The 144,179-nt window shown below is 39.2% G+C and overlaps 2 protein-coding genes across 4 annotated transcripts; one reads left to right on the top strand and one right to left on the bottom strand.

Annotated features, from left to right (window-relative positions):
- Window positions 1–37,482: 37,482 nt before the first annotated feature.
- IBTK (inhibitor of Bruton tyrosine kinase) lies at window positions 37,483–97,693 on the bottom strand. 3 transcript variants are annotated; one of them, XM_030489599.1, is made up of 29 exons: window positions 97,492–97,693; window positions 88,640–89,309; window positions 85,257–85,353; window positions 83,329–83,453; window positions 82,213–82,323; window positions 80,869–81,039; window positions 79,809–79,926; window positions 77,747–77,927; window positions 76,336–76,459; window positions 73,785–73,962; window positions 72,032–72,209; window positions 70,585–71,181; window positions 69,612–69,698; window positions 68,599–68,681; window positions 68,449–68,486; window positions 66,589–66,685; window positions 66,120–66,221; window positions 65,093–65,210; window positions 63,114–63,174; window positions 62,266–62,393; window positions 61,261–61,373; window positions 60,462–60,610; window positions 59,582–59,745; window positions 57,677–57,769; window positions 56,363–56,521; window positions 49,749–49,901; window positions 41,633–41,701; window positions 41,401–41,533; window positions 37,483–38,886 (listed from the first exon to the last, which is right to left on the bottom strand). In XM_030489599.1, the coding sequence occupies exons 2-29, from the start codon at window positions 88,961–88,963 to the stop codon at window positions 38,761–38,763; spliced, it is 4,077 nt and encodes a 1,358-aa protein (XP_030345459.1). In that variant the 5' UTR covers window positions 88,964–89,309; window positions 97,492–97,693; the 3' UTR covers window positions 37,483–38,760. The 3 variants fall into 3 exon arrangements, with proteins under 3 accessions (XP_030345459.1, XP_030345463.1, XP_030345460.1); XM_030489603.1 differs by having other exon boundaries at window positions 56,363–56,518; window positions 97,492–97,691; XM_030489600.1 differs by having other exon boundaries at window positions 72,032–72,206; window positions 97,492–97,691.
- A 26,827-nt stretch (window positions 97,694–124,520) lies between these two features.
- Window positions 124,521–129,172, top strand: TPBG (trophoblast glycoprotein). Its single transcript, XM_030489598.1, has 2 exons — window positions 124,521–124,625; window positions 125,007–129,172. Exon 2 carries the CDS (start codon window positions 125,201–125,203, stop codon window positions 126,323–126,325), a length of 1,125 nt encoding a protein of 374 aa, XP_030345458.1. The 5' UTR covers window positions 124,521–124,625; window positions 125,007–125,200; the 3' UTR covers window positions 126,326–129,172.
- The last annotated feature ends 15,007 nt before the right edge of the window (window positions 129,173–144,179 follow it).

The following is a 144,179-nucleotide window of genomic DNA, read 5'->3' as shown; positions in this document are numbered from 1 at the left end:
TAATTTAGGGCTAATATTGCCTGGGAGTTTGTTCCCATACCCAAAGTAGAAAAGGGAGATGCATAAGCAATAATTCATCTTTGGTGCTTGATACAATGTTTCTAAAGCAAACACTTCTTAACTTACTTTAGCATACAAAAAGTAAACAAGTTCTCTAAAGGAGAAGTAATGTTTTTTACTGGATTCACTGTAGCAACTGGACAACAAGTAAGTTTTCAAACACAAAAACACTCCTCTGAATGTACGCTAAAAGTTAATCCATTTTCCCCAAATCTATCACTAGTAGTGGAGAGAGGTAAGATGACAGCTCTCCTTGTAAACCTATTCTCACTTTTACTCTGAGCTTTTGTTTAATTTCCAGTATCCTATGGACATACAGCAGCAAAGTCCCAGCTGCTGCAGAGCAAAGCACCTTTCCCTTCATCTAAGCCATGCCTTTTCACCTGCTGAGAATGCATCCCAATGCCTTCTCCCTAAATTTTCCTTGTACAGCAAACTGCTAACAGAGTGCAAATATTTTCGTATGTCTCTGTCCTAGTTTTGGCTGGAGTTCTCTGTTCTGCGGAACAAAGAAGGCAGTAAAGCGCATGAGTACACAAATGTGAGGAACAGGCCCTGAAACCAGAGAACTGCCCTCGGTGGTTGCAGGGTGGCCAGTAACCAGGGCTCAGGAGGGAACAGAGCAGATGAGATATCTGAGCTCTTTTCTAAACAGCCCCTACAAACTGTGATTTCTTCAGACCTCAAGGCCCATGGAGTAGCACCTCAGCTGTAAATCTCAGTAAACCTCTCAAGTAAGGAGGCTGAAACACTAGAGACCATCATTTTTCCAACCCTGTTGAAAACTAAGTTCAAATACACTCTTACCTCAGAAGTAACCAAGCTGGTTTCTGAAACAGTTTGACCCTGCTAGTGTTGCAATGGCTGAAAGATATTGTAGCTGGGCTGCAATAACCCTGCTGGCAGCTCTCATCCACTCATCCAAATGTGGAAAACTACTTAAATACATTTGTAGGTGTTCTTCAGGGGTTTTTTATTAAAAGGAAAATAGGAAAAATGTTGATAGAAGGCTTTATGGAAATGTGCTGTTTAGTTACAAACTACCTCATGCTGAAAAGGCACACACATAGTAGAAATTCCCATTCAGGTAAAACAGGAGAGCATTTCTACCCCAAATGCAAAATATTCATTAACTGCAGTCAAATGCCACAAGCAAGAAAAAAAGTCAAGCTTGGAAAATTTGCAAAGTATTTCAAAAGAAAAAGAATTCAGCATGTAAAAGGAATTCACTTCTTTACACCAGATGTTACAGATGAAATGCAGCCTTGCAAGAGAAGATGGAAGATCTCCAACTGTTCAAATGTCAGTGCTTTTTGAGGTGTGACCAGACTGTGGGAATCACAAAAAACCCCAACCATATACTGCACATCATTTCCTGGACTTCTAGATCATGAACTTGAAAACCTTAGCTGAATGTTTTAATTTAGGAGTGTATTTTCAGTGAAAACAGCAAGCTGAACCCCAAAACTTAATCTGTGCAACCCATCTTTACCATACAAAGAAATATTTCTATTACCATTAATTGATATATGTGAGCTTCCAATATGTATAAACGCAAGACACCTCAGACCCCTGCAGTCTGAGACACCCTGTACTTACTCATTATAGGCAGGATTCTGCAGTTTGCTTTCATTTGCCACAAATGTCATCAGTCCAGAGCATTTTAAAATAGAAGATAAGCCACAGGACAGGAAAAGCTTTGCTCAACACAAGCATCTCTCAGCTGATAGCTCTGGTGCATAAACCCTTCATCAAGAAAGAGCTGTTGTCCTAAAATTAGAGCTACAAAGGATAAAACATAGTGGGAAGATAACGAAAAATGTCTCTTTTCCTGATCTTTTGTCCTTTAGCTGCTTGGAGAGAAACCGAGTTGTCTGAAGGTGTAAAATCCTCTCTATCTTGGTGATTATTGCAGACAATGAATGGATCCACACGTACCTGGTGTTCTGTGTTCTCTCTTGATGCTTCAAACTAGGAACAATTCAGGCACAAACTCCATTTAGTAGCTCCTGAGAGCATGCTTTCCTCCCCTGGCTTTGTAAGCAAATGCACACTATTATATTATTCTCTGCCCTGTAAGGCATATGAGCTTTGTTAAAGGTGTGGGGCCTGATTCAGTTCTGCTGGGTCTCATGGAAGTTCCTCAACTAGCTTGCTTTGACATGAATTGGACAGTAGGAAATTCATTGGACCTCAGGCATAGCCATCAGTTTTTGAGTTGGTTGGTTAAGGCTACTATACACACACACAGAGCCCAAAAATTACACGGGGTACAAAAGAAAGAAATCCTGACAGGATATTTACTACAAAAATTAGGGTAGCTACATGCCAGAAAAGGGAATATGATTCTTCACTGGAAAAAAAACAAACCACCATCACCATCCCTCCCCCCCCCCCCCCAAAAAAAAAAACAAACAAACAACCCAAACTGAAAAACGCTAAGTATTTATTTGCCATTAAAACAATCAAAAGATAATGAAACTGTGCTGAATCTGATATTATGACTGTAATTTGTTATATGGTCACTAGGCTAATATGTGAGCCTCAGCAGTCTGCTGACTGCTCATAAAAACATGCAGTTTAGCAACAGTTTTGCTGATCCTGTATAACAGATTTGCTGTATTTTCCTTTCACTTTATTGCAAAGGACATTTATACAGAAATAGAGGCTTTCTACTGAGGAGTTCATCTGTTCCTTCTGGCATTTCTGCCCCTGTTACCACAAACAGATGATCAAGACCTGACATGAAGCATCAGCTGAGAGAGCTGACATACCCTGCTGAAGCAAGAGGCCTTAATGGTGATTCAGAACAGAATATTCTCTCAGGAGGACTCACAGACCAAGGCTTCTAGACACTGGCCTAAGTTTGCCATAGATTTGCTAAGTAGCTGTCACCTCAACCTGTGTATACACACGTATTTTCTAGTCCATATGTGCCCCACATGTACTTATTTCTATTGATTATTGCAGACAATTAATATATACCACTAATAGTAAAAAGAACAAGGAACTGTTTGTCTTATTGTCTTTGTTGTTAATCCTGCCACAGTGTGGGGGAAAATGCTACTCAGATCTAGTTCAAATTAGTTGTAGATTTTCCTATGCCCCTTGCATCAAGCACCCATCCCATCTCTCATCTTCCACTGGGATACCTTCAACAGCCATATCTGTATTCTTTTGGTTTCACCTGCTACTGTTAAACATAGGTCTGGCAATAAAATTAATTCCACCTGAGTACAAATACATGCCAGTAACAATTTCAGTGGGATTTCTCATCTTCTTTCTACTGGCTGCCTGTTGTAGGGGTGGGAGCTGTAGGTACTTAATATGGTATATCACTATAAATTGTCATAGTTCAGAAATGTCTATCTGATTTTAAAAGCTAGCTACTGTCAAAGTAGCTGGACAGTTCCTAACCGAATTCAGATATGTATATATATAAAAAAAAAAAAAAAAACCTGATTGACTTTTTGTCACTGGGAAGCTGAATTAAGGCAATACAGTGAAGATAGATACCCTCAACCCAATGTAAAGGCATGCTCAGTAGATATTCTCTGTTATACTCATTGCGATTTCAAAATCATCTCCTGACATAGGTCCTTGGAAGAGTTTTTGCTATAAAAACCTCAATCCAGGTTCTCAGATAGCAGAGGCTGTTGCACAGAACATCCCAGAGCAATTAGATGAAGAGTAACAGCTGGGATACTGATGAAAAAAGCACCTCATTTTACAAACTTGCCAAAATCAAGAGCTCCCACTGATGTCTCATTTTCTAAAGACTGTAGTGATTCATCATGGATATTTGACCCACAGGTTTTGCCCTTTTAAGTTCAAAACCAGCTGCAGTCACTGCTTTAGGAGAACAGCCTGATTATTTAAAGCTTGAAGGAAAGGATTAATCCCTCTATAAAGCTCCAGAAAGACAGAATCCCAGCAGGGAGAAAGCACTGTTGAAAACAAGGAAAGCAGACTGGCAAAGGCCAAATTAAATGTGATAGCTTTATATCTATGCTTGGCAAACATTAGTGGATTTTTCTGTTAAAATCATCTACATTTTACCAATGGAAGCTGTGAAGTTAATAAAAATACAAAGACTGGAAACCCAAACACACCGAATGCCCGAAGGGGACATGCCAACATGATCAATGTTGTGAAAAACAAACTTTCTTGAGCAAAGGAGGTTCCCCAAACCTCACTTCTTTTTTTCCAAGGGGAAGAAAAAAGCTGTTTAAGAAGCATCCTTTCTATGACAGACTCTGCAGAGTTATTCCTCTTCATCCAAAGGAGCTGAAACCCACTAAATACCACTGCAAGTTTGAGTGCCAGCACAGTGCAGTAGCTGCCCCAACTAGCTGTATTGGCAAGAAAAGAGATGCTCAAGCAAGACTATCACTTCCTATTCAATTACAGTTCAACAATAACTCACAGGGACCTTTGGCCCCAGTGGAGAACAATGACTCCTGTCCAGAGGGAGCCGTCCAGAAAGCCTCATCCCTTCTTACCTATCAAAATCCTCTCAGGCAGCCAAGAGACTTCAAATGGGGCTCACTTAGGCGGGAAGAGTAAAAACTGGGTGCTCCAGCAGGACCCCACACCTCTTAGAGGAGGCCAGCACAACTGAGTTGAGGGGAAAGGGGTAGCACACAGGTTATTCAGGCTTTCCAAACTGCGCTGTAGCTTTTCTGCTTTCTTCCTCCTCCAGTAAATATCTGTTCTGTTACAACCTTTTATTTAACACGGTGCTGGCAAAGGGGAAAATGCTGCTCCCGGGAAGCCTAGGCACTGTCTGATTTTATAGCAAAGGCTTTGGGATGAAGTGAGTGAGCCATTGTAGTTTATGTTTTTTAATTAAACTGGCTAGAAAAGCAGAGCTCTGCTGCTGACCCTGCTGCTCAGTGCCTGGGAGAGGGTTATGGCTTGTCTTTGTCTTTGCCTTTTAACAATTTTCACCAATTGCCTCTGCTACATCTCTCAGTAAAGCTGATGGAGGTTCATGCAACATTTCAACAACATAGTGCTTAACTTCTCATTCCTTCCTCCTGCTACATTTGTGGGAAAATAATGGAAATCTAGCATGAGATGTAAAGTTGTAGAAATGTGTGGAGGCCCAACTGCTGGGATTAAAGCAGGGATGTGACCCTGAGAGAGACCATCAGAAGCGTATTCTGAGAAGTGAGGGATGTTGTGGTAGAGCTCTGACACATCTGATGACAAATTTCAGAGCCACCAGAGAATCTGACTCAGTTCTCACCACAACTGTCATGCTTGGATGGGACCCAGCACTTGAAAACTAATTGCTGGAGATGTAGGTAGGTAGCAGATTAGAGCTGCCACCTCAGAAGCAGCTTCATCTTTGAAAAAGAATATGTAATTTTTTAACTCTCCCAAAATCACATCTGCACAGTGCCTAAGTGTAAACAGTACTGCGTACTGGACCTGTCACATCAAAAATGTGCAACTGCATTGCTAGCACTCTGTCATGAATGCATCATTACAGCCTAGAATTAAGCAATAGCAGCAGGAGATGACTGGTATACCAAAAAGCCACTCACTCTGTTATGCTGTCTTCTTCCATCATCTCAAGATGTGGTCTGCTCGCAGAAGGTCTGATAGTTCAGATCTCCAAGGAAAACATAAGCAGAGGTCTGGGTGACTTAATAAGTGTGACCTTTCCTTCTGAGTAATGGTCCAGTTCAGTGGTTCTTTCAAAAAGAAGAATCTTTCCACTGATGTCAACAGAAGTTGACCATCACGCCCTAAGGCAGGGATGGTGAAACGTCTTGGTCTCTGTGGCTATATTTAAGAAATAGTCCAGTTTCCTTGTTGGTCACTGTAGGCCAATACACTGTCACTGATGTTAACAGTTTGCCATGGCTGTTGAGAAGGAGACAAGCCCATACTGCAGATCCAATGTAACTTTGACAGTCCTTGCAAATGTTGTAAACCAGCTTATTGCTATTTAGTGATACAGTTACAGTCAAGGAGAAAAAGGCACATGATGCACAGCAATTCAAGGAAAGGAAGTCATGAAAGAAACTACTATTCTGGAAAAAGATTGGAAAAAAGTAAAAGGAATTGGTTGTAAATAACAGAGTTGCTTGATGAAGCCTCTTAAAGCAAAGGCGCAACTAAGAATCTGGCCTATCCCTTACTAAACCCAGTAGGATACTTTCGCGTAAACCTGGTTGGTGATCAAAGGCTATAACTACACAAGCAAATAGAGCAGAATTGCATTTTCTGGCTCAGATTTCATACTACGGTTTGCATCCTTCTCTCACACCCCATCTGCCTCTTTTCTCCCACAAAAGAGTATCCCTGTCCAAACTGCTTATTAGGAATAATCCTGCGTCATGCTGTGCCTGAACCATGTCAAAGCACTACCTAGGCACACACTAGTTGCCATTGACCAAAACCATGCCTGAGTTTTGGTCAATAGCAATTGAATGATCACAGGACAGCCCTCCAACCTGTGCCCCAGCCCTCCCTTCCCCTGCTGATATAGACATAAGCAGTAAAAATGGGACAAAAGCCTCATGAACACCAGCTATAATACTGCTCACTTCTCATCATTAGGTGTTAAATTGTACTGCTGTCTGCTCTTCAGGAGGCTCCAGGATTCATCTTGGCTTTGGCTTGAGTCTCCAGTTTATTCACTCAGCAGCTGCATTACTGTGGAATGAGATTATTACAACCAAACAGTGTGTTCACACCTTAAAAATTTCAATAATAAATAAAATAATACTCAGCACATACCTTATAAAGAAAAAACATGTCAGAAAGGTGCACTTGGCCAAAAGACCCTTTGGGGATATAGATTAAGCTTGGGCTCCCACTTCTGAGAAACTGTGCAGCCAGAACAGTGTGGTTACATCCACGAGTCTAAGGTTGCTGGCCAGCACCTTTAAACCAGATGTTTGGAATATTTGAGGGAAAACACAGAGAGCATACTTCTACAAATTATATACGTTATCTTATAACAAGAAGTTCTGTTCTGAATTTTAAGCTTTTAGTATTTCTGTGGGAATAAAAAGGAAAGGCAGGCATTGTGAAGACAAAACAGCACTGAACTTTCCATTTCCATTACATTTTATAAATGCTGCCATTCCATATGGTGACTTTTTGAAAACTGCTTTGAAAGGAAAGGAAAGCTTTCAAAGCAAATGTAGTGGCCATGTTCCAAGCAGAGGAAGCAAGGAGTTTTCAAGGTATATTTGAGATTTACAGCTCTACACTAAACTTTGGCACAACTCACAGCTGCTTTTTAATGGAATGATCAGTTTGGAGGTTCTTTAGTGGTTGGTTTGATTTTTCCTTCATGTGATTCTTGAGCTCCCTCCCAGCAAAATAATTTTACATTTCTATTCCTTTGGAAACAGTTCTGAAATGCATATAATGGTTATAGAAAATGACAAACATTAAACTTGACAATTTGGGCAAAAGAAATGAAGACTCATGTCAAGATCAAGTAAATTTTCAGGACAGAAGGAGTCTCTGCTACATGATTTACCCCATGACTTGCTGCTTACACGCTGTTTGGATGTTTGCATTTGTTCAGCTGTGTTTGATCTCTTATCACAGCTGGCTATCAGCCTGCCACAGCTGCTCCTTCTTGACCTTTTGATTGAAGTATATTTTCTTCCCAAACCTGCTAGGATACACAGGGCAGGGCTGCACTTCCTTGGGGATGACAAATGACGTTGGCAAGGCCTTCAGTAGCTGCAAGGAGGCTCATTCCTAATGCGATGTACATTAGGAGGAATATGGTTACATACAGCAGAGCAACAAGAGTACAGAGGAAAAGAGAAAACATCTACTGTTTCTTATAATCTATATTTTCTTACAGAAAAATGGTGAAACTAAGGAATTATAATAGACTAAATATGTTTATATTAATACCTTAAAATATATGTCTATATTAGAAATATATTTAAGGCTTTACTGTGAAGAGGAGAAGCACAGCTATAAGTCCATCTTATAGTAAACTTACTATAAGACAATCATCTCCAATCCCTGGATGCAATAATAAAAGGAAAGGATCATGTGGTAACACTAGGGGTATGAAGATCAGTTTTCTCTTCTGCAAGTAAGTGATGCTTTCCAGTTCTTTGTTTTCTACTGTCTGACTCAGGCATTGCTATGTAACATTCTAAGTAGCAGAAATAAAGCAGACCAAATACCCAGTTCTCTGGTTTTCGCCTACCCACACTGGTGGGACTGTAAGGGGTCACTTAGGACATTGTAGTGTTTCCTGTTGAGGAAATGCCAGAGGTTACCAGGAGCAGAAAAAGAAGAACCCCACTTCTAATAGAGCTACAACCATTCTTCTCCTCAGGCTCCTCCTGAGCCACTTCAGGTCCTGTGAGTGGGTGAGAATTTACCACCCCTCTCACAGAGAAGAGACTGAGGAAAGAAGTTGTAGCTCAATGACTTAAGGTTTGGGGTTTTTTTTAGTGAGGTTAAGTGTACAATTTAGGCTTTTACTCCCTGCCTATGAAAAGCAGAAAATTTCCATACAGCTGGGGTCAGACTAGGCAGCCCCTTTAGCGAAAGGATCTGAAAATCTGAATCTTCCTTGGTATTTCCAGGGAATAAGAAATAAGGGCAGGGAATAAGAAAACCTTGAGCTCAGCATGTTTCCAGCTCTCAAGTAACAGGTAAAAAGCAAGTCCAAGTTACACCACCTCAGCCCAAGACCTGAATGCCCAGGTGTGTGCATTTGTCAGTGAGAGAGCAGGCAAGCAGTAAGCATCTCTCCACCCAGCATAGAAGAGCAGCTTGAAGGACAGCCATTGACTCTGTGGACTCTGAGGATCGCCTTGTTTATGTATTTAGCTAATAGGACTGGCTTCCTAATTCAGGACCTTTTCCAGGGCTGTACTTGGTGTTGAAGAACAATTTTCTCTGGAGACACGCTGGGAAAGCCTTGTTCTTCCTGTGTGGCACTTCCCTTTGCTCAGGGCCATCTGAGCAGCCCCTGTGTAATGACCTCCCCATCCATCTGCAGGGGTTGGGCACTGGTGGTACTGATCTCTGCCAAGCTTCCCAAAGCCTGCACTTCACCAGGTCCTTCAGCTTCCTCTGGGGTGAGACAGATGTTCAGGTTGCAGCTTTCTCATCTATAAAACTGAGGGGCAAGCAACAACTGCCTGGAGAAACCTAGAAAGTAGCTACTAGAAAACAACAAAGGAAACAACAGGGCCTATGGGAAAGCAATAATTCCCAATAGATGATTAATAACAGCCTGGTAGGATGGAGGGGGGAGGAATTTGGACTGCAGTACTACTGGGAAGCTCTCCCTCTTTTCTTTCTCCTCTTGCTGGCTGATTCTTCCCTTTCTGCCTGCCAGGAAGGCTTTTCTCTCCCTGGTAACTGTAGGGCAGCTCTCAACTGATGCCTTCAAAAACGTGTTCTGGTTTTTCACTCATGAAGCTCAGATCACCTCTGGTCTTTTCATTATATGTGGAATCCCCCTCAGTGACACAATACAACCAATGGAAACATCATGATTTCTCTCTTGGGAAGGGGCAGTAGTAATCTGAAAACAGCACAGCCACTTATCTGAACTTTACCAATAACTAAAACCAGAAATCCAGTCACTCTGCTCAGGGTGCAATATTTCCCATTTTGTTCTCCATAAAGGAATTAAAGCAAATCAATATAGGCCTGCTAGTTCCAGGATCCTGAGTTTGGAAAGCTCCTAAGGTGACTCAGTGGCAAGTCTAGCCACAAGTCAGTAACTTGTACACCACACCAAGGATTTTGGCATGAGCACCAGAGAACACACTTACATGCACACATCTCCATTTTGTAATAGAGTGTCTGTTAGTCAATGAACAAATGTTAAACAAATCCCGAATTTCAAAAGCAGAAACTTCTATGAGACTCTTCCATTAAAATAACCACATGTTGAAGGGCTCCTGTTAACTTGCCCAGATGGCACAAGACCACTCACTCAAGAAAGAAGCTGTAGATCCCAATCACATCCCCATCAGAAAGTCCAAGAGCAGACTGACCCTCTACCCATCTGTGGGGCCAGGATGGAGCTGTAGTGGGCTCAGCCCAGATCCTGCTGCCACCAGGCTGGCCAGTAGCCATGGGGCTGGCCATGGATCAGGGTCAGCAGACATACATTTGGGGCAGCTCCAGCGAGGATGAGACTAATAGTCCCAGTAAAAAGGCAGCTCTCTGAGGAGGAAAGGTGTCATGATTTAAACCAGGACAGAAGGGCAGCTGCTGAGGCAACCTCAGCTCCCCTCAACTCCCAGTTTTTTAGTGGTACCCACACAAGTCCTCCACAGCTTTCAGGATGTAATCCTGAATGTCCTCTCTTTGGCTGCCTTTTTCACTGTTTTACGTGCTAGATAGATATACTTCTTATGTTCTGAAAAACTAACACGTGTAGCGCAGGTCACCAGGAAGCAAGAACAGAGGATGCTCAGCTTTGGTGACATCAAAACATTGACAACTTGGAGATTGGCAGTCACTGTCATTTTGCATTTCTCCCATGGTTTCCACAGTTTGCTCAAGTTTACTCAAAATACACACTGAGAGAAGTGGGCAAAGTTATGGGAGGAAGAAGGTGTAGAGGTGGATTATATATGTTCAGGGTCTTATTTCTGAGCATTCTGACTGTAATTCAGCAAGACAGCTAAGCACATTGCAACACAGCAATATGAGGCTACATATATGCTCAGAATTAGATGGAGCCATAGAAAGCTTCCAAAACTGGAACACATAGCATTGTAATTCCACTAAACAATGAAATGCAGGAAGCAGAAATGCATTTTATAGTTCAGTTTTTTTCCTGTCAGCATCCCAGGAGCAAAAGGAAAGAAAAAAGAGTGTGGGAAAGACAAAGTGCTAAAAGCCTCTTCAGAAAGGATGTTTTTTCCTTAAAGAAAAAATGTATATCTTAAAAAATAATAATAATAATGCCCATCACTCCAAATTTTCAGATCAGTAAACCACAGGGAGGGGAGAAATTAAAGAATTTCTGTAGGAAATTCAAAGCAAAAGCCTCTAAGAACATTACAAGTTTCCTGGCATTCACTTGGCTGGTGCCAACAGGAGAGCTTAGGAATGCCACTCTTACAAGAGAATTGGATAGAGAGCAACTTATTTTTCCAAGGCAATAAATTCTCTCCAGCATAACAGATAAGAGACAGGTCTTTAGCTTGACATGCAGACCTAAATGTTCCCATCCAAGTTGTGGGCTGGAAACTGCAAGCCATCAGTTTGCTCTGGTCCAAGAGACCATAAGGTTCCAAGAAATCTCTCTGGAGCTCACCTCAGAAACAATCCCTAAGCAGAACAGAGAGGATAATTAGGAATTTCCTTTGCCAACACATACAACATCTCTCTATTCTGCAGCTAACAGAGCCTCCTTTCCTATTGACCGTATGTACAGAGTAAGACAATATGAAGGATTGGACATAAACTTTTTTCTCTTTCCTTTGATTGAGCAATGCTTGCCATACTTCCTTTTCTGGAGCCAAACAAATAAGAGATTGCGGCAATGACCACAGTGGAGTTCTGATGAGCCCCCAACCAGTTTTTTGTCACTTTTTTGTTGTTGGTTTTGGGGGGGGTTGTTTGATTGGGTTTTTTAAGGTACTGAATGAACAGGAGAATAACACTGCAAAAAATCCCAGAAGCAAGCTGGAAACAAATTTCCTCTTATGAAAATGACCAACATCCTGACTCCTTTAATTTGCCCACACTTAATCATTTACCCCCTTATTTCTTCTTCTTTGAATTTCCTAGTGTAGTTTAGATTTGATGTAGACCATTAGCAATACCAGGCTGGTAGAGATTCTGCTCCTTCTTACAGAAAGATGCCCAACAGGTTTGCAAACAAAAACTTCCTTGAACTTTGGTATGAGTCTTGAACTTCCTGTAAGCCCCCCATCATGCTCGAAAAACACATCTATCATTGCCTGACTTGTGCACAGATAGAGTAAGAGGTGAAAGACAAAACTGCTGACAGTCAAACACTGGGCAGTTTCGCCCTGGAAAGAGAGCTGGAAAGAAAGGGCAATGGTAAACACAGTCCATCAGGCCTTCTCATTAACTCAGAGCTCTTCTTGTCATGCAGTGGTTTGGTCAATCTGAGCTAAATGGACAGATTTAACTGTCTTCCAAACTTACATGGTGCTTGTTTTTGCAGTATCAGGGCTGCTTGCTACTGGTAATGTATGTCTTCTTACAAGATCCCCATAAACTATGAAGTGCTGTTATTCCCATTCTGCAAATATAGACATAAGCACCAAGGATGCTGAGGGTAAATGAAGCTTGCTACGAGTTCCAGAGTAGCCATAGCATTGCAATCCTCAGATTAAGTGAAAAATAGTCAGGTTTGAAGTTACTGCATCTGAACAGTCATTTCAACATCTGCACTGAAATTCAGGAGCCTGCAAACAAGAAGACTTTAAGCAGTTCGGTAGCAAAGAGCGCTGCACAGTGAGTGCCACTGGAGAGGTAATCCTAGCTCAGCACACACCTAAGGATAGAGCTCTTGAAGCTAGTGGGTGCATTCAAGTGTTTATATATTTAACTTCCAAGTGGGCCAGAGAAAGAACAGTGAAATCTCGATGCGTTGCAATCATTGAATGTTCCACTGAAGCCAGTGCTATAAGGATGCCACCTGTGTTAGCAAGAGTTATACCTGGCAATGCCTGCAGGCTTGGGATGCTGTTCTTTGCGCTGCTGTTCCAGTCTGTGCTAGCAATACTGAGTACACACTTTTGTTTCATTATTTACCTTCTTTCTCCCCTCCCCAAACACCCACCCCCCCACCTTCCCCAAATAATACAGCTGAGACATGGAATTCATGTTATTGCATGTCCAGGGATTTTCTGTAGTCCTGCAGAAAGTCATGCTAATTATACTTACAACTCTTCTATCAGGTACACTGTATTACCTTATGTTTGTCATGGGTCTATAGTACACATGAATAATTATAGCAACTCAGATGCTCACGGTTAACTTGTTATGCCAGTGTATTGGCAGAAGGTAAATGTCCCAGAATGTTATGGGATCTCCATCCATCTCCCTGCCCATCACCTACCTGCTGCTAACTGACAAATACCTTATGTGCTACATCCATTTTAACAGGTAGGGAGCAGTGGACTTTTCTAGGAATTCTGCCACACAGCATGACAGAAACTGCAGGGAGCACACCAGGTCCATCAAGTCCAATAGCGGGCCTTCAGCACATGGTTTCTTAGTGGCCATTTTTGTTCTTTTCTTACTTATTCCCTGTGTAGTGATTTGTTAGTGCCACAAATCCACTGTCAGAAACTCATGAGGCTTCAACATTCATGTCTGCTGGGCAAGGCATTCTTACATCTTAACACTCAACATTCTCAAAAACCAAGTAATGGTGCACTTGCTAATTAACCCCAATTCTCCAAGATAAGTAGCAATTAGTGTACAAAATCATGCATCTGGCTTGTCCGCAGCCTTATGGACAGACACAGCAACAAGGGTCCCTGTCCTGGTAGCCCATATTTTGCATTTACGGATATCCCTACAGATATTTGGCTTAAACTGCATTCCAGGCACTGGTTGAGTAGCCAAGGAAAACACAGCTTCACAGAGCTGGTGTTCCTTGTTCATGAGATTTATTTCAAAACACCATTCATGTGTACAAAACTCAGTGGATAGCTCCAACCATGTATCTGTTCATCTGTGGTCAAGCAAAAAAAGACAAGATCCTTACTGTGAAGAAGACATAGACTTCCATATCACACTAAATTTGTGCACTGGAGCAACCATCATCATCCACCATGAGAAACCAATCCACTCAAAATGATAGTGCTGAAAGCATTGAACAGATGCAGCTTCCTAAACAGCACAACACCGCAAAAATAATGATTTCCTAAACTTACACATTTTCTAATAAAGAAGAAAATTATTCCATTGCCAGACTTGCTCATTGACTTTGAAAGAAAATAGTTGACCAGGAGCGGAAATTGTCATCGGCAATTACTGCTTCACAGCAGCTAACCTATCTAAAATCTAAACTCCTGGGTTTGGGTGCCTGTAGCTTTCTGTCAGTTCCCACTTCTGAATAAAACAAAAAATTTCCATAGTGTGCAGGGTATGCGCAAGGCTCGGATGCATTCATATCACACTTATTCCTGACATGTGGCTTTGTTAAACATTTCAGCAATCATTTCGTCTGTAATTTGTTTCCTTCCTTAGAGGAATGGGGGGTCTTCCAAGCAGCACAATCATCAACCTTATGCTTACATAGCCCTACCAGATATATGCAGTAGTAAATGCAAGATGAGTTAGTACAAACAGTGATACCAGTGCCAGACACATTAGAGCAACACATCTATAACTCAAGGCCAGGCTGGATGTGGTTCTGGGCAACCTGATCTAGTTGAATATGTCCTTCTTTAATCTGCTAATTCCTGTTTTCACACAGAATAGTAGTTTACTTCAAACCCCATCTCAGTGCTTCAGTCTCCAGAGCATTGTGGTATATCGACATAAATCAACAGAGATAAGCTGATAGTTGTTAAGAGCTACAGCTAGCATCTGTACTCACAATAATTCAACAATCCACACATAAACAACAGTTACATTTCCTAGTTTTATGTTTTCATAAGTTAATGAAGAGAGATAGGTTTCCCCTGAGAGGTGCTGAAGCTCCACAAAGCATTATTTACCCTTCTTTCAAAAGCATAATTTTTGCCAACGGAAATTACTCAGAATGCAATAAAACATGTTTTTCCAACAAAACGAAGTCCAAATCCTGCTTCCTGGCCCAACATGAACTTTCCAAAGGAGGACAATATAGCTACCTCTTAGACTAGGGAAAACATTATTTGAGCCTTTTTTTGAACCATACAACACAGGTAAATAAATATAGACACACACATTTCACCTCATTATGCCTTGGTTTATGGGTAACACAAAAATTCCTTAATGATCTCTGTTTGATCCTGCCTTGTAAATGCTGAAGAGCTCTCTCTGGTCCACTAATCCAAATCAAATAATGGGTGTCCCAGGTATCTTTCAACAAAAATACTCACAACTTTGTCAGTGCTTTCAAAGAACTAGCTATAGATCAAACTAGTTTAGATATAGCTTAAACAAAAAGAAAATTAAGAAGCCTTTTTTCTTGCCTATATGTTTTTAAACTGTATAAATAGTTTTTTTCCTGTGTCATACAGGCATAAGAGTATATGCATTACTAGTATATCTGCCTCTATACGTGGAGCTGTTTTCCTTTAATTGTATCATCCCTGGTCTGCACTAGAAATTTTTACCAGTTTTGTACTGCAGGGTGTGGGTGGAATGATCTATTTCTTTTTTAAGTGACAAAACCATAATGGCTTTTCTGTTATATCTGTGAGGGGGAAAGTACTTCAGATGTGTATTGCTTACTGTGTACTTGCAATGCCATGCATTTCTGCCAGCAAAATTGTTCATTTGTCATCATAAACTATGTTTACCCTAGATGAGTTCAGCATTCTGGTTAGAGACAAATCCTTTCTAATGAGGCTGAGGCCATTAAAACCTTTCTTATGAATGAATGGCTGCACTGTTTTTAAATAGGTATTTATTTCTGTTCAAATGGCTCTTTAGAGAGCATTTGCCCATATTATAATCTTAGATGTTTGATCCCAACCAGCAATAAATACTAAGTGTATTTAGTTCTTCTTACGTATCTTCACTAAGGCACACACAGTTTTACATTACTCATTTTATAAAGTTCAGAATCTTCAGAAACAAACAAAATTATAGACAGTCTCCAGCAGTAGTGAGGACTAACGCAGAGGACCAGGGATGACTTTTCTTCCACAGCAGGAATATTACCTTTCTTAATTAAAAATCAAAGAATATTAACCAGATATGGTTCCTGGATATTTAATAGACAATTATTACAGTTTTCAGGAAAATGAAAATAATAGAAAAACATAGTAAACAAATACATTTCACCAGTAAGTGTGTCATATCAACACAGTTGCCTCATGTCCCAGACTCTCAGGCACCAAAAAGACCACTGCTACCAGAGGAACTGGGAATGGCAGAACAAACAGAGCTTTTGTACCATGATAAAAACTGATGATTAAACCAAAATGGTGTGTGATTTTTCACAGGCCAAATGAAGTCTTTTTTGACACAGGTGTCAACTGAGACCTGGATTTCTAGCCTCTGAATTGTTTGACTTGTGTTTTAAAAATATGCATCTAGATGCAGATGGATGCAACAGCAGGGACAGGTGATTCTACCTGAATAAATACCCATAAGCATTTCTGAAGCTATAAACTTCTGAATACTCCAGGGACAATCTGATTCTCCAAAAGTTATGGCCTCTGATAAACTCACCACTTTGCTAAATCTGTTCAGCCAGCAATCATGGTGACAAATCATGTCTTGCCTTTTGCAGGCACTTGCAGGGATTCCTGATGGGGTTTTTTGTTACCACCAGGCATTTTTGGCACAATATATAAAGTTCTCCAAGCATCAACAAGAAAGTCCTAGGTGCTGTATGTGGAAGTTTCCAGAGGATTTTGTGCTGAATGTGGGCTGAGATGGAGGCCCACACTGTATGTGATGTAGAGCTCTCTAGCCACACAGATGCTATACAGTAGCATAGCACCACGGCCCTCACTCTTCACATGCTCAAAGCCTAACATGGCCCTGACTGCTTTTATAAGTAGTCCAACTGCTCTTCCTTTGCCATGGAACCTTTTGGAGTTTAGAAATTAAAATAAAATTAAAAAAAAAAAAAAAAAGAGAAAAGAGAAAAGAGAAGAGAAGAGAAGAGAAGAGAAGAGAAGAGAAGAGAAGAGAAGAGAAGAGAAAACGAGAAAGAAAAATTGTTTATCTTATGGTAACTGTAACTTTAAGGTGAACTGTTAACTTGGATACTACCCTTTGGGTCTTGATCAGCTCATATAAGTAAGACTGGTCTGCTTTGGCATTGCTCAAAGGAATGTTCTGCCCCAAATTAATACCTCATCTATGCCTATTCCTTCAGGATTCAAGGAGCCCAGAAGCATAGGGATTCAACTCCAAGGAAAAGTAGTTACTAATCTAAGCAAACAAGATTCTCAAAAAGCCTCCTTCCTGTAAGTTAAGCAGCCCTTCTGTACTCTTTCAGCAGTTACCCACAGGGATCCCACCTACCAGTTATTGTAATGTAAAACTCTAAACACATGAAGGTTTCCTAAAACATCATCTTCTGAATGGGCTAGAACAAGGAGACCAGGCCACATGAGGAGCATTCAGAATACGGACCAAGGCCCACAGAGGTGCTTTGGAAATTTCAGAAATGCAACTGTTTTTCAAAACAGGCAAGTGACGCTCTGCAAAGGATATATCAATTTTTAGTATGTTTGTTCTTGCCTGACAAGTTTGATTTCCCAACGTGTTTTGAAGACCCAGAAAATACCAGTTTCAGAGCCATCCAGCCTCCAAAATGGAGCTTCTCTTCATCTTTGAGACGATGTCTTCCTCTGCCACTGCCTCTCAGTGTTGATATATCTTCAGAGAGACTGGTTTTAGGTCTTGGGTGCTGGCAGGAAGACTGGGTATTTCAGAAACATTTTAAAGAACTCCTTGTTTATTACAGATATTTTTGAAAGTAGGATAAGTTTTAAAAGATACGACATGTAGAATATTGACATTATCTTGAAAACATCATGGTAAGAAGAAAGTTCACATAAATGAGAAGGAATGTAGTAACTGGCACACACAACTGGGATGCAAACTCTATGACATCCTGCATACCACAGGATCTCATGATGGCAGCATGATCTAATTTAAGAATATAAACATGGTCAGTCTTCCAGATTTGGGGTCTAAGGTGAAAGGTTGAATATCTTCTATGACAAATAGCTTGCAACATCTTCAGTAATTGTGTTTAAATAATTTTCTAATAATAAGACAGGTTTTTATTAAACATTCTCTATTTTGCTGCAAAGACTTACTAAACGTGTTAGAAGAATTCAGAGGTATTCAGATGAAAATGAAAACAAATTCAAAATAATATGAGTGAATAAATAAGAACTACTTATTTTTTTAAAAAAAAGCAAATTACAGGAAGAGTCCAATAAATCAAATCATTTGTGCCTTGAAAGAGAATTTTACTGTCTCATTGGCACTAACTCTTTCAATGCCCAATTAGCCATTCCGTCATGAAAATTAGAAGTAGAAGAATTACTGGTGTGCTCAGGCTGTCTTCTGATCTTTCAGTATTTTTTCGTTAATTTTAATATGCCATTAGAACATTCTACACTTGAGTTAGTGACTCACGATATTAGACATAGCACCAAAGCAATCAAAAGAGTCACAAATATCTCATAACACACTTTTGTAGCAATGCCCTGTAAAATATCCTTTTGCATCTGAAATTCACTACTTCCTAAGCAACCTCATAAAAATGAATAATTGAGAGATGCCTGCAGCGATTCAGGCTGTACCCAAGCCCCTCTTCCACAAGTTACTTCACGGTTCTGCTATTAGCATTCATGAGTGGTAGAACTGGGTGGTAGGGAGCAAAGCATTGGCTGTCATCATGTCATGTTGAATCAGTCACTGATGGTATGAGTTAGTGAATAATGTAGTATAAAATGAGCACTTCTGCAGGAGTAGCAAAACATCAAAAAGACAGTGAGGTCATTATTGAGCGATACCCATTTCATGGTGTGTTTTACTTAATAATGCTGACAGTGAATAGGGCCTTTTAAATGTAATAAAAACAACTGTTATTTGGTGGCATCTGAATACGAGGCGCTAGAGAAATCCAGCCTCACGAGAAAGGAATCAAACAACCAAGTTTAAGAGACCTTTGATGGGGGAAGAAGAGCATAAAGATACCTTTGATGGGGGAAGAAGAATGTAAAGGTATCTCCAGTTCCATGTGGCACTACAAAGTCTTGGACACTATAATTGACCTGGAAAGGAGATTAGCAGATGTTATCTATACATGCCTGACAATTGCACACCTTTCCCCAGGCTCTGGTAGTTTTTATTTATATAGAAAGATTAATTTTTCCTTCAGTCCTCATTGCACTAGCATTATCAACAGTAGATAGACCTGAAATTACCAAGACTCATCGGTAATTTATCACTGCATGCCTTCAGGCAACTGCAAAGCACCCACTCCATGTACATACAGAAGCCTTCCCACACAGTACCAAATCTGATATGGAAATGAAAGATTTTTAAATTGCGTGACAGAAACCTACAAAGAAAGTTTAAAGTAATCTAGGAGCTGTGGGTTGTGCAGGAAAAGAAGAAGAAAAGATTAATATCTCTAATTACAAAATGGGAATTATCTTTAAATGTTTCCATTTGGATGGGTAATTAACTGAGATAATGGTTGCAAATACATGGCCTGAAGTGTTCTTACCTTTCATGTTAAAGTAAGGCTAATATCCATAAGGAAAAAACGTTCTCAAAGCATACTTACCCCATCAATCAAGTCTTTCTATGTGGGAGGACAAATTCTCCTCCTTAAATTGTGAAGATCTTCTGGCTTCTCTCTTTAAGAGGTAGAAATCCTACGGTGATTTCATGTAGAGAGCTTGATGGCTTGCTGCCCCACGAGCTTCAGCAAGATTAATCTGACTCCAAAGCAGGCGATGCCGCTTCAGCATTCATTTGCATGGAATATTGTAGTGAGGAAACAAACTTATGCTGCAAAGCTTGCTTCATCAGTCAATTGATAAGGCACTGAAAATAAACTTTGGTTAAGAAATGAAAAAATGCAGTTTATAAACATGACCACCTTAGGTGGGTATGACTCAGTATTTTGATTTTTTCAAAAATGCTTATTTTAATAAAAGCCCACACAAGTGACTGACAGGATATCACCTTGTTGATGTAAATAGGATAGCTGGACTGGAAAACAGCTAACAGTTCCTCACGTGGGAGAGGTAACAGATAAACTCAGAGCTGCACATCTCACCAGCCCAGGGGAATCATCCAGAACTTCAGACCTGGCCCTTACCTGTGGAGTATTTTCTTACTCTGTACTTTTCAGAACCACAGTTTGATTTGGTTTAAGTCAAAACATGACATGCAACATTCCATAAATTTGACTTTATCTTCAGGCCCAAGCTTGGCCACTCTTGCCCAGAGCAAGTGATGAGGGCAACAAACAAGCAAGGTACATCATGCTAGAGAAGTATCAAAGACAAGTCCATCCTTTCCTAGGACTGTCCCTGCCCACTCCATGCTTCTGAGAAACAGAGTCATCAGCAGATGCAGAGAGGCTGTTGCTCACCTTGAACTCGCAGCTGGGGACAAATTGCCATAAACATAATTAGGGGATGTTGTCACTCCATTTGGCAACAAAAGCTAAGAAGGTACATTTCTCCCCCAGACATTCAAACTGCTCCATATGCTCTTCATGGTAAGTTAAGTGGCTGCAAACCGCCACCTATAGACCAGTCAGAGAGCACCTGAGCAGGAAAAGAGCCCTAACATGCTACGGCTTCCAGCTGCTACCCTACACGCTGACGTTTCTGCAGTAGGTGTACATTTGGTGAAATAATACCCTGAGGCACTCTGCAGAGAAAAAGGTTGTTTTCCAGAGCAACTACCACCAGTCTCTGTACACACTGCAAAATTTCTGTAATGCTCATTGTTCTATATGACTGCCTCAGACTCAGCAAAACCACTTTGGTTATATCAAATAAACATGAAGATCTTAAACATACCTGCTGAGGAGAGACTGGGGATGTGAGATATGAGATACAGCAAGCAGAAAAGCAACAAGGAGGAAGCTAGGAGGGACCCTTGAATATCACTGGTTATTTTGTCTCAAACACACTTCTGAAAACAAAACAAGGAAGAAGCATTTCATGCAATAATAAGATGACAAGAAATTGTAAGAGAAAGGAAAGAGACAGGAAAAAACGCAGCAGGAAAAAAAAGGAGACAATATGGCAATAACTCAGATTGAAAGCAACTGTGAGAGGTTTAAATTCCAGAGGTAATGTTCATGGTCAGGCTAAACCAGAGATAGACACAAAATCTATTCAGACTACGTTCATCCACAACAATCAAAGATATGCTAGTTTTCTTTCCAACAGTTTCTAATACCAGTACACAGAGTCTTATTCCAGTACAGCTTGTACAGCTACCCACATCTTAATCACTAGACCATCTGGGATCTTTCTTTTGCTGATTTAGGGGGTATGGCTATGAATCAAGCCTACACCTTTTATCAGTGGTCAGGCATTAACTACAGTGGTGACTTTCAAGGCGTGTGCATGTGTGTATATCGTGAGGAGAACTAATGAGGGAAAGCACAGCAACCAGCTGTTGTTTGAGGCTGGTTTGTCTGAGCCAGTTTCTATTCCAGTTCCCAGACCAAGAACACACTGTTTGTTCGTGGTCTGTGGAGACCTAACTTGTTAAAAGCTTTTTGGCTCTCCTCCTCATTTCCACTTGCTAAATTGCCATAAAAAGCAGTTCTGTTATGGCAGGGATTTTCACCTTTGGCATTTCTGAAATGTCTAGCCTTAAGCCTACTTGTTTTTCACGTTACTTCCTTGTGTTTGCAAGTGGTGTAGCTTCAAGAAACATGCTGCGTAGTCATGATAAGCAGAGGTAAAACCCTATGGCACTGTGAACCAGGAGGCCAAGGAGCAAGTGTCATCCACTTGCTGGTCTGAAAAAGTCCCTGCTTAACCATTGTGCTTCCTAGGCAACCTTGCTTAAGAGAAAGGGGCCTCTTTAATGAGAGTTATGTTTTCTCAGTCCTACTGGTGTGTGTCAATGGTGCTGGCACAGAGAAACTCAAACCCTTCACAGGATCCCTGCTCTGGCCCCAGCCCCAAATTCTTCTTTACCTCCAAATGCACAGCTAAGACTCATTGGTAAAGGCTCCTGATTCAGAGGTCCACTACATCTCCTCATGAGAACAGGAGGAGCAACATGGGAAACCACATCTTGCAACCATTCTTCACAAATACCTTCATCAGATAAATCAGGAAATAGATAAATCTTTCCAGAGTCAGCAATGGATATAACTCTCACAATAAAGGTCAAAATTAAACAACCACACAAAAAAAACAGGTCTACAAAGTGCAAACACAGGAGTACAGGAGATGGTTTTAGTGGGAAGATGCACATTCAAATGTACTGGAGGTAAACAAGGTGAGAGAGAAAGAGGTCTGAAGGCAGACAAGGAGTTTCCTCAAAGTGAAGAGGATGCTTTTACAGTAGCTTTTCCTATTTATTCAAAACTGGTTTGTTTTGTACTCAGCTACTCCAGTTATTTAAACTTGCCTTGTCCATAGATCAACACAATGTTCCATTGCACTGCGAGATGTCTAAACTCCTTCTCTTTACTGCAATATGAGTATCCTCTCATCCACTTTGAGATCAAGAACAAATTGATCACATAATACTGGGTTAATACTAATTGTATTATAGTAATACAATTTTACAATATTATATATTGTAAAAGCTGAGCCTACAGCACTAAATTCAGGTGCTGAATATAGTCTCTCTCCTGTGATGGTGTCTAGACCAAGAAATCTCAAACTGGAAGGACGCATTTCTTCAGTGCCTACTCAGCTTTGCTCTTGCCTTTCTCAAGAAATGACAATTTATTTCCTTCACTCAGACTTCATTTTTGCACCTTCTCAGTGACATCCAAAAAGGGGGGGAGGAGGGAGGAAGGGAAATAAAAAATAAATACAAGAAAAAATAAAACAGAAAAAAGAAAGTTGGCCAGGCTACAGTTCCTGTGACTGAGCTGACCATAACTACTAACAAGTACAAAAAGCTTTGGGAAACCAACACCACAAGAAATGCAGTTAAACTAAAAATATGGCAACACAGTTTGATTGGGACTTGATCACTGTGTTTTAAACACAGATTTTTCTTTTATTGTTTGTTTTCATGCAAGGGTCACTAGAAAGCCAACTATTATGTTCTATAAATGTAAACTCTGAAAAGTCTTGCAATTTCTTACCAAAACAGTCTCATGCTCTCTGTTTTACTTGGGGGAGATAAAATTAATCTGAAACCCATAGATGTGTAATTAAGAGGTTCAGCACTCCAGAACTCTTTCCACAGAATGGCTTCATTTCTGCTTCTGTAAATGATTTGACACAAAAGAAGGTGCTAGAATGTGTCTAATAATAAATGTTCAGGAACTGAGGGGGTTGGGGACACCATATGAAGAAGATCAAGGCTAAAGAGGTCATGCAGTTACTATAAACTATATAAAATAGAGCAGATGCAATCAGGTATTTGCGTCAACCTCCTTCACTGTTTCATACTCACTTGCACATTCATACTGCTATTGTACATCTCTACTAAAAGCCAAGCACTTATGTGCTACACTTATCCTTCTGATTACCAAGATAAAAGCACCTGGCTCTCTCTTTAGTTACCAGAATTTCCAAATCACCGTCACCCCTTTTTAAGAACATAATGGGTTTTTAAAAATGGATGTTTTACATAAATTCACACAGGCATAGTAGTGTTAGTACGTTATTTTCATTGAGACACCACCAAGCTCTAGTTGCTTTGAATGGCACTTCAAATACATAGATGCATATTAAAAGCCACTTGCTGAAATACACTGAAATAATTTCTGATTATGCTTAAAAAAAAAGTCATTTCAGAGTAGTGAAAATTGATAATCAGTCAAACCTTGTTATTCAGTCATAGCACATGACATTTATGTTTTGATGTCTATTAGTTCTTTAATTATTTTCCCTTCAAGCATTGACTTGTTGAGATTTGATAGCTCTCTGGGGTTGTTATCAATTACTCCAAAATAATTTGTCCTGAAAAAATTGTCAGTGCTGTTAATAAGTGGCAAGTCTGAGTGCTTGGCTGCATGATTCACCAATATCAACTGTTAATAAGAACTCACTAAAAATACTAAAAGTTCAATGCAGTAATAACAGCCCTTAATGCAGAACCTTGTCTTGTAATAACTGTCTTTGTATAAAGGTCTCTGTTTCATACAGATGTCAGCAGTGGTAGAAAGTGCTTCCTTTTTAGGAGGATGCTGGTCACTGTTTCAGGCAAGCTACTAAGCAGGAAGGGATCTGCTTGAGAAATGGAAGAAATGTCTTGGATTGGTACCTAGTTTACCTTATCCTGGGTTGGGATTAGTTACACCTGCCTTCATACATCTTATTCTTAGACTTCAGTGATTAAGACTGCCTAGGGAGATCATGGCAAGGCTTCACCATACTTGTTATTATAAGGATTTTTCAAGAGTTTAAGCTGAGTCCAGCTTATTTCTTCTTTATTCACCATAGGCAACAACAGGTGGTGATACTTTTTGCCCCATGCACTATATTCCTATTGCTTTGGAAGATCCATACTATTCTTTTCTTCAGGCTAAACAACTTTATTTTTTCCAGGCCTTCCTCAGTGGTGACATTTTCTACACCTGAAATGATTCTTGGAAGAAAATGTGTCCATTTCAGAAAAAAACAAAAAACAAAAAACAAAAAACACCCAGGAAAGCAAATTATAAATCAATAGATAGCATGATGAAGGGAGAATTGATGTGCAGCGTAGCAAAGGCTAAAGGCTGAAGATCAACCCGTATTTTTTCTTGTAGCCTTTATAGTACTCTTATTCAGCCAAGAAAACACAAAAATACTGGCTAAATACCATAGTACATAAAAATACTACATTGATTTGAATTGAATGTAACACAAGTAAATTATTAATATGTGTGACTGCAGATTTGTTCACAATGATGTTTATAGGTCAGAGAGAGTGAACAGTCATCTCTCTCCATTTCACAGGTCATGCCTAAACTAAGAGAGATTTAATCATGAGTAATGCTGTTAACTGTATGAGTTTGAAGATATTTGGGTGAAGATGTGTGACATAATAATCACCCATCACCCCTGAAAGGAGGAAGCAATTTAACTAGTGCTGCCTCTAGTGCTCTCTCAGAACACACATGAAAAGTTTCCATTATGGCAGCTGGAGTTCATGTACATCCACACTGAGGGGGTGAGGGGCATCACAAATAACTTCCAAAGTGGTCCTGTTGTATCTCTGTAAAAACAAAACAGAAAGAAGTGTAAGTTACATCCTTAAGAAATCCAGGCAATGATGTTTTTATTGCCAGCAGGTTCTGGGTGAAAAAATGAAAAGTGGAAAAGGAAGATGGTGTTGCTTGACTTTTTTGGTGGTGCAGACTTTATGGGACAGAAATAGAATGTCACATTTGCCAGTAGTTACGGTTTTGCACTTAACTTTGCTATTTCAAACAAAAAATGACGAAAAGTACGCTGCTGAAGAGCTTTCTAATGGAGGCAACACAGGAAGGTTGCATAGAGGGCTTAGAGAACTCTCTCCAGGAAGTGCAAAGGGACAGAATGAATGAGCACAGGAGAGGGAATACGTTGAGTGGTGGACTACATTGGTCTTCTCTCCTTTTATCTGGGGTAATGGTTGGACTTGTTGATCTTAAAGGTCTTTTCCAACCTAGTTGATTCTATGATTCTAAATCATAGGTATCATTTTACTGTACGGACATAGCAGGAGGTGCTCCAAAAGCCCACTGTCACCTCTGAACACCACAGGCGCCCTGTGTGTAACTGTCTAATATGTGACTCTATATATTTACATTTATGTAAAATCATACATACAGAGTTGGAAATGAAAGCCACACATCAGTATAAGAGATTACCCCAAAAAACAGTGATGATGGAAAAAGTAGGGATAACGAGATGAACATAAGCACTCAGTATGCAACTAGGTTGAAGGCTTACAGCGATTTTGTGCATGTCAACAAGTTAGATGAAAAAAGCATCTCAGCACTCGGTACTACTGTGGCTTAAGTTGAGTGCTGTATCACATCATGGCACCCAAATATTCATATTTCAACGGGGCCTTTAAGAAGAAAAAAAAGTCTGGATAGTTTCAAACAAGAGCTGTTAAATAACTGAAAGATGACAAACATCAAAAGAATCCAGCATATTTAGTTCAGAAAGTTACTCAATTATACCCTTTGGGATTATAAATACATTGAAGTCCTGCACAAAAAACAGTATTGGGACAGAAGATTGGAAACTGCAGCTAAGAAGATAAGATTCAAAGTCAATTCAACCCACTAGCGTAGGAGGCATGATTGCTCAGTGTATTTCACTGGACCTATAGATCTGTTCAGTTGACTTTCAGGTGACAGACTGTGTGCATTAAATGTCAAGGAACTGCACTTATATCAAGACTTGATTAGGTTAACGTAGTAATTTCCAACTTTGCTGAGTTCTGAAATCCTTAATTCACTGGATTGTTGTCAGTCTGTAATTTTAATATACAGCATTTTTCTTTGTTTTGAGCAACAAAGGGAAGTAAGAATATGAAGTTTTATCTTGGAAGAGCCATTGACATTTTCAAGTTCAGAAGCTCAATTCCAGCCTTTTTCATCACAAGAAAAGTAGAACCTTTTCATATGCAAAAATACTGAAAAGGTGGAGAATAGTTTAAAAAAAAACAAACAAAAAAAAAAAAACCCACAAAAAACCAAAACAAAACAGGCATGAGAGGAAACAAAAACATAGGATTTGACACCAGCCTCCATTTATCTATAGCCCAAAAAAACCTCAAATATGATCCTTGTTGACAACCAGTTAAGCTTCACTAGTTCTCCTTTTATTCAACTGTTGCAGTCTTCTGCGCTTCTCTCTTTCTTCCCAGACTGGAACAACATGCTGCCATGCCACCCAAAGCAGCATTTCTGACCTCCTCTGAAGCATCACACAGCATGTGAGAAAGCCTCATAACGGCCTCAAGAAGAGACAACTCAGCAGAGATCTTCCCCTGAACTGCCCATATCTAAATGTGGCATGGCCAGACACCATTCCCAAGACAGAAATGTGCTGTTTTGCTCCTCACAGCAAGCTGTACACGTGCTCCTCCAGTATATACTCACAAAAACCTGTATCCCCCTTTCTCCAAAATTACATCAGTTTGTACAGGTCAGGATGCAGGAACCAGGCTTCGTATTGGTGATTTTCTGCCAGAAGTAGCTGAAATACTTTTATTTTGCTCGGCTGGCAGAGTTCCTCTATTGATTTACCTTATCTTACTCAACTCTCATTCACTTCTCCTACTTTGATTTCACAGATATTTAATTAAGCTACTTAGAACACTAGAAATAACTGCTGAAAACTTATGTGTGAAACAGCATAAAGTATATCGGATAAGGGGGATCCCAGGTGGGTACCAAATGGCTTTGACTGTCCAGTGCACTGGTTAAGGATTAGCAAAAAACTGTGGGAACAGAAAACTGTTTCCAGAGATGTGTCTGACTGCAATTTTACAGACCCTTGCAGAAGCACAGAAAAGATAGTAAACTTCCATTCAGTTTCTAAATTGTATTAAAAAAAAACCCAAATTAATATGGGCTAAAAAAGAAAGACAACTGTTTGCATCGACATCTTATAAAAAGGCTAGGAAAAAACAGGAGGGCGATTCTGGCTTCATGGTGAAGCAAAGCTAGAAACAGGTCGAGATACGACGTCATGGGAACAGTCATGAAATCACTTATTATGAATATTGCAAAGGAATGCATAAATAAAATATGCAATGAGAATCTGTTAGTAGATCAGATTCTTGCTCCCAAGCAGATGAACTTTAAAGGGAAGATGTTTAATAAGTAACATTTCCCTAGATACTGAGAGACACTACAAAATTGCAGTAAGAAGAGAGAAAGAGGGCGGGAGAGCAGGAAGCCAAGTGAAGCAGAGCAAGGAGCAGCAGTTTTAAAATGCTACTACACAATGCCAAAGCATTTAAATAAACCAGGAGATTGCACAGGGTGAGAGGTGGAAACTTTGAGATTTCTCTAAAAGCAGTTTAAATACACACACACAAACACAAAGGCATGTGTGAAATGTATTTTTGAGCAGTATTATCAAGAAGTTGAAGATGACATACGATAATATTTTGCCAAGCTACAAAATAAATGATAGGCTTGTTAAGCACCTGGTTTCCAGAGATGAACAGATGGACAGTAACAGAAATGGAAAAGATAATAGCTGAGATGAAAGCACAGAAAGTTGATGCAAACTCTACCAACAGTAGACACTCACACAAACCTGACAAACAAGATTGTGCGCAAACACAAGTCACAAAACAAACATGGACAGAGACAATACACTCAGGAGAAAGGGACAAGCAAGCTACATGGAAAATAAACCAGCACTCGGTCAATAGCAAATGTACAAGATGCAAAAAGAATACAAGAAAGAAAACCAGTAATGTTGTATAGACAACTTAATGGAAACACCTTATACAGAGAATCATTATGTCAAGGGTTTTGGAAACAAATTCACCTGTCAGTGACTGAGATTTCTCATGTATGATGTTGATGAAACATAAAAACAAAAAGTAAAGGTTTGTCAAGTAAAAAATAAGACAGCAGTAAATGAATAGGAAATCAGAAGCCAAGAAGGAAAATCAACACCTTTTTTTCCTATACTAATGTCTGTACTAAATAGTGCAAATTAAAACTGTACAGTAGGATGAGACCAAGATCTTTATTATAAACAAGTTAGATACATGAGAAGATATAAAGATTGAAATTTCATATAGAGAGGAAAAGTCTCAGCTTCTAAGAAAAGGTCATAAACTTGCACTAAACTTAAGACATACAGCAAGTAAGTATATAATTGAATAAAACCAGGATGGTTATGAGTCAGTCACAAGTTCCTAATTGACACACTTGTTTATCACTGACCCTGAAGAAGTAAAATCACTACTGCAGACATCCATTCTTAGCATTATCAGTACGATAATCATTAGGATTTAAAACTATCTGATATTTTCTCAAACACTTCCAAGTACATTCACCACCTGAGACAACAAATGGAGTAAGCTTCTACAGGATACTGCTTCAGCACACTGTAACTTGAATGTTGACAGGAGCTGGAAGCCAGCTACCACATCCTGAAAAATAAAGCAGGGAATGAAAAGGCAATCAGCATACAGCATGAGATCAGCCAGGCAGAGCAAAAGTATCACTCCAGCAAAAGGTAGTGAGCTGCTGGATTGCACATCAGCTTCACTGTCAACAGATGGTCAAGAAATACTTGGAAAAATATCTTACAGAAAAGTCTGCTTGACGAAAGGCTAGCCAGTGAGGAGAGGCTTTTATTTTTTTGATCTTTTTCCTTCTCTTAGTTGATTAGTTGCTTTTGGGAGTTTGGAGTGTGGGTTTTTTGCTTTGTTTTTAACAAAAAAATATCACAACCAAAACAGGTACTTTATTAAAGTGACTGAGAGGTAGCTAGCTAACTGCTGAGGCACAGTGGCCTTGCTTATGAAAACACACCAACTGAACAAGAACATTCAACTTGCAATCATAGAATTGTTTAGGTTGGAAAAGACTTTTAAGATCACCAAGTCCAACCATTAGCCTAACACTGCCAAGACCACTACTAAATCATGTCAAATGGAAAGTGCCTACCACTCACCTAATTGAGAGTTTTAAGCCAGGCATAGAAGGAAACAAGAAAATAAAGCAGAGGTATCCAAGTACTCATATTCATTATTCTGTTAGGTTGGCCAGCGCCAGGGGACAGAATTCTTCTATTCTTCTCTGTGCCCATAAAGACAAGAACTGCGAAGACAAGCTGAGCCATCTTGAAAGCACTACTTAAAAGGTAGAGTGGAAAGAAAGTCAGAGCCACCATCAAAGATATTGCCATTTCTGAAAAGCCAGAATTACCAAATTCAGCCAAGGACACTGGGTAAGTGGTTGTGAGAGTTGTAGAAGTCAAGCTAAGTGGTGAAGAGATAACGACAGCTCATAGCACCAACAGGATGTTACAGAACAAAGCTGAAATGGGATTTTGCTCGAAGCTACTTGGCTCTACCTCTCTAAAACATGAAATAATATTAAAAATTGAGATTTTAGAGTATTGCTGGTCCCAGAGAAATCTTTACAGAAAGAAAAAGGAAAGAAAAAAAACCAAAACCAAAACAAACAAATGAGAAAACCCAATAGCATTTCAGTGGAAAAATATCACAAACTGGCTGTTGTCTTGTAGTGAGTTTGTAAAAATATGTGCATAATACATTGCCACCATACCACTGTCACATCAGGAGGAAAACCAAATTTTCTATTAAAATCCTAAAGAACGCATTTTTAAAATTGAAAGGAAAAAAGTGCACTTTGGGGTTGAGAAACCCTCCCTCAGTAGTATTTATGCCAAACTATTTCAATATGTGACATGAAGACAAACATATATTATCTATGGAGCTCACTGGCTCCAGCACATCTACAGAGAGACAACAGTAGGACTGATTGTTCAGATGAAAGATGGTTGCAAAGTGCCCAAGAAATCCAGGCCTGCAGGAAATACAAAGACTTTGTCAGCATCAGTATTCCCCAGTGGGAGAAATTGATACATACGTGGAAGAGCTTTTTACTAATTTCCCTTCAATGTGGAAGTGAAATACCATTGGTTTGGAGAGTGCTGTGTTTTTTTCAGGTTGGAGATAATTTTGTATTGACAAATATATAAAAAAGTCAGCTAATCTACCTTAACACAATATTATTAGGTTTTAAATTTACTGTTCCAAACAAATGTGACAGAGGGACACGTTATGCAGGCTCTTCGTAGGCGGTACTATGATCCTACATAAGGAAACTGCAAAGAACTTTCAGAACTTTTTACTTGCTGAGGACAAGAAGAAACAGAACCAGGACACTGCACTCTCTGTGTCACTCCTGGCTCACAGAGAACAAGAGGGAACTGAAAGAGTCTATGGGATAACATACCTGCTTGAAATCTTTTAGCCACAGAGGACTGAGTTAATTTTGCCTGGAATTTACTCTGTTCATTTGTAAGCATTTTCTATCATGGATGTGAGTGTGCAAAGGTAGATGAGAAGGGAATCAGTTCTTGATTTCAGTTTACTCTCCATCCGGCTCTTTTACGCTTAGCTGCATATACCTCCAAACAGTTGCCTAGGAGCCACTGTAACCTCCATGTCAAGGGACCAAGAACATAAAATGGTTTAATAAGAAAATAATTCTGAGTTTGTTTTTTTTTTTGCTTATCTTCAAGCAAGCTTTCTGGTACTATATAATTTATACTTGCAATCGAAATATCAGTAAACCTTAACCCAGTCCTTGGTAATGTTATTACTGCAAGGCAGCATTTCAGTCAGTCTTGCATAATGCATTAAAATAGGTGCAACTTGACTATTTTTTTTTTTCCCCTCCCTCTCACCCTGATCCAAAATGTGTTAAACTGATAGAACACCAGGAATGTTGCAAAGGTTCGAGCTCAACATATTGTACCTACAACGCTGCTGAACAGTATCACAGCCGCATCGCCACCGGAGAGCACATGAAGAAGCAGACTTACTTTATGGAGATAGTCACGACACAGATACTTTTGAGAAACTAGAGCTGGCAAACTGATATCTGATTTGAATCTGGGAACTCACAAGAGAAATACTCTTTATGTGTAGCTCAAAAGGATATAGGAATTGATGGATTAATTTTCCAGCTCTGCCTCCCACTTGAACTTCATAAAACTTCAGTTTTAGCTTCTCTCCCCAAGAACTGCTCAACAAGGCTAAAAGGAATTTAACATCCAGTAACTGAAATTAATCATCATTACACTGTCAGCAGTCGAATCCAAAAGAGATGTTATTAAAAATGTTAGAAATATTTAAACAAGAGTCAAAAATCCAGTTCTTGAGTTGTTGGATGTCAACATGTTGCTCCAGAGTCCAAAGCAGCATCACAAATATCCAACCCTGAGCTTAGTGATGTCACTTTTAATAAGTTCAATATTAAATTTCTATTCATAAAGCCTTCCTTCTTCCAGAATGGACACTGATTAATTAGTTCTCAATAAAATATCATCAGCTTTTATTCTATGATAAAATCTTCCAATTGTAATGTGTTTGTATTCTCCTGCCCTACCAACCACATCTCCTCCAGCTGTTATGAACTATTAGTAATGTTTTCAGAACGAAAACATAGAACTGTTCCTGTTTCTTCCCAAATGCCAGAAGTGACAAAAATGAATGCAGTGACACTGACAACAGTTTTCATGTGATCCCATTGTCCTTGCTGAAAATTGGTGTGCAAATAACAGTGCAAGGTGTAACTCAACCCTACTTCTACTTGAGTTAATCAAATTTTTCCTTCAACTGAAGTGGGAGGAGTCTCTTCATATGCCAATACACAATCCCTAACCAGAGCAGATCTCTCTATACTTCTCATCATTCTCATTCAGGATATCGGTATATCACAAACAATAGCATTTTGGTAGTACGTGCGGTGGCTCTAAGGCTGCCCATTACCCCCCAATGGCATTTCTAATTGTGGCTCAACTTACAGCAGGTGGAGACATCAACTAGAAATTTCATGGTGGGTTTTGTGTCTGCATGTGCCTGTGTGCTTGCATGCATGTGCTTATGCATGAAAATAACGGCACTGAGATCCAGCAACAGTACTACACAAACAAGAACAACAACAACAACAAAAAGTATTCATTAGCAAGATAATAGTGACAAGAGAAAAATATTTGGTTGCAGTATGTTCAAAACCAGAAAAAAGTCCTTGTAACCTGCACTTTTAACTCCCTTTTGTGCTCAGCCCAAGTTGCCACAAGTGCACCTCAGCAAGCTTCAGGGTAGATAAGGAAATATGCACCTGGGTATTTCTGCATAGGCTGAGAAATACCCAAGCATTCTGCAAGGTGTTGAAGTGTTAGTAAAGATGTATCTGTGGGAATGTGCGACATGTTGTAAAAAAGTTTGCACCAACTTAGTAGTTACCTTTATTTTGCAATGAACTTAAAACCTTTGTTGGAGTATGCAAACACTACTGCATAACACTTAAGGCAGAAGAAAACAGAAAAAATATCAGGTTTATAAAGCTGTGGTGGGGATGGACTCCACTATAGCCAGGGTAGGAAAGCATCACAGCTTTCAGAAGAAAACTACTAAAACATTCACAAGCCAACAGAGAGCATTGAAACATCCAGCACTGCAGCTGCTGTGCCAAGGCTATCAGCACTACGGTCACAAGGAGAAACGCACCTGTGAAAACTGGTACAAAAGTTATGATGCCTCTGATCTGGCCATTTTTTTGCTACTGTATTTTCATAAACCCTTTTCAGTACTTATTCTAAATCTTAACTCCATATAGCTCCTTTTGGGGAGAATTTTTTAAATCTCATCCCCTTAATGAGCTAAATTTTTATCATCAAAGCAGGAGACTTGCTCGTGATCTATGCTTTGTGAGGTATAAAAGCACAGCCCAGAAGAAATTAAATCCAGCTTCAGAACTACATGAACTTGGACATTACTGAAATTAAAGTGGTAATTTCAGGCTCTAAACAACATAAAAATATGCACAGCTTAACGACCACTATGTGGGGAAGACTTTTATAAGGGAACACTAGGAATCTTTGCATGCTGTTTATAGTCCAGTAAAATCCAAAACATCACACACGTTTTGTCACTGCTATTTGCAACTTCTGCAGCAATTGGTGAATTTCTAACATACCCAATAGCACTTCACAGAATAAGTATTCACTGCACAATATTACATAAATATTCACATCTCCTTGTGCACCAAAGCTTTATCAATACTATGCCTTCAGTTATTGTTGCTCTTCCTTTAGCTGCAAAGGAGCAGGGAGAAAAGGACTGAGTAAAAGCTAGGTGTATTGTTTCTAGGAAAGAAGAGGTTGGAAATTGTGAGAATGAATATAGGGCAGCATAAACAATTGCAGCTTGCAACTCACAATGAATTTTCACAATTCCAGCCCAACCCTTCTTTTTGATGCCATCAGCCAGAGAAAGAGAGTGCCCTGGGAGCGCAATTTCCACCCGTCTGCTTGTGTCACTGCCCAGCCTGGATGTGATGCTCTTAAAACTCACACACATCAAATAATAAAATGTGCTTTGAAAAGTAATCACATACCTCTCCCTTCACCAGACAATCAAGTTAGGCTCATGCTTTCTTTATTTTTATTGTACTGTTTTGCCATTTCCCTGTCTCTCTGCTGCTTGACCTTAAACTAACCAACTTATTGTGTGTTGATAGCCACCACCTGGAAGGTGGATAACAGTTTGCAGTTACTGTACCTCCCAAATACTGTGGGGCTTAATTGCTAATATTTGCAAAGTGCAGAGGTAAAGTTCACATGGAAAGGTGAAATGGTGTACTACCATTGAGTACATACGGATGGAGAGAAGAGATAACACGGTGGCTGTGTTTGCTGAAGTGGTGCAATATAATTCAATTCTACAACCACAAACAAGTCAAATGAAGAGTTACAGCTATGCACACGTGCACGCACTCACATTCTCCTTCAGCCCTGATTCCATCTGCTATTTGTGCAATACAAAGACATGATCCTGAAAACCCCGCTGTGTTCGTAGTCTTACAGCTCAATTCCACCTCCGCAGTATGCACAAACGTGGGCAGTGCATCTTGTAAAACTTAAAATACACACAGTGGGGAAAAAGCATAAGATTCCGTATATTTTTCCATTCTATTGCAATAAAAGCAGCATACAGAATGCAGGATAAACAAAAACATCTGTACGGGTGCATAAGGAAAATACAAGACAACTTTACACTTACTACATTCTTTATGATTTTTTTAATTTTTGCTACTGTACCACCAGTTGTTCCAGGTGTTGTGTAACCAGATGGCACAAACCACGAAGTGCTGTGCTGCCATCTATGATGCTCGAGAGTGGTAGGATGCCCTTCAGAACGAACCTGTAACATTATACAAAGAATGGCCCTAGAAGCTCAGTCACACTGCAAGGCGGTCACGGCTGATGAATCATGATGACTGGAGAGCTGAACAGCAGCAGGTAGCTTGTATTCCCTGTGCAGTCTCACGACCTCTCCACCTACCATACAGGGATTACAGCCAGACTCTCATACCTGATACTGCTGCTGTGCTTAAAGCACAGGGCACCTGGCATCCTCCCACCTCGAACCGCATAACCTACAAGACAGGCAGCTATTTCTTGTTGTCAGGGTTCACTGGCTGACAAACCTACATGACACATTCCTGCAGAATTACAGGACAGCAAAATGACTAGATGAAGAAGACATCTTCTACTTTAATGGCACTTCAGTATGAGAAGACAGATCTATAAGCAATTTACCACTGTGAGAAATTAGTTGAGGATCCAGCCCCAGGTGTTGCATTCTCCATATCTAATTTTAAAGGATAGGAAGGGGAAAAAGGAGGGGACGGGGGAGGGAGAAGAAGAAATCTTAGAGTACTGAGAACGATAAAAAAAAGCTTTGGGATCAATTCCCTCCTTACTTTCTTATTTGAGAATGTTTCACTAAAATGATGACTTTTTCATTAGAGAGGAGAGCTAAGTCCCAGCTTTCCCCAAGCTGTACATTATAACTTGAGAGCAAATGCAGTGGGACTGTAAGTCTGCTCTTACATAGACTTGCTTTCTGTTTGTTTGCATCCTCCCAAGAGCCACCCAGACAAAGCACATGCACAAACCTAATGTTTGTGACAAACTCATGGTGTTCCCACAAAAAAAACGAACCAAGAAGTTCTCCTCCCTCTTTGTCAAGGTTGAGCCATGCAAATTCAGTCCTTAGGAGCCCACTTCAGGATCTTCACACTCCCTTCACTCAATTGCCTAACCCTTTACTGTCTGTAACACCTACCCGAGGCTCAATTTCAGGTTTCAGTCTAGCCGAAATCCATACGTACCACATCAAAACAGAGAACTGTTAGCATTTCAGTCACTTGAATTACAGACAATAAAATGTGCTTTAAACAACACCTTGATCAACTTGGATAGCTTCTTCAGGGCTGACCTACAGAGCAGAGTTTCAACTTGTATGATATATTAGTATTAGCATGATATATTAGTTTCTGCCAATCCTTGTCTGAAGCCCTTGCAAAAGTTTGCTCAATTTCTTTTCAAGTGATGAGAGAGAAAAAATGGGGGAAAAGGCCAAACTAAAAAAACCAACCATTACACATGTGCTTCTAGGGCAGGAGGGGAAGGCAGAATCTTTGCTGGAAGAATGCAGATAGCTCACCTGAAGAGCAGCTTAATGTCTAAAAGATTCTTGTTTCTTCACACCCAACTCAATTCCTCCAACCATTGCCTTGGAGGCTGGTACTGCGGCAGTGCTAGTGCAATGTGAATCCATGCAGGTATCTGAAAGCTACTACAAAGTATTTTTTTCATGCTGTGCTATACTCCATAGTACCCGAAATAGTTGCTTGGAAAGCAAAAACTTTCTAGGTAGAGTTTGTCAGACACCTCTCCCCTCCAAGAAGGATCTCCCACAGGTCATTAGAGGGACTCCCTGAACTCAGGTAATTCCTTTGCTGTACCACTAAAAACTTTTTCATTTCAAATATATATTGTATGCATGTGAACTTGTTAGCCTTTCACAACTAAGTTCTTTCTCAAGGTTAAATACCTAAAATGACACTACGAAAACAGTCCCTTCCCTCTTGTCATTCCTGAGGTTTGCCACAGCTACAACCTTGACAGGAGGGACTCACCTTCTGGATGCTTCATCAACATCTCACTTGACCAGGGTCAAGCACAGCAGATGTTAGAGAGGCAAGAACTTACCCTTCAGTTTAACCAACAGGCTCTTTGGTGGAGTTTTACAGACTTTTCTTGGAGTAAAATGGGTGGAATCCATCCTGAGATCATTTGATACCTTGATTATCCAGTCTCCTGCAATTAAATGCCTTTTTACTGTGAGGATGGTCAAGCACTAGAACAGGTTGCCCAGACATCTTGTGGAGTCTCTGGCCTTGGAGGTACCCAAACCATGAGTGGGCAGGACCTGAGAAATCTACTCTGGCTGAGCCAGAAGAGTGGTACACTCATCATTCCTCACTTTTGATATTGAATATTAAGTATAATCAGTGACGATGCATAAGCAAACTGCAACAATAAACCCAGAACTTGAGAAGCAGTCAAGCTCCTCAGCATGGTAGAAGTACAAATCCTCCTATAATGTTAAGGGAATGACATTTTAAACAGTATATTCTAACCAATGGGGGGGGGGGGTGGGGGTGGAAATCAAAATGCAGATTAGCAACTTTACAATAATTTTGTATTTGAGAACAAAATGGGTTCAACATCTGGAACGGCCCACTGTTTTTATAGCTATTTCCCACAGTACATAAGCTTTCTTTTAAATCAGAAGGATAGTTTCAGCAGGCCCTACAGTCCTGCAGTGCATCAAATAAAGCACTTACTGCAAGTATTCTCATCAGTACAGGGAATGAATCACCAGTAGAATTTAAAATAGAATTAAAAGCTATATCTTCCTTTTCCTGTGTAGCTTCAAAATGCCTGCAGTTCTTGTTTCATACACAAAGGAAATAATTTTAGATAACTTTACACTTACCTAAATTGTTGATTATATATAAACAGCACATAGAAGTATACTAGCTTCGTGTAAATCAAGATTTTATGGTTTATTGCATTTGTTTACAATTTTCGTGGGGGATTTTTTGGTGTACCTTGACTTGAAACCATCAGACATATCTACATAGGGTTTTTTCAAGATTCTTTTATCACACAGTGATCAATTCTCTACATTCATTTTCTGTAGGTTGCTCAATTCCAGTTCTCCAGAGTTCGTGAGTACTGATACTACTGAAAAAGTACAAGATCAAGCATACCTATACAAACAGACAAACTAGACAGAGTATTGCAGGTAAGGCTACTTTTTTCCCCCCCTTTTTTTTTATATGTATATAAATTTGTTTAAACCAGGCACAGAGAACTTTGGAACACGCAATACTGAAAGCCACCTATGATAATCTTTGAAGGTTAGGTGTTTGCAAATTCCACAGTCAAGCATTCGTCCCTATAGCTTTAACAACAAATACACAGCTCTTATTTCCTCAGCACTTCAAGTGAATTGTACCTTAAACACAGTGGTTCTAAAAAACTGTACCATATTTACCAGAATAAGACTACAGATGAGCTAATTAAGTGCCACCACGTTCTATTCAACTGTGCTTTACTTCACAACAGGGCTAACTGCTCAGAGGCCAGTCCCACAACAGTGAAAAACATGCACAACTCAACTGAGAGCAGGCAATGGCAGGGCACTTAGATACAGCGTGGAGCATGACAGTACTGGTCACAACAAGTGACAAAAAGTACTGGTCGCAACAGTCAGAGAACCAGTACTTGCATACATAACTTAAGGAAAATTGCATTATCAAACTGTACTTTTACATGAAGTTCAAACACAAACCTTTTCCAATATTCCCAATTTGCCAGAAAGCTGTGAAGAACATCCACTCCTGCCCCAAACTTTGAAGATGTATAATTCTGCACATTCAATTCCACATTAAATCACAAAATAAGCACTCGTTTTTCAGCCACCTGTGAATTGAACAAAAACCCCTCACGATTTAAGATTAGCAAATACATTTCCAATCTACAGATTCATGTAACTTTACTAATAATATGTCTTGTCAAAGAAATTCTCTCAAAACATACATACAATATATATATATGTGGGTAAAGGACACCGTGAACATGTTATTTCCATTCTAACTAATACCTAGTTATTACGTGCAGTGTTTTAATGTTGATGTTAAAGATCACGATTCCTGCTCTTCCAGTGCCATTTTACTTGTAACAAGAAATAGAACTTCAGAGTGCACGTACAACAGAGAAGTGCACGTACAACACAGACTGTGAAGAGTACAAATTAGTGCTTATTCCACATAGGTGCTGCTATAGGTCCCTGAGGAGCCCTTTCAACAGTCACAAATTCATCAGGGTTGTCAAAAGCTTCATAGTGGATTAATAAATCTTGAATAGCACACTCCTCGATCTGGAAGGAAAAGAGAACATGTATGTCAGTGTCAGATCTACATTTAAACCAGTAGCACAGTTATGAACTGGCTTTACTAGTCCTGAATGCATGCCTGCTACAGACCTCCTAATCAGGAAGAAGAATACATGCGCCCTTCTTCAGAAAACTTGAAGAAACCTCATGTTTGCAAGCCTTGCTCCTCTTGGGAAACTGAAACCACCCTGATACTGCTGGGTTTGATTCAACACAACCCAGCAACACAACAGGGCACAAGCACTCCAGGAGGTTTGCATTGGTGAAAACTTCCTAATACAGATGAACAAAGAGCTGATGAAGGGAGACACTCTGACAGATCTCATGATTTCATATTTACAAAGAAAGAAGGACTGGTCAGGAATGAAAAGATCAAGGGCAGCCTTGGCTGCAGTGACCATGAGATGGTGGAGCTCAGGATTCCAAGAGATGGGAACAAAACAAATAGGAGGATAACATCCTGGAACTTCAGAACAGAAGACTATGATCTGTTCAGCGATCTGCTTGGAAAAAAATTCATGGGACACGGCCCTGGAAAGAAGAGGGGTCTGGGACAGCTGGTAGATTTTAAGGATCACTTCCTCCAAGCTCAAGAATGGTCCATGCCAATGAGCAGGAAGCCAAGCAACACTGGCAGAAGGCCTGCACGGACAAAAAAATTGCTCCTGACAAAACTCAAAGGAAACATACAAGAGGTGGAATTAGAGAAAGTTGACACAGAAAGAACAGAAACACTGTCTGAGCACACAGAAACAGAATTAGGAAAGTCAAAGACCGCCTGATGTTGAATCTAGCAAGAGACACAAATGGCAACAAACAAGAAAGGCTTGCACAGCAGCAAAAAGATGGCACGGGCCCACTGCTGAATGACAAAGGTCATGGAAAAGGCTGGGGAACTAACAGCTTTCTTCATCTTGGCCTTTAGCGGTAAGATCAGCCTTCAGCAATATCCCAGACCCCTGAGATTAGAGCTGGCCAAAACGGCTGCAAGCCCACTCTCAAACAAATTTTGAAAGGTTGTAGCAATAGGGGTTGGCTCCTGAGGACTGGAAGGCAGCAAAGGTTATTCCTACCTTCAAGAAGGGCAAGAAGGATCTGTGTGACTACTTACCAGTCACCCTCATCTTGATCCCCAGGAAAGTGGTAGAGCTTAAGTTTGGACTAAGAGCTTAAGTGAACAAGCTTAAGTATGGACAATGCAAATGGACAATGAGACAGTCTGAAAACTGTCTGAACTGGTGATCTCAAAAAGTTTCTGATCAGCGTCATAAAGTCCAACTAGAGGGCAGCCACTAGCACCAAAACTGAAACCAGAGCCAGTACTATTTAACATCTTCATTAATTACCTGCATGATGGGACAAGAGTGCACCCTCAGCAAGGTTGCAGACAATACAAAACTGGAAGGAGCAGCGGATGTGCTGGATGGCTGCGCTGCCACTCAGAGGGATCCAGACATGCTGGAGAAATGGGCTACAAGGAACCTCATGAAGTTCAATAAAGGGAAATGCCAAGTCCAGTGCCTGGGAAGAATAACCTTAAGCACCAGTACACGCTGGGGGCCAACAGGCTGGAAGGCTGGAATGCAGCTTAGCATAAAAGGATCTGGGGTCCTGGTGCGCAAGAAGAAAGCCAGTAATGTGCTTGTGTGGCAAAGAAGAGTGACAGCCTCCTGTGCTCTGTGAGGGACAGCATTGCCAGCAGATTGAGATAGGTGATCTTTGCATTGCCAGCAGATTGAGATAGGTGATCTTTCCCTCTACTCAGCACTGGTGAGACATATTTGGAGTACTGGGCCCATTTTTGGACTCCCCAGTACAAGACACACATGGACATACTACAGACAGTCCAACGAAGGGACACAAAAATGATTACAACCTTAGAGTATCTGATATACGAGGAGATGCCGAGCACACTGCTGCTGTTTAGCATATAGAAGAGAAGGCTGAGAGAGACCTTATGATCTTATTAAAGTGTAAAAATACCTGATGGGAGAGACTAAAGGTGACTGAACCGCACTCTTCTCAGTGGTGCCCAGTGACAAGAGAAGAGGTAATGGGCACAGAAAGTTGCATTTAAATATAAAAATCTTTTTTACTGTGAGACTGGTTAAACACTGCAACATGTTTCCCAGGGAGGCCAAGGAGTCTCCACCCTTGCAGATGTTCAAAAGCTGCCTGGACACAGATTTGAGCAACCTGCTCTAAGGGTCCCTGCTCTGAAGAGGGGAGGGATTTGGATTAGACAATTTCCAGAAGTTCCTTCCAACTTCAACTATTCTCTGAATAGTTGAATGTTGAATGCATTAATCATGGACTCTGTAGTCTTTAATACAGGTATACCTTATCAAACAGCAACTTGAGGTTATTATTAAATGATATTTAATATAATTTTGTCAATGATACAAAATGTATCAATAATTAATCCCCCAAAATGATCTCTGAAACAGCTATTGGAAATTCTTTGTGTTACTTCGCAGCTGAAGTAACTTGGCACATTACCTGGATCAAAGCCAAAGGTTTTTCTCTGCTCCTAATAAGAGCAGCTTCTTGCTGGAGCTCTTCCTCTATGATAGCTGAAAACATGACAGGTGCTATCACAGGAGAGCTAGTTGGTGATGCTGCTGACCAAGGACTGAAAAAAACCAAATGACATTATGAGGCAACATCAAGAACAAGGTCAGCACAACACACAGAAAACAAGCTCCAGAATCTAAGATACTGTCAAACTTACTTATGACTCTCCAGCTGTGGAGAGACCAGAACATGGTCTTCTAGGCCTGGGCTACTTCTAGTGGTGCTCCTGGAAAAACGCAGGAAAGGAGTGTTAAAGTCACTGACAAAGCATTCTCCTGCATCATCTGTGAAGGACAAATTTACTACGGGCAATTACAAATGGGTAGGGTTTTTCCAGAGGAAAGGCATTAGGATGTAAGGCTGAATTTGTTTTAACTGTGATACAGGGACTAGGGGAGACACTGATGCTTATTTCCAGCTACCAGAAAGCAATGGTTTTTCAGCTTGGCTATTAATTCTGACATTTCATAACATTTGAGCATTTGAACAAAGGTGCTTTTTAAAAATAAAACCAGGAAAAAAAAAAAAAGTAAAATAGTCAACTGAGTTATGCACTAACATCACTGATTATAAATGTTAGTAATTAATATAAAAAGAATATGGATTCAAGACAGAAAAAAACCCAAACAACTGTCCTGTTTCAAATTAAGTGTTTCATGTAAAAGAACCAGTGCTGTGATAACACTAGTAAATTATTTGTTCAAGTGTAAGCTCAGAAATTACAGACTTTCAGTACACATCCTGCAACTACCTCTCATATTCATACAAATAGCATAAAGCTAGGATTGAAAAAAAGAATCCCAGAATATCAGAGTTCCCAACAGGAAGATACTTTATTCAGTTGCAAAATTTTAACCTCTTAATAAAAAGAAGTTGCATTTGGTACGTTGTGTGCTTTAGGAGACAAGTACATTTGTGAGAAAAACTCGTCCTCAGTAGGAAGACAGGGATCTATTCTCATTATTTAATACCTATCTTTGGCAAACGCCTGTGATTTCCAGGACTCTAAAGAAGTGTTACAACATACCATGAAATGCTAGCAGCCTTCTTTGAGTAATTCTACGGCACTGTAAAAAACTTGTAAGGGTGTTGGCATTTCAATATATCAGTCTCAATTTTCTTTAGGGCTTTGGTAATCTTCTGTAAGTGGCCACAAACCCTTGGAAAGGAGGAAAAACCTATAGAAACCTAAGAGAATTCCAGTAACTGCTAAGCTCTCTGCCTGGAATATTTTCCCCAGAACACAATTCCAAGGTCAACAAAAACCATATTCCTACTGCTAAGCAATGATGGCAAGATCTCAAGAAAAAAAAAAAAAAAAAAATTTGGAAAGCAACTTCCATCATTAAAATGGCATTTAAATGAACCATGCCCAGGTTTTTGTCATAAAACATAACTTTGCCCACTGAACAGCTAAGTACTCAAAACAGAATGAACACAAATTTAACTGCTCAGGGAAAAGATAAGCGTATCTGCAGAAACAGCTGCCAGGGCATAACACTGGATTTCAAAAGAGGTTTTCTACAGTGTCACTCCCTTGAATCAAACCCAGCAGATAAACCTTCCACTAGGTCATATTGCTTCTGTGTTTCAGCTGGAAAGCACAGTTCATGTTAGTCAAGATGATCCTTCCCCTCCTTTTTCAGCATTGGTGATCATATCGGACACTGACAGGGCAGACAGTGGTACACTGTATGGAGAGGAAACCAAAGAGGTGTGCTGTTCTCCAAACTGGAAATTTCCAGATAACCACTATTACAGAGCTTCTAAAGAACTGACACATGAAACTACAGCTCCACGGCAAGACTGGTCAAATCTGCTGTACCATTCTCCAGACTGAGGATCTGTATAGCTTCCGTTGCTTTATTTTGACCTCATTAATACATAATGTCTTTTCCATAGGTGCTGAAGAACAGTTAAAAATAGAAAAAAGGTAGAAAATCAGTACTTTGCAATTTTTTATTCTCTCTTTTATCTTTGGTAAAAGAATACCAATGGCAGGTTAGAGAATCCTATTTTATTTAAGAAAGGTCTCAGGTCACGCCAGGTAAGGGTGATTAACAAATAATGGGAATTCTGCAAGACACTGAGTCAAGATCCACACAACCAAATTTATTATTTTTTAAACAAGTTTCTCATAGCTCTGCTACCTAGATACTACCTTACTCACTTTACAGCTGGGTTAATTGTTATTTTACAGAATAAGTTAACTAAAAGAAATATAAAGAAGTTACTGTTGGTGGATGCAATAAACAGAAAAGCTCAAACCAGCAGACAATATTACGAGATGCCATTAATTTAGCAAAGGATAAAAATGAACAATATGACTGTGGAACACAGCAATGGGAAATTCAGAAGTACTAAACAAAAGATTGAAGTGAAGGCTGTAGTAGTTATAAGCTGGGAGTTTTTCAGCTTTAAGAGAAAAAGGAGAGCCCAGGGTGTACTGATCACGGTATCAAATCAGAAGTATGCGGCTGAAGAAAAAAAAAAATTGTCTCCGTTTGAAACATACTTTTATCAACATATACGACAGTGGAGAAAGCTTATTTGGATGAGCTTTTGTTTTTGGTCTCGTAGGTTCAAGGAAGAACACTCTAAACAGTCATTGTTCCAACCCATACTATTCTATGATGCAGAGAATAACTGACATTAAATCTTCCACTGATCATCTTCTGAGAGAAGACAAAAAATTATCTCTAATCTTGCAAAGGAAAGAATGAGAGCGCCTCCTCCAAACACAACACCAAATAATTTCTATGTGCCTTAAATCAACAAGCATGGCAGAAGGGTGGCAGGAATGAACAAGCAACTCTACATGGACTTGGAATTCAAAAAGCACAAATACAAACAGTGGAAGCAGAGACAGCCTACACCAGAGGAAAGTATAAATATTACTTCTGCGTACAGGAACAGAGCTGTAAGAGTCAATGCTTGGGTGGAGCTGAAACAACCAAGGAAGGGGCAGGAGAAAAAGAAGGGCTTCTATATTAGCGAGAACTAAAACAAACTAACGAACCAACCACAGTGTTTTCCTGATGACTAGAAAAATCTAAATGTTATGCCCATTTTCCAGGAGGATATAGGGAACTACGGACTGATCAGTCTCACCTCTATCCTTGGGAAGACTGTGGAGCAAATCCACCTCAAAGTAATTTCTAAGCGCATGCAGGACAAGAAAATGACTGGGCATTGATTTTATGACATGGATTTATGACACAAGGCAAATTGTCCCTGACCAACCTGGTTGCCTTCTGTGATAGGACGACAGGCTCTGCAGACAACCAGGGAGCAGTGGATGTCATATTCTTTGGCTTCAGCAAGGTCTTTGACATGTTCTATTATCATATCCTTACACTCAGTCTGAAAAATATGGACTGAATAAATGGACTACCAGATGGTTGGAAAATGGGCTGAAGGCCTTCAGAGGCTGCACAAAGTCCAACTGGAAACCAAGCACTAGTGATGGTTCTCAGGGACTAATGCTGGGATCAATCCTGTTTAGCACCTTTGGTAAAACAGAGCACACTCTCAGCAAAGCCACAGATGGATGGGGAGAGGGTGGGGAGGATGCAGCAGCACACAGTCTGGATGTCAGACTGCCATTCAGAAGGCCTTCAAGAGGCTGGAGAGATGGGCAACAAAGAACTCATGAATTTGAAAGGCAAGCGCAAAGTCCCATATTTGGAAAAGAACAGCCCCATGCAGCAGTATAGGCCAGGGATTGACTGGCTAGAGAGCAGCTTTGCAGAGAAGCACCTGCAGAGTCCTGGCTGGCAGCAAGCTGAAGATGAATCGACACGTTCCCCTGCAGGAAAGGCGTCCAACTGCATATTGGGCTGTACTAGCAAAAGTGCAGCGAGGTAGACAAAGGAAGCGATTCTTCCCCTCTCTGCTGTATCTGTTAGTCTACATACAGAGTATCATACCCATTTTTGGGGTCCTCAATACAAGAAGGATGCTGTCAGGCTGGAACAAGTCTAGTGGAGGGCTACAAAGATCAGGGGCTGGAGCACACCACAGGAAGAACTGCGTTTTGTTAATCCTAAAGGGAGGCAGCAAAGGGCGTTGTTGTCTTCAACTGCCTAAATAGAGGTTAGAGAAAAGATGTAGCAAGAATCTTCTTAGAGGTGCACAGTCATAAACAGGCAGCATACACAGGCAAAATAGGAAATCCCAATTAGATATAAGGAATGAAAAAAAATCCCAGTATGGGGACAATCACACACGGGAACATGTTGCCCAGAAAGTCTGGAGTATCTTCATACTCGGAAGCAGTCACAACTCAACTGGACCAGGCCCTGAGCAACACGATCTAGTTTGACTTATTTTGAGCAGGAGGCTGAACTAGAGAATCTAAATTATTCTATGATTTCAACAGCAGGGGACTACTTTTTAGCTGAAGTCTAGATAAATTAGCTTCCAGCTTTTACTGCACTTAAGACAGTAACATAATAAAGAGCAAGAAAGAACCAGAGAAAAGGAAGCAAGGAGAGGAGTTGATGAAAGCAGTTTTTTGCTTGCTGCTTTGTTAATTAAGAGCATGTTTGTACAATTTACTAAATGCCTTTATTCTGGTGTCATCTCTCAACTTTTTTTACACCTGCTTTAATAATGCTCACCTTCCTGCATATTTGACACCTACCCTCTTCCCGCTCGCAATCCAAAGAACTCACAGCACTACCATAAATGAACCCAAGTAGATTGTTATACTTAACAAACCTGTTTCAGTATAGAGAAAAAGTTCTTTCCAAAGTAAGACTTCTAAACAAAAACCCCCCAAACGACCCAAAAACCACAATAGAAATTTCCAAACCATGGAATTAATAGTTCCAGTGTCACAGCACACTCTAGTTTAAATACCCGTGTAATCTCCCTCAATTTAAATGTGCCTTTAAAATGTAGGAAGCAGTTCACATATTTTGAAGCTGTTTGTACACATGTGCATCTGTGTTGCTTGCTAGCAAGACACTCAGTCCAGATATTAAATCAACTGCAGATATTTCAACATGCTAGATTAATTCTCAGCTGGTATCAAAATAACTAGGAGAAACGGAGTAGACGGGAAATGTGAAGCTAATACACACAGAAAAATGGAAAAGCAGCCTCAAAAATACAGAACTTGGAAACCTGGAAATCTTGAAAATTAAAGACTGATGCAGAGATGTAAGCGGTTCTGCATGGAAACAAACCAGCCAAATAGCATCAGTACTGAACCAACCTGATTAACTCAGTTGGCTGAACTTGCCGTGACTCCTGCACGGTCACCAACATGTCCCAGCACTCAGCTCCCCAGTGTTTCTTGAGGATATTTTTCTTTTGTAGCCAGTTCAGGTTCAGTGCCTCCCTGATCTAATGACTGCTCTCAGAAAAGGAACACAAAGCCTGGTCTCCTGCAGAACCCCTTGGGTTTTGCTGTACCATTTGAGTCATGTACTATTTATTAAGCTCATTATTAGCTATGCCAGAACTAGGCCATTCCCACGCGAAGCCACAAAGACTTGTTTCCACTAAGACTCTTCACTGCTCCCTGGAGTAACACAGTGAAGACACCCAGGCTGCCACAACAAAGTTAAGTCATGTCAGGCCTATGTTTTTAGCTTAGGCTATGAGTTACACATGCACAGCTGCGCAGCGTAACTCCCAAGGCTGAGCTGTCCCTGGAAACAATGCAGCCACATCCACACAGCCCAGCTTTTAGGCTCGTCTGCCTCTGAACTGAATCCAGTTCACATCTCCACATTCATGAAATGGTTCATGTACAGAAAATTTCTGGGTTGCGTAAATTGGAAGATGACAGTATATGGAAAAGTCTTTATGTAATCACAAAAAAAAACAAACCTCCTCATCCAGAGACTACTGCACAGTTTATCCAAAAAAAAAAAAAAGACAAAGCAGGAACAGCAGCCATGCAAGTATCTTCAGTGTCTCATCACTGAGCCTGACATCAACAGATGAGGATTACTTACACTCTACACACATGTAATTTCCTTTCTTTAAAAAGGAAGGGTTTGGATAATTAATCTTCACAGAAATAGCCCTTCAACACCACAGGCAAAAATCAGAGCCTACTGTGACAGGAACTGTCAAAGAATAAAATTACCTCAAACCAGAAACTCAGCTCCTAACTTTCAGATGGATGAACTAGTCATCTAGGCTCTTTATATCTAATAGAGAGAAATAAGCATCTTCAGACACAATTCAAAACAACCTGAAATAGCTCTGGAAGTGCTGTCCTTTCCAACTGATAATAGCCAATCTAGTCATCTAGGCTCCCACCAGCCTAATGTATCATTTTTGGACAGCTAAAGTATTAGGCCTGAATTCAGTTCAAATAATCCACTTTGAGAGTGTGCAGACTGGCCAAACAGCACAGACTAGACAGAGCAATGCAAAAGGAAAAGAAATGACTTTATGAAGATCACAGAGCAAGTGCGACAAAGCTAATAATAGCACCCAGTGCAAATTCCCTTATTACCAGCTCTTGCCATCTCCCATATGACAAAAAGCTTTATTATTTTGCTAGCAACAAAATTAATGATACCTGGTTTTCCACAGACTTGTCCCTACATCTCCACTTATCACAGAAACTTCAGCTTTATCCCTCTGCTCCTGAAGAATGCCTTCCCATCACACACTCTCTCCAAATCCTCCTACCTCTCTCTTCTAATACTGTCCCACACAATGTTCCTATATTTCTACCCTCATTTTTTCTTTATCTACCAATAGGACACACTCTACTTCTGTCCTAGGGAAACACCAGTTTTTATACAAGCTGAGCAACCAAGAGGGAGGTCCAGCAGAACTTTCTTTTCCTTATGAAGGAGGCTGTTTTTGAAGGCGGATGGAACAAGACTTTGTAAGAAAAACTGGGAGTTAATGGGTGTCAGGGATCCCTGTGCACCAACAGGCTCTGCAAACTTTTATCGCTCAGTGCAGATGTGTAAACTTGAGTCAGGCTGTTATGAACAGAGTTGAGCTGTAAGGCAGAGATGTGCAAAGGCTCATAGGGGCTCCTTCTCTTTACTCAGGACCTGCGTTTAAGCTCAGTCCACCAGTCTTAGGCCTTTCTTGAGCAAGACTGCAGCTATGCCCAAGCCCAGCCTTGCTGTTCCTGACCCAGACTTGACTTGCAGGTTTGACCTCATCCCAATGGAACCATCTGCACTCACTGACTGCGGCTCATCCTGGTTTCCATCACAGACCCTGCCCTGCTCACTTTACTCCAGCACAGGGGGTCTGTGCTCCTGCCAGGGAGGCCACTGCCCAGCCAGGCCTGCTGTGACACTTGGCTCCCCAATCACCATGGGGCAGCTGTCCTGTGCTGCTTCCAGACAATGGTTGAGAAAGTATAACATTTTCAGGCCCTCTGTATTATTAATATATTTGAAATGCATACCATTCAAAGTTACTGATGATAGGGGAAGAGATGCAGGTGGGTAGGCAGACGCAGGAAGGTCAGTCATACAGACCTTCAGGAATAAGGCTGAGATTTCTTTCCTCAGCTTAGACAGTTATTTTAACCCCAAAGAGAGGTTTTATTTGAGGTAGCAAGAGGATGCGTTGCTAAAACAATCTGACCAATGATCAATATTGTCTAATACTAGACACATAATTCACATGCACCTCAGAACAAGTTGTGTCCTTAGAACTGTAGTCCACCAGTAATTACAATACACAGACATAACCAATGCATCAGTATTTCAGTAAGCCCTCTTAATCTATGAAAAATTTGACCTAAACAACCACGTCAGTAACGTGCCAGAAATGTGTTTGAAAAAACTGATTTTATCTACTCGGATGTTACAAAGAACTATTCCTAAGCAAATTCTGTTTCATGCATGCCATATCCAAATGCTAAAGAATATCTAATTTCTATAGAAGTTAGAAGATACAGGTTTACAATTTTTTATTTTTATACATACATATACAAACATACACACACTTATGTAGTTTGCCCAGAGCCTGAGATGATTGTGTCCATATAACACAAACACCTGTCCATATATACTGACAGCTGTCCACATATACAGACACAAACACTTCAAACATCCAACAGAATATTAGCATTGGAATTATACTGCTTTAGTCTTTAAGCTTCCTATTCGTAGGAATATTCCATTCACAAAATACTATTAACAGAATCATCGAAAGAATGCTCACAGGTTTGTTTTTTTTTTTAAATGACAATTTTATTCTTTCAGCAGAATTCAAACAGGTTGTTGTGGTTCTTGTCTAATGGATGATTAACTAGGAAAAGCCTGCTCTCTTACCTTTTGGTGTTTTGGGCTGATGAATCCTCAGTTCCTTTATATCCAGCTCGTTTGATACCAGTACCAGGAGAATTATTTGCACTCATACACTTTTCTTCTTCCATTACAAGATCACGGAATGACTTTGGCAAAGCAGAATGTAATGAAGATGACCTAACAAGAAAAAAAAAAAAAAAAAGAAAAAAGGAAAAAAAGAAAAAAAAAAAAAACAACCCCAAACCAACTCCTTTTATATTTGCAGTTTCCAAGACTCCATATTGTTCCATGATTCATATAGCAAAGAAGGCCTTTTCAGTTACTAAAAACAAAAATACAATATTACCTAGCTTTTGTAACTCATCATTACGCCTGCTAGAGCTCATTTGTCAAAATCGGTCACTTTGGGTCAAATAGGTAAGCATCAGAAAATAAATACTTATGAGAACAGAACAAGCCAGTAGTATGGAAATTTCATTAGAAGGAAAATCAACAACTTACAAAAATACCCAAACCCACCCCTCCATCTATTCCACACCTAACCCATTCTCTCAAAAGCAATTTTATTTTCACAGACACCTTGTTTTAGACAAGCTATATTCTTATAAATCACACAATGCTTTAGTACTTTAATTCTAATAATGTTAGTTTACCACCATGGAAGTCAAGTCTAGCTGATGAACTTTCTGCAAGATATTGAATGAGTTACTCATACCTGTTGGAGGCGATATAAATCACTTAATCCACACTCAAATTCCTAAAACTGATAGGCTTTTTTTTTTTTTTTTTTTTAAACTTGCTAAAAGTATAGTGTGCAGTACTACTGAATTAGAGCCTGCATATCATCTTTCAAAAATAAACAAGTATGAAAATATAGCAATTTAGCATCATAGCTATGCTGAACACTTTCTGATCCAAAAGCCTTTTTATTTACAGAATTCAAGATAGTTACCATTAGTCTTTCCCTTACCCGTCAACGCTTTGAAATTAATTCTTCATACATTTGCTTACATTTAACTTTACTAATCACAGCAGTCCCACTCATTATCAAATACATATTGGAAGAATAGCTCTGTTTATTATCTACTCAAAGAAATACGAGATCAATTATAAACACTACTTAAGTAAAACTAGCTTTCTATACAATGCTAATTGCTTGTGCAGCCACCATAACCAGCAAAGCATCTTAAGCCAAAGCCTGTCGAACTTCATCTATGTGGTATACAATTTAAGGGAACAAACAAGGCAACTAAAACATTGCAACACTGTATCTGAAATCTCACAACAAAAGCAACTGAAAGTTATATATGGTGTCTGCCCCCCTGTTAGACCACCCAGGCTTATGCCTGGGAGGGTTCTGTTGTTGGGTTTTTCCTTTTTTTTTTTTTTTTTTTTTTAATTTTTTTTTTTTTTTTTTTTTTTTATTTTATTTAATATTGCATGAGCAGAAGGCACAGAAATCAGAATGAGAACCTCCAGATGCAGGGGCTCAGAGGAGTTTTGCACATCCTCTATTCCTGCCACCAGCTGGCACACAAGAGGCCAGGCAAGTGTTTGACCAGAACTTCCCCATACCTATTATACCAAGCAGGCAAATAGTTCCCTTGCGATCTGCTGACGCAGAAGCTTCCTTTGTACCAACAGTTTAAGTAGCCTATTTTCATGGAATTTCTGTACTGCAATCACATCCATTTGCAACACAGCACTAAAACTCACCCAAAAACCCAAAATACCATCCCCCTCCCCATCAAAAAAAACAACCCTGCATCATTCTCACCTTGTGAACCTATCCAAAACTACTGGCGGCTTAAAATGGTTCAGCTTAAACTGGTAAAAAAATTCCTAACAGCAACAATTCTGTATTTCAGCTTGTACTGCCTGATACATTGTCATTTCTACCTCATTTGTAACATTAGAAAAACTAATTTATACATCTTTTTTAAAAAAGTGAATTCAACTAAGTTCCTTTAAGCTGTAGTTGCAAAACAACAAAGCAGGAAGTTCCAAAACAGCTGTTGATGTTTCAGTGTAAACTGGAATACTGACAAACTGACAACCTAGACATTAAAATACACAATTGTCAATTCTCAAGAGAGACTTCAAATATTTTTTTTATGCCACCACTCTTAAAAAGCCATAGGCTTTCCTGAGGTTAAAAAAATCCCAAACTAAATAAACACCACCCCCCTCCCTTTAGATTTGGAAAACTAATGAAGTTAACACCTAGCTTCTTGCACGACATACTCTCAAAGTATTGCTAGTGTGACTCCTCCCCACTTCTAACTTCCACTTCTCTTCAAAGGAGGAAATGGATGTTCAGTCCCTGCAAAACTGTGAAACTGAGGGACTTTTTTGGTGGAAAAGGTAGGACATTGTGAATAATAGAGTCTGTCTTTTAGTCAACCAAAAAAGAGCCAGAAGGTCCCACACCCTTCTGGCAAGTGTGCTCACTGCACATCCAAGGAGAGTATCTTGTTTCATTGGAACACAAGTTCTATGGCTTTGACTATATTGCATGTGTGGAAAGCTCAATATATTGCCAAATGCTTAATAGTCGGTTGTGAATTTACAGAATATAAAACTTTGCAAATACAATATAAGAGCAGATGAATAGCACCGTTTTACCTTACATACAAAAATACAACTAGAGGAGCAATCAAATAGTTGACGGCTTGCCTAGAGCAGCTTAAAATTTATTCAACAAATGCACTCTTCCAGCAGCTAGGCATAATTTTAAATATTCATATACCTCCCACTAGTTCTTTGCTTGAACTCTTGAGCTACCGGCATTTTCCAGATCAGCAGCCAGTGGAACGCTGCAGAGGAACGTACAGAATCATGCGTGGTGACCACATGAGCATTAGATGGATTCCATCCTCCTGAAGCATACCCTGGCCTTTCCACTTAAGACGGTTTATGTAACACAGTAGGGCCCAGCTACTTTCAAAAACTGTTTCATCAGAACCTTAAGAGAACAACGTATTGACACAGTTATCTAAGCATATTAAAAAAAATCAGTCCACACTTACTTTTGAAATGCAAGGAACAGTTCATAGGCAGTTGGTAGTTTAAAATTAGATAACAATAGGTAAAGAATTATCTATCAGAAAGTAGATGAATAGCATGAATGCCCTTCAGATGGCAGATCAAGGAAGTTATGCCCCAAACTTTTGTATGGTTTTTTCATCAGTTTCTCTCAGTGTCTTACTTTCTGTATTAAGAAGTAAATTATTTAACTAGAGGCATCTAGCTCATGTGCTTCGGTCAACCAGTAAAACTACTTCTAAAGAATCATTTATCTCACACTGAAAAACAGGACTTCAGGAACCAACTAAAACCTCTTCTAAAGAAACCCAGAGAACTAGGTAAGCCATGCAATGTCCTCCAAAGCCTAATTCAGGCTTTATTGTATCTGAAAGTTGTGTATGAAGGGGAAAAGGGAAAGACCAAGCTGGAGAATTACATTATCCTGCGGAGGAGTTCTCGTAGCCCCTTCTCTTGATAACCAAAGTCCAAGAGAGACAAGTATATAGAACTGCAGCTTGAAAAAGGCTAGTAAAACAAAAAAAGGAAATTCACTGATGATCTTTAAGATGACTGGTCAAAAATACCCACGAAATGCTTACAATAGTGGTAACTAACATCGGCCCAAGCCATGGAATGGCAGGTGTGGGGAAGTTCCTTTGAAGACTCCACTGTGACTACAGAAAGGCCCCTGACTTTGCTGGGTGACGAACGAAAAGGATTGACTCATGCAGGCCCTGGTCCACTTCATCAGCAGCACCCCTGGCCAGCTGCAGCTGCTCTCCCGCATGAGCATGGACACCCCTTTGAGTCACCCATCAGGTACTGCAAAAAAGCATGGCTTCCCTGGTGCTGCCACGCTGAGTCACTGATGAGTAGAACGGTGGTGGGTTTGTAACAACACATATATTAATGTGTGAATAAGCCCATGTGATTTGTTTATGAAAGACTGCATATATCATCACTGCCGATGTAGTGAGGGGCCCAAAACTGAACACAGCATCTGAGGCTTCACCAGTGCCAAGTACAGGGGGATGGTCACATCCCTAGCCCTACTGGCCACAGCAGTTCTGATACTAAGCCAAATAACTAACTTGCTGCTTGACCTGCAGCATCACCTGTGTAAAGCACGTAACATGTTCTTTGGAGCATTTGAGAAGATCAATGTTAAGGATTCTGAAATTCATCCACTCACTTGAATTCGGAAGACAAATCTTGCAAACCTTATTTCTCCGATTGTGAAGGTGCCAGTTACAGTTCAGAGGTCAGGTAGAGTCCAAACCCTTCAGTGTAAAGCAATTTCCTCTTTAAGACAAAATTATGGGGCTTTGCCCAGTGTTGTACCAGAACAACTTTTGGGGGCTGTGGGAGTAAATGAGACCCTAAATTTCGGTATTTGGTGTACATGGCTGAAAACAAATTAAGTCAATGCATATGTAAGTCCTACTTGTATAAATCAAAATGAAAGAATTCAACCTTTTCTTAGATTCACTCGAAATACTGTGCGCTGGGTATTTTTAAAATCAGGTCACTTAGGCAGTTCATTTTAGTACTTTACTGTAATAACATAGCTCTATAGCTTGTAAGTGGGACACTAGAAATACAAAGCATATAACTTTTTTTAAAAAGTTTTAATGAAGCCCTGATACACATATGCCTACAGAGAGGATTTCTTGTCCCTACTTTACTGACCCTCGGAGAGATCCCAGCCAATCACTGTCAAAATCACTACTTGAAGGACATGCCATGCTACGTTACCTCGAATTCACCAAACAACTCCCCATTTAAGATCAGATTTGGCAAGCCCTGTAAAATAGTAAAGCCCTTCTAACATATGGCTGAATGCACTGTATGGTGTCCACTAAAGAAGCAAAGTTTGTTCTGGTATCGTAACTGGAAATTTAATACCATTTTAGAATCAATTATTATGCACAATTTCGGGATGATTACATGATGCTGTGACAGTGTTCAAATATGTTACATTTTGAACACCATCTCCATTTTATCATTGTCATGTTCTGGGATATTACTGTTATTATTATGGTCTTAAACTGAGATAATAGCACACCAACAGATGTATGCAGCATCCCAAATAAATCTAAAGGCTTTTTAAACTCAAGATACTGATCATAATAGCATCCATACAAAAAAGAAAGATGAGGTAACAGATACATGAAACAGAGCAAAGCAGCAAGCGGTTCTAGATATTACCCCAAACCTTTTGACACAGAACGCCTCTCAGGAAGCAACTACTGCCAGGAAGCAGCCTACCTTTTCCTCAGTCAGCCAATGATGAGATTTTCTTCTTTCTCTCCATAGACTCATTAAGTAGCTAACAAGCTACATATCTGTTTTGAACTTACAAGAGCATAAAGGCAAAGATTCCAGCAGATGCTTACTACTCTTATTTCTGAAAAGAGCAACCAATTCATATAAAGGATCAAAGGAAAGACAGCCAAAAGACACACGAGGGAGATAGCTCTAATTGTGGAAAGTAAACCTATTCTTTGAAAGACAGATTCTTATTTTACTTTGAAATCTCTCCAATACAAAAGGAAAACTACTACAATCGCTCTTAACACAGCTAAATAGTGTTTAAAAAAAAAAAAAAAAAAAAAAAAAAAGAGAGAGAGAGAAAAAAAAGACTTAATTTAAAATAGAGTGACTGTGGTAGGTATGCAGCAAGCTTTGTTCCCACTGAGACAAGACCAGATAAGCTCTAGAGAGAGGAGACTGACTCACAATTCTTCTAGGGTATCATTACAGAAGCAACCTGCAATAAAAGTCTAGTCCTCCTTGAACAGGGAAAGAGGGACAACTGCCCAACATTTACCTCAAATTAAGAGCATGTGCATAGGGATTTATCAAACTTACATAGCTTGCAAATTTTACAGTTATGATTTTATGCTTTCACCTAATACCAAATGTAAATGTTGAGAACAAAACATGAATAGGGCTAGCACCACATTACAGTCATTGTTGTAAACCTAGTTCATTGAACAGATGATAAACCATTTTTCCATCTGATACAGTGATGCTAACCTGAACATTTACATTGTGTGTAATCAGAATTAAAAGTTATTTTAAATCCATTACGCATCCTTCTGCTATAAGAAGTCTCAGCAGCATCAAATCACTCCCTCCAGCTCCTAGACACGTAACTTATCTATAATTTTGTCAATTTTGCTCTACTTCAAAGTCATTGTAGCTCTTTTCCCCTGGAAGAGCTAACATTTCTCTATGTTTTTGACAAAGAAAACACCACCATTCATAATGGTTTTCAATAATCGTTTCCTGACTAAGTTTCAGAGCTTGTGCTCAATCTTCTTTTTCTATGCTTCACTTTGACACCATCTGCAAATACCACATCACACAGCTAAGAACCAGATGGGACGCAGTCTTCTGACTCCCTGTAGCAAAATTTCAAAGAACTGTTAAACTGCAACCACTGCCCCCTTTGAATTTCTAGATTACTACCAAATGCAGATACAAATAGCTCAATGCTAGTCTTTTTAATGAACAAAACCTACGCCATTTTTATTTAAGAAACTGCTTCTAAGAGACCATTCAAAGTAAAAACACTCCAAAGAAGTGATATTTGACTTATAACATACCATGCATTCCCTAGTTTTGCAACTTTCGTAGGTGGGGGTGGTGCGGTTACTAGTGTAGTAGGCTCTGTGCTGCTAGTTACTGATGCATTATCTTTTGCTGCCAGTGCGATCATTTTCCTTTGCTTCTGAGAAAGCTTGATTCCATGAGACGCCATTCTGCTGTGAATTGATATTGAAAGGGAGATGTAAGATCAGTGTCGTTTGAGATGACTCCCCTTTAATCTTGCAAATTAAACTGAGAAATGCTTCCTTTTTAGACCACAATACTTTGTCTTGAGTGTCAAAAGGAGAGTATAGGGGAGGGGAGTGATTGGGTGGCTGGGGACCAAAGAAGGATCAATGTATATCAAGAATGACAGAAAGAAAAGCATCATAAAACTATTTTTCACAGAGATGTCTATGGATGAAAACACGCAGAATAGGAATCAAGTCTCCAAAAGAGATGGACTACCACCAGATGAAGACTATTTTCTAATTTTGTGATTTTCTTTTGAGACTGTCAGCTTAGCTCCCCTAAACCAAAAACATTCATGCATTTTAAAAAAAAAAAAAAAAGTATACAATATAAAGCCTTTTTTTTTTTCCTATTTGTAATAATATTTTTTCTAAGTCCTTTGGATTCTTCAAGTCTTGGCTGTTTTGTTCACAGCTTCTGAATCTACCTAGCCAGAAACCCTTTACAAGGCTGCAGTACTACTGTCCTAGCTTTCCTCTACAAGAATGTGGAGGAGACACTTCAAATGTCATGAAAGTCATCTCCAGTTCTCTTCGAGATGTTGCCAGTTAAGAAACACTAGGTTTAATCCACTGCCTCCTGAAAACATACATTTATCTCCCTGTGTCTTTGGGATGCTTCTCTGAGCAAAAAAGGAAGAATTGTCAGTATCAACACATGGATGCTGGGGAGGTCAGAGAATGTGAGACAATAAACAAACTTCAAGACTGATTACGCTACTGGTCCACAAGTAATTTCCAAAGTGCTAGGGACAAGAATTAATTAGCAACAGGAAAGCTCAGCAGAGCAGGTCACCGATTTAAGATACTAGCTTACCAGCTCGCTCTTTAACACTTCAACAGCTAAGACATGCCATCACAGTAGTCAATCAAAGAAGATTACAGTAAAATAAAGGGATAAATTTTGTATGCTCACAGAAAAACACCATAATGAACTGAAGTAAACAAAGCCATTCCAAAACAAATATGACAGCTTTTCTCCTGCTTTTTTTAAACTCTAAACTGCCTGAACCACTAACTGAATTCATAATAGCCTGGTCTATTACACTTTTCTTTTATAGATTTTGGTTTTTTACCAACCCTGAATTTGCCTTTGGCATGGTTCCACATTTCTGCATACTTTCTTCAATTTCCATGATGGTTCTTAGATCCATAGCAGGAGGGCTGGCAGGGCTAAATGAAAAATAAAAAAGTTACCTTACCAGGCACTCATTTTTACTTACATTCCACAGTTCCAGCCTTCACTGAAATCCTCTAAATCATACATAAGATTGGTAACCGGATGTATAATTCATTTCTGTTTCCTCAATTATGGCAAACCTCAAATAGAATGTTTCTGACAAAACTTTTATAAATATAAGCATATTTAAGAGCACACCATAAAAATACTTTCAAGACTCATTATGCTATGAAACAAAAAGATGTCAACTATGATTACTTTAAAAAAATTGGATACCCAAATCCAGGATACTTATTTAGTAGTCAACTGCTCATGCTAAGTATTAGAGAGGCATTGCTTACAACTCTTTTATGAAGGCTGAATAAGATCTTTCTTTGAAGAACAGGATTAAATTATTTCACATGGCAAACAGACACTCTTTGCAAAGTTAGAGCTCTGTACAAACAGCAGTAACATTCTCAGACTTTAGCATCAGTTTCTTTTTCATAGATGACTATTTTAAAAATCCACAGAGATGAACATAAATTAAAACCAGACATTTCCAAGCTTTACATAAAACTATATATTAAAACCTGTGTACTTAAAGGCATTTGTAAACTAAGCTGTGTTATAATTAGATTTAAGGACAGGCTTTGAAATAAAATATAGGCAGCACTGCCTCTCTCTCTGCCTACATAAACCCAACTCCCACAGACTAACTAGTGAATTAACCACTGGGAGGTCACACCGAACCCTGTCGTCATTGCTCTTCCATAGTAGTTTAACCAAATACACTATGGTAATAATCCTTTAAACATTCTACACAACAGTGCTGCCTGCTTTTTCCTGACATCATACCACCAATACCAGAAAAAGTGAAGAAAGAGTACAAGAGAAACCCATAAAGGCACAGTGACATTACAACAAAGTCCTGTGGCATTATTTGTTCCCCTTCCATGCAATCCTCTAGAAAACATCTGAAAAGAACTCTTAAGATAGCAGATGAAGGTGGAGCAACCAAAGAGTTGGCTGTGGGATGCATTACCCTCTCTGCATATACTAGGCTTGCATAAACACAAAGTGAGACAAAATAGATTCCTAACAGACCCTGATCCCCAAACAATATACTTCAGAGCTGCAACTTTTGATTTCTACAGCTGTAGCACCTGTATTAACAAAGCCTATTAGCCACAAAACAGCAGAGCCTAATAAAACTGTGGGAAGTTATCAATATATGATTCCCTAAAGCCTTAAACTCTTCTCTATTCAACCTTTATTGACAACCGTCAGAGACAAGACACCAGGCAAGACAGAACTTTAATCTGTCACAGTACGGCTCATTTTATTATGCAGATACTGCTACAAATAAATTTTTATTACTGTATCAGTTAAACCTGTGGCATTGATTCTCATAAGTCTAAAGGCATGCCTTAAAAATGTCAAAGTACAATGGTGTTTCTAATGGCTTGGTCTGATTCTTAAAAAAAAAAATAAAATATATATATATAAAAATAAATAAAACCCGCCAAGTATTTTACAAAGTGTTAACTAAGAGGACCTTAAAAAAAAAAATAAAATAAAAAGGCATTAGATGTCCAGACTGGTAGCACTTAAAATAAGTTAGTACCTATGTAGCAGTTGCTCTTCTCAAAGATTAAAAAAACGCAGCAGTCTAATAAAACCACCAAAATCTTTAATTCATGTGTCAAGTAATGTATGTTCCTTTTGAAGCGCAGATAGCTTTTTAGCCTGAATATCATTAACATTCATTACCAAGTGCAGAACACTGATTGTAAGTTAGGTAGGCACTACAACTAATACTCCACCTGAAACTAGTTGCTACCCAATTGGAAGAGCTTCCAGAGTTGGTTTTGGCACTGGGAATGGACTGTGGAACAGACCGTGCCAACGCTGATGATCCCTTGTATGACTTCATATCCTTATTAGGTTGAGAGGGTTTCATACCATGACTGAATGCTTTGTCCTTCATCTAAAAAAAGACAGAAAAATGTTGGACAAACATTCTCATATGTAAGTGAAAAGATTTTAAAGGATACCTCAAAAATAGCAACAATGTAGTGAATCCCTGATGAGTCTGCTATATTTGTACTTTTTTTTCTTTTTTTTTTTGCTTCACACTTCACCCTGAATCATTTAAGTCTAAAAACGCATTTTGATAGTGGAAAATTCATGCAGAGATGTTCACTTCTAAAGCTTTAATATTTAACACAGGTACAATTCTCAAACCTGTTTCTCTTTGCCAGTTATGACTGTTATCCTCAATGTTACTTCTGTCCAACTACAGTAGATGAAGAACAGCATGATTTTCCTGGAGTTTTTTGACTTGGTTTTGTTTTGGGTTTTTTTGGTCCTTTTTTTTTTTTTTTTTTTTTTTGCTTCTGAACATCAGATTTGCTTTTCATGTTAAATGAAATATACAAAACCTTTACATAATTGCTCTTTTAGTTTGAAATTTTCTGAACACTACAGTATATAAAAGTTACTATAGTACCATGTGAATAAATTACCCCTAGAAGATTTAATAAGGAATACTCAGTTTTATTTGCTTTATCAGACAAACAATAACTACTTAAAGGTTTTTACATCGTTTTAGGGACAACAGCTTTGCAGAAGCACTCCAAACTCTGCTTTTGATGGACTACATAAACACAAACAAATAAATTGCTAGGAACAAAGAAATCCAACCTCAGCCCTCTCTGGATGAAATCCTTTTGTGAAATCCGGGGACTGCAAGTCTCTGGGGCTACCCACTCCCGCATAACTACCTTCAGAGTCAGAAGTTAAGAGTTCAGGAAGTGATTCTACAGAGCTAGTTTTATCCAGTTTTACTGAGCCTAAGAAATAAGAAGAGAAAGTAGAACTATTAAATCATGAGAGCCAGACTAAACAATGATTTAAAAAAAAAAAATACAAATTAAAAAAATGGAAAGTTATTCACCCCATATGATGAATACAAAATAACCAGCAGTTTACCAGGTCCACTATACTATACTGTAATAAGTATAAGCAAATATAAGACTATCAAATATTTTTTTCAGAATAAGATTACTCCATTTTCTTTCTCTGTCTCACCATATACAGTTTTAGGAAGTAACACTGACACTTTTCTGTTGAAAATGAAGTTTTCTACCATCTTTTCAATAAACAATGACTTTTTTTTTTTTTATTCCAGAAAAAAACCAAAACAACCCATGTTAGCAGAAATGTTCCACATATTAAAACCACATGGGAAAGTGTCGATTAAGCTTATTTAATAAAAGACATGTTTTACAGAATCTGAACTTTGGGCACAATCTTAATATGACAAACATCCTTTCGAACAAAACTTATTCTTAAGAATTCAGTATTGAATTCAAATATAGTGTTCATAGAAAAGAAATAATCATTACAAGATTTCCTTACAGAAGTACAGAAATTGTTCTGCATTGCATATTAAACTTTATGTTCTGGTTTTGTACCTGAAAGGAACCTCTTTCCCACTGACCTGTGGAGGCTGGACTCTGAATAATATCTGATAAATTATATCCTCCAGAGCTATTGGACCGTTTTCGTGGCTTCTTTTTTGCCTTATTTTTTGCTTTTTTGAAAAGGGCTTCCCTATTAAAAAAAGGAAGAAAAAAAAAAAAAGAGAAGAAAAAGAAAAAACCCCAAGATGGATTAAAGCCAAAGAAATTAAGCCTCAGAACTATCAGTTGTCAATGTCGAGTTTTTCAGTAAGCAGCAGTGGTTATACTTCAGGCAGTAACACCTGGTCCCACCAGTCACTGCTAGCTGTTTCTGCTCTGCTTATGCACTGGGACAACTATTCAGTAAATGTCTGGGGAGTGGGGAATATTTCAAAAAGACAAGAAAAAATTCTTCCCAATCCAGATCTAGTCTCTGGTCTGGTACACTACACTACACTTCTGCTGAGACAGTAGAAAATACAGCAGCTGCACAGGCTGGCACTGCCACCTAGGTCAGATTAAACCGGCTACACATTGCAGCAACTGACATAAAGCAAACTACATCTTTGTCACTTTTTTCTCTCTTGATTTCTCCTAAATTAGTGAAGTAAAATAAAACTCCACAGTTGGTCTCATTTTTCCCCCAACACAAATATTGCCACCAAGATAACACTACTACTACTATAAAGCAGGTATATGGTCATGTTACAAAAATGTCACATGTTCCTATATATGATATTAGAAAGAGTGGAATCAAATAAAAGGCATTTTTCATTTTAACAAAAAACTTCTAGAAATTTAGTTACATGATTCACAGCAAAAGTAACTATTTCGAAAAGCTTATTTGAGAAGCTTTTTGTGAAATAACTATATACACTCTTTTATTCATTCCTACATCAATACTGTAACCTTACAATGCTTGGCGCTTAGTTTTTTTAATATTTCAATTCTGAACAAAAAGGGAGTCAGAAATCACCCAAAGGGGGATAAATAACACCCACAGCTGTCCTAGTTAAAAATGGTGACGAAAAATAGGTACTTACTGAGAATTTTGTTCTGTATTCATTTCTTCCCTTAAAAAGACAAAGTTCTCTCCATCTTCAGGTTCAAAAGAACTTATGTCAGGTCCACCTGGATATGGAGTAATAACTCTCCTGACCATAGCTGGAATCTGCAGTTGTAAAAGCCGTCACATTAAGTTTCTCTTAAGTTGTATGTTAGCAAATATAAGATCTCTTATAACAGGACCAACTGTCATTTAAACACTTTTACAGATCAAGTAATTAAATATTTAATAAGCTTAAAAATTAAAGTAACATCTTTAAGCAAAATAGAACTATTTTAAGTGACAGACTCAGACTGCATATGTTTCAGCTGCCTGTAACCCCTGACAAAAAGAAAAAAAATGATTCAAGGTTTTGCAAACATTCATCTTTTACTACCGCACAGTTAAAGAACACTGGATTATAACGTACCTTGGTTTCCCTTCATGAAAGTTCAACTTCTGTATTATTTTTCTTACTGCTATTAAGTTCTATATGATCACCTTGAACTTTACATTGGAGAAGGCCAATTTGCTTTCCTCTCCTATGTAACAGATGCTTTTCCACAGGTTTTGTTTATGTTGTTTCATGCAACAACTGTTAATTATAGAACATTAATACATTTAATGTGCATAATTAATTAATTTGAAGGACAATACTGTTGCAGCAGTGGCAAGTGAATAATGAAATATGAGCTCCGTGAGTGATAATAGCAGCAGCTAACCATAGCTTTTGAGTCAGATGTTCCACATTCAGCCTGCCATCTACAGACCCCAAACATTTGTATTTATTACTCCTCTGTTCTCATTTTAAACCTAACCATCTTACGTTCAGGTTGTACAACTTACAGTTTTCCTGTAATAATCTGAAAGATCCTTTACAACTTCATCACTTAAAACATCCAGAGTCCTAAAAACAAAAAAAAGAATAATAATAAAAAAAAGATACATATAATCCCACCAGCTTTTAAAAAAAAAAAAAAAAAAAAAAATCAAATTAGCATTTTAGATGAATCTCACCTACAGGCATTGTTACCTATTCATGGTGGTCACAGAGTCAGAAGGAAGAAAATGAACACAAATATAAACTAGTCAATGCTTTTGTTGTAAGGGAGGATTAAACACGCAACCTTTCCAGATAGCCTACCTTTATTTATAGCCACAGCCAATATAGACCTGTATAGTCAAGTTACCACAAACTGGTCATTACCCATTTCTGCATACTTTCAAGTCTTCCTGACATATATCTAATACTCAAAATCTATGCAAATTCTTCTATAAAACTCAGCCACAAGATCCCTTGATATTTATGCCAAACAATAACACCACAGCAACAAACTTTACTCAACAGAACTGTCTTGCCCACATGAACAGCTCTCCTTGCACGAAACTGTCACAACTAAGCTCTATATGTCTCAGGTGTCTCAGATTAAAAGTCTTGCTACACAGTAATGCAGTAATGACATTTTCAGATTTTCCGCTAAAGTCACAGAATCATAGAATGGTTTGGGTTGGAAAGGACCTTAAGACCATCTAGTTCCAACTGCCCTGCCATGGGCAGGGATACAACACACTAAAACCATGTCACCCAAGACTCTGTCCAACCTGGCCTTGAACACTGCCAGGGATGGAGCATTTACCACTTCTTTGGGCAACCTGCTCCAGTGCCTCGTCACCCCCACAGTAAAGAACTTCTTCCTTATATCTAACCTGAACTTCCCCCGTTTACGTTTGAACCCATTACCCCTTGTCCTATCACTACAGTGGTAGGCCCCCTTCAGATACTGGAAGGAATATAGTCCTAAATGTAGTATGAATGTCTGCATGTCTTTTCCAGGCTTAGGATGAAAGAAATCTGAATAATAAGACATTACTAGACTTTTACTCTTCTCTCAAAAAATCAAAGGTTAAAATGTTTATAAAGTTGTGAAGAGGAAAATTGCTAATAGGAATTAATTTCTCTACCTGACACAAGCAGAGCAGTTGTGTGACATAGCAATGAAGTGCTGGCATTCTGAACTGGTTCAGATCTCTAAGAGCTTCTATAGTTAAAAGGAAGCATGACAAAAAGGCTAGGAGAGGACAGAGTGGACCAATAACAGAGAGGGGTTTTGGTTTTTTTTCTTTGCTTGGTTTTTTTGGTTTGTTATTTATATTTTTCTTTATTTTAGGGTGGGATTTTTTTAAGTCTTTTCTAAAAAATAAGTTAAACCAGTGCTGATGAAGCTTGCTCTGAAAAGATGGTATGTAATCTGGAAGCAACTTGAAGCCCTGTCCAAAAGCATCAAGAGAAAGAAGGCCAGAGCACGCCTTCAAGTGATTAAAATCCTAGCTGAATCATTTTGCAAAGCAAGGGTAAATAATTTGTTCAAGCCTTCACCATAGACTGCTAAAGCAAAGAAACCCGAAGGCAGGCCCATCTTCTTTGGAAAATACACCAGCTATAATAAACCTACTTAAAATAGATTCAATTTGCATAGTAATATGCCATTTTATGCATCTTCAAAAACATTTTAAAAAAAAACCTGAACAAGATTAACACCTAATGTCAAAGCCCACTGAATTCAAGAAAGGTTTATCCCCTTAATTCAGGCTCTTCATGCCAGATTTTAACACAGGGGTTTGTACGATAGAACTGGTACAGTATGTACAAAAATTTAACTAGTTTCTCTCTCCTTGTCTGGCAAAAATGAGTCTCCCTTTAAACTAGCAGCATTCAGTTGTATTTTAATATTTAACTGCTCCTATGAATTCTTCCAACCCTTTCGCCTTTTTGGCATGTTTGAATTCAGCAGCTAGAACGTGAACACATTTGCATTCCTCCTTACCTCGCTTCAAGCAAAGCTGCCATATTAAGTACTATGAACTGCAAGCAGGACAGTTTTAACTGTTCAGCGTTGTACATTGCTGAGAACTCCAACAGCTCAGCAGCATTCTTTAAAGTAACTGCAAAGAGGAAACACAACAGACTGAATTGGATAATGTGCTGCAATATCATGAAGCATTTTTTAAGCCTTATTGCACAGTGTGATCTAGTTATTGAAACATATATTTCTCCATTCCCAGAAAAAATGCTAATGCTCTAACAGCTATAAACTACAGCAAGCTCCATGTAACTTTGTAGCAGCTTGAATTCAATGGCTGTTTCACAGAAATAGAAAGCCACTACCTACAAATGTATTAGTTTCAATATATTGAAACTCAGCAGTCCAAAACAAAGGGGAAAAAGAAAGTTAAAAACAACAAGTTTCATGTACAGCATGAACAGTTCTTTAAGCTCCAAATGTTCCTTTAGCAGGGAGAAAGAAAAAAAAGGGAGGTAAAGGGGTAGGGGGCAGGGTGGGAGAGGAAAAAAAAAATAAAAAAAATTAAAAAAAAAAAAAAAAGGATGTAACTAGGAAATGCCAGGCAAAAATTGTATGCCAACTTCTTGTATCAAGCTAGGCAGCAACACTTAGTGTTTTCTAAAAGAGGCAGATCTTCATAGCCATACAGAAACAGCTCTGTGTCAAACAAATAGGAGAATTAGTAGAATTAAATACAAGAACAGAAATAGAAACACAGAACTTATTTTATCATGTTTTAAAGACAAGAAGTTTGAATTCAATGAAGAAAAGGTTTTATAAAAAATTTGGTTTATTTGTTGTAGTGGTTTGGGGGTCTGCTTTTTGTCTTTATTTTTTTTTCTTTTATTTAAGAGCATGAGATGACGACAACAGTGCATAAGGAAAAATCTGTTAACCTAAAAAAATCACCCAGACTAAAGAAGCAACTGTTAATAGCTATGCAATGAATAGCAAAAGGTAATTAGAGCAAGGGAATAATAAACAAATAATGCTGCACTGAAGAACTCACGTTTTTCTGCAATGGCTACTTCACAGATTTCTTTGAGTCTGGATATAAGAAGCTGGTCTGCCACCACAAGAACATTACATATGAATTCCACATTTTGAGAATCTAGAAAACAAAGCATCACATAAATGCTATGGCCAAGTCAAAAGCAACTATAACACATACATTTTACCGAAGGACAAATGTAATGAGTTTTCAAATTTTCATGGGATTTTCACAGCACAAGGAATAGCTTAGAAGAGCACACAGTCAATTCTGAAGTAAGAGGAGGGAAAAGGAAAACTGCAGTTTGACAAACTAAAGAAGAGGTACAAAAAGGCCTGGGGTACAGGCATCACCTCAAAATTTAAAGCAAGAATCACAAAAAAAAAATATGGATTTTCTACATAAAACTGCAAACATACTGAGTTTCTATTTTTAAAACATAAAAATCGTAGGAGCTACAGTTGAGCTGAAAATGTATTAATGGCACCTTTTATCGCAAGAGCTTCATCTGTATACAGGTAATCTACAATTATCTGTAGTACGTCAGAATGGATTGGCATTTCCAGAGCTGAACAACAGGAAGCCTAAAAGGCAAAAGGATTAAAAAAAAAAAAAAAAAAAAAATTGAGTACAAGAAGCTGAGTGGAATAAAATACAAAATTAAGAAAGCATTTATATTTAGCAAATGACTCAGACTGAGTGCCATTTTCAAAGCTAAACAATTATTTAAGCATTAGCACAAAGTCAGCTCAAGTTCTTTAATTAAGAATTGATTGTAGCAAAGCAATTAAAATTTGCTCAAACCTGAGTAAGTACCCATGAAACACTTCAGTGTTTCATCAGTTCGAGCTTCTTCTCTAACAATCCTCCTTGATTATATTACTTTACCCACAATTGTCTAAAAGCAGATCTGCAGGAATCCCCTACGCACGTACTGAACTACTTTCCTTTCAAGGTAAAAGATCTACTCAAACCACAAGTTCTCATGCAATAATAAAATCAAAGTAGCCATTACTGTTAATGCCTCAGAAAACAAGGTCCTCTGCAAACTCTCCATTTGGAGGGTTTAACCATTAAGGCAAAGCTTTTGTATGAGCAAACATTAACCATTAAACCATGTAATTCTCACCATTCAAGTTTATGCAACATCACTGCTTAACCACTTTGTTTTGTTTCAGGTGGCACTGAAGCAAAACTTTATACCACAAAATTTCTTTTGCTTTAGAACATGCTACTGGTACTGATGTATTTCCCATCTAAAGTTTAAAAAACTCTTACAGACATTTAGATTTTTTTATACAACACCTGGAAGACTTGATTTACAGAATATTTACTTGTGAATTCAGTATGATTTAGATTTACTTACAAAATAATAGATGACTTACAAACTAAATGTAACTGATATACAAATCTATGATTCATATGGACATTCAACACTTAAAAAAATACAGTAATATATCAATCGTCTCACAGTGTTTCAGATATATTTCCTCAGGGATGACTGAGGAAAAGGCAGCACAATAACTTAGACGACAGCTGAAGTTCTGTTATGCAGCAGAACAGGACTGCCAGTACTTTGCCAGGTTTTTAGATTTACATATAGCCAAAATCCTATGAAAGTTGAGAAAACTCTTGCCCACTGTTTCAGCTTTCAGCCTCCAAAAAACACTTCTTCATTTTCACCTTTCCTCTCTTTACATAAGCATTATTAATTGTATTCAGATACTTAAACAGAGGCATTTAGTGAAATTAGGATGTCCAGGAACAATCAGGGCATTGACACACAGCTAGCAAATAGCAACCAACAGAAATAAAAGATCTACACCTTTGAAACAGCAGCTGGTGACTAAGTGGAACAGTCCTTGATATCCTTTATGTCACTGACAGTAAAAGTCGACTAAAGATTCAACACAATAAGTCTTGATTCTGCTATATCTTTCACTCAGTACATATGAAAAGCTACTCCATAGTGCATACTATTTAAGTTGTAAGAGCTTTTACAGAAAGAAAATGAAAATTCATCCAATGCAGTATCCCATAAGTACAACAGCTTTTATAAACCCACAAACTAGCTCAAAATAAACCTCTAAAACAAAAGTAATACTTTAATTTCCTTTGATCTATACTATTTATTACTCTCATTTAATACACAATCTCAGTAGTACAAATATAGAGTAACCAAAAATGAGGGGGGTTTGTTTAGGTTTTTTTCTTGCAAACAGGATCCATGAATCCAGCCTTTCCATTTCCCCAATATTTAGGATGCATTAAACTAGAAAAAAAAAAAAGCTGTCACTTATTTGATTCAACAAAACATACGACCACAACTGTTTACTGGCAAGCTTACCTCAATCCATGAACTGCTTAACATGCTGTGAAAATAATCTGAAAAGAAAGGCATTTCAGTTCAAGATGCAATAAAATTTCAGTTAAAAAAAGACAGTATGACTCATATTTTTTTATATATATATATATATATAAAAATACACACACATACCAAGTCTTGCACAAAGAACACACTTATGACACGGGAATTCCTTTCCATCTAAAGATTTCAGTGTCACGTCGCAGAGGTACGAACTAGAAGATATTTAACAGAATCAGAACTGTGACTATTCAGAAGAGCTACAAGTTGTAAACTCTACAAATAAATGCTTACTTTAACAAGTTAGGATTTATTCTTTAGAATAAAACACACCTGAAGTTCCACAATATCATATAAAATGAACCTAAAAGTATAGGCACGATAGTTTAAAAAGAGAAATTTTTTGTCCAAAGTTAAGGTCTCACCATTCCATCTGAACTATTTCCTTCAGAACACAGTCAATTACTGTTTTAAAACTGCTATGATCAAACAATTTTAGTCAATCTTAAATGGTCTATGTTATGTTAGTTAGTTCTTTTACATTAGTAGCTACCATAAGCTTTGACAATGCATTTTAATAGTGAAGTAATCTAAATTCTGTGACAAAGCTACTTCTGTGCAATGTAGCTTTTACTACATAAGCAGACTATTCAAGCCTTTGGGTATAAATTACCCAATCACACCAATGGAATTAAAACCCAAAACTAATTGATAAAAGCACAAAGAATTTTTCTATTTAAACATATTCTAGAGATCTTCTTCACTAGATAAAAATATTATACATTTGCTTATTTCCAATCCATGTAATCTTATTGTCACAGCAAGCATATTTGCAAAAGTCAAACTGCTTTTGACTGGATTACCAACAACATTTCTCCTAGTATTAGTATTCTATGACACAGTTAATCCACCAAACACATTAATGTTCAGCAAAAAGAAGCAAAAAATACCATACATAATTTATCCCAGATTACTAGTTCATAGATCAGTCTATAAGCATCTACAGAGAATTTCCAAACATGAGTTACTGTGGAAAAGACAGGTGTATACTAGAAATTCAAATACAGCTAATGATCTGATATAGCCTATACTTAACAGATAAAGAGATGACTTAAGAGAAAGATAGTTTGATGTAAAAAGTTTACCATTTCTTCTGATTTAACTTCAGTTTGTTCCCATTCTTCTTGTTGACAACATTAATTTTCCCATTTTCTAACCTGACTCCATCCAACCTGCAAATCATTAACATTAGTAATATGTAAAACAATTAAAAACCAGTTCAAACCATTAAGAAGAACAGTTTCACAAGGGAACAGTGCTTTGGTGGGCTCATGATATGAATATAAAAAAGGATCAGAATCATTCACCACAGAAAACTAGAAAGGGCCAGTTGCTACTTAAAAGTCTCCACTGCAGATGTAAAATGTAACAGCTACCTTATTTATTATCTTAAATGAAAGCTATAGTGCTATAGTTAAGGCCAAAGTTCAACACCACAGAGTCAAAAATCTAGGAGTTAATATATACTGCTAGCAATCAGTTATCTGAGCAAAGACAGTGATCTAGAAGAGATGCATGTTTCAGCACAGGCTTCTTGAACACCCCAATTCATCAAGGAGGCTTTTGAGTGGGATGGTAATGACACAGCATAAACCCTGCTCAGCAACAACTAAATCAACATTATTGTCATCCTAAACACAGCACTATACCAGTTACTAGGAAGAAAGTTAACTCTATCTGAGACAAAACCAGGACAGATACACAAGGCAGATGTTTTAAATACAAATGTCCAAGACATTCTAGGACACAATAAAGGCCAACGGCACATCTCTTATCGCATAGAAGCCTATTGAAAAATGATGCTTCCAGTACGTAATCATGCTACAAAAGTCTGCTTCTGACATTATTCTTACCAAAGACCATCAGAACAAACATGCTGCTTTAAAGAGACACCACAGTGCGTGCTGTAAACTTTTATACTTACAAAGAAAAAAAAAAAAAAAAGCCAACAAAAAACCCAACCCAACCAGCCTTCTACTTTAAAAACCACCAAAGTTAGATCAGCTTACATAAAGACACTCTGTGAAGAGCTTGCCAGATACATTTGCTTTCACCTACCTTCCACTTAAATTGCTGAGTCCAAACTTCTTCGCAGAACTTTGCAACATTTTTATGAGGTTAGCTTCTTCACCAACAGCTTTGCATTTTTTGGATTTGGTCTTCTGTTTCTCATTTATAACTTGCACTTGATTATTTCTATAAATCTCAAACGCAGACTTTCCATTAACATTTTCATTAAAACTCATTTTGCTCAGGTTAGAAATTAAAGTATCTTGGTATTCTTCCGATTTTCCTTTATGCAGGATTTTTGGTTTATAACCATGAGTCAGAAGATCACAAGTATCAGTGTATATGAACTGCAGAAGGTATGCAAACAGGTCTGGATGAACTTTCTCTATTACATAAAGATCACATCCAACAGCATCTTCATCTTTACGGTAGACGTCTGGAGTGTCTAGCTGGTTGTCACTGGAAACAAACAGCTTCCTGAAGAAGTCGGAGCGTACAGCCAAGATGTATTTGTGTACGGGGTAAGTTCTTGTGCCAATCTGAAAAGTCACATCATGGATGCTGTCCATTTCATCTGTTTCATCTAACAGTTTGCCAAAATCCTCTCCAAAATTTGATAATGACACACTTGGAATTTCATAGAGACTGGAACAAAATGAAAACCATCAAAAAACCCACTCTTCACAAGCTCCATAAAATTTTACTTAGTATGTTTAATAAAAAGGGTGAAGTCATCTCCTTTGGTTTGGGTTTTTTCTTACATTGCTGGACTACTGAACATTTCTTGTCCTGTTCATTACAAAAAGAACTAATATGGTATTCAAGCAATTAAACTACATATGTAAGATCTGTCTAGCTTCCAAGTATTGAATATAGTATTTTGTCTTTGTAACTTATCCAGGAAATACGTACCATCAGAACTATCATACCTTCATACCATCAGAACCATCATACCTTCATCTCATTTTTCCAATAACAAAACACAGAAATGTTTGCAGTATTTTGTATTGCAATCCAAAGCAGTAAGACAAAAAACACACCAGTATTTACTTATTTATTAGATATATTGGAAATATATCTATTAAATATAAGAGCGCAAGGAACATGACTCAGTATTCTACTTAATCATTTTACTTTAAACATTTTGTCCAAAGATCCACTTTTCACTTCTATTTAAAAGTTAATTATTGATGATTACTGAAGGGGTTAATTTCTACAGTATTTTGAGCTCAGAGTTAAGAAATACATTGCAAACGCTTGCTAGAAAAACACCAACACCATCTATACTAATTATGCAACTATATAAACTGAGATCTTTAGGTAACTTCGACACATTTTCAGAAACAACTCTTATTCTCTAGCAGTATGGATAACCACATTTACTGTGGCTCTGTATGACTAAAAAAAAAAAAAAGGCTTTGAAAAGGAGAATGATTTAATTGCAATCCCACACAAAAAAAAAAGAGAAAAATTATAGTTGTTATTTTAAGTATACCTTGTTTTAGGATCTGACTGTAAAACAGCAAAATTGCAACCATTAGGATCAGTGGCAATACTAACAGCTCGGTGGACAAAAGTAAGCTTCTGAAGTCGAATTCTTTCATACACACTGTTTGTATCATGTTCACAGGCCACATCACATGAAGAATTCTGAAGGCTCGATACAAGTTCTGCTAAAAAAAGGAAAAAAAAAAAAACTTTTTTTTAAAAAAACTCACAGAAAGGTCCAGCTAGCTAAAATGCAATCAATATAACAAGTCAATTGATGGAGTCACTGAATAAAGCTAAAATTGTGCTGAAGATTGCAGCTTGCTAAACTGAAATGCAGGAAGGCATTTTAAGGAGGAGAAAAAAAAAAAAAACCACCAAAAAAAAACCACCAAACAAAAAAACTCCACAAAAGAACCCAAAAAAACATTACATTACTAATAGTAGAGTTTATATCCCAAACTGCTTGTGGAACTGTTTTGCCACTTACTCATATAAGGGGAAACACTTCATCTAACATTCAACATAACCTCATGTGAAATGAAACAAGCGGTGAATCAGTGTGCAGCATTGCAAGACTGTTTTCTTTTCTTGTCATATCAATTACAGCAGATATAATACAATTGATCAGTTACAGCAGATATAATACAATTGCCTTCAGACTGCATATTGTATCTGTTTAAATTATACCCAAACTAACAAAATACTATTGAAAAAAACGCGATATTCTCTGAATACCGGTTTGTTTTTCAATAAATGGAAAACTAAATACATGCATACCATTTGTCACACTCATTAAAGCTTTTCAAAAGACAGCAGCTCTCATTCATTACAAATCAGTGATGAACATCAACTGACACTCAACTAGTCAGCAGGTCAAGATTCTGAAGTTTCCTTGAAAATACTAAAACTACAGAAAGAAGAGCAATAAGCATAAAGAGAGTGCCTACAGACACATACCAGCACCAGACAAACAGAGCGAAAAGGAGATGTATTTAGTGCCTCTGTAACAAAGGAACTACTATGTTATGTGTTGAGTAAAAGAAAGTATCAAAAGAGTAAAAGTAGTAACTCTGGATTGAGCAACAGAGGAAATATTTTTGCTGTGAAAGAATGCAAACATTGACTGATACAACTATAGATGGAACCTTGATATAAAAGGAAGTGGAACTGCAAGATAAAGCTATAAAGTTCAAATACATCCTAGGTTGGAAGTAAACCCATTTCTATCCATAGAGTTTTAAGATGCTACATGAACAGATTTTTAATTCAAATCTTGTCCTACAGTAGACAGTTCTTCCTTGCAGAAAAACAATCCATCAGGATCTACTCTCGGCAATATGAGCCAAGCTAGTAAGGCAGAAATTGATCTGGACCCTGTATTACGCCCAGGTAAGGGTCTGGGAAACATGATAAGGTTTCATAGACTTTGTAGTGAAAAGTACATGCTCCTTTGTTTGTTCAGTGGCAGTTTTTTAGGACTGGTCATGTAATATGATCATTAGACTGGACCCTTGTGTTACTATTACTCTTCAGACGCACTCTTCTTCCTGGAAATCGCCACCTGAAAGTTAACTGAAAGCTGCAGAGTAAGCAAATCTTAATTACTCAGAAAAGAGAACAGTAGTGGTCAATGATATCAACCATGAGCCACAGAGGAAAGACCACTACCACATAATACTGTTAAAGACTGTAAAGATTTGATTAAACTTTTATATTGATTTGAAGTGCTCAAAAACTACTAAGAAATCATAACTAACCTTTTTTTTCTGAGATTTTTTTCCCTTCTTCTAGCCACTTCCCTGTAAAGGCTTCGCCATCCTGTGTGACAAACATTATTTCGTTCCCATTTAAAGCAACATCAGACATGAAGACTTGTCGGCCATACACCCAACGACACTGCTTCATGGAGTTATTAGATGACTTCCAGCAAAACACCTGTTTAGTTTTGTTTTTTATTCAGAGAAAGGGAAATCTTCATATTATATAAAAGCAATTCCATATTAGACACTGCTTTTTTTAAACACCAGAATATGCCACCTCAAAGTTGCATACAAAAGGAGAAAGATATTCATCAAAATTATATCCCAAGTGTTATGAGCATTTGTTACAAAGAACTCAGAAGTAAAATATGGAAAAATCTATTATGATACTAAAATCCACTTCCCCATGAAGGGTATTTGAAAAGCTTCTCTGAATATTCAAACATTTTCATAGCATGTATAGGATAGTTTTTACTGACATTTCAAAAAGGACAGCAAAAGGTGTCATCAAGTCAAGAAACAAGTTTAATCTAGTTCTTAATTTACAGATTTATCCAATTGGTTTGCTTATAAACTAGGCAAAATTCAAAGCTAGCATGCCAAAAGTTTAAGCCATTTCCTGTTAATTGTTTGACAAAGACCTCCAGTTTCTCTGTACCAGACAAGGTTTTGGAATGGAGATCACGATCAAAGACAATCTTTGAAACAGAAATGTGAAGAACTGCATGCACAGCAGGACCCCAACAAGGTATACTGTAGATGCCTAAAAAGCAAGTGTGAAGAAGCAATCCCACACAAGGTAAAGTCCAGATGTGATATTAGTGATGTTGAAATTGTGCTTTCATCTTCTCCCACTGATGAACCTGCACAGATCTATTAAAGCCTACAGAAAGAGGGGACAAAAGAGTTTGAGTAACCTATTTACTTTGCTCTCTCTTGGGCCCCACAGAATCACTGAATGGTTGAGGTTGGAAGGGATCTCTGGAGATTATCTAGTCCAACCCCCCTGCTCAAGCAGGGCCATTCAGAGCCAGCTGCCCAGGAACATGCCCAGACAACTTTAGAATCTCCCCAAGGACAGAGACTCCACAACCTCCACGGGCAACCTGTACCAGCGCTTGATCATCCTCACAGTGAAAACACACTTTCTGATATTCAGACAGAGCCTGCTTTGTTTCAGTTTGTGCCCATTGCCTCTGGCGTTGTCACTGGGCACCCCTGAAAAGAGCCTGGGTCCATCTTCTTTACATCTTCCCCTCAAATATGTATACACATTTATAAGATCGCCCTTGAGCCTTCTCTTTTCTCAGCTAAACAGTACTCTCTTAAAAAGAGTATATTCAAGCCAAACCAGGAAGCACTAATCCAGTAAACAGAAGTATTAAGATTCCATCCCTCTCCTTACTCAGTAATGTATAATGCCTAAGAGCACTAATGATCCCAGCATTTGCCAGTATATGAAATGTAGATTGACACCGTTTCCCTGATGCGGGAAGACACAGTAGTTTTTTTTCACTGTTAAAGAAGTGTCCCAAAGATGTTTAAGGGGCACTACCAACACTACAGACGCTAGAAGCTAAACCTCACATGAACAAATACTGAGCTGGAAGTTTATAATCTCTGAGAAAACTAATGATGCAATAAACACATCCCAAAACATAATTCAGTCAAATGTAATTTAAAAAAAAAAAAAAAAGAAAAAAAAAGAAAAAACCCCAAAAAAAACCAAAAAACCAAAAACCAAAAAACAAAAAAGAAAAAAAAAACCCACACCACACTGCCAGTGCTCCCTATTTTGATAGACAAGCTCAGTTTTTAACGTTAAAGTAGTATTTCGGTAACAAACCTTTCCGTACACACCACTAGATGGCACTGAAGGCTTAGATCTCCCAGTGAGCAGATCTAGAAAAGGCAGAGGTTTGGAAGGATCCTATAAACTCTTACTGTATGAAAGAATGAGGGAAGAAAGCAACAGATCTGCCACAGTATTCCAGTTAAGGCAACACAGTGTCTACTCTTAACTATAAATACTAAACCATTCACCAGGTTTAGCTGCAACTTTTCAACAATAAAAGGGACATTTCATCTACAGAGCAGCTGCTTTTCAGCAAAGCATCTAACACTTCAAGTTCAGAGACTATTTTGGAGGGTGTGAAGGTGACCAGGTAGGTAGGTTGAGAGGATACACAAGGGAGGCAAAAAAAAAAAAAGAAAACCAACAACCTCCCCAAAAATCCCAAACAGACCATGTATGGTATGTACCCCCTTATGTATGCAAAAGCAAAGGCATTTCATGAAAATGAAAAGCCATTAACTGTCCACAGATTTAAAAATAAACTACTGTACACTACTTTGGTAGTATTCCCCACAGCATTTGAGGGGAAAAAAAAAAAAAAAAAATGAAAATAAAGAAAAGGGTATCACTAGCAGCTCTACATAAATGAAATGGGTATCTTCTATGCATGATTTTGTCCTATCTTATGTTTAAAGTTTCATTAATCAGTACGTAGCTTGCTATATGATTATGATTTCTAAAGACACAACTTACTCTTCCAGCTTCATCCAGTGTTAGAATGCAAATCTTCTGACCTCCATTTTCTTTAAGATGCTGGGTATCTACCTTATATTCTAAATATCCCCCACTGACAAGAACTTTTTTAAGGTTCAGCTGTCTGAAAGAACACAGAAGGTTAAATTAGTATTTCTTCACTGTGCACTTATGTTGTACTTATGATAGTTACCTTTTCATTTACAGCAGCAGGGGAAAAAAAAAAAAAAAGCAATAGCTGAGGTAGCGACACTGAAAAATTACTGAAGTTGAGCTTCTCTCCACTGGTATTACTAACATAACTGCTAATAAAACACCATGAGGAGATCGTAATTTGCTTTGCTTTTAAGTAAGTTACATCATATCCACAAGTTATTCACAAAATTCCAATGATTTGGCTTTGAACTTCAGTATTACAGAGACTATAGTTGTGTGAATTTCATTTAGCCATTTTTATTAAAAGACCTATCCTACCCCAGTAGGCCATTTCTCAGGTTTGTGGTGGGTTGGTTTTTTTTTTTTAAATCTGATCAAAGCCATGCAAATTACCTCTTTTCAGCTTCTTATTAAGAGCACAGTACATGGTATTAAGTTTCTCCAAATTCCAACACCTTCACTCACAACCATGCAGAAAATGAAGAATTAAGTTACATGTCAATAAATACTGTTAGGATGTGAAATGAAGCTGAAAAGCTAACTGGGAATTACTGGGGAAAAAAAGCTAATTATCTCTTCTACTCTGTTACTGCAAGCTAAGTAAAAGAGAATAGTATCAAATAATTTCATAAATTTATGAGTCATAGGCCCGGTTTTTTCAACAGGTTTTATATGCAGGTTTTAGCCTATGTACCAATGATGTCACAAGGTCACACCTGCAACGTAATTTACCTTTTATAACATACTATATCCACACTCTAATTATGAAATTCAGACCCCAAATTACTGACTCAAAATCGTAACAACAGAACTAAACAGAAGAGCAAATCTTCAATGCCTCTAAGATGCATTTATGCAAATTCAGGTTAACAGAGGAGCCAAAACTACCAGTTTCAATATTTTTAAGCCTAGGGCACAAAATACTTCCTTTTAGCATGTTTTGCTGTTTGGTTGGTTTCTAAAATATTTTTGGTAAACAGCGAATGAGTGGCACCTTAGCCTCATCTAATAAGAAAAATATATGGGGAAAAAAAACAAAACAAAACAAAAACCCCACAGCCAAAAAAACCCCAAAAAACCCCAAAATGATAGCTGCAGTTCATACGAAAGAACTGCAAATGAAGCAAACTCAGGGGGACACTGTACTACCTTCTACTTTCCACATAAAAATCTTTAAAATAGCTTGCAAGTATAAGACTACAGTGAAATCTTCACCTTACTGTTCTTCATGACAAATTAAAAAAGTAACACATACTTTGAAGCCATCTTTTTGCATTGGTAGTCTGCAAGTAAATAAATATCTCCTCTCTCAGTAACGCATACTGTAGCACCATCACTTGCAGAGACCAAGGACACAGAGATATCTTTATGGTGTAGAGCTGAAACCTGGCGAGGTGCAGTTACACATTTTTCTCCATTAGGATCCAGCAGATAACCTAGAAAACACAAACACACCCAAAAACATTATTTGCCATACCACACATTGTGCATTTAAGGGACACTTCGCTACACTACTTTGAAGAACCTTTAAATTCTAAAAGATTTCAGAGGTAGGTAGATAATTCATCTTCAAAATAATTAGACAGATAAGAGACCCACTACACATACTTGTTAATTCATCACAAACACCAGAAAACATTCAAGATTTGATATACAAAAATTGAAGTGAGCCATATTCTACAGGGAAAGCTATTTAATGAGGTTAAACTCTGCAGTGGTACTACCTTTGATTCCAAAGAAAGAACATTTATTAGATCATATTACACTAGAAATACTATCACAGTGGCATAAACTATAGCTTATTTCAGCCATTGGAAGCTTGTAATAAAAATTACTATAAGTGCATGTGCATGAAAAGAGGCAATTACATGAAACAACAGACAAGGTTGGAGCTATAATGTAAGGACTCTGAAAACGTACTAAAGAAAAAAAAAACCCCACAAAACCAAAAAACCCAAAAAAAACCATGCCATTGCTGCTCTGCTGCATCAAGACATCAAGAAACTTATCCCAAAGAATCTCATACATAACATAACCCTGCCCTGTGTGCACTTATGTCTGCACCACAGAGTGGATCAGAGTACAAATATCCAAGAACAAGCAGAAGAGCTACTTCTACAGCTGGAAGCAATCCTGTCATATGACAGTGTAGTGCTATGGCCAAACATTTTAAAGAGGCAAGTTTTATTACCACAGGTCTATGACATGCCCTGCTGACACAACTATATCACTTACAATCTAATTACTGTCTCCATATAGTACTGCACTGGGACTTGTGCACAGCAGAATAATTCAACAATACAAAAAAAAAACCCCAAACTTATATGAAGGGTGCATATTAAAAAAAAAAAACCCACAACAACAACCAAAAAAAAAAAAAAACCAAAAAGACAAAAAAAAACACACACCCAAAAAAATAAAACCCACATAAAATATTAATAAAATACTTCTCTGAAAAAGACAAGTTTTTTGACATACCTTTGCAATCTTAAATAGGAACACAAAAACAAAAGTGTCTGAACCTGATGCCAGAACTGATGCAGATTAAGTACCAGAGCTAGTTAACATTTTGTTTGTTTATAGCTACAGAACTATGAAAATGCAAATCCAAACCAATATTGCAATACCTGTTCATTAAAAAAGACAAAAGCAATTAAAATATCCCATTCAGACAACAAATCAGTAAGTTCACTAGTTGGCAATATATTTTTATTAGGTTCTACCTTGACACTCAGAATAATATTGAGTTAAGATTCTGGTAATGGCATTGTTGAAAATAAATCTAGACATGGGCAAGCATTTCAGTTTAAAAAAGTTAGTATGGAAAAAGTTATCAGTAGCATGTTTACAGTGCATGTTGAAAGAAGGACATAGGCAGAAGAACTGAATGCTAGTTTATAGTTTATCAAGCGCAGTACTAGCCAGACTGCTGGAAGGAGACAAGCATGCCTTGGAGTGACCTGCAACACAAATAGCAGCAATATTCTGTTTTCTGAAAGCCTACAGTAGCAGGACCACACAAGATACATGGACAGTGAAAGAATTACAAAGAGTTGAAATAACAGAGCTAAGTCTGACTAGCTCTCATCATCTCAAAATGCGAAAGTCACCAGCAGTAATGAAAAATATTCTTCAAAAGAAGCATGAAGAGATTGGTTTAATTAAAAGAGAGGGGGAGTGAGGGGGGAGAAAGAAAGAAAGGAGAGAGAGAAGAGAAAGCTTTAACTAGGCTTCTGTTGTAAGAAGTAAATGACAGCTTTAGCATAAATAACACCGTTTAATGGTTGGATTTTACCTTCAGAACGCTTCTACCTTACCTAGTTGGCCACCATTCAGCCCCATGGTATAAACTGCTTCCTTAGTCCATAGCACTGTATGGAATCTGCCTGCAGCCACTCCAATCACCATTCTACCTTTCAGGTTTTTTGCCTGAACCTAAGCACAAATCCAAAGTACATCTTAATATTAAGGAGCAACAGGTGAATTTCACATCTATGAACTTCTGACAACATTTAACTCCTAAAGTCATTAAGGATGAAGCACTGGTAACAATCCACATACAGCCTAAAAAAGTCAGGATTATTTCTGAAGTTTGTCAAGTGGAGCACTTAACACTAGTGTCAAAAAGTAGTAAACTTTTTGCATTATTTAATCAGAACTATAATAAAATCTCCTTAGGCTGTCTTCATATGTATGCTACTGAGCAAGACTGCACAGGTCAATTACAAGACAGCCAAAGACAACCAAGGTACTGCAAAAGAGTCAGCTAAAAAGTTTCACATTGTAAGTCCTAATGCCCTAAACACACTGTAGAACTGCACCCTTCAATAAAAGGTAATGTAACTTTTACTTAAAAAAAACAAACCAAAAACACACCACCACACAATAGGGGGAAAAAAAAAATTAGAGATTGAGCATAGAAATATAATCAAGTTGCTGATGTCAACACCCTCTCTTCCCTATCTCTATTCTTCCCAAAGTATTACAACACCAGAATCAATAGTACTTCCAGAAAAGAACACAACCATCAAACCCTGGGATCCACCATCCAGTGATTCAAAAGGAGTAAAGAGTATGAATCTTAAGTAATACAAATCTATTACTTTTATGACATTTCAGCTACAGAAAATTTGGGGAAGAAAAGGGTTTTGGCAACCGTACCTTGTATCAGACTTAGCACTACAAACTTCAGTACAGTTCAGGTTACAAACTAAGATGTTTATCAGGACACAGTTATATATGTAAGATTGAGACAGATGGTAACACAGAATTAAAATTTTTATCTGAACTCACACTGGACTAAAAAAGTTTAAAAGTTCCATTTTACTTTCTGTTAAAACAAGGGAACAACTAAGCCTTGAGTGATATTATTTTTACCTGTCTAGGAACACTGCAGTTAGGAGGAGGAGGAAGAATACCCAATTGATGGAAAGTATTTAAACCAAAAGTGTAAACATATCCATCTTCTGTTAAAATGACAGTATGATCCTTAGCTGCAGCTATCTGGGAGCACTGATGGCCAGCTAAGCCTTCCACAAGTCTGGGAACCTGAACAAGGGAAAAAAAAAAATGATATAAAGATACACTTGTTTGATATTAACTAGTGGCCATCTATGAAACTAAAGATACACCAACAGGAAGTCATAACCAAGTACTGAACTACAGATGAAAACACATTTGAATATACAATACACTCAATAATATAATTACCAAATCCAATGCAGAAAGACAAACTATTTTCAATTGTAATGTATCCTTTGCTATCAGGGAAGATGATAGCTTCAAAATTAGGTTGGAAATTGTATATTCAGGACAACTGGACAAATATTAACTATTACCTCTTTTGTTCTTAAGTTACCATGAGTGATAAGATTTCTCCCTCCAGAAGACAGGACAATCCTAAGAAAATTCCACAGAATAAAGAAGCAATTCTTTATCTTTGACTCTTCATGCACTCTAATGTGAGTTCTTCTTCAACTGGGTAACATGCCAATTTCAAACAGCAATTTGTAAAAAATCCTAATTTCATAGAATTGCAACTTTTTTCGAAAAGTGTTTAGAACTGAGCTCTAGTCTTCACTATAACACCCAGCAACACAATATCAAGTTCTGCCAGAAACTTGGTATTATAAATTAAAAAAACTTATTGTGCTGCAAACTAAATGAACACTACCAGGAAGTATGCACAGGATAAGATACTGAAGTCTAAGAATTGTATTGTCATATCTTAGTCTTCTTAAATTTTGGTTTTGCATATTGCAACAACGTACTGTTCAAAATAAAATGGTAGGTGAATTTTCCCTTACAGCTGTGCAAGTCTAGTAATAACAGCCCTACTATCACTTTTCATGCCATTACAGCTCCACAGTACTGCTGTTTCTTTTGTGCCAGCCTTGACACATCACAAACCTATTTAAGAATCCAGCCCTTCTCTGGCATCAGCTAGCCTTTAAAACAACTCAGCCGTAACACAGAAGTGTGACCACAGTATCTAGCTATCTTAAAATATGTTTAAATGCATGTTCTTCTACTCTCTGCCACTTCGCTAGTAGTACTAGAGTTTTTTCCTTTGATTTGGTGGGGAGCAAGGAGTTTTGCTTGAAATCAGCAGCAAACTCATTTTGAAAGTACACTCACAAAAATTCTAATTCACTTTTTAGATTTGCTGTTTAAAATAAAAGAAACATCATGCTACACGCTAGACTACATAAGATAGCATACCAGACATGTTTGTTCATCACCATGACCCAAGCGTCCTCCTTGTCCATGTCCACATGTATAAACTTGACCTTTGTGAGAAAGGAACACAGAATGGAATTTGCAGAGTACCACCTGAAAGAAAAAGAGCAAAAAAAAGGGGTTGGAAGGAGGCAGTAGATTAGCTTTCTTGGATAACCTGAAAACACCTGCTAAAGCTACTTTGAGAAGATGCACATCTTTATTAAAGATCTGTTTGTGAAAATACAAGCAAGTCACTAATATTAAAGCACAGGACTGCCAAATCAAGTCACAAGGAACACAAAATATTATCTTTTAAGTGTATTATGTACTGCCTTAACCTACTTGAAAAGACCTGCAGTTTGTATTTATAAAAATAAGCTCAAGCTTGGCCCTATAGGCTAACAGAAGTTCAAAAGATTGAGTTGCAAGGGCAACAATACTGCCTCGGAAGAGGTGAACGAACAATGTTAAGACTGCAGCATAGACTGTCTGCCCTGGAATGCTTACTAAAGTTGTACTTTAAACTTTCAAACATTCTTAAACTGAAGTCCCAAGAACTTACAAGGGACAAAACTACTGCTACGGGAAGCACGCTTAACAGCATATGCTGCTTTCAACACAAGAAGAATTTTAATTCAACATGCATCAAACAGATTCATTGTCCCACTTCAGTTCATTATGGGAGTTGCACAAGAAGTCTGAAATTCAAAACAGGTAGAGAAGTATCATGCTTCTGATTTTAATGATATACAAGCCATATATCCAAGGTAAATCACATTTAAAAAATGAATAACACGCTCTCCCCACCAAAAGAGAGAACCATGATTTAGTTGAGGGTGATAATGGGGGGGGAGCAGCAAGCATATATTATTACTCTAGTACTCCTTAGCTGCTTTAAGCTGTTTGCCAGATCAATGGAAAATGCTTGGAAATAACTAGGAAGAAAGAAAAAGAGACGGGAGGAGGAATAAAACACCAAAACCAACAATAAGCCCACAGATGCAATTTTTTAACATGCAAACTTTAAGAACTTTATAACATCTTTGATACTCGTTCCCCTCCATGCACCCCTCCAAGTTCACCAAGAAAGGTGCCTATGTAATACATTAAGAATACCTGTTTGATATATACGCCATTCCGAGGAAAGAGGTCCACCAATTCAGGATGATGTTTACCCTGTTGACCACCATGACCCAAAGTAAAATTTATATTGTTTCCCCAGGTGTAGACTTCTGTGGGATCTGCAATGAAAAAAAAAAAAAAATAAAAATCCTCTCTGCAGCTTATAAATTTACCAGTATTGTGCAAATACTGGTGACTCTGAGAAGCAACTTCTGCTGGTTTTATTTAAAATTTGAAGAGCAAAGCTGGTTTTTTACATAAAACTGAACTTTAAAAAATATTTATTCTTATAAAGTAAGGTACTGCGACAAAATATTTTAACAATAATGTACAGATGATCAACATTACTCATATATATTTTCCAGCAGCAGAAAATGCAAACATTCCTCAGCAGCAGATTTACTTGTTATGTTTTCAGAAGACAACTACTGCTTCCCTCGGTTATACATGCTTTGCTTCAGTTTAGTAAAAAGCCTTTACCAAAAAAGGTCATACTATCATGTATGAAAGCCATAAACACCTTCAAATCAGACGTGTAGCCAAAAAATACTTTAGATTTTTTTTTTTAATAATCTCTCAGTCAGTGGTATTTGAACACCATTTTCCAAGTAAAAAGCTTAAATCAACGTATATTTCACCATGTTGCATCGCTATTAAAAATATTAAAGAATTTTAACATATTTCACAAGTTGAAATTAAAATACCCAAATCTTTTGTGTAACCAAGTTTACTTAGACTGGAAACAAGCTGAAAAGAACAAATTTCACAATACCATCAGACTGAACTTTACAACTTGGAGAAAAGGGGAAATAATGGGAGTAGAAAAGTATAAAACAGCATTAAAAATAAATAAAAACTACTGGAAAGACTAATCCCCTGTCAAACAAAAAAACTTGTGTGCTCAGAGTTATTTTTACATGCTTATTTTCTATTTGGAGAAATTGTATTTAGAATTACTGTAACTAGCTTATACCAAGCTACCTTGTCTAAAAATATTTTGAAGATTAAAGAACATATTTCCTCTCTTCTCACAAAAGACACAGAAGTGATGTAAACTACTCTACCAAATTCAAAGACATGGAAGTCTCTCTGACAGCTTGAATTGAGATAAAGGAAAAAAATCATGGAATGGTTTGGGTTGGAAGGGACCTTAAAGATCATCCAGTTCCAATCCCCTGCCACGTGCAGGAACACCTTCCACTAGACCAGGCTGCTCCGAGGCCTGTCCAACCTGGCCTTGAACACTGCCAGGGATGGGGCAGCCACAGCTTCTCTGGGCAACCTGTGCCAGTGTTTCGCTACCCTCACAGTAAAGAATTTCTTCCTAGTATCTAATTTAAATCTACCCTCTTCTAGTTTAAAGCCATTACCTCTTGTCCTATCACTATAATATATAAATAACAGGATATATATAAAAAAATAATATATAAAACATAGTAGATATTAAATATATTATAAATACATATTATAAAATTATATAAAACAGAATAATTGAGGTTGTAAAGCACCTCTGGAGATATCTAGTTCATCACCTCTTCTCAATTAGGGTCAGCTACAGCAGGTTGCCCAGGTCTGTTTCTCTCAGGTTTTGAATATCTCCAAGTATGGAGTCTCCACAACCAACTTACGTTACCTATTACACCACTTGCTTTTTTTCCCCTCTCTCTTCCCCCCAAACCCTGCTTTTTAAAAACCTTTAAGTCGTCATTACTCCTCCATTTTTGCTACACATGTGCATCCTGTGTCTACTGCCAAGATTCTACACCTGCTGTCCTACGATATGAGGGACCCCATACCTTCAGGTATTTCGTAACTTACACAGTCCTAATTAGGAACAGGAAACATTGCCTACACCATTACATACGTTAACTGTTGAGATATATCTCTTTATAAAACACAATTTAAGCTATTTGATTTCCTACCAGTTTTCTTGAACACCACATGGATTGGCCTGTCTTTCATCACAAGATCCAGGGCTGATAAGCCTTCTTTATCCTGAACATAGAGACTAACGCCATGCTGAAAGGAGAGGAGGAGAAGAGAAGAACATAAGTTAATTTTAACTCCACAGCTTGAAGTAAGCCAGGTAAATATTTAAGAAGCTCAACATATCTTCAATTGAAGTTTAATACTAATAAAAGACAGTCTTCAGATTCGACTAAATGGTAAGCAAGTCTGAAAAAGAAAAAAAAAAAAAAAAAACACAAAAAACCAAACACCCCACAGCAAAAGTGCAATCCTGTCAACCATGTATATATTGTATTGTTCTATTAACTGGGATTTTATTGTATGAATATTGATTAATAAGATGTAATCAGTGAAAGACAAAGGAAGATAAAGTACTGCCATCTAGGAAGGGCAAGTATTTACTGAAAATGTATTTACGAGCTTCAGACAACACATTTTCTTACTCTGGCATGTTTATAGAATCAGTTTTGACAAGTTAAGAAGTGAGAAAATAAAAAAAATACAAAGAATAAAAAAAAAGAGTATTCTTTGAAAACGAGCAGGGAACAGTGGTTCACAGCTCCTGAAAAAAGGCTAGAGGACAAAATGGCCAGATAAGACCAGGAGCAGCAGGGAAGCTTCAGAAATACAAAGCATGAGCAGGTCATTCCTTTAGAACTCATAGAGAGGTAGATATTCTCTATGAATACCGTTTTCTTAATACAAAAAAAGTGCTGTTACACCAGCCCTAGTTTTAAGCAAGTCAAGTGTCATCAATCACACCCCTGAAGGGAAAAACTGGAGATGTCCCCAGTCAGAACCTATTGGATATAAAGCTGTACCTACTAGCTCACGGCTAATATAAAGGAAAACCTTACAGAATCTCACACTAAGAGGTAAATGCATGAAATAAAAATATGAAGGGAGCACAATTTGTTCAAGCATGACAGAAGGACAGCTAGCCACAGCTGCAGGAGGGATTTTAACCTGTAACTTCATTTGGAAAAACACTAGCCAGAACAACAAAAACATGCATTCTCCAAATTATAAAGGCAACCCTACTAGCAACAGTGCTGGTATTAATTCACTGCATGACAGACAGACTTATTTTTATGATTTAACAGGTAGCCAGATATTCTTCTCTTTGGCATCTGTGGAAGTCATTTACAAGCAGAACAGAGGCTGCAGTGACATCCACGTGATCTGAATTTTTAAAAACAAGCCCTAATTGCTGAGCGGCAAAACTTGTAGTTAAGTACAGTCTGAGAGTAAATCATAACTGCTTCCAGCCCACAAAAGAAATATGCTATCCGCACTAGTTGAGTACCCTGTGGTTTATTCTGGGACCCGTACAGTTTAACATTTTCCCTAATGACCTGGATGACAGGACAGAGTGCACCCTCAGCAAGCTTGATGACGATACAAGACCAAAAGGAGCGGCTGATAAGCCAGAGGGTTGTGCTGCTATTCATAGGGACCTTGACAGGCTGGAGCATGGGCTGAGAGGTACCTCATGAACTTTAACAACGGAAAATGCAAATCCTGGCCCTGGGGAGGAACAACCCATCATACCAATACAGTTGGAGGCCAACTGGCTGGAAAGCAGCTTGGCAGAATAGGGCTTGGGGCTCCTGGTGGACAACCAGTTGGCCACAAGCCGGCAATGTGTCCTCACAGCTAAGGATGGTGAAAGCATCCAGGGCTGCATGTGAGAGTGCTGCCAGAAAGTACGCAGCATACTACGGCATTACTCAGCACTGGCAAGCCACAGCTGGAGTGCTGGGTTTAGGTCTGGACTCCCCAGTACAAGACAGACACGGACATACAGGAGCAAGTACAGCAAAAGACCATGAAATAGTGACTGAAGCATCTGACAGTAACGCAGTACAGCAGAGACACTTCAGTTAAGGAACTGGGAGGTAGACTACTCTTCATGAGTGTTGTGTCATTCTGCTCCTTAGAAGAGTATCAGCAGAGCTATCAGAAAAACGTTATTCATTTATGCACTGAGAAAAGCAAAATATGCCTGGGAAAACCTGTACAGTGAGACAAGGAAGTACAAAATGAAACATACACTTTTGTAAATAAAAGTTTGGTGGCTTTGTAACAATAGCAATAGAAAGTATCTTAGGTGAATATTTCATAATAATCAGCCCTAACCAGACTAGTGGTTGCTGACATAACAACAGAACTTTCCAAACCTAAAAAGCCCAACCAAAAGAACATAATAAGGATCTTTGCATAGGATAAATCATTGTAGCTGACATAGTTTTAGAACCTTATGACCTTTGTACAAAATTTATTGTAAGCAAATCAACAGGCCTCCTGTAAGCAAATATCAAAGATAGAGATATACACACATTAGGGGATTGGTTACTTTTTCTGACCTCATATACACAGTTTGCAGTTTTCTAGAGAACTGAATTACGAACAATTCTTATAAAAAACCTACTTTTGTCAAGCTTAATGAAAACCTCCTCACTATGTAAGGATACAGCACATGAAATATATATTTAACAGTTATCAGACCTTCAAGAATTAAAAAAGATATTGAATCCACAACCATTTTGCTTACAATCTTGTTGAAAACAGAGAGCTTTATGTTTACAAATGGCTAGTCAGTGCAATGTAAACAGGCTGAACCCAAAATAGAAAATTATCTGCCTTAAAAGGTTTAAGCAACCCTGAACCACAAATATTTTGTTTTCTCACGTGATTAAAAGGACCCTGAACATCTCAGCCATATGTAAATTTTCCCTTTGCTGTACTTGGGACAGGAGGAACAGAAGGAAAAGCAATCAAAAATATACATAACTTGCTAAGTGGTAGGGAAGAAACGGCAACTGCAAGAAAGGAATGAGAGGCACTAAGCAAAAGCCCTAGTTAAAATATGAATGAAATGGGGATTCGCTTAATGAAATGTTCCATATCTTAAAGTGCTTCTCTCTCAAATGTTAGATTCATTTCTAATTATAACTCCATTTAAGCTTTCATTATTTTATGTTCTCTAAAAACACTAATTGGTGTAATTACTGAAGAGTCTATTTTTATAGCATCTTTAGTCTGATCACTCTCTACTTTTCACATCCTGACCATGATATCATCCACACAAAACAGTCTTCAAGGAAGTCCACAATTAATCAGCAATCCTTACTCAGTAGTGATTTCTGCATGGGCAAAGGCAGACATCTTTTATGAACACAGACACAACATTGAAGTAAATCAATAAACTATGAACTAAACACAGCATTAAGACAACACTCAAGAGACTTTCAGTCAAGTTTAAAAGCCCCTTTTACATAAGCAATACATCTCTAAAAATTGTAGATGAAGAAAACTACAGCTGTAAATCACTCACCTTCAGTAACGACAAAACACAATCAATGTATCCATAAAATATACTTCTGTGCAAAGCTGTCCATCCAGACTCTTTGTCTTTCACCGAGAGATCTACTCCTTTGGTCTCAGCCAGCCAGTCTAGCACACCTTTTTTGCCACAAGAAGCAGCAAGATGTAGAGCATTTCTACCAAAGGCATCCTTTATAGTTGCAGCATTGTAGCAGTAACAAGAGAGAAAAGCCTTGATCTGGCCTTCACTTCCTCTGGTTACTACAGAAATAACATCCAAAGCATGCTGTAGAGATCGACATTTTGAAGTGCACTCTGGCATGAGAGAATTCATCTTCACCTCTAAAGCCACTCCTCTCCTTAAGGGAAACAGCCCTTAAGTGTATCAAGGCACTCCAATTCAGTACACAACACAGTGCCTTAAAAAATTTTGTAATTCCAAGGATGTAAATCCAGTTTTATTGAGCTGCCATTAGAAATCTTTGTACTGCTATGTTTGGCACTTGATCCAAATAAATATTTATAAATATATATTTTTAGAAGTCTTATTTCACCATCTTATATAACAAATATTCTTGTCCATAGAAAATTCCAAAAGTGAACTACCTCAACTGTGCAGAGGGGGATTCCCCCTCCACACTACCTTAATTCTTCTAAAACTCCATAATTGCAAGGGAGACCTGGAAGAGAGCAAAATAGAACAGATTAATTAAAAAAAAAATACAAAACAAAACAAAAAAAAACCAAAAAACCCACAACTTTCCCCTGCATTTTATATCTTTATATTACATATTCCCCTGCATTTGATATGCAATTTAAATACATATCAAACTAGTGCTTGCAAATACAGAAGCAATGTGGCAAGGGTTAACTGACCTACCCTGCACCATCTAAGCTTATACTCAGGCATTCAGCCAGTTTAAAAACCCATGACTCCATTCCCCACCTCAGCCTCCAAAGGCACCTCCTCCCTTTCTTTGACATAAATCTTCCAGCCTACACGTGAACTGGATCCAAAGTAAGTCATAATCCAAAAATCATCCACCAAAAAATCCTTGGCTATCAGGAGCTTTGTCAGTCACATCCAGAAAGAGGGAGGGACCACCACAGTCTCCCTCAGCCACTGCAAAAAACAATTGCTCCCTGGTTTCTCTTCCCTGGCCCGAATGACTACCCATCTCCCTACTAAGCCTCTTCTACAGAATCACCAAGAAGGCTCCTCTCCACCACTCCCAGAGCAACTGACAATGGTGAGAGGAAGGACAGCAACAGAATGAAGCAAAGCAACTTCAGTACAGGAGATGTGAATTCAGACTGTCAGCACTCGTGCAGGACTAATAGCTAAAGCTTCTCAAACAGCCAGGAAGAAGCAAAGGCTGCAGTTGGAAGGGGTAAGGGAGGAAGAAGGAGGAGGCAGCAAAGATATAAATTCTTCTTCATTAAAATACATTCACAGTCCGTGGCATACAGCATTTCTGCTTATCTGTGCATACTTATCTTTAGTATATCTATCTTTCTCAGCAGAAGGCCTGACAGAAGCAATCATCTAGCCTGTTAAACACGTGCAGTTATACTTAAAAGGTTGTTACAGCACACCAAGTGTAGACAGCAGTATAAAAATCACACATAAATCCATCTAAACCAGAGAAACTATATGCATCACTGATACACTGCCTAACTTAATGTGAACTGCTGTTTGGTCCCAAAAAACTTTACACTTCAATCTTTCAAGCATAAGCTGCAAAGTGAGTGAAATAGTATTCAGTCATATGTTAACCCTCCTTGACGTTTTTGCTTGCTAAGCAAACTAATTTAAAGTTGTTCTACCTGTGCGTAAAATATTCCAAAAGAAGCTGAACAATGCCATCATGAAAGCTGAATAGATAAAACTAAAAATGCTAACAAATCCTTGGGAGGAGAGGGGGGACACAATAAAACAAACAAAAAAACCCCCACCCTGCTATCTTTCCAGCTCAGCACTTATTGTACATGTGCACACTCCACTCCTCGGTCCCCACCTCCTCTCAAAAAAAGCCTGCCAAGCTTAGCTTCGCTTGCTTTTCAGGCACTAAGCGAATAACCATATTTTGTTAATGTCTCTCGCTGCAAACAACTGTCAGGGAAAGATTATTTTGTTTGGAAAAGAAAATAGAAATCCCACTCCTTCTCCTATTTCATGCATTATCAAGATTGCCACCAAGCTGAAAGCAATCCATTTAGAGCAAATACTAGTAATGGAATCTAAACTTTCAAGAAAAAAAAAAACCAACCCAAGCATTTCTAATCCAAGAGTATTCATTTAAACATCTCATGACAAAATCTTCAATGTTGGGGTTTGTTTTGTTTTTTTTACCTCATTCAGAAGGAATTAAATACTTGGAATCAAAATGTACAGATCCGAAGTTGTTTGGTATACGCCGTCAAAGCAACTTCAAACAGCAGGCAAATGAAGGTGGGGGGAGTGGGGGGGGAAGAGAAAAAAAAGTATTTTTTCTTCACTACAACTTAGTCCCTCACCCCTCCCCAGGAGTAACATTCAGCGGTATTTCAAATCAAAACTGACCACAACTGTTTAGCTTAGATTTGTCACAGTAAGCTTCAGTTCACTCTACAAGGCATTTTACAACCAACATAAAAACTCCTGCAGTAACACAAGAAGTGTAACATACACCTGTGTAGACTCTTCTTTCACCTTCTTTAAAGCCTCAGAATATAACGAAAAGTTAATCATGGTTGCAAGCTTGAAACAAAGTTCTACTTTCAAGAACACAGCCTGACTTGCTGCTCCAAGGAATCAAAGCGTGACAGACTCAAAGTATCAGCAGACTCAGATTGCCAGTGCATCCAACACCCTTCTAAACAGCAATCTTTCAAAAAAAAAAAAAAAAAAAAAAAAAAAAAAATTTGGACAGCTATTGGAAAAAACATCAGAAGGGCCATTATCCTCATACTAATTTGTCATGTTTCATCAATATGCTACTAGGCAATTAAATTATGCTGTGGAAGAATTATTTATTTTACATATGCTTTATAAAGCAAATCTTAAATATAATTCATCATTAAGACATTGCTATTAGTGCTCCAAAGAAAGAAAAGTAAAAATAAAAAGGACAATAAAGTTATTCAGGGGAATCATAAAATAGACTCATCTGTTAGGTAAACTGGTACGAAACGGCACCACCACCCAAGGAAGCAGCCCTGCTGTGCCTAGTGCCATATCTTCCCTGGTGCAGATACACACCTACTCAAGACACTTAACTGTATGAGAAAACGGTTCAGAAGAAAGCAAATCGTGGTTCCAAAACACCTTGTGCCATTCCAAGAAAGGCACAGAGAGGCCAGAGAAAAACTTCTTCAAAACACCTGAGCTCTAGCCCAACTAAACACTAAAATACTGCGAACAACAAACCACACATTAAAAGAATAAAAAGTCTGCTACTAGATAGAAATACAACCTTGCATACCTCATACTAACTCCATTATGGTGACATTTACTGCAGCTATGTGAAACATGACTCTGCTGAATTATTTCTTTACAAGTCATTCTAACCCAGCCCTCCTTACTATAAACAACACTAGAAGCTATATTAGTACATTGATATATATATCTTGACTTTCGAGACAGAAGGCTATAGATCAAGATTTTACCCCTCCACAATAAAGACTGGCACACGAATAACACCCACTATCATGTTATTACAACATCTGAAAAGGGTTAATAATCCAATCTGACTATTCTTAAATACAAAGAAGGTCTTTAAATGAAACCTTAAAACTTTACATTTGTGAATTGATGCTCATGTCTGGGTGGAAACCTTCGTGCTGTCCAAATGCATACTAGGATATGGAGTCCCAGCTGCATGATCAGCACCTAAAATTAGCACGAAGTAGGAACAGCACCAGCATTTTTTACACGTTGAATTAAAATGTCTATAATATGGTGCCCGTCTGATTATGAGTATCAGTTTTTATTTGCAGGTATTAGGTATTTCTGCAGGCTTCTCAGCACTAATCCTATTCATGTCATAATAACAGTGTCTTCCTAATACTGTAATTTTTAAAAGACATAAATAGCTAAATAAGATTATCATCTTCTAAATATTTTTATGATACAATAGGTATCATTTGGAATTCAAGTTCTTATTAAAAACTGATTCCTAACCAACATTTTCATTATAGAAAAAAGTCACCAAAAATGAGGAACTGGAGCAGTATTCAGAGTATCCCACAGATGTTTTATTTCAGCAGCAAGCAGATTTCTAAATTTTCTATTAGAGACATGAGCTACTTATTATACAAGTTCACAGCCCAGGAAAGTTTAAAAGATTACAACCAACTTGGAAGGAATTCCTAAGCAGCAAGAAAGCGTGTGTGATATTTTGCCTCCTGGAACTGAGTTTCAGCTCTTCCCCTCAGAGAGGCAAAGCACCACTGCAGCACAGCTGTCAGACACCCAAGAAGGAGAGTGCCAGATGTGCCATCTGACCTTATGGAGGCAGAACTCCTGCAGCCGAAAAAGCAACTCTTTACCTACTCTTCTTGTCTCAAAAATCTGTTTCTTTCAAGAAGTCACTACAAATAGGCAAATATTTGGCACTTGTTTGCTAAGAAGCCTAAAATAAAAGCTGTCACACCTCTCGAGTATGAAATTATCCAAGATTCTACACATCCATAAGACTAAGCTAAGGAATACCTTAAGGACTAAGGATGACTATGGTAGCAGATTTCAATTCCTGCCAACAGCAAAGGGCAGTTGGGAAACCTCAAGATTCTGTTCAATCATTGGGAAAAATGAACGGAGTTGGCAGAAGTTTCCCACTGTGGAGTTCCAGAAATATATCTGCATATTAAAGCTGCTTACATGGGACTTCTGGTGAGTTAGTAGTCTTCAAGTCCAAGGGTTCTGCTTACCTGTTTTTGTTATCCAAGATGCTTCCCAGAATAGATAAAAATATATATATAGTCATTTTCTGGCAATACGAACTCTCACAAAAATTAAGCCCAGAAGAAAGAGATGATGAAACCAAGGCAGCAGATACCTATTAAGTATCTGTTTTTTCATTACTGTCTTTCAGAAGACAAACCCAATGAAGGCAGAGCATATTCAGCACAAATACTTGTGATGCCTACAACACTGACATTCAGCACAGAGGCATCACAAGCTACTGGATGAAGGAAGATACTAGACTGCTCATTTCCACATCTGTAGGACCATGTTCTCCATCAACACATTCACAATTTTCTTTTTTTCTAGAATTTATTTCCACAAAGGTTGTATGCTCTTGGCTCAAAGATACAAGGGTGCTATGAGAAAAGGTTTGGTAGCAACCAATCCCTACGACATGGTTGGCAGTTTCAATACATGTTTCTGGCATCCAGTCTGGGAGACACACATGTGATACTAGAACTCTTATCTGTGGTCTTCCAGATTCTTCCTGATGAAAGCCTCTACTCATTACTGGATCTACCAAAATCTGGTTAACATGGATGTGGATAGGAGTACGAAGGCAGTGGCTAGCAGCTGCTGTTGTAGTTGTTTTCATCCTAATAGAGACAATGGTCTTGTGTCGAAGTGAATGAGAAAACAGAAGAGATCCAGCTAGTTAGAATTCAGCGCGACTTGAAGACAGATCGCTGGTTTTGCATCTTCCAAGTGCTCGGCATTAAAATAACTGTCAAATTAGTGACATGGCCTTGAAACACAGCTTTAGGCTGCTTTACTAAGAATGTATTTATCAAGACCTTATTTGATCTTTAAATTGTTATAACCTCATTCCATTCACTGGTTTTCTGTCGGATTTTTTTTTTATGTGATACTGATTTTTTTCTAAGCACCAGTTGCACCTGGGATTCACTTGGTGAAAAACTACCTAGTATTTGGCTCTCCTACAAATGGAACTAAATAATGGTTTCTATTGTCCACATAAAAGAAGCCTAGAGTTTTCCTGGTCAATCCTAATACTCCTCCTTTAAAACAAGGCGGGGGGGGGAAAGGGTAAATAATATAGCTTTCCAAAAGGTGCAAAAATCATTTGCTCTTCCTTTTGATATTAAGTTGCTAAATAAAGACAGAATCCACTCTTATAAGGGTATTGTGAGTTCTTAAAGACTTCCAGGGTGGAGTGGAAGGGGGGTTGTTTTTTAAACAAGCATGCTGACATTTAATAATATTCTCCAAGTTGGCCGATTCACACATGTTTCATAACATCACAAAAGACCTGTAACCATAACAGCATGGAAATCCTGAAAATATTTGTACCCAAAACAAACTTACGCAGACACCATGCAGACTACTTGATTAGTAAGCTAATTTAAAAAAAAAAAAAGAAAAAAAAAAGTAAAATCTAAAGCTTACAGAAATAAAGCCATGGGAATTTGCTATCATATTGCTGTTTTCCAGGATTTTCTGTTGACTGGAGTCTTACCTAAAGGGAACTTTCACTAATACATATTAAAGTAGTAGTTTAGAGTCTGACAAAAAGTGACTAGCAAATCAAAGCTAGGTAGTAATATAATAAAAGTAGCATTGGCACTAAGCGACATATCCTCAAGGAAACACACATGAATTCCTAGACAAATATACAGCTTTCAGCTATAAGCAGCACATTGTCCAAGGCTTTACAGAACAGTTAGACTACTGATTTCTACTCAGAAGATTACAAATCCACAGACAGTTTAACCTGTTCAGAAATTCCCTGCACATTTGTTGAAGTCTGAGCATAAACCTAGTCTTTTCAGCCCCTTTAACCATATTATTTGAATACACAATATATTTGGGGAGGGAGGGGGGAAAATGACTGAATATGCAATGCAAAAAGGGTAAAAGTAAGCTACGCAGCAGCTTAGAGTAGTTTGGCAGTCAGAAATTTCCACAGTCTTTTAAGAAAAGTAGCTAATTCTTTTTGTTACAGAAGCACTGCAATACAAGGCACAGAAAGTAAGGGTTCTGTTCTTAGTACACAACATATCAGGTAAAGTGCTGCCTCTAGTTGAGATATCAAGGTTTAAAAGAAGCAGGTAAGTAGAAGAAAACTTTGGAAAGAGAAACTAGGATTCAGAAGGTTTACAAAACAACCCGTGAGTACATGCTGAGCAAACTGGATCTATTTTCTCCTTTAGCTGTGGTTTCTACTGACCACACAGTGTGTTTGAATAAGGCAGCTGTTACATAGAGTCACAGAATGGTTAGGGTTGGAAAGCATCTTAAGATCATCTAGTTCCAACCCCCCTGCCATGGGCAGGGACACCTTCCACTAGACCATGTCACCCAAAGCCCTGTCCAACTCTTGTCCATTTTACCCCTGACAGCAGGATAAGTAGTCATTCATTCAATTATCATAAGAGGTTAAGTTTATACGTCAGGAAGAACCTTCAAATGATAAACTGAATGCTAGTGAGGCTCTCAAAATGGGCTAGACAACAAGCAACTTGTTCAAGTTTTAAGTATGACCTACCTAGAAGTAAAGCTATGGAGGAAAACCAACCTGCTTTAAAAAACACCAAGTTCCACATACCTGCTGTGTCCCCTGGGCCATGGCAGATACAAGCTGCTTCATTTACAGGGCCAGGGCCTCTGTGCCACCACATGGCACAAGTACACCCCTGGCACAGGTGACCTTTGGAGGTTCTCTCCAGAGTTTCTACAACTTCCGCCTTTACAGCAATAATGGCATAATCCTTACCAGGATGAGACATTCGGTGATCCAGTAACTCTAATCCATTTGCCCCTAACAGTGCTAACGAGCACTACAAATTAAAGGCAGACACGCATGTCAAAAAAACCACCAAAATACCACTGGTAGCTAAATTCAGCTGCAGCACGTCAGAGCTCATCTATTAGTCAGGAATCACATATACAGTATGAAATAAACACACAGAAATACTGTACTTGGCTTATCTAGAAAAAGTCAAAACTATTCACATTTAATAACTGTCCAATGAAATAAAACATACAGAAAGTGGTACAGACAAAATTATAGCGAGTGCAGTTATAGGCATTTCCACAATAATGTTCTTTATTGAAACAGATAACTTGAAGATAAGCCAAGAGCAATGAACCACAAACATATTCTAGAATTTCACCACACTTAAAACTATATCTGATATATACATCAACACTTACGAAAAGCTGACTTTTTTGAATTAATTTTGAATTTCTGGTACAATATTACTAACAAATACCCACATCAGATGTTGTTGGTCGATCATTATTTTTTGTAAACCACAAATTGTGGTCAATTTCCATGAAGGCTGACAATGGCACTAACCATGTCACCAACAAAAGAGCTGGATTTCAGAGGTCAGGTCGTTGGCCCCTAAGACTACAAAGAAACATCCTTTTAAGCTAACTACGAGATTTCAGCTGTCTAGTGCTTACACTGCTGCTCAAAGCCAGTAACGCTGTGGGCTGCTACCAAAAGCCACAGACGAGTATCACCAAGAAACATGACAGACTTGCCGGGAATCTCCAGCTAAGGAAACCTGGCAAGGGCCGCTGCCAGTGTCAAGGGGGAGAAAGTCTGAAGCGTTTCAAAGAGCCAGCCACAGGCCATGAGCGGGCAGGGGGGAAGGTGGCCGTTTTGACTACCACTACACATGTCCACGTAGCCGGGAAGTGACGAGGGTCAAAAGAGACTTATCAGAACAGCCGGCCAAGCCACTTTTCTTCCGCCTCGAAGCCGGTCCCCTCCCATCCTACGTGGCCGGCTGGCTCTCCTGCCCGGGGCTCTCCCCACTCCCACAGTCCCCCACCGCCGCTGTCCTGTCCCGTCCCCTCGGGCAGTGCCAACCATGATACTGACACACGCCCCCCAGCCCGGCTCCCTCTCCGGACACATCAGCAGGTCGCGGCCCGCCCCTCACCAGTCGCTAGATGAATGGACTCGGGCGGGCAGGGCGGGACGCGCGCTGAGCAGCGCGGGGGCTCATCCTCAGTGACACCGGCACGAAAGCAGGGCCAGGCTGCTGCGGCTACCGCGACACCTCAGGCGGCGGCGGCGGCGGCGGCGACAACCAGTGCCAGCACCTCACAGCGGGGTGCAGGGACAGCAAACACCGGACCCTCAAAGAAGCAAGCCGCCGATTGGTAGCGGCACCTCCGCACCTCGCACGCCGATTGGCTGCGAGTGCCACCTCGGCTCCGCCCCTCGAGGCTGAGCCCGGATTGATTGATGGGCTGGGTCAGGTGGCGAACGGGGCCGAGGGGGCGGGCGAGGGGGCGGGGCCTGGGCCTGGGCCTGGGCCTGCCCTGAGGGGCAGTGCCGCGGGGCGCAGGGGGAGGGCGGAAATGCCCGCCGCAGGGGAGAGGGAAGGGGGTAAGGGGGAGAGAGCAGGCGGAGGGGAGAAGGCTGAGGTAGTTCAGCGTCTTTGTCTGCCGGCTTTTGCGAGAGAGGCAGCGGGGCCGGCTATGAAAGGGGAGGACGGGGTTGTGCGAGGCCACGCCTTTCCAGCAGGACTCGAAAGCAAACAAGTCATCAGCGTGCGGGTCTCTAGGAAGTAACGAGTTGAGAGGCAGCATCGAGAAGGCTGTGTTGAGGCAGATTGCCTTAAAACAGTGTGATTTCTCTCTCCGACAGAGCAAGGGGCCCGATTGATAAGATACAGCTTGATTTTTGTGAGGGTTTTAAGGCTAACTCGGAGCAGGCTCGTGAGGAAACTTTACATGTGCACAAGGATTTGAAAAAAATGCTCTTGTAATTAACTAGGGTTCGCTTAATTTGTGTTTCAAGTAAACTCCGTGAGGGCTCAGTTCAATTCTGCTTTTTAATTAATGTCTTGGATAATGTAATAGGTGCTACAGATTACAGATTAATCAGGAAGAGGGTTAGGGTGAAGTGTTTTAGGGTGGGTAGCTAGGAGCTGAAAAAAGCAGTACCTAACATAACGTACAAAGCAGTTCCTAAGGTAACACACAGAGGAAAAGAAAAAAGACACATTATTTTTTTCTGAAACACGGAAAGACATTAATGACAGTGTTAATGCCAATGGCCAGAGTTTCTATGTGTTTTTTTTAAACCACAGTTTTATCCCATGTGGTGCAAGCATTAGAAGATTTTTAAAAATTCTAGTAATTTTTTAAACCACAAAACGTTTCAAGTGGAAAAATGTTATATGTGTTCTTCAGCAGCAAATCAATATGGATAAGATTGAGTAGAAGTTATATATAGGTGAATCTCAAGTATTTTTACCCATGCCATCAGATCCAGTTAATGTGAATTATGCTATGTTTTCTGTATTTTTTTTCCCCGTATAAATGTTCAGTTTGCCAGCACTCATTCACCATTGTAACTAACCCTGCATGCCATGTGAAACTGATTTCTGTTATTTTCCTAGTGATAGCTTTTTCCTTCTTCAGTCATAAACTTACCTCAGAGGTGGCCTTGCTCCAAGTATGGTGCCAGCTGGCCTAAGAACATTAATGACCATCTGGGGAGATAAGGAGGCCCAAATACAGCAGAAGCCAGTCATAAACAGTGCTTTGTTGTGCAGTAATGAATTCAAGTGAATAGCTTGGACAGGAATCCTTCGGAGAGGTAAACAGCAAGAGGCTTTATGTAGAACAAGGCCCAAGACAGCATGAATAGATTCTATATGGGAAAAAATAATTTCTAAGAAGCTGGACTGCCCTTTGGGTCTTTCATGCAAAATAAGACTATAAAGAATGGAAAGCTACAGCAAGAGAGACAGGAAATCTGGAAACCCAGTCATGAATAGGACCTGATGGAGTACGAGTCAGTCAAAACCTTGGCAGAATAACCAAAGGCTTTAGCAATGGGTTTCTATGCAAAAGTTTGATCTTCTTTGCAGGACTTTTTCTATTTTCACAGAAAAATGAGATATTTACTACTTTGTTTATTGTTCAGTCTTTTCTAATTGTCTCCAGCACATAGGTCAGTAATAGAAATTTCTGCTATCTTATGCTGCCTTTGCAAAAGCAGCAAAATAATGAATATCATTCACAGAATCAGGGTGATATAGTTCGATTTGCAGAGATATGTTGAGGTGTTAAGGTAATGTAAAACAAAAATAGCTCAAACATGTTAACTTGAGCCTCTGTTTAAATTATTGGGTTTGTTTTGGTTTTTTGGGGCTTTTTTTTTACCAGTGGAAAACTACATTGTTTGCATAAAAATACACTATTTTAAGCCTTTCAGAAGAAGTTGCAGGCAAGGGTGATGAAAAGCCAGTAACAAGTCACCGAAGAGTCTTTCTTAATTGTATAGTCCAACAGTCAGATTTGTGAGTTCCTCAAGCATGTAGTATGCGCCTGACAGTTAAGAATTGTTCATATATATGGGTTTTTTCAGTCTGTGATGAAAAGGTTTGAATTATCACAAATAAACATGTAATTATAGGCAAAGAATGTGTCTCTGACTGTCATTGTTACTTTTTATAACAGCTCCAGACTTTTGAGTTAAAAATGCCTCAAAAAACTGAAAGAGAAGCACTTAAAAAGGAAAACCAGTATACCATCTTCAGAATTTGAGGAGGAACATCACTTTTGAGAGGCTTAATTAGCCGTAGAGTGAATTTTTGACTTACTATGCAGCTCAGTTCATTGACTGTTAAAGGGTTGACTGTGCTCCAGATGTGTATACTCATTTAAGGTTAGGGGTGATAAATTTAGGCTATAGGAATGACTTTACCCCATTAGGCAGTTTTCTGATGACCTATGGATCCTTTCTATCCATCCAGAGTAGTCTGCAGAAATATTGAGGTAAAGTTCTATGCTTTGTCTGCTGCACCAGCCTTAGGCTAATGGAGGAATTAGAGGAGAAGATGTAGGTGACAGTGAGGAAAAAATGCACTTTGTACTTTATGCTATCACTGTAACAATCTCATAACAGATTTCTGAAATTGATTCTGATTGTTGAAAAATGATAGTAATTACTTTTATCAGCCAGGAATCAAAAAGTTCAGTTTATATATCAAAACCAAAAATAATTAATTTTTTCTTTTTCAGCTATACTAAGTGTTGAGTCACAGATTTCCTCCTTCACATTTCTATTTATGTGCATTAGCTGGCCTAATTATTACCAGTGTCCTCTGGAGCCTTGAGTAATAATTCTTATTGGCAGCAGTAATACTCGCTGCTGAAGAAAAAATTAAGCAGCTCTAGGCTTACCTTCTGCTAATACTAAATAAGTTCCTCATGATCTTTCTCTTCTATGAACTTGAACGAAGGATTATGAAACACTAGGAAATTTGTATTACAGAACTAATAGAGGAATAGTGTAATAGAGGAAAATTTAGTGTAATGCATTTTAGCAGGGTAGGCTTGCAAAAACACAGGCTACCATATATTTATCAGATAGATACACATTCAAAAGAAACATTTTTATACCAGTAAAGTAGCTCCAAATTTATTAAAAATATGTGCATCTGGCTTGAAGAAAGTCTATCCTCTTACTCAGAGAGATAGGGTTCCTAAATTCCATATACCAGTACTGCATATTGGTGAGAGAAGTGTGGAGAAGTCCGAGGATCCAATAGCATGGAAAAGAGGATGGTGAAGTATGTGGACTCCCTGAAGCCTGCTCCATCTATTGGAGAGTTCCCCGGTGAAGGTAAACTAGGAAAGAATTTAGCACCCAGGGGCTCTCACTCAGTAAGCAATGGCTGCAGCAAAGCAGGTTCTTCATAGAATCAGTTAGGTTGGAAAGATGGAGAACACATCCATGTAGCTGTGTAACATGAGATACTATGATGCCTCTTTAACTCGTTAAGATTTCCAACTTGTCTTTTTAGACCCTGGGAGCATTTCTGATGCCCAAGGTATTTTTTCTGTTGTGTAGTAGTCCAGACACCCAAAAAGGATGGATCGTCACCAGTGATATGAGGTTGTATGTGATGAGAACACATTGTCCCACATTCGTACAGAATTGCCATATTTAAAAAAAAATAAAATAAATTCAAAAACCTGTGGTAAAGGCACAATGTACATAAACCAAAAATTGTTTTGTATACCCTAGGTAGTGAAAGACAATCATATGTGGGAACTGGTAAAGAGACAGTTATTTTCAGTGACTAGAATATAATCTTCAATACAATCAGAAACTGTAGTACATGTGAAGTGGATGTTACCTGTTGCGATGTGAAATATTTGGCAGAAGAGTATGATTTTAAACAAAATGTTTTCTTATTCTGTGGGAAGTTTATTGTATAAGTAAGTGCAGCAAGAAAATTCAATTTTTGGCCTGTTTTTCCTGCACATACTTCCACCTTGATCTTCCCAAATAGAAAGAGCAAAGTTGCAGACTACCTCAGAGCATCAGCTCCTATGGAGGGAAGAGGATGGATGGAAAGACATGAGAATCAAGGACGTTCTCTTGGGCTCCTAAGGACTTTCCTGTCCACATCTCAGACCCCATAGCCATTGCAGATAACACTGCTGGTCTTGTGGCAGTCACACAGATAGGGGAAAGGCAAGATTGTGGTTGTTAGGAGGCATGGAGAATCTGAATATAGCTTCTGAACTTGTAGGAACAGAGAAGAACTGCCTTTCTTGCCTTGTTCTGATGATAGGAAAAAAGGGGTTGCTATTTTTTAAAGCTTTTTTTAAAGACTAGGTAAACATCCTGTTTACAGCTGGGTTTTTTCCACTATTTCATGTCCACATACAGCTGTTTGGGATGTGTTGATGCTACCCCTGAACAAGGCATTTGATCTCTCTGACCTAGAGCACCAGATACACTGACTTCAGGGTTGCTGCTGCCACTGTGGTCCTGCTGCGCTCAGTCTGGGTGGCAGAGAGTGCCCACCTACAGCCACATACAGCACAAAGTGCTGTGGGTCAGGATGCACTTCACAGCCCTGGGCACAGTGGAATGCAGCCTGTCCCTCTGAGTCTACCAGTGTGCTCCCCGCACATGGGTTCATGGCCCCGCTGAAGTGATGGCTGGGGACGTGGGTTGTCTTGCTCCAGCTGCATGATCCAGGAGCAGCTGGAATCACCACTCCTATCCATTTCTGCAGTGACCCACGGCTGCTGTGGGATGTGTCAGTTCCCAAAATAGGATATCCCTGCATTAAATAGTATGTTGGCAAAGATAGCATGGCACATGGCATTCCCCTTTCATCACCTCCAGACAGCCCTCCTCTGGCCTTACCTTACTTATTTCTAGGTCTTTTCTGGGTCTTAAAAACCTCTCTTGAGATTTTTTAATTTTCTGAATAGTGATTTTAGAGTGTTTGGGAGATAAAAAAACCTGAGGAGACTAAAATCTCCACAGCTGGTAGACACATCTTTGCATTTAACTTGTAGTGCCATCTACAGTCGAAAAACTTCTCCCACTCAGACGACACAATAGTATTTGGTTAGGAGCTCGCAGGCTTAGAGCAATTCTGCAGGAAAAAATATAGCACCGCTGTTTTCTTCACACGCAGAGCTTACCGAGTGCAGGGTCAGGACTCAAGGCAGTTCTCTTGAACTAATCTCAGCTGTGCCGGTGGCTCGCTGAATTTTGTGTCAGGCAGCAGGGAGAATATTCATCCTTCCTCGCTCCCAGTGTGGTCTGTCTTTGTGCAGAATCAGAATAAGCTCCTCTACTAGGACTGCTGAAAACAGGAATTTACCTGCTTTAAATTGTCCTTGTATGAAGCTGTTTCTGACCATCGACTCCCCTGCAAAACAGGGCAGAGCAGGGCTATGACAAGTGTATTGAAATTTACGAATGAAAAGCTGCATAAGAAATGTTAAATATTTCAGTACTTTAAAATTGCTAGTCTGTCTTGGTTTAGTTTCAAGATGAAATTACAAATGAAGATGCAAACGAAACAGTAAAAGGCATCAGTAGAGTCTCTTTTTCTACAATTTTCAAAACAAAGATATGCCAAATTAGGGGAGAGGGGGAACCCTTAAAATCTAAAAAGGATCTTTTTCTCTCTCAAGTAATTCCTAGCAATCATTTAGCCCCACTTTAAAAAGATCACGCATATGTACACTGTATTCCAGAGAGAATATATCAGGAAATGTGTAGGATATTTTTTTAAAAAAGAAAAGCTTTAGGGATTTGTGATTAATAGCTTTCAACCAGCTATTAATAATTACTAATTAATTCTAGCAACTTTGATACATCTGTCTGAGTTTCTGCTGAGGATTCTAATAGCAAAAGCCAAGGAGCAGCCTATCTATGAACTGCCATACTAATGGGCATAATTACTATTTTTTCTATGACCCATCAGCAGAGAACCATGGTCATAACCTATAAGGATACTGAAGATTTACAAGCATTTTTCCATTATAAAAAATTACATCTTCATATGGTATCAAAGCTTATTGAAAATACAATTAGGTAGTGGTTGATTAGCAGGCATGATGGAAATGATCATTTGTGTGGTTTGTTTTGGTTTCACAAAGAGGAGGTATGATGTTTGATGGATTTCACACTCTGCTGACTTGTAAGTTTTGATAAAATTATCCCCAGTTTGATGTAATTGTTTCTGATTAATTTATTTTCTTTCAGGTATGAAGACTGAAGTGGGCTTCTGTCTCCTCTACCAGCACTGGTCGCTGCAGTGTAAACTCCCAGTATAAGTCTGCAGGTAGAGAGAGGTGTTTTAATAGTACAGTAGGGCAAAAGATCATAAATGCCTGTGAGACAGCATAGATTGAACATGAGTAGTACAAAACACACTTAGCTCTCCCCTGCTTTCTTTCCAAAATGGACAGTAACTTCAATGAGCTGGTTGTAAGGCCTGAGACTAAGACCTCCAAAAAAGGGAGACCAAGAGTACAGTTTTAGGCTAGCTCACTGCACTCATAGTTGTATCTTGTTTTCATAAAAGTTTTCCCTCAAGAATCAAGCTAGCTCTTATATTTACATTCATTCTAAATTCTTCAGTGCTGCTGGGCAACCATGTGTGCTGTCTATAGGAATGCTCCTCTCTCCTCTTCTGACTGAGAGGGTACATCTCATGCTTGACAAATCAAGATGATGATCCACATCTTCATGACTGGTAGGCTGGGTTTCTGCAACGTGGTGAACACACCAGAGCACAGTAGCGCAAACATAAGTAAAGTGAAGTTATTTGGAAAACAGATAAAGAAAAAAAAAAAAAGGTTTTTTTCCCCCCTGTTTTTTTTCTTTTTTTGAATATCCCAGTGGTTGACTACTTCCTACTAGCTCTGCTAACAGAGTCAACATTCTTCTGCACTCACTGTACCAATTCCCCACAAGGTACAAATTCATAGTCCTTATGCTCATGTAGTTTGCTCATGTAGTTTGACCTTCTGTGTCAGGCTAGCTTAAAGAACACTTCTTTATTGGAAGATACCAACCTTCCATAATGGTTTCATTACACAGGCAATGTTTCTAGGTGTGCGAAGAACAAATCTTTCTTAGCAACTGAGCTAAAAGCATGGATCTCTTCTCCCAGAGCAACATGGGTGGTGTCATCATCTCCTGTGCAAACTGCTAGGGGTATTCTCTCACCTGGATTGAAAATTTCTTCAAGTCGCCTGCAGGGAGGCCTCCCAAAAAGTACAAATCTGGGCATCAGTCATACATCCGTGTGTAAAAGAAGGTAGCTGGATGGATGACTAGTTCAGCTCAGCACAGCTGCTGCTGCTGCTCTCTCAAGGGCCTCATACAGATTTTGCCACTAGATGGCACTGTCGAGACACATTTGTTCTCTGCAAAGGCAGTCCCGAAAACCTAATTAAAAAAAAACCGGCAAGTTATCTTTGTTAGTAGCATTTTGGAAAGCCTTGTTCTTCAAACATGAGGGGAAATTACAACTGAAGAAGGTAAAACTTATAGGTAATATGGTATAGTTTCCTGAAGTAGAACCACTGAAAAATCTTTTCAGACTATTGCAAATAAATTAGTTCATTTTGTATTTAGCTGTTTTAAATAGTTACGGTACCTTTTAGAGACAGAGTGAATTTATTGCATCTAATCACAAACCCATTCAAATATTATAAAGTCAAAATTAGGGAGAGAAGGTGGCGTGTGAGATTTCTGTTTAATTTTGCCAGGGAAAAAATAGTTCTTCCCTAGTTTTGCCAAAGTCCTCTTATCTGGGAATATATGCTTTCCTCGCTCAGCTGCGAAATGCCTATTCCTTCTCACATGAAAGACAGCTAATAACGAACAGCCAGGAGAAAAAGGAACCTGTAAGCTGGGCCATTTTTCCCCCCTCTTTTCCTAATAGAGAAAAAAATAAGAAGTCCCCCAATACCCTAAAGGTATTGTGTGGAGAAGGACGGCTCCATCCAGCTGTTTGATTGGGACTACAACAAATTTGCAACCCTGTTTCTAGACCTTGAAAACTGAAATCATCTCTTCGTCATGTGCAGTTCTTCTGGCACAGAATGTGTCCACATGCTCCTGCATTTGTTTGGTCTGGTGGATATCCGAACAGCTATCCTTGTGCTAAATATTGCTCATCTCCTGCCAAGGTACCTGCAGGCAGTGGGACCCTTTCCAGGCTTGGGCAGGCTAGCAGAATAGGGAGACTGACCTGAAGTGCTGACTGAGAAACAGTGACACTCTGCTGTAATTCCAATGTTGTTTTGAGCAAACATGAGACTGTTTTAATTTGGCATCATTTGGAAGGGAAATAAAAGGACTTGTTCTCAGAATCTGTAAGTGGCAATTCTGTGAATGTTCAGTACTTCAAAAAATGAAAACCTGTAGTAGTTGAAATTCAGAAAGATGTTAAAAATGCAGTGACATTCATTTATTCTTAATTTTTAAAATTCCTTTTTTACCATGCATTCATCTTCCCAAGCTGTCCCTGCTTGAGAGTTTGGTCAGCAGTAAATTGCTTCCAGAATATGAGGCTGCTACTTCTTAAAAAATGGTCTTATCAGCTTGGTGCTTTTTAAAATCTTCCTTAAACAGAATAAACAAGTAAGGGTAGATTACATATTGGATTAAGTTTTTACCAAGCCGGTATTTGCTCAGGTCAGTGAAGATTTTGTAGACCCACATTGCTAGATCTACACTACATCCTGGAGTGGTGCATATGTCAAAAATACTCCTCTTTTTAACCTAAACCAGACCAGATCTCGTTTTCAGCAGAACCTCACAAACCTGCTTGAGCACAACTGAGCAAACTGCAGCACAGACATGGGAATGAATTTCTAGGGCAGAAGGTAGGATGGAGAGGCAGGAATTTTGTGGGCCAGCTTTGCCAACAAAGCAAGCACTGCGTACTATCCACAGTCTGTTACGCAGCTCACAGCGCCCTTCCAACACTAGAATACTACTGTAATACTTTCCAGGCCACAAACAGATGTTTTAGCAGAGGTATGTAACATCTTCCAGGTAAGTGGTAAAATACTTCAGAATCACTATGACAGCCAGGAAGCTCCCAGTCTGCTCACTGTATTATTCAGCCACTTCACATAATGACAGTGTAAATGTAATAGGGACTACCAAGAGTACAGACTCCTTGTCCTGCAGAGTTGTACAGAAAAAGATTAGGTAAGAAAAAGTCATGAGTGAAATTGGTTTTTGAAAAAAAAAAAACAGAAAGACCAGCGGCAACTCTCAGCTGTAAGTGCTGGGTGTTAGTTCACCCACCAATGGCATAGCTAAGAAAACCCCAGGAGCCTGCCCTGCTTGCTGGCTGGGCCAGTGTCACCCCTGGCTGCGAGACCCTGCCTGCCCTAGGGGAGCCCTTGACACTCAGGCCCACAGCCCTGCTGTGCCCTGACATTTGCTTTATCTTGAGGAAAGGGTTGGGGAAAGTAGGAAGAGCTATTTTACCACTTTTTATTCCCCACTAATGGTCATTTCTCTCTGAACATACCCGTTTGTTTGCCAGGTACTCTCCCTTGCTCCCTCAGCTCTATTTTTATAGAAGATGGTAGGAAGAAAGAAAGAAAGATCATTTTTCATGCCAAAGCTCATTAAGCAAATTTGGTTCAGGTCCCAGAAAAAAGAGAAAAGGAAAGGAAAAAACTAACTCGGGAGCTTGTTTTTCCCTGTACTTCAGTAGCATCCTTAATGAGCTGACCTGTGAGAAATTATTTTTGTCTACCTTTTAGTTGCCTCAGTAAAGAGTTTTCAATGTCTCACCTCAGCATTGTCTTATGTCTTGGCTCAGCCATATGGCAGCACAACAAAACCTTTATTATGTTCTTAGCAGTGCAGGCACATTTTATTCTAAGTGCCATTGTGCTATCCTTCCACTGAAGCACGTAAAAACAAGGCTGGGGCAAAAGATACTCAGAGGTGGTATTCTGAGATTAGAGACCCATTAAGGAATTTTTAAGTGACTGGTGTTGCACAGCTGTGAAAGGAATGAGACACAATACATGATTTTTATAATAAACCAATCCAAATAAATGGGGTTTAATGATATCCTGGTGTCACCTGGTGTCAATGTAATGATTCACTGGTTACTCCATAGGACATTGCTGTTACAAGCCTTTCTCAGGGTCCTTTTCTTTGTGCAGCCTGCTTTTATAAAATGTAAAGCTTTGTGTTCAGCCTTTTTCAGCCTCAGCAGATTACAGCCAGCTTTTTCTCAACTCCTTCCAACAAAGAGCTCTGTATTATTACCAGTATAGGTAATATCCTTGCACAACCGCATTTCCCCTGTCCTCACACACAGCCAAACACCAAAGCTGGCATAGGTTTATGTAAAGGACAGGCCGGAGGGGAAGAAAATAACAGAAAACTTCCTTTATAGAGGCAGCTTCTGAAAAGTAAGAAGCTTGATCTGTCTGCTCCAGTCTCTTAAGGGGTATCTCCCTTTAACAGCTAGTAAATCTCTGATCTGGGACTCAGCTGCTCCTCACGTAAAAATGGCATATGCCGCTGAACCTTCACATGCCTCAGCACCTACAGATATGTTAAACTCATAAGCACTCACAAAAAGATGTGTCCAGATGGTACAAGACTTAAACATAGTTTCTGTCTCTCCCTGGGACTTGATTACCTCCTATCTTGCTCTTTATATTGCTTGTACTGCTTGTACCTTCTAATTTATATCTCTGTAAAGCATTGCCATTTTGGTAAGGTGACACTATACACACACCTGTAAGTGGCTGCATGGGATATAAAGTAGGAGAAGATTAGGTCTGTGGTTCCAATCTGCTCTGCAGAAAACAAATCTAGAGAGAAAAGGAGAATAGGAATTACCAGCTGTCTAGGACAGTGGAAGATAAACAAAACTATTATTCTCCCATCAGTCAAGGAAGCAGAAAAAAAAAAATCCACAATGAACTCAGACACTTCATCTAGGATTGCTTTTCTCAAATCCCAAAGTGTAGGTATGTAATGAAAGAAAGTCCATTTTTCAGGAGTTTTTCCTGGAAGCATATGAACCAATGTCATACTGAGCACTGACAAACAGCAGTGATTCATTCTATGGCATGCTCAGATGGCGCTTACCAGTATTTACCTATGGACAGCAAGCACAGCAATATAGCTGAAACACTAGGCATCTGCCTCACGCACTGGAAAAACTGGTAGGAAGGTAATTTCTTCTCTCAACACAAGAGAGAATACTCCCAGTGCCTCTCTCATGCTGCAAGAGGAGTACTGAAAAGATTAATGCTTCTGAACAAGGATGCCAGGCTACCAACAGCTGCCTGTGCTGCTTGTGTGAGGAGAGAAGAAAGTGTTCCTTTGCTGCCCATTGGCTCCTGGGAGACATGACAGCCTCCCCGTAAGACTACAGCTGCTGGAAAAAGTTCAGGTCTGTGACTCCGTAACATGTCTAATTGGTCTTTTTAACCAATATTTACCAATAAAATCATGCAGCAGTAGATATTTATAATGTTTGTGCATAGTAGTATATATACAGCTTATAATATAATCATATACACCAATGCTAGTCAGACTTTTCACAAGCAGCTAAGCAAATGGGGATGACTGAAAGTACTCCAGCTATGACCCCTTCAAAAGCCATTTTACCTTGGAATACTTCTTTGTTTCCCTTTAAATCTATGATATCAATGTTTTAATTCTCTAAAGTAAGATAAACACATAAATCCCAATACTCCTTAGGAAGGATTTAGATAAAAATGAAAGAAGGGAAAAAAAATTTTTTTTTGCACAAGATTGTAACTGTTAGCTTGTTCAAAATCTAAGTTTTGAAGCTATCCTGTGAGAAAGGCTGATAATAATAAAAACTGATTCAGCTGAGTTAATCTGTAATGCTGTCTAGAGGCTGCTCTTTATGGTGAGTTAAGGAAGAGCATTTGACATCTCCAGGATGCTCTACACATCTTCACAGAATCTTTTTAACACCTGAAGAGCTACTTTGTCCATAAGGGGAGTATCAGAGAGCCCTGAAAGTTATAGACTCGTTTAGGATACCAAAGTACCAAAAAGGAACGATGTCAGTAATAAAATGGTGTGACCTAAGCAATGCAATCTAGTGAATAGCTTTAATCAGGCTCCCAGAAAAGTCCAGAAATGGAAGGGAGAAATTAGTAAGGGACTGGAATGGGTTAAAAGTGCTCAGTACTAACACTGCTTGAATGGAAATCAGTGCCTTCCAAAGGAGCAAAGCAGGACACGCTTTGGTTTTGCACTGCATTATCCCAAGGATCTATATTTGTTACTCTTACACTGAATCACAGGCAAGAAAAATATTTTAATTAATATGAATGCTAGAACAGGACTGATCTTCTTTCTGTCCTTGTATAGATGGTGCCCAGTTTGGAATATAGCTTACTTCATGGGGCTCAGCTAGGATCAGAAATGTAACATATGGAGTTGTTTGTAGAATCAGCATTGAAATGTAGTCAAACAGCTTCTGCAATTTTAAATCAGTTCTAACCTAGCAGTTATTCCCTTTCTATAATTAAGTCTACCATAACTGTAATAGGAGCTATATCTGAGGCTGGAGAAATGCTACTTTGGCAAAAAAGAACATGATAAAAACTGCCTCATCAAAAGTGGAAAATATTCAAAGATATTAACTTTTCAAAAAGAAATGGTAAACAAGTAATTTAAGCTATCAAAACAATCCTTTTCCTTATTTTAATATTACTGTTCTTATACAGTAATACAAAGACCATCTTGTAATCAAAATAATATATTCTATAATTTGCATTTAACATTTCACCTGAAGTAATTTCCACCCATTGCAACAAAAGCAGGTTTTTTTATTTCTGCTCCACATAATGCAGGAGGCTGCCAGCTATTTTATATGACATGCTTACAGCAATAAAGAAAAAAAGTATACTCCATTCCTATAAAAATAGTGGGTCTCAGCATATTACTACAGTCAAAGCAATTTGATATGCAAAAGAAAAAACAGCTACAGCAGGTCGACAAGGAACAAACAGTATAGGAAACAAAAGAAGCCAACATAAGTGATGAATTTTGAGTAAAATGAAAAGTTCTGGTTGAATTTCAACTTCTAGAGTGTGGTCACCTATTCGTTGCCAAAGCTATCTGACAGTGCATGAAACAGTCCAACGTAACTTGCAGATAGGAAAAAACAACATTTCCATGTTACCTATCTGCAGCTACCTGAAAGGAGGATGGAGAGAGGAGGTGGCTAGTCTCTTTTGCCAAGTAACAAGTGACAGGACAAGAGGTAATGGCCTCAAGCTGCGCCAGAGGAGATTTAGATTGGATATTAGGAAAAATTTCTGCACAGAGAGGGTGATCAGGTATTGGAACAGGCTGCCCAGGGAAGTGGTGGAATCACCATCCCTGGAAGTGTTCAAAAACTCTGTAGATGAGGCCCTTAGTGACATGGTTTATTGGTAGACTTGGCAGTCCTGGGGTAAGGGTTGGACTTGATGATCTTAGAGGTCTTTTCCAACCTAGTTGATTCTATGATTCTATCAGGACCAGTTTCAGATAAGAAAATGTCACTGCCAGTGAGGAAATGGTTAGTACGTAAAAAAGGAATCTGTGTAGTGGCTGAAGTTACAGCCTAAGATATGCACATGCAAAGGCTTTCTGCTATGGATCTATTCCACATTAGGCAGAGAGAGTTATATACATGGTCCCATGCTCATTTACACAGGGGCAGCATAGATCCATGAGAAAGTAGTTTCGTACTAATCCAAAAATATAAACAAGCCTGATTGTATAAATATGACAGGTTAGTTTTCCAAAACCAGAAGTGTTTTATTACTGCAGGTAAACAAGCCAACCACTGAGATACAGAAAGTCAATTGTAAGCTTAACAAACTAAAAATACTCCTCTCAAAATTCACTTGACTTCTCTGCTTAAAAAAGTTTCAGCCTGTAGCAAACATAATTTAAACAAAAAAAAAAAAGATTATTTGCTCAAATTTACTCCAAGCTTTGAGATAATTTTTTTAATTAATGGAATGAAAGACTAGTTCTCTTCCCCATCCAACTCAAGACCTCTGCTATACACAATTATCATATGACTAGACATATTTAGCTCTTTTATTCTGAAACACAACATTTGATGTTTTCACACACTCAGTATTGTTTTCTACAAATTATCTTTATTTCTAAATTAAATAATTACAGTACTTCCCCCCCCTCCCCCCCCTCCAGGATGAAGCTCCCATTAAAAAGTAATTGTGGGATACATTCTTCCCATTCATGTTTCACTATTAAAGGCATTACCTGAACAATGAATAAAACTTCTTTAAGACTACATTGGGCAAGGTAACACGGGAGATGTAGTAAGTATGTTTATATCCTTTCTATCCTTTTTTTTTTTTTTTTGCCTTATAGACTGAATAGTAAGATTTAGGCAACAACAAGAAATGCTAATTCAATTTTTTTCCATATTTCCAAGGGCGACATCTTCATACTGTAAGTTTAACTAGTGCTATCCTACTCATCAGGAGTTTGCAAACAGCATAAATTTATCTTCTAGGGGCATAGACTGTGTTACGGACAAGAAAATCTCTGTAACCAAGAAATAGTTACAAGTCCTAAAAAGTGCCCAGGCTTGAGAATTTAGTTACTTACATGAATAAATTAAATGCCTGGAACCACAACAAGGTTATCATTTGCTAAAGCGGATTTGGGGTTTTTTTCTGAATGAAGGAATTCATCTTCACACAGAATTGGAATCTGAATTCACACGCTGATGGATTATTCCTTAGCCTATTATCAGTCAAACTGAAGAAAACGAACAACGGCCTTAACTGAGGAAGACATAATGAAAAGAGTTAACATGGTTCTGAGAAAGCTGAAAGAGATTTGAGATAACAAAATGATTGTTTTAGCTTTTGAGTTCCATATCTCTACCAGTTTAAATGGCAACTATAAAACCTGGGAATTACCTCGTCCTATCTGAATGGGAAAACAATTTAATTCTGAGCCTGCAACATAAGTAATTGTGTAATCAGATGAAAGCATTTCTACGGAGCTTCTGCTCCCAACAAAAACATCTGCAGAGTGTCACATTAGCTGGGACTTTCATGACTTTATAGCATTGTCTGTCTCATGCACATCTTGGTTAAATAAAATGCCAGCCCTAGTCTTTTGTGAGAGTTTTTCAACATATGTTTACCTTCCCTCCTTACACTGGCTTATTTTCTACACCAGTCAACACTGTTTAAAAATAATCACACCCCATCCAGAGCAAATAAAATCAAGCAATGTTCAGTCAGCTGGCCCCATACAGCTGGGGTTTATTTCAGTCTTTCAAAGAGATTTAGAAGACTCCTAATGAAGTGCTGACAGTTAAGGCAAAGCACAAGCTTCAGTGAACCATCTGATTTTGAGGAACTGTTACTGCCTACCAAGTCACTAAAATCTCTGACTGATGAAACTGTGGCCAATAGTCCTGGCAGTTGTCCTGTGCTCTTAGAAGGTGGTAACATGCTGTCACTGAAAAGGAGTGTGATTTTAAGAGCATCCTTGAAAATCACAAACTCTTCGTTCAGCCTGAAAGATAAAAGCAATTAAAGGCACCTCTATGAGGGCGTAAAAGACAAGTCAAGCTGTGATCTGAGAAATGTTCACAGGTCAGGCAGCAGACACACAAGCTAAGGAGTCAGCTGTGGCCATGCTGGTCTCTGTGTGTTGAGGAGCAGAAGTTAAAAAAAAGAGTTGAACGTGCTGGTGGGAAGCAGAGACGCACTCAGAGCTTTCAGGGGATGCAAGTGATGGGTGCCACATTATGGTTGTCAAGTTGCCCAAGGAGGTCTTTGCTTCTCAGGCATTCTGTGAAACCTCAGAGTTAGTGGGGCTGACAAAGGATTGCAAGCTGTATTTGATCACCATCACAAATCCACTAAAACAGACAAGACTTGTCCAGAAAGGTCCATGATGATACGGTCAACATTTTTTCTCTTTGCTGTAATAAAGAAAGGTTTTTGTCTCTGTTGATCATGAGTGATGTTAATGACACTTGAAGTTCTTCACTGATTCCAGAAGACCACAGTTTGATTCTCTGATTGCTTCTGAAGCCCTTTGCTAGCTTTAGATAGGAGAAAAGAAATTTTTGAATGATGCTAAGTATCTGCAAAATCATAGAGGTGTATGCATGAAGGAGAATTTGAAAAGATATGTCCCATGAAAGTGATAGATGTGCTCAGGAAATATCAGTGTATGATTGTATCTTAAGTATTTTCCAAAGCATACATCTCGTATGCACGCTTGAAGATTAGCTAAAAATCAGCCTGTCATTTATTTTCCAAAACCATTTTCTCCATCAATTTTCAATCACAATTCCTCTCAAAAAGTAAGGGGTGGGGAGAGGCAACAGAGAATCTATGAATGTCCATTAATATTAATGTGTGAATTATTGTTCCAAGTGCCAATAATGTCTGTACGGGTTTCACACCAACGAACAGGCATGCTTTTTGGTAGGTTTGCTAGAATATGGGTACAATTTTCAAAAACATCAAAAACACTTAGAAAGTGGGAAACTTGGGCTTCTTCATATCAGTCACTTCTGAAGACAAAGCTTAGAAGAACCTTTATCTTTAATGCAGATTTCACTGTAAGGCTAGAGATACTTGAATCATCTCAGAGCAGGTTATCTGGGATACCTGTAGCTCTAGCCACAGCTACAAAGAACAGCTCTGGCAGTGTGTGAATTATATAGTTAGTTTTCTATTGGGTGGCTCCACTGGGTTTGAGGTGCGGTAATATATTATTTCCTAAAGGAAGAGCAGAAGAATATAGGCTTCTGAAACAGTTCTAGCCAGCACTAGAGCTCCTAGCAGCATTAAATGAAATCTTGTCCAAGGCCAGTCTTTTTTCTCATGTATTTTTCCAGCTATTGAATTTGCCTTTGTTCTCTTGTGACTCTGAACTGTGACTTGGCAATGTAAGACTGGCAAAGTGAAGGCATTTTTCAAACTGATACTAGGTGCCAGACAAAATGCCAACTGACTGGAAACTCAGCTGTCATCTTTCATATAAAAGCTACCTCTACTTTATGTAAAAGCAATAGATTATTATCTTTGTAATACTTTTTGAGTTTCAATTGAAAACACAGTGAAGAACAAATGAATGCATCCTGCCCTTTTTTCTTCTATCATCTCATCTGGTTCTGCTTCCTGGCTTGCAGCAGTTCTGTAAAAGGTACATGAGTTTGCAGTTTGTCTAAGCATGCTGAAAAGAACAAGTTGACTGGAAAGAATAAATGGAATACTGAACACGCAAAAAAAAAAAAAAAGAGCAAGCTACTATTCTGTCACTGTAGAGTGGTAAACTTTTTTTAAGAAAAAGCTTTACTTGCAGCCTCAAAAATGCCAAGTTCCTGTTCACTGGAATACATAAATGTATCAAGCATTTTTGCAAATAATAAAAAATGGCTTTTTCACATCAAAGTTACTATTAAAAACTGAAACTGTTTTCCATTCAAGAAAGCATTCACAGCCTAGTATCATTTAGCCCAGCTTAAATGCACCCAAGACCTCCATGCCCATTGTGATCAGTTCTCAGTTGGTAATAACTACCATCAGTGACTCTATATTAGAAGCAATAAAACATATCCACCACTGAAAACTTCAGTGGGTTGGGCTTTTTTTTTTTCCAGTGTGATGGATGGAAAAGATGATTTAACCATCTTAAAAACTGCTTTCTGGCCACCTTCCCTGCACCACACTAATTTTAAATTTTTTTCACTTGGTATCAGCACCCTGAACTTCGGAATATTTTAACCTAGTTGTAAAAGAAACAACTTTTGCCTGCCTGGATCTAATTTAATGTAATAAATCTCTTCAAGCAGGAAGGCCTCAATGAGAACACCTTTGTTATGTTGTCTTGCATCACCTCCCTTGGAGGCTCGGTTGGGCTGGCAGTTGTGACACTGCCACCTTTTCCCCACCCTGCTGTGTTTCATGCATCTTTTTGTTTGTTTGTTTGTTTGTTTGAACATCACATAACAAAAATATTTTAATTCTTTCAAAAAAGTGTGTAACTTGTACAATCGGATTTCTTCCACTTACGGGAACCTCTATATCTGCGTGCTCATATTGCCTTGAGGTTATCAGCAACTGGAAGCTGTTCATTCAGTTATTTCTTTTACTTTGTTCTTCCTTTTATCTTTTTGGCATATGAATTGTAGGGAGAAGGACACGGGGACTGAAAGCCTTAGTCTGTGCTGTAGACTCTAGCTGTTCTGTCCCAAATGCAAGTCAAAGCACTGTCAATTAGTTTTTGCTCTCCTTAATTCCCATGAAATAAATTGCCAGTATACACGGTTCACCCTGAAACTAGTATGACCTTTCAAAGTGTTCCATGTCCATACTGCATTTCCATGGAGGTCATCTCCACCCAGGGATGGGAAAAAGCTTCAGAAAGCCATTTTACTCTCTTAAAGGCATTTATACTCTGTGAATATGACACAAGGAAGCCCTAATAAAACAAAGAAACAACCCAAAGACTTTATCTGCAGGACATATATTGTGCAAGTGTGTTTCTAAGAGTTTATTCAACAACATCAAGCATACACTATGGTTCTGAAGTGCATTACAAATATATCAAAAACTAAAATTAACATGTTTAGCATTAGGGTATGTATTACTACTTCTGTTGAAGAGTAGGAAGTTTTAGATTCCTTAACAAATATTTATAATAAAATTTTGTTAATAAATATATTCAGATGACCAGAGAATTTCATAACGAAAAAAAAAAATTCTCCCAGAAAAAAGTTCAAATACATTGTGTTGTCACTTGTTAGTGATAATGTAGGGAAGATAGATCAAAAGTAGATTTAAAAAAATCAAATGTTTTCTTTTTCCCCTTATGTTCAAAACCTACAAATTTTAACATTTTAGAATTTTGGCCCCTTTATCCTCATGTCTCTGTTTGGCCACAGAATGTAACTGGATTAATTAGGTCTACTACTCCACTTCCATTTTTAACATTCTTTTGGCCTCCTACAATTGTAGTCTTTCAGATCCAGAAAATGAAAAGAGATGCTGTAAATTTTTAACTGTTTTACTTCCTTTTTCAAGACATTCAAAATATTAAGGATGCATAATTTTGTTTTGAAATTTCAGGTTAAAAGAGAAGCATATTTCAACAAAGGGAGAATCTTTTGATGGGAAAAACTTTCAAGTTAAAAAATTCAGCTATCAGTGTTCATGTTCATAGTAGTGAAGATTTTCTAGCTCTGTCTTGGAAAGTCCCTCAGCTACAAATCACTGGAGGTTGGGAAAAAATATTGGGGAGTTTATGTTTGTATGGAATTTAATGTCTTTCTTCAGCTACTGGTGTTAGACACCATAAGAGACAAAATGTTGGACTAGGTGACTTTTGCTCCAATGTCATACAAGACTTTAGCTCTTTTTCTGGCACTGAAGTTCTTTCCAGTTTATATTCAGGAATAATAAACCTAATGGGGCAGACTTCAAACCATTTATGACATCAAGCTGATAATTACAACAGACTTTATAATGTAAAATGAATCTAATACCCATAAAGGATACTAAAATAGTCTAATAAGCCCAGTAACATTAACTTTCAATGGCTGGTGATAACACACATCATGTTTCATTATTGCATTAAATCCTTAACGCTAGCATATTTTTAAACACATGAACTTGGACAGAGAAAGCTGAGGTATATAATTGCAGAGGACCTGTGATTCTTGGCCATGACATGAAACAGAAAGGAAAAATTAAGGACATGAATTCCTTAAAACACTCAATTAGTCCATTAGCTCCTTTTGCCTTTCCATCTCTCACCATAATGGGCTTACAGATAGATAATGGACTTCCAAGGGATACAAAGATTGGACTTGCGTGACAGATTCCTGCACTGAAGCAATAGTGAGAAACTGCACAAAACCTACAAGTGTTCACAGCCATGAACTAAGGGAACGAGATTCCCAAAGCTGCAGAAGAGATCAGAAAAAGTCAAAGATTTATCCTTCATACATATAGACTTACATACATCCACCTGCCATTGCGGTCTTTGAGACTCTTTTTCAAGCATGGCAGAAATATAAGTATGTATTAGAATCATGTCTTCACTAGTTTATTCAACTGATTACAGCACAGGGAACCTATTATGAATTCTGATGTACTTTCTTTAAATAGGTGCAGTAAACTACCACTAATACAGTGTACTAAGGAGTCAGTTCTACAGTGTGGGCAAGCTTATTTTTTATACTAAGCATGCTTTTTTCTTTTCTGTATTTTATCCCATCATCTCTACCCACCATGAATTACTATCATTATCTCTCTCTTCCCTCAGTTTTACAGTCTGCTTTGAAACAGAGGTATCTTCTGTAGCCTTTTGCCTGGGCAAGCCTTTGTCCAAACTTTTAAAAGTTAATCTAATCTAGTCTTTCCACATGAGTCAGTGTACATCTAGCCTCCAAATCGCTTTTACTGCTCTTTTCTTTCTTTCTTATTTCTTTCTTGTCTTTTTTTTTCCAGTCCTAGAGTGCCAGAACGGAATGGGGTATTTCAGGTATAGTCACTGGTGCTAATGGGGAAGGAAGGTATCATCTTCCTCCTTTGCTGACAGAATGTGCGACCCCCACAAAAAAAAATCACTGTGTCCCTTGTTTCTCCCACTCTCTTCCAATTCCTAAGTATGCATTCGTTTCAAAACACTTTGAAAGATGCTAAGACTTGAGATAAAGCAGCAGGCTGGGAAGGCAAAGCAAAAGAGGAAGAATCTAGTAGAGGAGGACTATATATACCTACATGTGTCGTGGTGGTCAAAAGCTGGTAACAAAGGATCAATGATCATGTAGAAAAAGAAGCAGGGAACTGATTCTCCAGGCTTTTTAATCCTCTGTATTCAATCATACTTGTAACTAAGGGGAGGCAAATCCTAACTAGGCAGTGAGGTTGCTTTTTACGTCTGCTTTGTCAGATCATAAACAACGGCACAACGTGTAAGACAGTAGAGAATCAAACCCCATATGTTCTCAAATCTGCTGAGCCTTTTATATGCCTTTTTCTTTTTTTTTTTTTTTAATGGGAAATTCATCAAAATCAACTCTTCCCTACGAAGACTTTCCATTTCAACAGGTGGACGTGTTTTCACAAAAAAGGCTTTACATGGAAACACTCCCAACTTGCAGTCCTCTGTGGTTATAGCTCCAGCAGGTCTGCTCGCCAAAGCCAGCCACTCTTACCCACCGGGGAAGCAGGACAAATCAGGAAACACCCCTGGCACCGCAAGGGGCTGCAAAACCTCGGCACAGCACAGCCTGCGGAGTGAGGAAGAAGTGGGACTGTTGTCTGAATTGTGAGGAACACATTGGCCCAGATTCCCTGCAGATCTGGGCTTCTGATTTTTGGAGCCAGGAGGGAAAGTGTTGTGTTTCAGCTCTCCCTTCCTTTTCCCACTGCAGCCAGGTGACTGCCCTGACCTATGCCATCTTTTAAAATCACCTAGAAACCGTGAGCTGATGTGATACCTCGATCCAACCAGGTGTCTTCCTCACACACTGGAACTAAGACAAAATTGCAAGTTGGCCCAAAAAACAGGATTTTGAGTTCAGCATCCACTAAGAACAACCGTGTGCAGCAAGACAAGTCACCATGGCACAGAGCAATGCTAATCCAACAGATAAGCCATTTTGCCATCAGACGTCTAGATTGCTGCTCCTTCAAGGGACATCCCAAGTAGACATAATATGCAAGCTTGACAACTGAAGCCTGCTCATATAAAATGCCCTGCAGTGAAAGTTAGAGGAATGAGGAGTAATCAAAGACAGGTAATTTTGATCCTTCAGAAAGGACTAAAATCAGAAGGCTTGTTTTGCAGAAGGAAGAGTTTTACTAGCTGTAATGATTTACTTTAAGTAGAATTGACATGGAACTTAGCCTAGGTTGTAGAACTAAGCCTTACATTCTCAAAATAATGAAAAAAACCCACCCTGCAACATCTTAAAATCCATATAGCAATCTATCAAAGGTAGCTTGAAAGCAAAAGACATGCATTATTCCTGAGCAAGGAAAGAAAACAAGCAGGATTTAAAGTTTAGCCTGACCTGTTTAAGCATGCTAAATTCTCTGTTATATTGTGAAGAACCTGTAAGTGGTTATTCAGCTTGGCTCCTGTTGCAGATATTCTACATGTCAGAGCATGCAGAGCTGGAGTGCAGACAGGGATGCACACACAGTGGCAGCACCTGGAATTCAGCAGGTCCTCTTCCCAAGTCGGTTTTTTTCCTAATGTATTCTTGACCCCCAGCTCCCATAGCCAGCTTTGCTGGAGAAAGTCACCATTGTTTCCTCATTTGAGTAACAGGTTTTAACAATAAACCACTACTGGAAACACAGAGAGCAGGTAAAGAGTCTCTTTTCACAGTTTCACCAGTTTTCAGAGTTGCTTATATTCAGGTGGGGGCACATTGCCTCATACCGTCCCTTCAACCTCCACTTAAGGCATGCAGGAGCCCTCAGGATTTACAACAGTGTATTATTAGAGATACCCGGTTAACATGTTTTTGAAGACCTCCCCCAAAAGGTTACTTTTAGCTAGCTATTTTTTTTCTGTTAGCAATGGGAACATTTAATATGTTTCCACTGTATTCAAAATCAACATTATTTGTATTAGACTGACTTTTATTATTTCAGTTTAAAAAGGACAGCATACAAGAAAATGCAAACATGGTCTTATCTTGTATAGCAATTAATGGCTGCACAATTTCCAAGCAGATACACAGATAATCACAGAGTTTATCCTGCATTCATCATATAGACAGTGAAAATCAGAACAGACCAGGAGATCATTTGGACAGGATGTTTCTGTGTCTGGAACAAAGTGCTAAGTTAAAAAAAAAAAATAAATGCTTGAAGATTGTCTTCTGTATTGCTTTAATTTATATAAAAATTTAAAACTATCATGTAAGTTTAAAAAGAAAACCAGAACATGAATGGTTATGGGTGTGAGCATGTGAATGCTTAATAAAGCTTTCAAAAAAGAATTCAAGGCAGCATTTGGCTGCCTATGTATTTTTATGGCACTGTTGTAAGAATCCTGATGGTGTTTCTTCAAATGAAGCTAAGTCCCAAGGAAAGCAGAAGGTGTCCTTTGGGAGACCTGCTCAATCTCACCATGTGAGGAAGCAGATGGAACTTGCAGCTTCCCACTTTGTGGGAAGATATTTTTGGTAAAAGAAGAGAATTCTGGTATCTGTGCTATTGCTCACTTGGTGTATAATCTTTAGCACATCATAAATACCCTTCCAAGGCCACTTCCTATGAAGTGCTGAGTATCTTCATGCAATATTGAGACAACATAGAAACATTTCACAGATTAAACATAGATTTCCCTGTCAGTAAAGAAATAAAATATTCAAAGAAAAAAAAAAAGAAAGATTATAGCTATTGCATGGAGTCCTACTCCATGCTGTTCCAACTCCTTGGACATTAACTGGAGTCAGGCTACTCAGTCTCATAAAAGGCATCCAGCATTTTTTAGCATCTGACCAAGGGGCTTTGTGAAGATTATTTAGGATGGGATCCATCTCAATTAACTTAATGAACAGCCTTGAATTTCAGTGTCTGAAATAATCTTCTGGGTTTTCCTAAGGACGGTGGAGTGACATGAGCATCTACAAATGCCACTTTATTCCTCGCTAAGGTGAGAGCCTTAGAAGGAGTATAGAGACTCAAAAGCTGTCAAGCAGTATGGTTACCTCAGGTTGTCCCTATGACTCTGCATTCCTTTAGGCAGGTGTCACATTTTCACTCTGGGGGAGCTGAAATACTGGAGTACTGATTTTCAAAAGCAAGCAGTTCTCCTCACTGTCACATGAAGCAAGCTTTAACCTTCTGGAGGAGGACGGAAAGAAGTTTCCTTCATGATTCCACATGACCAGCATGTCACCCAGCCCCAACCTGAAGCAGCAGAAACACAGAGAGACTGAAGCGTTGCCTCAACTCTTCCACCTTAACATGAACCTCTCAGTCAAACCATAAGATATATCAGCCACAGGAACAGCTTCCTTATGGTGAATTATCTCCCAGTTTGAGTCCTTTAGGCAAGATGATATATTTTCAAATACTGTTTTAAACACTCAGAAGTTTTACATAAACTTTATGCAAAACAGTAAGATGAGATTCTATGGGCTGTGCAATGCAAATTCAGAAATTAATCAATTGTAATAGCCAAAACTGACCTGAAAATACATTGGGGGTGTTTTTCTTCACTTTCCTAGTACACATTACAAACACATCCAGGAGATCCATTCAGTGTAAGTGTATTCACCAGAAAGTACCATTTCCTTTTTGCGGTATGCCTCTGAGAAAAATTGTTTTATTTAAACAAGAAGAGAAAAGAGCAGATTTGCAAGTATTTTTCTTCCTCTTGCAAGCTTAAGCAGGCTTAGCCAGTGCAATTTACTATGGGAATAATAGGAAACAATAGGAAAATATTTGTTATTTATTGTGTTACTGTGGCATATTTAAGCACCTGTCAGGGAGCACTCCATAAACACAGAACAAAAACATGTTCCCTGCCCAAAGTGGTAACCTGGTGTGCAGAGCAAGAGGCACAGACCCAGATATGGTACAGTCATGGAGAGACAGGAGCTGCCAGGACAACTTTGGTCAGCATGATGAGCAGAACAGTGCAATTGCTCTTAATTGCAAGATTACATTAAATGGCTATAGGGATGCTCAGTAAATGCTCAGTAAATATTTTTTCTATGATTTATCTCAGATTTTTTGGTAATATCTGCAGTTACCTGTTTTTAAAAGCTATCTCCTTTTGGAAACTACCTCTTACTGGTCACTGCATTTCACTTGTCTAGTAGTCCAATTTGTGGTTGGTTTTTTCTTTTCTTTGACTTTTTCAAGGAATTTTAATAGATTAGAACATGACTGTCTCTTACAAAATGCAGGATATCTTTACCTATCTACTTTCCTAAGCACTGTACTAAGACAGGCACGTGCATCTGGAACGCAAATACCTTTTAACACACTAAAAACTCCTGCAGTGTAGTGCCACTGTTTTTTTAACTCAGCATCAAAGCATTAACTTCCCAAACTTCTGGCATTACTTGCGAGTCCAAGATCTCACTTGTATCGCTATTTCCTTTCACTCCGTATTTCCTTTTCTCCATAATCTTCATGCCCCTGCCTGGCACCCCAGCCCCAGACTTTTCTATGCCATAATACCACTGCCAGGCCAGGGAGGGGAGAACAATCCTTCAGAAATCATTATTTTAGCTCATTAATCCCCAGACTCCTAGGCCGATTTTCTCAACACTTCATACTGGATTCATCTGTTCATTTCCCCAGTGTTTTTTGACAGCTGTAAGATTTCTGCTGACTTTACAAAAAAAAAAAAGGAAGCTAATGGATCAGGAAAGCAGAAGGAGATAAAGAGCATAATTGATATACGGGGAGAAGGAAATCTTGTGTAAGCAGTTATCAGAAGGGTAAGGAAAGCCCAAACGAGTCATAGTCTCAAAGTGCTCAGATTCACTTTGCTGAAACTGGTTATTTGAGTATACCGATATGTCTTCTGCATTAATTAGATGTTATTTAACTATCTCAATCACTTCATAAGGACCAGTGGCCAAATGCAGCCCCCATAACAGCTCCTACCATTCACCTCTTTCTCAAATCCCTGTCCATGGAGTACCCAAGCGAGTCACCCATCTAAAAAACAGCATTTGTACTACCTGGACTATTCAGCCATGCCAAGGCAGTTTTGAGTCAGCCACAATGACCAACCCCCTGGTAAATAAAAACTGGTAAATACTTCACATACGGATAGATATTTAGGCTTTTTTTCTCACCATAAGAAAGTCTAAATCTCAGACTTCAGCTATCAATTTGTGGCCCCCCCCTTTTTTTTTAATAATTATCACTATTTGCTGTAAGACCTCTACAGATTCTGGTGGGTTTGTTTTGGGGGGTTTTGGTGGTTTGGTTTTTGTTGGTTTGGGGTTTTTTTGCTGTTGTTGGTTGGGTTTTTTTGTTTGTTTGTGAGGGGTTGGTTGGTTGGGTTTTTTCCCCTTTACTTTTGGAGCTCGTTCGGCGTATTTTGTTGCTGGCGTTGCTCCCCCCTTTCCCTGCACAGGCGGGACCCGCAGAGGCCCGCGGAGCCCCCTCGCCATACCCGTGCCCAGGGCGGGCTTCGGGCGGGGCCGCGCCGGGCCATCCCGCGCCCCCCGCCCTGGGAATCCCTTGGGATTTCCCAGTCCTGCCGGCCCGAGCGCACCGATCGGGGAAGCTGCGGACCACAGCACCGAGCAGCCAGGATCCGCCGCGGTGCCCCCGGCCCCAGCGTCGGGCGAGCACAGGTACGGCGCTGCCAAGGCGGAGAGGGGGGCGCGGGGCTCTGGCGGTGCTCCCCGCCACCGGCTCTCCCGTCGCGGAGCTCCGGATCGAGCAAGCGCCGCCGCACTATCCGCCCACTCCGCCGCGCTGAGGGGAGCTCCACATGGGGCGGCCCCGCTTGGCGGCAAAGTGAGCCTCCGGCAGCACCACCTGGGCCGGGGGGCGAGGGGAGCGGGGCGCCGAGCGGACCCTCCCGGCGGGCTCCCGGCGGGGCGTGGCCGGCGGCTCCCCCCGGCCGGGCGGCGGTTGGTTTCTTCTGTCAGCGGAGGCAGGGCCAGGCGCGGCGAGGGTGGGCGGTGGAGTTGGGGGCAGTCGGCGGCGGCCGCTTGCTCCGGTGGAGTTTGCTCCGGACGCGGGGCGGGAGGTGAGCGACGGAGCCCGGCTCCGCGGCGGGTTTTGCGAGCGGGAGTTTGCACCGGTCGTGGCGCGGAGCGGAGGGGAGAGCCCTGGGACGGGAGTGCTGGGTGGGGAGCGGCGGGACGCGGCGAGTTCGACCTTTCCCTCCCTTCCGTGGAGCGGAGCCGCCGGCCAGGTGGGAAGGCGGCGGCGTGTGTTGGAAGTGGGGAGAAAACTTGTTCCTCGGCCGGCTCCCCTGCTCCGCCTCGGGGCCGGGACCGCTGGGGTGGGCCACTTGTCGGGGCCGGGGTCCGAGGCGCGGGGCCGGGGAAGGCGAGTGGGCGCGGGCGAGCAGAGCCGAGCCGCGCCGCCCCGCCGCTGCCCTCTCCCTTTCCTCCCGTGCCGCCAGGTCTCGCTGAGAGAAGCGGAGCCCAGCCAATCCCGGAGGGAAGCGCCTGCCCCCGGACAAGGGGCTGCCTGGAGCAGGCAGCGCCTCGGCGGGAGCCGCCTCCCGCCTCGCCTCGCCTCGCCTCGTCCCGCCGCGCCGCCCGGAGCCGAAGGCGCCCGGAGGGGAAAGTTGTGTGCGGGGCCGGGCCGGGCGCGATGCCGGGGCGCGGAGCGCTCTGCCTGGGGCTGCTGCTGCACGTCCTGCTGGGCTGCGGGTCGGCACAGCAGCCCGACAGCTGCCCGGACTTCTGCAAGTGCTCGGAGCCGGCCAGGACGGTGAAGTGCGTGAACAGGAACCTGACGGCAGTGCCGCCCGACCTGCCGCCCTACGTGCGCAACCTCTTCCTCACCGGCAACCGCCTGGCCCGCCTGCCGCCCGGCGCCTTCCCCGCCCAGCGCCTGCCCGACCTGAGCGCCCTCAACCTCAGCGGCAACCACCTGCGGGCCGTGGAGGCCGGCGCCCTCGCCCTGCCCGCCCTGCGGCAGGTGGACCTCAGCGGCAACCCCCTGGTGTCCCTCAGCCCGCAGGCCTTTGGGGAGGGCGGCAGCCCGCTGGAGGAGCTGGCCCTCCGCGGGGCCCTGCGCGACCACGGCGTCCTCCTCAGCCTGGCCACCATGCTGCAGTCCGGGGTCCTGCGCAACCTCAGCCGCCTGGAGCTGGCGGACAACGGGCTGCTACTGCTGCCCCCCGGCATGTTCACGGCCCTGCCCGCCCTGCAGCAGCTGGACCTCAGCAACAACTCCCTGGTGGGCCTGCGAAACGTCTCCTTCCAGGGGCTGAGCCAGCTGCAGAGCCTCAACCTCAGCGACAACTCCCTGGGCGTGCTAAGGAACGGCACCCTGGCTCAGTTCCGTGGCCTGCCCGCACTCCGGCGCATCAGCCTGGGCCGCAACGCCTGGGTCTGCGACTGCGCTATCGAGGACCAGGTGGCCTGGCTCAAGGAGAGCGACCAGGTGGAGGGCAAAGAAGCCCTGACCTGTGCCTATCCCGACAAGATGCTGGGCAAAGCCCTGCTGAAGATCAACAGCTTGGACCTGAACTGTTCCATGCCCATAGACCTGCCTTCCCAGCTACAGACTTCATATGTGTTCCTAGGGATAGTCTTGGCTCTCATCGGGGCCATTTTCCTCCTGGTTTTGTACTTGAACCGAAAAGGAATCAAAAAGTGGATGCATAACATCAGGGATGCCTGTAGGGATCACATGGAGGGCTACCACTACAGATACGAGATCAATGCAGACCCCAGGTTAACAAACCTGAGCTCCAACTCGGATGTCTGACAAAGCGCCGAGGACACAGGGCAGCGCACAGTAGCTATGCATGAAAAGTCGACTTATGCTTTACCCTCATGCTTGCTTCCCTCCCCACGGAGAAATCTCAGACGTGCTTGTAACCTGAGGGGGACATGCCTTCCTGTGCTGTCAAGTTCATTTTTGTTCTGCGACGCTGGGCAGCTGTGCATGGCGTTGGGCTGTATGTAGGAAAGAAGCTGCTACTTCTTTTCCCCCTTTACCCGTCTGTGTTTGTGGGAATTTTTTTTCAAGATGTCAAAGAAAAAAGGATTCTCTCTGATGCTTCAAAGCCACCAGAGTTTATTAAAAAATTACTGATGCAGACACCATTCAACAAAAGCTGTCTCAACTTTTTGGGAAAAAAAATAATGTTATGTTTCTCCGTGCCGGTTTTGATCTTGTATATCCGAATTGTGATGATGATTATTCCATTTCATAGGCTACCTTGAGATAAAAACAAAACAAAACAAAGAAACTCCTTTTAACAACAACTCTGTTACAAAGAAAGAAATTGAATAGTGAGCATGCACAAATACTTTACAGTTTTACATGTTAGGAAACTTAGTAAGTAAGTAAGATCTCAGTAAGTCTCTTACTATTTTGTAAAGTTATTTTTGATTGCAGTTTACGTGGAAAAAGAGGGTTTTTTATACAAACTGCACCTAAACTCCATCTGAACTATTAAATTCAATAAACAGTCTTACAAGAACTGTTGTGTGGAAGTTTGCTGTTCAATAAGAAATGTATGAACATCTTAAGAATGTGGATAGCTTTATAGTCTCTGAATTAATAGCCCTGCAGTAGTAATCTGAATAAAGTTTTACATAAATGTGTAGCTTAGAGACATGTTTGACAGTTTTGTGAAATATGCTAGGAGAATTAACACTGGTGGTCAATGAGGAGAGCTGTTTCACTTAGCACAACCCCCAGTCTGCTCTCTCAAACCAACTACAAAACATCGAGACAGATGCTAGGGTCCACCTTACTGGGAAGGTACAAGCTGGTAGAATTTTCATAATATCTTCTCTACCAAATAAAAAGAAAACCCAAACCAAATTAAATTCCAAATAAAATTATACGGCTTGTAAGCTAAAGAAAATTTTACCTGAATGGAGTTGTTTATTATAAAGCCCCATACTTTCATGTCCTGAACTAAATTAAATGCAGCTAAGTCATGTGGTTGGCAAGCTTTGGGCTTGTAAATCAATGCAGCACTTACCAAGTGCTTACTGATTCATTTTAAGCTCTTGGTACTCTTGATGTCCTGTAGTGATCTACATCGAGTATTTTGATGGAACTTTACATTTATCTTAAAGCTTTTAACAGGTGCATTTCAGTATTGTATGTTACTCGTGCTTATTACTTGCTTGGGAATGCATTTCCTTGTAAATAGATAAAGCATGCAAAGAAAAACTTCAAAAATTCATCATTTAATATGCAACTCTGATGGCATATGTAAAGGTTAGCAAGAACCTTCCAATGGCCACCAGTAATAAATGCACTTTTTCTAATCCATTTATAGATTCTTAATGAAAAAGAAAATACACCAACTGTAAAAGTGTGATGTGAGTCGGTATCTATCAGTATATCTGTGGAGCTTTTTCCATGGTCACTGTTACTTGAAGCTCTTGAGCATCTCTAAAATTTTATGAATTACTGGTTGATTTCCTTTGCTTTCGAAAGTGATGGTTTTCTCATAGATACATGCCTTTGGTAAGAGCTCATAAATATAAAATAGTCCTTAAAGTATCAGAAGAAACGTAATCTATTTTGGGCATCAGTATTATTCAAATGCATTTTGCTCTCCTTGCAACTTCAGACAAAGCAAGTAGCACAAGTTGGTTCAGGCTAATTTTCTATTGCTTCAAATCGTCTTTCTTTAATAGCAGGGTTTTTTTTTTTTAAATAGTTTTGTACATTTGCCCTCAAAAGTAAAAAAAAGAAGTACAATTACTGTTTTTATAAATCAGTGTATTCTACAGTTAATGTAAGTTAAGTGCTAGCCTATTTCTCCTGCTGTAATTTAAATGTACGAGCAATATCTGGTTAACAGCGTATGAATTAAGTTTGTGGATTCTTAAAAAGCAGGCTGCTGGTCTGAATGTTGGCTGCGTATATTTTATGAATAGTGTAAAACCCCCAGTGTGAATAACTATTACTGTGGAACTATGCAAACTGTTCATACTTTGTACGCATAAGATAGTGTATGTAAGAAGCTAGAATTTACAATAGCTATGCAGTGTGCTTTGTTGTATCGGTTATTTTGGAGATTATCAATTTACACTTATTCGTACAGTGCCAAGAGGAGTAGAGCACCATCCTTGCTTAGGATGCTCCTGTAATATAATAGATAAAATATGTACAAACCAAGCCATTTCTTGGGCAATTTCTTGGGTTTTGTTAACAGATACTTTAAAGTAACTACAGTAATAGCAGTTATTTCGTGATGTATTAATGTAATGGCCATGCATTTATAGAGCTGTGTAAGGATAGGCAACGACTTTTATTGCAGTCTCTCACCAATGGACTGAGTATTTGTATAGTGAGCAACTGTAACTGTTGTACTTCACCTATTATTATAAAGATCATTATTATTTTTGTATCATAGAAAGTCACTGTAATAGAATTTTATTAGAGACCTGGTGATGGCTACTTTAAAATAATTTTTGCCATTTGCTTATATGTGTATTTATTAGGATGTAACAGTTGGCATGTGTCAGTATTGTGTTGGATAATGTTCTCCTACAGTGTTTGACCAACAGTGAATGCTTTGGTGTTTTGTACACTGCATTATTTGATCTTAAATCCCCTTTCATAAACAGTGCTTGAAATTTGTTTTCCTTTCCTTTTACAATATAGTTAGACATATAGTTAACAGTGGCACTTGGCAGACATTTAGAAAATAGCTCCCACAGTGCTTCAGAACTTGGTTAAAAACTATACCTTTAAAATAACATTAATGTAAGGGTTCTTCTGAAGCACTTTTTATAATCTTACTCTGCTTTGACACCTGAAATTCTAATTGATTATTATTTCCAGAGCAGCTTTATTAGCAAGGCTGTTTTATTCATTCATTCTTCAATAAAACACATGCAGTACTAAATGCCTCTAAAATGTGTTTTGTATACATAAACCGCTGAAGTTCTGCATGACGCGGTTGTCACCGATGATTCTAAGAAAACGTCTAGTCTAAAATAGTGGGCAAATCTTCAGGGAAGGCTGCACAGTTAAGCAGCAGAATGGATGGTTTGACCAATTTTTAACTGCTTTCTTAAAACTAGTTTTAGTTGTAATAAGCTTAAAATTTTCTTAGAAGAATAGCATAAGGAATTGACATAATTTAAATATATTTTCTTAAAGTACTTTGGGTACAACAAAGCTGTTGTCAGGTAAGAAATAGAAAATTCCCCAAATCTTTCTTTATCTGAGGTTGCTTTATATTAGATCATCCAGCACTTTTTTATTTCAGCAACCCATAATATTACCAATGATTTTGACATTCAGAAAGTGATTTGAAGTTTTGCACAACTGCTTTAAATGTTTTCATTCAGGGTAATTTTCCTTGTAAGCACTGGTGACAATCCCCAGTGACATGCCAGCTAGCGAAGCAGTCTGTTCAGACCCATATTCAGTTGTTGACTGAGATGTCACTGAAGACAAGCATGGCAAAATATTCAAAATATGACTGCACTACGATCCCAGCTCTCATTATTCTCCCAGCATTTTGCCTGTGGTATGCTTTGCTCTTTATGCATCTGCATAATTTCTTTTTTTTTGCTTCATTTTCTTAAGAAATCCATTAAAAGGAGTATCATGAATCTGCACAGGTGGAGGAATCGGTCTGACTGCACCTATATTTTGAGATTTAGCATCTTCATTTCCCCTTAAGCCTTAATGTGGAAAAGAGCCTTTGTCAAAGTGGACAGAATGAAAATTTGATTATTTTTTTTTTCTCTTTAGCAGCTGAATGTTCAAGAAGAACCATTTATTCTCAGCATATGATGAAGGAAAATAGTATTTGGTAAGAAAAACATTTTGGTTTCAAGCTTCCAAATGCCATTTATATTCTATGAGAGAGAGTGGAAGGGAGAGGCTTATAAATGAAAGAGAGATAACTGTAATGGGCCGGCACTGGAAATCACAACACTATTGCTTGCTCAGTAGCAATTGCTGATTGATTCTTTCTGTTACGATCTGGTCAGTTTTTACAGATACAGCTCTAATTTCCTCCTGTTGCTATAAATAGAAAGATTTTACTAACAAGTGGTGTCACGTCCTATAATATTTGTATTGCAGGTGTTTACACTCTGAGATTCTTGTGAGCTATAATAGAAGATCAAATTTAATTCAGCATCTGCTGAATTAATAATGACTAGATCAGGCCCATAACTTAATGCTCTCTTTTTGCCAACACGCTGCTTACCAGTTGCAAAGACCCTGGCTTGAAATCAAACAATGAAAGGCCACGTCAAGGAAGAGAGAAAGCATTCCGTTTGGGGAGTGTAACATTTATTAGATATTTCAGATGTGCTTAGAAGAGAGACACAAACCATGTGGGAGCTGAGGGTCCTTTGCTGATAACAGGAGTAAATACTCTGTTAGCTTCAAGAGTCAATACGGCAGTAGCAGAAAAGTGATGCTTTGTACCAATACAATAAACCTAACAGCTCTCTTCTCCCACCTTGGAAAAAAACCCCACCAAGCTTTTAGAAGTAAGAATACAGGTTTGCAATGTATGCATCCTTAAAAAGGGCTTTTGCTTTGTCATCTGTGTTACAATTTACGTGTTGTCATATCCTTGGAAAATCTTGCCATGCCAGAAGTCATCTGTTGTGTAGGCAAAGCTTGAAATCAGGCCTTGCATTCCCAGTGTTAGCCTAAGGGAAGAAGGGAACTATTAAGAAAATTAAAATGGTACTTTAGATGGCATATTATGTTACAGTTAATAATTTAATACTTGCAATTATTTATATTTTTCAGTGTTCACTAGATAGCTTTTCTGATGATAGACTCACAGAATAAGAGATTTGTGTTTTCTAGGAATTATGCATGAAAGCATCTGAATAAATTAGCAATGTTGTTTGAATACATACAGTGCTGAAAATGTTAGAAATCTTGTGTTCTAGAACATTTCACAATTCTAAAATTTCTAGATGTGCAAGAAATGGCTATAACTTTTTCAGGTTGAAGTTTTGTTTCTTAATTAAAAATTCTTCTTGAAGAAAAACACAATAAAATATTTATCAGATTGCATATAAATGTTATTTGTTCACCCTTGATTTTATTACTGTATATCCTTAGAGATATTGAGTGCTTTGCTAAAGCTGTAGTTGTATTCTTTTTAGCTCAAATTGGTGATTGTGCTGTGAATTTGCATGATATAATAGTAAAAAGCATCTTCCATCTAGATAGCCTGATTAATTTCTTTAGAAACAAATTCGATCAGTGAATATAAGGGATTGTGTTTTAACCATTCTTGCTATTTTGGATGTAATTTGATAGCTTTTTTGGTTTTTAATGTATGCAGTAGTGATTTTCAAGTTAGGTGCCGATTCTAAATTTAATAGTAATGGATTTTCAGGTTTTTAATGACTAAATGAAACTGTGTGTTTCAGAATCTTAAAATATGTATTTTATTTAGTGAAATATAGAGGCACAGTTGTTACTGATGGAACTATTAAGAAAAAGTACTGCTGAAACAGAGAATGAAGGGTGAAAGCGAGAGAAAAAAGCATTCTGATGCTTTTATTCTCTTTTATTCCTACAACTGTTTTATTCCTACAACTTTTTAAATGCAAGTATTTAGATTGTGACCACATGAAAATTCAAAGGAAATGATGTTTCATCTCCTCACAGATGGGTAGTGCAGATGTCTGAAATTTTAGTAGGTAGGAGTAATGTTTTGGGTCTGCCCCAGAAGCACAGCTGATAACTTAGTTGTGTGTCTTAAGTTGTTTGCTATTACTGGGTTTTTTTCACATTCTTAGGATACATAACAGGGAAGGATGTTTGGCTTTATATGGAAGGATGTTTGGCTTTATACGTGGCAGATCAATTTTGTCTTAGGACTGATTTGTCTTAACATCTGTCCAGAGTCTATTTTGGATATTCCATTCATTCTAGTAGAAATTTAATCTGTGGCATAGCCCAGGATAGCTTTACGTGAAGTTGCGGGCATTTATGCAATAAAGAACTCATTTGTCACATTGACATTATCAAATGTCAAATAGACATTTCAACAGAATCCACTATATACTCCGTCTTGACATTCTAGAAGCATCAAAGTAACAGCAGTGAAATATCAAAATAAGAAAGAATACCATTTATTGCAAGAACACTGTAAGCAGTTGTGAACTGACACCACTTTGGGGCCTTTGCATAATGTAAGCTTGTGTTGAAGAAGGAAAAAGAAGTAGTTACTACATTGACAGTTTCTTCAGGCAGGTGTCTTCATTCATTCTCCTTAACAGCTTATGAACCGTAACCAAATTCTGCAGTAGTGAATCTATAGTTATAGATAAGAATCCATTTAAGTCAGTGGCTTTACCGCAGTGCTTTAATGTTTGCCTATTGTTTGTCTGGAGGGGACTAAGAGAGAGCTCTTGTACATCAGAAAAAAAGAATTTGTATTTTGCATGTACATATATGAATTTTACACACACAAAAGAATTAGTATTTCGTATGTATCTATATGCATTTTGCACACACACACACGCATATGTGTATGTGTGTGTATATATATACACATATATAATGTAAAACTAGGAGACTGAAGAGGAGTAGAGTCCAAGGCACACTGTTGTCTCCAGTACACTCTCTTGGCTAACTTAGGGGCCTGTTTTTTCCCATACGTTGGAAAGGGGACCTGAGTGCCTAAACGGAGTAGGTATGCCTCTGAGAAGCACTTAAGACACGTTTCATGTTGCTGCACACCTAGTGTGGTCATTAGCAGCAAGTTAACACAAATTGGTGCAGAGTGGTCACAACTTGGGGTTCTGCTTTCAAAATAACTTAAAGGGGTTTCATTTTCAAAAGTTGTTTTTCTTTTAAGGTGAATTGAACTAAATGTGGAAAAAACAATTTTCAGTGTGAAAAGACATATGTGGTATATATTTGAAAGACACTGTAAATACTTGTAAAAGCTTTTGAAATTCCCCAGTCTTTGCTCTCTCTGTTGTTTCTCAGATTCATCGAGATCTCTGTAGCACTGTCTATTCAGAATATCATTCCCTTTCAGCTCACTTATTTAATCATCCCTAATGCAGATGCCTTTTTTCTGTCACCTTTGTATTGTAAGCAAGCTTGATTGCTTCACATTGGTAAGTAAAGGTAGAATTCCTATGAAACAAGTCATGCATAAAATCAAATCTTAAATGTTTAACATTAAGCAGATTAATTAATAAGGTTGTATCTGATGTTAGACTTTCATTCAGGTTTTCCCTTTTCCTATTTGTGCCTTTCTATTTAGTTTTCCAGGATACCAGAAAGCTTCTGTGGTAGCCCAAAGGAACTCTGATTCCAATTTCCAATCCCAAAAAAAAGAGATCTTACTTTGAGATGATAGTCTAGAAAAAAACTTGCAGAAACAGTGCTCGAACTTTTCTGAGAGGAGAGTAAAATGTAACTGAAAATAGCTCTGCTTACGTATTCTTAATTTGTCAGAAATATGCAGAAAGAACTGGAATGCTGTATTTGTGATACTGATATATATGCTGCGTAACAGGACCGGGAGATTTCTATTACAATAGCTTACGGTACCTCTGCTCCGATTTCTCCTCCCTGCAGCTCAGTACACATCCCAATATACTTGAAGAGGACTCAGATGAGTTTAGGACATGCATTCAGCATATTGTGGTAATTTGTTTACATTATTAATCATATGTGAAGGCCCTTATTTTCAGGCACATAAATAAATATGTTCTAGTACTTGTAATTTTTAACAGAAACAAACTAGCTGGCATACACCTGGTTTCATAACTTATCTGTAAATACAAAAAAAAAAAAGCTCTGAATTTGTATTTGCAAGGAACAGATGTCTTTCACCAAGCTTGAGTGTAAATTCAGCAGGATTTCCAATTTAATCCAGGAAATGATGACACTGAAATTTATTGCAAGCAGAGAAATTACTCGTTCTTCATCGTAGTTATGCGGGCTATGCCTTTTTCACAAAGCAGTACAAGGTGTTTTATCTTCTGGGTTTCCAGGGAGACAGCCACAATCCAGTAGGGGTTACTGTTGTTCTTAATAAAGCTCTCTAGATTTTGTAGTTTTAGCAATTTTTTCTTTTTCTTATCAAAATCACAGAGATAGCAGATAGGATTTGATAAATGACACTGAGTAACGTAAATTGATGTGACCTATTTCAAACACGCACAGATGATGCTGTGGTGCACCAGCTTAGAGAAGATTGGTACTGGTGCTTTCACCAGCTAGAATCATTGTTTTTAACTGTCAGGAGAAGACTCCAAACTAAGTATCAGTCGCTGTAGAGAGCTATACAAACTCCTTATCATTTAGCAGTTGATATAGACTATAGGATGTCCAAAAGGCTTTGAATATAGCTGTGAAGCACCACCTCCACCACATCAATTTTAGGTTTTTCATTTATGAGTTGCATAATTGTTCACAGAAAACTGTATGTCTGCTCTGCGGTTTAGAAGGAAAATTAAAGCAAACAACAACTGGTTAATGTGAATCAAATTAATAGGCAAAAATCTTATCTCAAAATAATAATATTTGCTGATCTCACAATGAGAATTCAAGAAATTTTTATCACAGAAATATATTGGCCTCACATATTTCTTCATTATTATACATTCAACACTGAAAACACAGAAATTTGCAGAGGCAATGTTTAGTGCAAGGGGACCAGTGAATAATATAAAAATGCTACTGAGGACCCTGCCAATCTTATTTTCCATTACTCTGCCATGCCAGGGGAGAAGTAGAAAAGGAAAGATCTTTGATCAAACAAACTGTTTAAGAAGCAAAGGTGGTAGAGCCAAAAATCTCCTGTAAAGATAGTTCTTTTTGCACTCACCAGAGAATGATGTGGCAACATTAATGATGCTGAAGTAGCAGAAGGTATGATTTCTTACAGAAGTTTCAGATTATTTAGGTTTATTCAGGGTTTTGCATTGTTGGGAGCCATAGCTAGTTCATGCATCAACATTTAATGTAGGTCACCAGAAAATATCAGTGCCAGAATGTGCTATATATTTTCTTCCCATAATTTATACACTGCACTCTATAACTTCCAGTAATGCATGAAGCTCTTTTTATTCTCTCCCTCCCGAGGGAAGTGTGTACACTGGCTAGGGGACAATGCATGCACTGTCTTGCCTTATGGTTCTGAGAGAAGTCATAAGCAAGGTAAAACACCTTTTACTTAAAGCAGAAGGCTGATTAGCTTTGTGATATTCCTTAATTCCTGGACAAATAAGTTCCTTTGTAAAGCGTGCTGCTTTGAGAAAGTTTTGTCCCCTGTGCAAAAAGCTTTTTGTTTTCTTTGTGAGAAAATGTGAGTGTCTTCTCTCTAATTTAGTTCTAAGTGTTCATCTTTCCAAAGGAATATAATAGTCTCAAAATTGTCTTTTGCATCAGGAAGTAGAACATAAGCTGTGCATAAATTTGGTAGCATAATGAAACCTATAGGAAAATTATTGTTTAGAAACAGTGAAAAAATAAGGAGTAAAGATCCTACCAATTAAGTTTTTACAACTTTTTAAACAAGTTTTTAAACTACACCACAGGGAATAAACTCCCTCTGTAAGCATCCTACTTAAGCTTACACCATTGCAAACATCCCTGCTGCTCCTAGTAACAGGAGCAACGCTCCAAGCAGAAACCCCGGTGTTATGATATAGTCAACTCTCCAGGCAAAGTGTTTCAACGGCAAAATGAGGTTTGTGCTTCTGTATGAGGTCTGTTCTGTGAATTTGCTACAGTATTGTTTTTTGCGAGAGGCCAGACCGTATGCAAAGCTCTCAAATGTGAGTGCCCTGATAGCCTGCGAGCTCTCCTCTGCCTCTCCCTTTCCTCTCCCCTTCTTCTCCTCTCCCTTCCTTTCCTGTCCTACCTGCCAAATCCTTATCTCAGAGTGCAGATGACGAGAACTCTCTAACCTGAAACTGCCAGTCATCTCTCTCCTCTCCTCTCCTCTCCTCTCCTCTCCTCTCCTCTCCTCTCCTCTCCTCTCCTCTCCTCTCCTCTCCTCTCCTCTCCCTCTCCCTCTCCCTCTCCCTCTCCCTCTCCCTCTCCCTCTCCCTCTCCCTCTCCCTCTCCCTCTCCCTCTCCCTCCCCCTCCCCCTCCCCCTCCCCCTCCCCTCCCCCTCCCCCTCCCCCTCCCCCTCCCCCTCCCCCTCCCCCTCCCCTCCCCCTCCCCCTCTCCCTCTCCCTCCCCCTCCCCCTCCCCCTCCCCCTCTCCCTCTCCCTCTCCCTCTCCCTCTCCCTCTCCCTCTCCCTCTCCCTCTCCCTCCCCCTCCCCCTCCCCCTCTCCCTCTCCCTCCCCCCTCCCTCTCCCTCTCCCTCTCCCTCTCTCCCTTTCCTTCTTTCTCTCCTTCTCGCTCTCCTTTTCCCTCTCCCTCTCCTTCTTCCTCTCCTCTCCCTTCCTTTCCTGTCCTACCTGCCAAATCCTTATCTCAGAGTGCAGATGACAAGAACTCTCTAACCTGAAACTGCCAGTCAGCTACATCTCCCCTTCATTTCATTGCAGGTACAGTTGTATTGCACACAGAGAGTTTATTCTTGACTGTAATTTCAGTTTATCCGGGCAGGCAGTATTGCGTTATCCTGACTGCAGTGTCTCACCATCCAGCTAAAAGGACATGAATTTCATCCTCCTGCCTTCCTGGACACACGGTATTTACACCTCAGGGTTGTTTTTAATGTCTTTTCTGCATCAGCCAAAATTTAGCACATGCTGATCTGAGCTTTGCAGTTTAAGTGCGTGAGGAATACAAGGTAACTGGAGAGGTGCACGCAACTTAGTCATCTTGTGAATTGCTCTCACTATCTTTACAAGGGGAAATATCCCCATACACTTTTGTTCTTCATACCTTCACCGCATAATGACACAAATAAATAGAATTCATTTTATGCATTTTCAATTGTATATGTACATGCATATATATATACACAAGCACATTTATAGAATACATTTTAAAATTCTTAGAGGTTTGATTTATGTATGAAAACATAGTTCTTGCTGAAAACTAATATTTCGATTTTATCTCATGTGCGGGCTTTTGCAAATAATGCTAATTAAAAGATATTTATATTTTGGTTACTGGTTTTCTTTTAAGATAAAGGAAATAGAGTCTAATGTGTTAGAACTAATTATTGCAGTAAGTTTTGCAGTAAACACTTTTGGTAACAGGAATGATAGCGCGAGTTAGCATGGAAATTTTTAGCATCTATTAAGTCTTGTGAGTAGCTTTAAAATTCATAACTTGTAAAACAGTCAGAGAAGCCTATTCTGGGTGAATAGTTTAGCACAAAATACTCCTTTGCCTTCACTTTGTTTTTATTACTTCTTCAGCATGAGTATGCTGCCAATATTTTGACACTTTTTTCTCTCCTTAAAATCTGTGTAGTTCTGTCTCTGACTATATGCCTTCAGAGAAAAAGAGCAAGGGACTGGGATATTCTTGAATTTTCCTGTCAAAACACTGACAGAATAATTATCAAGAGACAGTACAATTTGGCAACAGGAGAGTGGGTGTTTATGCTCTATGATAGAGTATCGGTATGCTTAGTGCATTGTTCAGGTGTCGCATCCTGATTCTGTAATGTGAAAGGGTCTCCATCTTCAAATGCAGTTGGGGAGTGAGGGCACCTCTGTGAAAAGGGACTTAAGAACCAGTGTTGCTTTTGTCCTGGATTGCCCATTTGCTGGGCTGTAAAGGAGAGAGGCCTCTGCATTATGTCAACACCTCGCAAGAGCCACCAGAGTGTCAGACATCGTGTAATGGCTCTTTGGCCGTCCTGCATCCGGAGCCATGGCACAATTTGGGCTGGTAAAGGAAAAATTTTGGATATTGGAGCATCTCACTACACGGTGATCCTTTTGTGAGCAGTTATCCTGACTTTGTGGCTGTTTCATACTGATAAAATGACAAACGCAGACTGATGACAGGAGAAGGACTAGAGCTCCATCCTCATTCCAAAATCACAAAAATGCCTGACCCATGGTGTGACCTGGGGCACTTCAGCAAGGGGAACAGGAACTTGAGAGGTATTTTCCCAAGCTCTGGGGATAACTTGTTCTTGTCAGAGATCATTTAGATTTGCTCAGGGAGGCAGAGCTCTAGTGGTGACAGGGAAAATATTCTAGCGTGTCATTTTTATGAGGGACTCATGAGAGCTCTCTTGAGTCCGTCAGTTGCCAGTTTCCTGGTAGCACAAAGTAGTAGGACCCTATTTGAAAAAGACTGGGAAAAGGCAGGATACTCACCTGGATTTTGTTTGCAACTTTGTTTTTGCTAGCGGATACTACAAGGTACAACTTGTGAATACTGCAAAAATGAGTTTGTAGAGGTTAGGTAATAACTTTTATGAGTCAACAATAAAGTACTGTAAGGTAGGAACAGGTAGATGTGCTACATACATTAGGAACAATGTTTTTAGAAGCATGCCGTCATGTTTTATTGTGAGCTTTTTGGAGTAGGGAATAGCTTTGTTCTGTACTTAAACTGACAGAGAATTGGTTTAGATTAGATACTAGGAAAAAAATTCTTCCCTGTGAGGGTGGTGAGACACTGGAACAGGTTTCTCAGAGAACCTGTGGCTGCCCTATCCCTGGAAGGATTGGACGGGGCTTTGAGCAACCTGGTCTAGTGAAAGGTGACCCTGCCCATGGCAGGGTGATTGGAACCAGATGATTTTTAAGGTCCCTTCCAACCCAAACCATTCTATGATTCTATGTATCTCCACATTGCCTGGCACATTGGGTTGCTGTTGTCTGCCAGGAGCATCCAAATGCTACTGCAAAATAAATACTGGTAGTGCTGTGCAGACCAATACGCTTCACTTTCTTTGTTAGCTCCCCGATAACACTTACTGCTTTAACAACACCAATGCTTCTGGAATCAATCATATAACAAATCCCTCAAACAGCTGAACCTCCTCCTTCAATACTTATCATGGAGTAAATAGCACCTTCTAGGCACAAAGTATTAGATGCTACAATAGGGCTCTGCCAGCAAAGAGATTTTTAATTGGGATAGTTGAGACAAGCCTAAGATTCTTCTTCAGACAGCTAAAAACTGCATGCTAAACCGGGGGGAAGGCCTCCAGTTTAATGCAGAGATACCTTTAAATGCATTGCTTTGTGTACAAGAAGCCTGGCTGTGGCAATACAAAACTCTTTGCAAGAGAATTTACTTTGTCAGGAAGATGCCTCTTGTCTCTTTCAAGAGTGACAACAAAAGGATGATACCTCTTTTTTTTTTTTTTTTTTACCAGAACAATTCTTCAAGAAAATACTGAAAAAAAAATACAGGACAGAATTATGGTACAAAAAATTTATTTATTTTTTTTAAATCCTATTTCGTGTCCAAGAATGAGGTTATGAAAAGACTGGTGAAAGAGGATGAAAGCATCCCAGATGCTTTAGGTCCTACCAGAAGCAGGCTTTGTGCTGGAGTCCATGCCCCTTTGAACATCACTGGCCTCTGCACAAGGCTCCTTGCCAAAGTCCAGGCTAGCCATGCCATCTCTCCTGGGGACAGCCAGGTGTGCCCTTCCCTCAGCCATCACAGCTCCTGTGCTCATAATGAACTCCCCGTGGAGGAGGACAACAGGGAAGTGGATCGTGAGCTTTCTTTTAATAAATAAATTGATAAAAAGATCTGTGCAAGAGACTTTGCAGAAACCTCTGTGGGATGCTCTGGCGCTGTAAGTCTGAAGGGCTGTGGCTAGTTTGCTTTGAAGTATTTGTATCAAAGTAACGTAAACACTGTACTGCTGCTCTTTCCTTTATTTTCTTTCACATGCTTCCAAATGTGCTAATTTTATGCAAAGATGTCTGTTAGCTGTAACAAATATTTATCCTCTACAGGAGCTGAACTCTGAGTACACAGCAGCACTTGCAAGCAGGCATTTGAGCGAGGCAGGTGTGCAGCTGCCCTATTCCTCCTGGGTTTTTTTCCAACTGGCCACCTTATGTTACCCTTCTCAGAAGAGCTGAACTTCCCAAGGTCTGGTTCTGTGTATGGAACTGTAATAGGCTTCAGCGGGAGCTGCGCAGGAAGTAACTGAAGGTAGTTGAGAGCTCAGAAAGGTATAGCCAATACTTAAAGCAGGTGATTTCTCTGAGCAAGCTATTAATATTCACACCAGCTTTGGAGCAACACAAGCACAAAGTAATGTGTTAGTTTTACAAGTAAAAGAACCTTAACACAGAGCAGCGGGAGGTTTTCCCAAGCCTTTTGTATTGTGTCTTGTAAATTTTGAATCCACTCCAAAGGAAAACAACTAGACATGCTTTCTATGGACACCGCACCTCGATTATCCTGAAATAGCTCAAGTACATTCTGCTTATGATCATGTTGCATCAGTGATACTTTTTAATTCGTGACGGAGGAGGAAAGCTTGGAGAGAGCAGGTGATTCACTTAAATTACTTTCTATTCTGTGAGAGCATATTGTAATTTGTCTCATAATTCTTCTGACTCATCACTAGAAAAGATATTTAATACAATGAGCTGCTAAACCCTATTGTTAGTACTTTCTGAGTAAAATGAGATTAGTATACTCCTCTAATGGTGTGATTTATGCCAGATTTTTACACCTTTGTATCATTCAAAGGCCCCAGTAACTCCTAAGGCTCATCTTGCACTACAGCAAAACATCCTTAAAAATTGTGTCGCCAAGGTGAATATGATTTGCTCATCAAATTATGACACAATTTTGCTTTCCATATGTGTTTTAAATTTATGTGTCAGGTATAGATAATTATACACACACACCACTCTAGACTGAAATAATTCTAGACTGAAATAATTCCAGGACAATGTGACTTAGCGGACAGCAAATGCAGTTTGGGGTTTGTTTTACCTGTTGGCTCAAGAAGTAGGCAAGCTGAAATTCAAGCAACTACAACCCTCTGCTTGCCAAGTTCTTCTCTTGGAAAATTCACCCCTATGACTCAAGTCTTACCCCAATTTTGCTTCTATAGATACATCCTTTTTGCTGTCTGTTGGAGGAAGAGGCTAAACACTTGAGCAGGAGGGCTGTGCCGTGGGGTCTTGTAGAGCAGAGGCGAAGGGAGGAACAGTTGGAGAATACTCACAGTTTTTTTAAAGTCATGAGGACATCAGCTTCCTAAATGCCTGAAGCCGAATGACTTTGCCTGGTGAATATGCAGATCTGCCAGTTAAAAGCATGAAGTGGGACAGTGGCTGGACTGTGATGGTGCTTAATCCCCAAAGTGACTCCATATGCCCTCTGTGGCTTGGAAAGATATGGCTTGTCCCTTCTGGTAAGTATCTTCAGGTAAGAATTTCTCTTCTTTGTGCAGAGAGGGAAGCATTTGGGTCAGTCCAATAGCTCCAGTGAGCTGCCGGATCATACACGCAGCAGTATGTGGATTTTAGTAATGGGAAGCCTTCGTTGAGGACTGTCCCAACCTTCCTGTAGCCCATCTGTGTACTTTATTATTCTGCACTGTCAGAGCAGCCTCTCAGGGCATTCCCAGAGCAGAAGTCTAGAACAAATAGCAATTTCAGTTCCAATATGCTATGCAAAAATCTTTCTTAAGTGATGAAATAAGTGATGGGCAGGAGCTATCAGTTCACCTTCTTCTGGACCTACCACCCATATGGAAAAAATTTATTAGTAGTGGTACAGATGCTGTTAAGAAGCCAATGACGACCTAGGTAATCAGCATGGTTTGCAGTGTAGTTATTTGGTAACACCAAAGTTGTCCTTATTAATGAAAATGATCACACCAGTTCCAAGTTGTTTCTTTCATCTAAGGAAAAGATGATGTTTTTACAAAGTGTCCTGGATTCAGCTGTAACAGTTATTTTTCTCCTTCCTAGTAGCTGGTGCAGTGCTGTGTTTTGGCTTTAGTCTGGGAACAATGCTGATAACACACCCATGTTTTAGTTGTTGCTAAGTAGCACTTACCCTGATCAAGGACTTTTCAGTCTCTCATGCTCTGCCAATGAGAAGGGGCACGGGAAGCCGGAAGGAAGCAGAGACAGGACACCTGATCCAAACTAGCCAAAGGGGTATTCCAGACCACAGCATGTCATGCCCACTATAAAAACTAGGGGGAAGTTACCCAGAAGGGACCGATAGCTGCTCAGGTCAGGCTGGGTATCGGTCGGCAGGTGGTGAGCAATTGTATTGTGCATCACTTGGGTTTATTGGGTATTTTTTTTCTTTCCCCTCTTGTTTTTTCCCTTATCATTATTAGTGGTAGTAGTAGTAGTTTTATGTTATACTTCAGTTATTGGACTGTTCTTATTTCAACCCGTAGGAGTTACATTCTTTTAATTATCCTCCCCATCCCGCCTGGGGGGGAGGGAAGGGAAGAGGAGGAGTGAGCAAATGGCTGCATGGTTCTGAGTTACCAGCTGGGCTTAAACGATGACACAAAGCTACAAGAAACAGGTTCATGCTGTAAAATACAGCTCGTGTTTTGTTAGAGTGTATTCTCACTGAGTTTTTCACTGGTAGCATTTGCAAAGTACTTAATGAAACTATAAAAGCTGTATTTTTATTTATATAGTATGAAACTTATTACTCATCTACATACTTTTTTATTTTTTGTACAAGGGTTGTTCATTAAAGCAAACCTTAGTAAAGAAATTACATTGTGAAATGCAGTAACTTTCTCCATCCCTTTTCATCAACAATAGTTGCCTATGGTCTGGTGACCTAAGCCTGTTTACACAAGTCAGAGCTCAATGTTTAATGGACTAATACAACCACAATGTGTAGTTCCACAACTCCTTTTAAGCTCCTGCATAATTAGTTTCCATGAATTAGGTAATGAATTAGCTTTCATTAATACCTCACCTCTACAGTTACAGAGGTCACCTTCAAATGCAGACAGAGGAGTTTCTGAGCAGTAATTCTAAGAGACGGGAACTGTCCTCATTAATAGCTGTAGATGTTAACTCTGAAGTTTAACAAAGACTATTAAAATTTGGACAGTAATATCAAAATATTTTTTACCTGTCACTTTCCCAGCAGTGAAATTTCTCACTACCATGATCGCAGCTGTATCTGGGATGCATTTAAAACTATTCAGTTCCTTATTGACTGCCGCAGGTTGTAAATATCATGGCTAAAATCTGTGCCAGCCCTCTACAATGTAATTGGGGTTTTTTAATAATAAAAATAGCACAGACCCTTATGCAGCAAAAGATCTGGAAGCTGTGCTGCACAGTTACGACTCACATGAGATGGAGAGCTGCCTATTGAGATCACATGGAGCCAGGCAAGGGCAGCTCTGAGTTTTCCAAAGGGCATTGTTAGGCGGACACAGGAGATAAGTTTTCTGCCATGTGCGCCTCTACTTGCGTGGTGGGCATCACTCATAAACTCAATATGCTCACTTGGAGTTCTCTTTTTGCTTGAGAAAGAGTTGTGGTGTCAGTCCCAGTGCAGCCAAAGATAGAATGTTAAAAATAAAAAAAAAAAAAAAGTGAAGAAAAAAAATTAATTTTCTTCAAATACCTGACCAACGCATAATGTGTTTGGCCATTTTGGTGTAAAACTCCTAGGATTTTTGTGTCTGTAAAGAAAGAGTGTGAAAGACAGACCTTCAGGCAGAAGAAGAGGTTAGCTAGTTTGTGAAATTGTTTCTTTTTAAAATAGCATAGCCATAG

Source organism: Strigops habroptila, chromosome 6 (genome assembly GCF_004027225.2).
Source record: "Strigops habroptila isolate Jane chromosome 6, bStrHab1.2.pri, whole genome shotgun sequence".
NCBI lineage: Eukaryota > Metazoa > Chordata > Aves > Psittaciformes > Psittacidae > Strigops > Strigops habroptila.
Note: the sequence above shows the minus strand (reverse complement) of the source record. Positions and strands in the feature narration are given on the sequence as shown.

Excerpts from the sequence above, each read along its gene's own strand:
- TPBG (XM_030489598.1), top strand. The coding sequence starts at position 125,201 with ATGCCGGGGCGCGGAGCGCTCTGCCTGGGGCTGCTGCTGCACGTCCTG.
- IBTK (XM_030489599.1), bottom strand. The coding sequence starts at position 88,963 with ATGAATTCTCTCATGCCAGAGTGCACTTCAAAATGTCGATCTCTACAG. Across the intron at positions 83,454-85,256 it reads TGTGGTGTTCAAGAAAACTG|ATCCCACAGAAGTCTACACC; the intron begins GTAGGAAATCAA and ends TTTTCATTGCAG. Across the intron at positions 71,182-72,031 it reads CAGTCAGATCCTAAAACAAG|TCTCTATGAAATTCCAAGTG; the intron begins GTATACTTAAAA and ends ATTTTGTTCCAG.